The sequence below is a fragment of the Cryptomeria japonica genome, chromosome 3, assembly GCF_030272615.1.
Source record: "Cryptomeria japonica chromosome 3, Sugi_1.0, whole genome shotgun sequence".
In the NCBI taxonomy this organism is placed as follows: Eukaryota; Viridiplantae; Streptophyta; class Pinopsida; order Cupressales; family Cupressaceae; genus Cryptomeria; species Cryptomeria japonica.
The window spans coordinates 223553264-223697442 of NC_081407.1; the positions used below are offsets into that span (position 1 = coordinate 223553264).

At 36.2% G+C, this 144179-nt stretch overlaps 3 protein-coding genes across 3 annotated transcripts; all 3 read right to left on the reverse strand.

Annotated features, from left to right (window-relative positions):
- Nucleotides 1–6705: 6705 nt before the first annotated feature.
- LOC131075432 (sugar transporter ERD6-like 5) lies at nucleotides 6706–12644 on the reverse strand. Its single transcript, XM_059217263.1, has 16 exons — nucleotides 12558–12644; nucleotides 12419–12478; nucleotides 12265–12330; nucleotides 12042–12107; nucleotides 11773–11848; nucleotides 11476–11540; nucleotides 10898–10990; nucleotides 10609–10689; nucleotides 10327–10411; nucleotides 10173–10219; nucleotides 10008–10070; nucleotides 9863–9922; nucleotides 9417–9479; nucleotides 9219–9278; nucleotides 7204–7318; nucleotides 6706–6864 (listed from the first exon to the last, which is right to left on the reverse strand). Exons 1-16 carry the CDS (start codon nucleotides 12609–12611, stop codon nucleotides 6758–6760), a joined length of 1161 nt encoding a protein of 386 aa, XP_059073246.1. The 5' UTR covers nucleotides 12612–12644; the 3' UTR covers nucleotides 6706–6757.
- Nucleotides 12645–33600: 20956 nt separating this feature from the next.
- Nucleotides 33601–113742, reverse strand: LOC131075442 (uncharacterized). Its single transcript, XM_058012283.2, has 7 exons — nucleotides 113008–113742; nucleotides 83583–83822; nucleotides 68300–68389; nucleotides 57899–58048; nucleotides 57491–57615; nucleotides 57104–57233; nucleotides 33601–34224 (listed from the first exon to the last, which is right to left on the reverse strand). Exons 1-7 carry the CDS (start codon nucleotides 113497–113499, stop codon nucleotides 34099–34101), a joined length of 1353 nt encoding a protein of 450 aa, XP_057868266.2. The 5' UTR covers nucleotides 113500–113742; the 3' UTR covers nucleotides 33601–34098.
- A 13056-nt stretch (nucleotides 113743–126798) lies between these two features.
- LOC131075433 (uncharacterized) lies at nucleotides 126799–127491 on the reverse strand. Its single transcript, XM_058012273.2, has one exon. The coding sequence runs from the start codon at nucleotides 127489–127491 to the stop codon at nucleotides 126799–126801; it is 693 nt and encodes a 230-aa protein (XP_057868256.2).
- Nucleotides 127492–144179: the final 16688 nt, after the last annotated feature.

Here is a 144179-nt window from a genome sequence, read left to right on the forward strand (position 1 = left end):
CACTTTTCCAAACAAAATGGTCAGATCATTTAAAGATGTGCAACCACTTATGGTTACGAGGACAAGTATATTTTGTGTTTTTGAGCAAGAGCTGAGCCCTGTCACCTACTCTAATGCCACCATTAATACTTAGAGAGGGCTTTAAACCAAAGCCTGGAAGCCACCACTCAAAAGATAAGTATTCAAATTTTGGTTAATTATTCAATCGCTGTAATTCGATTGGTCAAGAACAATTCACGAGGATGATGGTATGTTCTTTCATTTTGCCATCTACCAAGGTTCATACTTTCACAAGTATAATTGGACCAGGTTCAAATCTTCACAAGTACAATCAGACTAGGTTCAATTCACTTTGATTGATGCGATCCCCTAATTGTGGCTGCTTAGCTAAAGGAAGAATTTTAATTTAGATTTATGCTTACTCATCATGTTGTATTTTGCTTGTTTGAAAAAAAGACAAAGATGTTGATATCTATATAATCTAATTGTTTTCATAAAAAAAATGATTAATTATTGAAATTATAATTCTGGTCATATTAGACAATGGTTGTAATTCAATTGGTTAAGTACAATTGATGTAGATGATACGTATGTTACTAACACCAAGATTCAAACCATTACAAGTACAATTGGATGATCAGGTTCAAACTCTCACAGGCGTAATCAGGTCAAGTTCAACCCCTAAGTGACTTTGTATGGAGGGATCCCCCGCTAATGGTTGTTTAGTTGAAAGTGGACTTTTGGTTTAGATTTATGCTTACTCATCTTATTGTAATCGGCTTGTTCAAAAAAACAAAAATACTGGTATCTATATATAATACAATACATTAGAAGTTTCATGGATTTGAATAGAAATTTGAAAGAAATTTATTTAGAAATGTTAAAGGATATTTATTTTCAATGTTTTTATATTAAATCTATGATAGAAATTAAATATATTTAAGATAAAGAATCTATAATATGAATATTTTATAGTTTAAATTGTAATTTTATTTTATTGTTTGAAAGAGAAATATTTTCAAATACAAAGATATTTATATATTTTAAATATGACAAACACATCTAGAATGATTGCATGTACTAAAAGTGATAAATTATATTATAATTTTGAAGAACTCACAACATATGCAAACATAATTAACTTTAAAATATGCTTTTGTAGAGTGTATTATTGATAATACCAAGTATAGTTATGTATCATTAATTATTTTTAATAAAACATAATTTTATTATATTTTAAATAATGGAAAGAAAGATAATATATATAAAAAGTTTAATCTTTGAAAATAAAAAATCTAACTGTTTAAATTATATTCACCGTAAATATCATCAACTTATTAACATATTAATTAAATTCAAATATTTATATAAGTGAAATAAAAGTTATAATCTATGTATCCTTTAAAATTTTACCTAATTATAAAGAACTTAAATATATATTTTTTTAATAGACATTGGAAAGAAATTTATTTAGAAGATATTAATAGATATTACTTTAGAAGTGGTTGCTAAGCAGACAACTATAAGAAAAGAACGTAGCACCACAAACATGTTTCATTTTTAAGAAATTTATTTAGAAGATATACAACTATAAGAAAAGAACGTAGCACCACAAACATGTTTCATTTTTATATAATTTATACTTAGATTCATTTTTTGGATTGTTGGATTCACAATAACATAGATTTTATATGTTTGTTGGTTTTAGGATTTTCCATTTCAAACTTTTCAGGCATTGGAGCTCTGCGCAAGGTGAATTTTGTCTTCTTTTGGATCAACAATTTATACTATATTTGTTGCCATTGTCATTCAAATATAGACATTTTTTTCTCGCTTATGTTACATTAGACCTCTATACTATATTTGTTGCCATTGCCATTCAAATATAAACATTTTTCCTTTGCTTTCATCAAACAAAGAATGCAAATTTATGTGGTAACAGTCAAAATGTAGCCCTTATTGACTATGACAACCTTTATATTTCATTTTTTCTTATGGCTCTTTTGTTCAAAACAAGTTAATTTGTGAATGATTTTATTATTTATTTCATTTGATTGTGTTATTTTGATGAAAAAGCATGTGTTTCTTCATGAAAGTATTATACACATAGTATATTTATTTTCTATTTTCTTATTTGATTATGTAGTTGAAGAGATTTCTATAATTATATCTTGATGTATATGATCTTTTTATTTCTACAAATCAATTTTATTGTATAATTTTGATGGATTAATAAGAGAAGTTAAGTAGTTTGTTTTAATTAAATCCTTCTAAGAAAGATTTTTCTTCTATCTTTGTCAAAAAAAATTGTTCTAATTATCCAAAAAAATTGCTCATGAGAAAATTGAAATTTGATACAAATTTATATTGTTAATTTTGTGCATAATAAGAAGTTTATATTTATAAACATTTATAATTTCGTAACATTGGTTTGTTTTTTTGCTAAAAGAATCTTTTGTCATTCTGATACGATTTAAGAGTTCATTACTATTTAAATGTTTAGTTATTCTTAGGAGATTTGACTTATTTTAATAATATCTTGAGCTATTATTATTTTTAATGATTTCTAATAAAATGATTCATTTTCACATATGATTCATCTTTTATTTAAAATAATTTTTCAATCTAAAATTTACTAATTTTTTCTATTATGCAATCAATACATTTTTATTTACAAATTCACATATAATATGAGATTTGACAATAAAGAGGGGTAAAAATTTATTCAAAACAGAAAGAGAAATGCATCAAAAGAGGGCAAACCACCCAGCAAAGAGAAGACTACAAAGACTTATCTTGGTATTCAAGTTGTTCCAACATGTGAGACACCTCTAGAGAAAGTTCTCCTCTATCCTCAATAGACTAGCCCTCCATAAAGGTTGAAGCCCATTTGGCAAGACAATCAGCCACCCCATTCCATTCTTTGGGAATATGACTAAAAGTGACTGACTCAAAAGAGTTACAAAATAAAAGAATGTGTCGAATAACCAACTGTAATTGCCAAATAACCCCATCAAAATGTTGTTGGTTCAACAAAGTCACCACTACTTAGGAGTCAAATTCAACAATAATCTATTGCCAGTGAAGAGAACAACAACACTCCACCGCAACTAGAGTAGCAAGAGCCTCCATATAGTTATTTGTGTAAAAATCTTTGTCGATAAAAAATAGAAACTGGACCTGCCCACCTGCCCAGAACTATCACGCCCCACTCCGCCAATGCCAGCATGCCCAGGATTGCCCCTAGAAGACCCATCAATATTAATTTTCAAAACACCAAGAGGAGGAGGGTTCTAATGACCCATTCTAGAAATCCTCTGTAAAAGATGACAACACCTATTTCTCATAAGCTTTCAAGCCCTTTGTATTCCATGAACAAGAGCAACCCCCTGAAGAGAAAAAATAGAAAAATGAAACTAGTTACATATATCAATCTCCCCAGGAGCCACCCCTCAACAAGGTCACACTTTGCCAAAACAGTCTCTTAAAGAGAATGCCAAATTTTCCACCATGCATGTTGAACGACTAGCCTAACATCCTAGAAAATATGACGATTCCTCTCAAACTAGATGTGGCAAATAATAAGTGTGGGTCCTAAGGACCAGGTAACCTGAAGAAGAGGATTGTGAACAGGAGCCTGGCCCCAACGGTCCCAAAACTCAACAAGAGAAGAAACATGCCAACAGGTATGATTCCAACAATCCCACCAGGAGTGCCAAATCCTCCTAGAGAATGAGAACTGAAAAAAAGGTGAGAGGTAGTATTCTCACTATTACAACAAAAAACACACATAGAAGGCCGACAAAAGCCTCGCTTAAACAAGTTATCCCAAGTAAGACACCGGTTTTGAACCACCAACCAAAAAAAAATTACATTTTGGCCAAGAAAATCTATTCCAGAAATGTTTCCACCAAGGCACCTCTTCACCCCCATAAATTTGATGAACATTCTTCATATAGCCTGCAGCAACTGGATATTTCCTAGAAGAATCACTACCCCATGCCGGGAAGCAAGAATATTAAAAATTTATATAATTTATTTTTCTTAAGTAATATAAATTTTTAGGCTCCTATATATTTTCTTATAATTTTCTCATACTTTAATTACATTTTAGCATATACAATATTTTACTAAAAACCCTTCAAATTAAATTTTCCAATAAAACTTACAATTAAATATTATGAATAATATAAGTTTTTTAATTTATATTAATAATAAATCAAATTATTATAGAATTAAAATTTAATTCATTATTGACTTGTTTTCCGAACTTGCAAAATATTTTTAAAGGTTTAAATAAATTTCACATAATTTTCCATTTAAGTAGAAAACATTTTGAAATATTACATATACTACTTACACTTTCAATATGTATCATCTTTATTATCATCCATTACAATTAATAAAGTATATATCATTTTACATGGCAAATATTTACAACAATTTTTTTTATTCCCAATAATTATAATTTTTTTCCTTTTGTTTTATTTATATTAGTGGTGTGTTGTATATTTTTCATTTTTCTATATCATGTATTGTTGGTTATGTATATTTATTATATTTTCATTATATTAGTATAAAAAAAATATTATATACATCACAAGTAAATATATTTCATCATAATTATCATCCATCACAATTAATAGAGTAAAAATTATTTGACATGGTAGATATGTGCAACGTTTATTTCTCACAATAACTATGTTTTTATACCAAGTATGATTCATTTTGTTCATTTTGTTTTAGGCTCATTCCATTGCATAATTAATATATTTGCTGTATGCTAGAATAGTGGTATCATTCGATTAAGAACAAAGTAACTAAACATACCAATGAAACATTATATGAAAGGATGTAATTTAAAAGCAACTAAGCAAACCATCCTTCTAAGGAGTTCCATTGTTCTCTATCTCCAAGGATTTTTCAAGTCATGGTTTTGTTCTCAGATGATTGAGCACTTGACTTTCAGAATGACAACCTAAAGAATGAACATGCTATGATAATATGATCTATATGCTATGCAATTAAGATCTAATGAGATAATGACAATGTTGCTATAATTGATCTATGATAATGAGATTATTATGTTATGATAATGAGATTATTATGCTATGATGATGAGATTATGATCTAAAATGCTTGATATCTAATATGTTTGATATGCTTATGAGAGAGACAATTAGGGACAAAATATAGATAGAGCTAACTTTGATAGACAAAAACCTTGATCTCTTGATAATGAAAGGATGAGTCCTATTTATTGAAGAAATGGGCAATTGGATGGTTGAGATTGACTTGGCTTATGGAGGGCTAGGATTGCATGAGAGAGGCATGATCCTCAATCCATGTTTGCAACTTCCACGAATGCAATGGTGACACGTGGAATCATGAGAGGGCTCGAGAGGAGAGGGAAGAAGCATTAAATGCTTGAGGAGACATGAGGGTAACCTCAAGTGGTTGAGTTAAGGCTAGGTTAATGGATAAAGATGTTATCTAAGGGGTAAATGAATGTGTAGGGGTTAGAGGGATACCTTAGTCAAAGCATTAAATGCTTGAAGAGACTTGAGGGTTACCTTGGATGGTTGGGTTAAGGGATAAGCCTCTAACCTAGGGTCAAAAGGTGAGTTAGCTTGTTGGAAGAGAAAAAGACTTTTAATTTTTTGTAAGAGCCTTAATTGTTTTTGAGAAGTGATTCCTTCCCAATCCTTAGTTTAGGAATGTGCAAATGCATAGAAGGGGATTAGGCTAATTTAGAAGGGTTTAGAAGAAAATTAGTGAGCAAGTGGGCATTGTAGGAGAATGCAAGTGGGTGAGGACAAATAGGATTTAAATAAATGTTTAAATGTGCATGTGAATTTTAGATTTATTTAATATATTTAAATGAGAGAGATTAATTATGAGTAGGGTTAATGTTAGATTAGAGTTTAAAAAGGGTTAGCATTAAGGCGGATCAACTAAGGTTAGATTCAATGTCAAATTAGGGTTGAGGTTAGGTTTAAAATTGGAATTAAATATAAGATTAAAGTTAGAGATGAATTAGCATTAGTATCAATGTTAATTTATTGAACCATTTTACTTTAATCTCATTACAATCAACTATTTACTATTATTTATGAATATTAAATATTTTCAAATTTGATATCTCTTGATATACTTTACTTAGATTTTTTAAAATATAAATATACTAGTTAAATATATTGTAATTAGTAAAATCTTAAATTCTAATTTAATTAAAACATCATATAAACATCCTCCATAAAGAACCAACAATATTTACAATATTTATCTATCACATTATTAAATTTAATGTTTTTAGCCTTGACATATAAAAATATTATTTGCTTTGTTAGAGAGTATAGGAATAAGTTTTTACTGTTTATTATGATTTTCATAGAGCACGGCTCATTTTGTTAATTGTGATCTTTTCCAGAGTTGGTTCTATAATTATGCCTAAAATATTCTTATATCATTACAATTTTTGTTTTGAAAATGTTCTTTGCTCGGAGAACTTACATCGAATACAAGTTTTATATAAAGAACTTTCATTCATCAGACAATATGAAATCATTCGATGAAGAATTAATCATACTAGCTTCAATTTTATTCCATTATAGCTTGAATGAATAATCAGGATTTTATTTTAAGTCATTTTCCTCAATGGTTGAATCCAGTACTGACAGGTTGGATTAAATTGAAGCCCTTCAACCAATCATAAATATTGAAAAATTCAAATCTACAGGTGGGTTTTCACATTGTGTCAAATTATATCAACAATAACCAGGGTTCTTCCCTTTGTCTCTGGCAATAGCTTTGCCACAAATAGTACAGTAAAAGCTGCCACACCACAAAATATGAAGAATAAACCTGCAAAGCATATATCACCAGCTCCAATTATATGTTAAAACAGTGGTTAGTACCAGCTCCAATTATATGTTAAAACAGTGGTTAGTACCTTTAAAAAAGTTTAGTATATTTCACTTATTCAAACTCACGAGCACAACGATCCAGCGAAGACACAACTCAGCGAAGACACAAGGTCTGCAAGAACAATAGCTCAACAGGGGTTTGAACCTTGATAGCCGCTTCACCAACAAAATGTTTTAACCACGACACTACATGTCCCAAAACAACTTTAAAAAAAAATTAATTGTGTTTCATATATTAAATTAAAAAAAATTTAATAAAGAATTTCATTGATCTCACCTGCTGCACTCCAAGACAAGAGAGAACTAAAAGAGACTGTAACAACCAAGCCACCAAACCAAGCAACAAAAGACACCAAGCTGCCAGCAATACCCTTCATATTTATAGGAAATATCTGTATCAAACCAAGCACAAATAATTCAACAGTTTATGACTTTCATAATTCATTATTGATATAAATAAACCATGAAATTGGACCACTAACGCATGTGATTTGATTATTCTTATCATCCACTAGCATCGAACTCTACTTTGTTGACAAGAGCAGGAGAAGACAGATTGGATGAAAGGGCAGGGATTTTGCTTACACCCCACTTAATTAATTGTTTTTTAAGATTTGGAAGGCAGTGTTTGATTTTGAGCAAATGTGATCTAAGGTTCAAATGCTAGCATTGGGTTTTCAGTCCATATTGGGGTGTAAAACTTTTGGAGAAAACTGTGTTGCAAGCTTCAAAGCTAAATGACTTACTAAATTGTTTTATATATTTTGTAGGTAAGGTTTTATTTTGAACTAATGTGGCCTAGGGCTTAAATTCTAACCCAAGGTTCAAAGCTCGGCTATAGATAGAGAGATTCTATAACAGCAGGGTACACACATCTGTAGCCAGAGGCACGCATTTCTAATGATCCAGGGATTACACCTAATCACAAAGAAATCGCCCCTATCTGTATAAACGATAAATACTCAATAATCTTGCCTTCGTGTACCAGGTAGTAGAGCTATCAGTATTATGAAGAATCTCAAGATTGAGAGATGGATTCCACTCATTTGAACAAGCATCAGTGACTACTCGAGTTTAGGTATGACTTCATGAACTACCTCAAGATTGCTGGCACCAATAAGTTTTTGAATAGATTGGGAATTTTCGTTAGGTCTCATTTTTATCTCTTTGGAATGCAGCATGATTTCATTAATCCTAAAATAACATTCTAAAGTGCATGTTTATCAACCTTGCATCTTGGAAATCATGAGTCGGGACAACGAGGATAATCAAATGTATTGGATCTTACCCGTTGGCCTTGTACCTTACCTAGAGTAAGGTCATTTAAGTATGCTAGAATTTGTGTTGATCTTGGTTGGGGAAATAACTTGCCAGTTCAATCAATCTACCGTGGCTATACCACAGTTACGAAAGCTGGTGGATTCTGAAAATATCTTTTGAAGTGTAATAAGATACTAATCAGGTTATGCTATAAGTTTCCATGGCATACCACAGTCGAATTTCAGCTTTGGCCACAAGAATACTATGGGACAATCAAGTGTATTTAGCCTTACATGTTTGTCTCCTACGTTACTGAGAATAAGGCCATTTAAGTCTTAGTTATGCTAGAATTTGTGTTGATCTTGATTGGGGAAAGAACTTTGCCAGCTTTAGTCAATCGGCTGCTACTGACCATACTTAGGAATGTTGAAGGATTTTGAAAATATAATATGTTACCAATCAGTACATTTGGAAGTTTTCCCGCCATACCCTAGTCAGGGTTTGGCTTCTTCTGCTAGATTAATTTAGGAGCAATAGCTAGACTATAACAACATCTGTAGTTCCTTTTAATTTAAAATCTGTTTTGAATATGAGCACTTGATGAGTATCTCAAAAAAGAAAAAGATGGGATTAGCCTTGTCAAAGAGGAATCAGAATGTTGAAGTAATATCGGAGGGAAAGAAGGATAATGAAAGAAAATCTGATGTAAAGGCTACTTCAACTGCTGGTGTGAATCAGAAAATAAAATTTGGTTTGAGAAATGGGAGCTAAGAAGGTACCAGGGTATTGAGAAAGAATCTAAGTAGGTGATAACTCATTACATGCCTTGGAGGATGAAGAGTCCGAATGAAAGAATGATTTAGAAGAATAGCTTTCTCTATATATTTTCAAACTAAGAAGGGTGAGGATTAGGGTGAACAGAGAGGGATTGATCCCTAAGAGGTTGGGCCTTCCATTAGTGAAAAGTTTCTTTATAATGATCAGGAGGTCCATTCTTCTTAACTCAATTCATTTTTTATTATGAGAACTAACCTCAGACATTATAACCCATGGAATTCCGTCCATTCGTAGTGAAAATGTTGCAATATAGGCCTGTACATAAAAGCAAGCAAATGCTTCAAACAGTATTTTTTATCATAAGTGGATACTGAATATATTGAGATCTGAGTAAAATGCTACCATGAACTCTATAAGAGAAAGGCCTGGTTAAATTAATGATATAATACTCACCAATAGACCAATCAGAGCTAGCCTGCTCCCAAGCAACTGTAAAGCAGATTGGTGAGAGTGTCCCTGTAGAACAAGGTGGACCAAAATAATTCAAAATAAACATAATTTTTTTGATGTTATTTCTAATTTTCATTTTAAAATCCGTAATTTATGTACTTGGTTATTATGTTAGAAAATCGATTCCCAACTCCTGGACTCATGCAATATTAGGACCTAATTGTCAATAAAAATTATATGCTTGTCAACCACAGTTCTATTTCTAAACACTTGAACGCAACAATGGCATTTCTTTCTAGTATTAGATGATTTAACAATAGAAATGGCTACATTCTTTGCATGAACATTAACTAAGTTAGTTGCAATGAGTAACTTAGTAAATGAAAATAAATTCCATGAACATGAGTTAGTGGACATAAAATGTTATAATGATGTGAAAGAGTAATTACCAGTATGTAGAATGACAATCCAACAATAAAGCAACTGATACTCATTCCTCCTGCGGCAATCTGGAGAAAATTTTCTTTGTTATCGTCCAAATTAATATGCAGTAAATGTCCTTGTAATAGCCTAAATTCAGGACCCAAGTCATACCATTAGAAGTGGTCTCCTACCAGATTTGTCCATCAACAATGCACCTACTGCTGTCATTGGCAGCTGCCAATCACCACATACATATTAATAAATAAGACAAATGTGTTTAATCATGGAGAGGAACTAAATAAGGTATTATTATCTGGAATTAACCATAGTTGGCACCTGAATTAGAGCGATTCCAACTGATGCTGTCTGACCTGAAGAATAGCCTAAAACTCACTCCAAAACAATTATATTACATTCAAAATAGAAAAGCATACATTTATACCAGCAGAAATTAAAGAGAACCATCTGGTATGCTAACATAGCTTCTCACCAGCAGCTTTGAAGATTGCACTTGCATAAAATATAACACCATTGATTCCACAAAGTTGTTGGCATATCATTAGGCCAATACCAACCTAATGCAGGAAATACAAGTTGTCGAGTTGTAAAGGATGAATGAATAAACAATGAAAAGATTTAACAAATAAATTTTCATCAAGTATAGACAAGTTGTCAAGTTGTAAATGATGAATGGATTACTGGAAGGAATCATGGATGAATCGATAAATATTGGATATCCAATAAGTAAATTTACATGAATTATTTTACTCACAATGACAGCAGGAGCATAGTTTCTGTGAAATAAACCAATTATTCTGGCCTTGGGCAGACTTTCCAACTCCTCTACATATTCCTGTATAACATTCCAATAGATTGATAACCCAATATCAGCAGTAACCAACTATCTTGTTTTAACCGCTGCAATGAAACTAATTACCTCAAACCTTTAAGTCCTCGATTTGAAGCTTAAGCTTGAAATTGAAATTGGAAGCTGATGGAATTGATACCAATGAATCAATAATATATCTATTTCTAGAACAGACAGAACCAAATATAAGCACCATGATTTCAGTTGCTTCATATGACACATCATATTGGTTTCCCCTAAGAGCTTGTAATGCTTCTTTAAAATCTTTATCACGACCAGCCTTTGCCTGGAATACACTGACAGCAAATATGTTAGATAGAGCACAACATTTCCTTAAGGGTGTTCGTAAGAAATTTTTAAAAAAATGAGCATATTGGGTTTTCTTTTATCAGAGATAGCACTGCAGTTTAGGTCCACAAACTTCACAGTCAATAAAGACTAGAACCTTGCCTAATATATTGAGACAGTAAAAGATTGAGTAATCAAGGCTGTGGAGATTTGCACCAGGATTGGGTTGCTGAGAATACTTGAAGTTGAGAGACATGATTTGAAACTAGTTGGTAAGTACAAACAAATGCTGAAGTTTCAACATGAAAGTTTTAAAAACTAGCGGACATAAAATCATGGCAAGTATGGTTGTATTAGACATGTGCATTTGACAGGCTACTTGCAAAGAGCTCCAAGTCATAATCTCCCCTATGGTGGAGATTGGCAGAAGCCGCCTTGACTCGTGATTATGATGGAACACTCACTATAAACAAGAATACTCACTAGCCATCTTGGAGACTCAGGAATAAGAAAAAGGCCCGCAGCTAATAGCATGCTTGGTATAGTTCCTGTCAAAACAGAGCACCACGGAATTGATCAATTCTACTGCAGAGTTACTTATATCTGCTGCGAGGGTAATTGCACGTCATATTGGAGTCTATATGGCCCATCAACGAGGATTGGCACTTATATGACAGCCTTGGAATTAGATTTTTGGCTTAAGATTTTCAAATCTGGGATCTTCTACTTTTGGGGCATAAAATTTTTTGAAATTGGATTTAAATTTGATAGCCGACATACCAATCAGAGCAACAATCCGCCATTTCAGGAGCATCCCCAGAAGATAAACTATCAATGTTCCTGTCGTTATGAAAACCTTTCGTACGGAGGAAAGAAATAAGTCAGTAATATGTCATCCATAAAATAGGAAATCCCTGATAATCCTTTTTATTAAAAATATAGAAATTAAAATTAAAAAACCTTTTAGTTGCGAGTCTTATGGCTAACAACAGAAAACTATGATTATTTGTCTCTGATGCTTTCAGAAGATATTTATAATAGATAAGAACCTGATTTGTTGTTGTTAGCCCTCCCCTCAAATTCTTGGGAGATATTTCAGCTATGTAGACAGGCACCTAATGAGCATTTCCATAGTGTGCAAATTGAGTTAATATAATGTCGAAATTTAGAAGACGTCGCTTGATTTTTGTTACATATCCTTTATTCAGTAGCCTATAATCTCCCTGCAAAAATCATTCCCTTTGTAATCCACAATTCCTGGATCGAACTTACTGTATAAGAAGTAAGCCCAGCTCCAAAACCAACCAGTAGCCTTGCAATATCCAATGGCACAATGTCCTGTCCAAATATATTCCCTTTCAATCATTCAAATCATGACTAAGAATGTTATCTATAAGTCCTACAACAAATTGAACCGTGAAAGAACCTTTGAAAAAGCTGTAATGAGCCATCCGACAAGGTAGAACAATGAACAGAGTCTCAAAGCCTGCATTCAGATACAATCTAAATTTAGCAATCTATAGGCCCTGTGTCGAGAAAATAAGTGTAGTTGTCTACAAACATACCCCTTTTCTACCAAGATAGTCTGCAAGGTAACCACTCATAATTGCACCAATCATGGCACCAACTGTCAATAGAGAGCTGAAAACAGAGTACTGCAAAAATCCCACTTAAGAATATGAATTTAGAACCAGAATAACAAAATTGCAAACAGTAAAAAAAATGAATATGCCAGAAACTCTACATTCATGACACTAACTTTGAGTATCTGCATATCTTAATAAATTTTTCTTGGAGGTAAATATAATGTAATGAATAGGTAGTGTTGACATTTAAAAATAATTATTTTTAATTATTTTTAATTCCTCACATAATTAATTAATTATGTTAATTCAAATTCTCTTCAATATGAATTAAATATAATTAATATTGTCACTATAGTATGTGACTGATTTATTTAATAAATCAATCCCTTTCTTTATTCTTCTAAAAGATTAAATCCTCACAAATCTTCCTCTTGGCTAATTAATTTCAATTAATTAGTTAACCTACACGATTCCTACAAATCATCTTCTTAATTCATCATTAACTTAATAAAGTCTTCTAGAATCCCCTTAAACCCACTTAACATTATTCTTCTAATTTTTAATTCCCCTACTCATTCTCTCTCCTAGTCAAATCCTCCTACAAATCCTATCCCACCTAATTCTTCCTCTAATCCCCTCCTAATGAGTTGCTACTTGATTAGGAAACTTGATTATTATCATCTTACCAAAGAGAAAATAATCAACTTCAATTTGGCTGATATACCAGAAGATTTTGAAGAAGATGGTAATGTTCTTGAGCCCATTTATGAAGTAAAGAAAATTGAAGATTCTCCTCTTCCTTTGATCCAATGGTCACAAAAGGAAGTTGTGTCTATAAAATCCCATTTTTAAAAGATCCTTGCAAATCCAAATGTATGGCTCGCCTCAAAGGGCATTCAAATTAAAGATTTTAATACAGGATTGGAAGAAGATATTGTTTGACCAATTGGGAAGAAGCCAAAATTGAGGACAAAGAACAAACAAGATCCCAATGCCTTGACTGTTGCTCCTAGATTCAAGTTCATAGTGGGTAAAGGTAAAGGTAAGGAGCAAGCTAAAACATCTTCTCCTAGTACTCAAGAAGAAAAGGAATTGGAAGTTTTAGGTGAGCACCTAGACTATGAACCTCTTCAGTTAGAAGTTAAAGATCAAATTGAAAATTGGCCTACAGAAGAAGAGCATGTTGAAGAACATGAAGAGGAATTTGAAGAAGAAAGTTTGCCAGAGACTTCAAAAGATGGGGCACCAGAGAAGTTTTCACAAAAACTTTCTCACACACTTAATCTAGTAGTTGTCATTTCACCTTCACAACTTTCTATTCCTAGCTTTGTATCTTTTGGATAAACAGTTTCTTATGTACCCACAACTTCTACTATCGAGTCAATACTAGCTAGAACTACCCCTATAAATGTCATTCATGTGTCTACCAATGAATTTGCATTAGAAACCCCCCAAGATAATATTGTTAATGCTTTCTCATCTCTACCACAAGTAACATCCAATATGTTACATGATTTTGATAAGTTCCTAGTAGAAACTGGTTCCAAACTTAATGAGCCATCTTTTGAAAACCCTCCATTTGTGGTTGTTACTACCTCCACTTCACCTATAGTGACCACTGTCTCTCAGAGCCAAGGGATTACATCTCAAACATTGGTTTCTGGTTTTGAAAATGTTTATGTACTTCCCCCATGGTTACTCTCAAATACCTCCAAAACAAAGAAATAGGCAATTTCTCCTGATGAATTTGATTTTGGCCAGTTAGTCCTTGTGAAGCCGAAAACTACCAAGAAGGCCAAAAATATCTCAAGGGTAAGAATTGACCAAGCTAGGAATAAGTATGTTGAGATTGTAGAACCTACCTTTGAATAAGAATGTAGATTAAGTTCAAGCTTAATATTATATTGTGAAAAGAATATATCTTGATAGGAAAACTCATGATGGTGCCAAGTAGGATGCACAAGAGGCCTTCCAATATCTCATTGTTAGATATGATGAGGAAAATGTTAAGAAAGATAAGCTCAAGGCTCAAGTGGAATTGCTTACGAATGTTTTAATCAAAATTACTAAGTCCACTAAGATAGTTGAGCCAATAACTTCCTTGATTGATGAAACAACCATCAAGCAAGCTGAGAAGCTCACCTCAAGAAGTAATGCAGTGGATGAATGGATGCACAAGATGCAGAGTCAAGGGGCACATCTTTTGACTTCAACAACCAAGTTGATTGATAGCATTCAGAGTGTTGAATCTGAATTTGATACAATGTTGGATACATTGACACAAGGTATTAAAACACATGAGAAGAATTTTGAAGCTTGCTTCAAATTGAGAGATTTACCTTTGGATGTTCTTGTTGACAATGATATTTTTCTTTCAAGGAAACTCTATGTGTAGCACAAAGAACTTCTAAAATATAGAATGGAAATTTTAGAGGAATTAGTTGAAGTTATTAAAAAGGCCAAGAAAAATGGTGAAGATACTATAAAAGAAATCCTAGCCAAGCTAATAGAATTTCCTTGTAAAATGTTTGATGAAGAGAAAAAATCACTACCCCTGGATTCATGCATTCAAGATTTCAGTTTATTCATTTAGGTTGAGGTTGAGAAAGAAGATTTCTCAATTGTCTCACATGATAAGTTAGTAGCAATTCAATTTTTTTGGATGATTTGGAATACTTTTGAACAGATCTAAGAAGGAATGCACCTTATTGGAAAATTCACTCACCAAAATACAAGTTATCTTCGGCTATGAAGATGATGCTGAATTTCAAGTTTCTCTATAGAAGTATGAAGAATTTTTTAAGAAAGATGGAGATGATGAGACACAAAATGGAGCCCCACTTAGTCTTTGTATGCATTCATAGATTATTGTCATTTTGTAGTTTCAATTGACATTTTCAAGTGTCATTTTAGATAATAGTTTTGCATTTAGGAGTGCATGTATCCCAAGTCAAATTGAACTCTTTCTTTGACTTAGTCTTAAATTAATTGTAACTTTCCTACTTTTTCTCATTGCACATTGCCTATATATATGAGATGGCTTTTTGTAATTAGTATATTTATTTTATGCAACAAAACTTTGTTGAAGTGAAAAGCAAAGTGATGATTTGTGTTCATATTGTCAATTTGCAAACTTAATCAAAGAGAAGACAAGTTTGGCTTTCAAACTTTGTGTTGGAACCAATCTTGTGTATGATATAGATATTTTTATGTCATTTATATTATATGTTCTTCGAAAATTTAAGTTGAGCATTGTTATTTGTGAAAAATATTGAAGATTAGTTTGTGTTCATATAGGTAGACTTTGTGTTACTTTGAGAATTTGAGAGTAGTTTGAGTTCATGTTGTCAATTTGCAAACTTAATCAAAGAGAAGACAAGTTTGGCTTTCAAACTTTATATTGGAACCAATCTTGTATATGATATATATATTCTTATGTCATTTATATTATATGTTCTTGGAAAATTTAAGTTGAACATTGTTATTTGTGCAAAATATTGAAGAGTAGTTTGAGTTCATATAAGTAGACTTTGTGTTACTTTGAGAATTTGAGAGTAGGAACTTGGTGTAGGTAATAGTTTGAAGACTTTGAGATTTTGCTTATTATCTACATTGTTTATTGCTAAGTTTTATATGAATAGCAAACTTAAGACTTTGTGCTTTAGTTGTTATTTTGGAAAAACTGTTAAAAAAAGTCATTTGTAAAAGGTTGATAGGACAGTGATTAAAAGAAGACTTTGAGCTAAATTGGTACTTTCCTGTCCCAAAAGCTATTTTTAGAAAAAGGAAGCAATGAGAGGCTTTGTACTCTTATGGAAACTTTGCTTCTTAGATAGTATACACTTTATGTCACTACAAATGATAATTGTTTTCAATCTTTGAGAAATAAATCTATTCTAGATAGAGAATTGGGTAAATACTTACTTTGAAAAAAGAGAGTAAAGTAATTGTATCATCCTGGATTAGTGTAAAGTTAGCAGGTAGGATAATATTATATATAATTTGTAGTAGAAAGGGGGAACCTTCCCTTATAAGTAGGAGGGACCATATCTTTCCTTCTGAGGGATATTGTCTTGCATACTGTGGTGAAAGCCACATTTTGTAAACCTCCCCAAGTTTACAAAATTTTCACCCAACAAATTGTTTGGTTATTTCCACCCCATCTTGATTTGTAACACTGTGTAGAAAGTCATTGCAAAAGTTATGGTGCAACGTTTGAAGCCAATCTTATCAAATTTGATTTCAGGGGAACATTCTTGGTTTGTTCCCGACAAATCAATAGTGCAAGGCATAATCATTACCCATAAGACCATTCATACAATTATACAATCAAAAGTGGAGTGCATGCTCATAAAATTGAATATTTGAAAAGCGTATGATAGGGTGGATAGGCAATTTAGTTCAAATCATGGAGAAATTTGGTTTATGTTTCAAGTGGATAGATTGGGTTAAGAGTTGTGTTAATACACCATGGTTCTCAATACTAGTTAATGGAAGCCCTAAATACTTCTTTCAATCATCTTGAGGTTTAAGGCACAAGGGGATCCTTTATCTCCCTTCCTCTTCATGATTTTGGTCAAAGCTCTAGGAAGACCAATTCAAAATTTGAGAAGGGTAGGGAAATGGAAAGGTGTGAAGATTGCAAGTGGCTTGGAGGAAACTACCCATCAACAATTTGTTGATGGCACCATTGTATTTGGTGAATCATCTTTGAGAGAAGTGAGATGTATTAAAAGGGCTTTAAACAATTATTGTGGGGCGTTAGGGAAACAAATAAACTAGCTGAAATTGGAAGTTCTCTTTTTCAACGCTCCCATTGTTAAGCAGAGAGATTGTGAAAATACTTGACATCAAAGCGATGAGCCATCCTGGATGTTTTCTTGGCACTCCTCTATTTGTGTGGGCTTGTCTTATAAAAGTTTGGAAAAAAATAGTAGATAGCTATATGGGGAAACTTGAGTGTTGGAAAAGTAGATGGATCACATTGGCAACCGAGCTCCTAATTCTTAAATCTATGGTGTCTACTATACCTTATTTTTCAATGATGTTCTTGAAGATTCCTGAAAATGTTATTCATGTCATAAATCAAAGAATGAGAAGTATTTTTTGGAATTGTAAGAACGAGTAGGAGAAGATCTTGTTGTTAGCATGGGTTAAAGTGTGTAAACCAAAAATTGTTGAAGGGGTGGGCCTTAGAAATTGGAGCACGTTAAATGAGGCAATGGGTGCCAAACTGACCTGGAGCATGTATGTCAATCTAAATAAAAAATGGGTAAAGATTTTAAATTTTAAATACTTAGATTCTCAAGAGGGAGAACACATTCTAACCATCCAAAAGCCATCAAGTGGCTCCGAAATATGGAATTTCATGATGTCGCGTAGAAGTCTCATTACAAATCATATCACATGGCAATTAGGTAAGGGTGATAAATCATATTTCTGGAAAGACTTCTAGGAAGGTTTCTCCATTTTGGGAGACATAGTGGATTTGGAAGATATCAAAATTATTACAAAGGAGAGATGGGGAACAAACTAAGTAATTATGTTGAGCAGGTTAGAGAGAATGGGTTTGTAGTCTGGAGATGGTGAAGTTTGCATGAGATTCCCTTATCCCAACAATAGATAGAGCTCTTCAAAAGTGTTTTATAGGCTAGAGTGCCATTATTGTCAGATGTTGCAAATGAAATAAAATGGTGTGGAGCCAAAATATGGAAGTACTTAGTCAAAGTGGGTTACAAAAAAGAGAAATGGTAGGTGTCTCTCGACCCTACAACCTTTGCTAGAAAGATTGTTGTCTATCGAAGGGAGGTACCTTTGCATGGCTTGCATTGAAAGAGTGAATTCTTACATGTGATAGACTTATCAAGTTGGATTTTCATGGTCCGTTTAGATGTAGGTTGTGGAAAAAAGAGGCAGAAAGTGTAAATCATTACTTCTCAACTGCGACTTCTCACAATATTATTGGAAGAGACTGGTGCATAAATTAAATTGGGATTTGTCTTTTCCACTAGAATAATTGAACTTTTCCAAAGTTGGATTGTGAATGTTAATAAATTAGTATACTCAGACATGTGGTTTATTGCTCCCTCAATAGTGATCTAGGAGTTATGGAAGGAAAGGAATAGATGTATCTTCCAAGCGAAAGAGGAGTCCTGTAAACGAGTTTGGAATAGAATTGAACATGGAATAGCAGAGAGTTAGTGTGTCTACAATCAATCACAATTACTAGCTCGGTTTCCCTTCAACATGGTAGACAAAATCTTGCCAGTAGGATGGCCTTTATTTAGGCCTGTTAATGGGTTTGGTAAAATAAATCCTACCTTTGATCTGATGCAAAGAGCAGTGTGGAGTAAACTAGAGAAAGGATGGATTAAGATCAATTTTGATGGGCCTTCAAGAGGAAACCCATGGGTTTCAAGTGCAAGTTGTATTGCGAGGAATGATGAAGGTATGGTCTTTACCAGGCGAGTGCAATGACTTGTAGATGAAACAAACAATGAGGCAGAGGTGAGTGCAACCTTATTAGCCATTTCTCTAGCAGTTAAACTCTCAGTGCCACAATTACACTTGGAAGGAGACTCAATTTTTTTTACTAATGTTATTGCGAAAGGAGCCTCACAATGTTGGAGAATTAATAGAATTATCCACATCATTGGTGAAAAAAAATAAAAAAATCAAGACTTAAGAATCTCACATGTCTCTAGAGAGGGCAATTTAGAGGCTGATGTGTTGTCCAACATGGGCTTTGACTTGGATGTTCAGGCTATGAAGTTGTGGGAGGAAGAAGGGGTACACGTGGAGGGTGTCATTTGATTTTGAAGGTCAATTTTTAATAAAGACGACTTGTGTGATGACATGTTTTGATTTTCTTTTTAGATGCTTTGCGTTGTTTTTAATCATGCATTTAATGTGCAAGAATTTCGTACCTCACCGTTCTCTACATTCTCATTGATGTGACACATGGACATGGGGTGAGTGCAAGGTGACATAGGATTTGCATTCAATAGTTTGAGAAGGCCGAAGGTGGATGTCCTTGAAATGAGGGCATATCAATTAGAAACCCTTATGGGATGGTGAAAAACGTGGGTTTTTAAGCCAAGGAGGTGGGCACATTGGTGTTCATTAGAAAAAGTTTGGAGAGGAACAATCTAGAGAGTGACAAAAGGCTGGAGTTTAAAGTTACAAACGATACTCATGGAAGCAAACTTCTCACTTTACTCAATAAAACAACAGTTGTCATTTTTTGGGAAGGTCTCTGAGAAGAGACTTGGAGGAATTTTCAAGTTTGATGATGATTTTTTTCTATAGGTTATTGAAACCCTATTGGGCGAAGAATATCTAGTCTCTGAATTTTGATATCCCACCAACGCAGACATCATTTCCATTGATGCTGGCATGGGGCCTAATGTTTGGAATGAAGGAGGAGGTGGTTTGGGTAGCCAAGGCTTGCATCCCATACCATTCTCTATGTAGTTTAACATCTCCGATGGAAAGAGAAGTTGAGGGTCGTGGTTTGTGGTGTCCTATTAAAGAAGGGATAATGCCAGATGGGAATGATGTGGAGTTCAAGTCATCTGTGTTGTTGCGAGATGGAGCAAATAGAGGCAAGGATTGAAGAAGCTTGCTTGGGCTGGGATAATTTAAAAGATTATCTTCAAGAGAAGGAGGTGGAGCTAAGGGAAGCAAGGGAAGTGAAGAAGAAAGATAGGGAAAATATGATGAAATTCACCCTTGAGGATTATTGGATCAACGACCCAAGGAAGAAAAAGATGAAACTTTAAATTTTTAAATGTTTTGTTTGTGTCTTTTGTAATGTTTTAAAGTCAAATGTTAATATTTTGCATAGAAATGGGACATCTACATGCCATTTTTTGGGATGGAGTAGTAATTTTCACATTATGGATAGTGGTAGAATAGTAGTCAGGTAGCTAGTTTTTGTAAAGACGTAAATCGTTCTAACTTCAATAATAGCCGAAATACTCTTTCTTTTTAAATAAACTCATAATTCCTTTAATAAGTCTATTTCATTCCACTTTTCCTTCCATAGCTTCATTTGATCATTCCATTTATATCATAAATAAAACAAAATTTCTATAAAAGATAAAGATTCTTCATTCAATAAATTGATATAAGTAGTATCTCAATCATACAATACTTAGGCTTTTGAAGTTGCCTTAAGTTCAATAACAAAAGAATACAAAGTAAAGGGTGAGATGCGTCCTTTGATCTACAACCCAAGCTATCTTCAATGCAATCTTTAGAATGAAGACGAGAACAAGATTCAGGTGCTTTTTCCACCCAACCTTGAAGCTTACACTTCCCCGAAATTCTTAGTCAATCAAGAATACCTGAACTTGCATGAATTGCTTAGCAAAAGAATTCGATAGACAAGATAGAATCTGGTGTGTTCCTAGATGATACATGCATTTTCAATTTTCTAACTCCATTAAAAAACAAGCAAGATCAATCAAGGATATGGTAGAGAGCATAAATAAATCCATATGTTTCAATGGTCAATAAGTTAATCGATCGAGTATAATGCCATGCATAGCAATAAAAGATAGTTTGGAAAAGCAAACTATTCTCTCTATAATTCCACATTCGGCACCAGTCCCAGAGGGTAACTTTCCACAAACACAAGCCTATCTAGCTTTGTTCATATGATTCTAGAATAAATATATACAGAAGACAATCTTTCTCTTTTCAATTCTAGCTTCCTATCTCTCGCTAGATAAAAATAAAATGTTAAAGAAGACAATATTTCATTGACTAGAAATAGAAAGAATCAATCTTTCATGGATAAACAAATATATATATATATATATATATATATATATATATATATATATATATATATATATATATATATATATATATATATATATATATATATATATATTTGAAAAGAAAACAATCTTTCGCTTCTATCTTTCAAGTAATTTAAAGACAAGAATTAAATAATATAAGAAGGTGTAACACCTATATGTATCTTTACATAAAAATTGAATAAAAATGAGTACACATTCTTTTATTCAATTATCAAAACATTTAAAACAATGTAATCATTAACTTGCATTCTATTTCTTATGGTTTCGAATTTGCACGTTTATATCATCTAAGTTCTCTATCTTTTCACATGTTTTGGTTTGTTTACTTCTCTTCTTGAATAACATGTTTAGTTTAATACTAATATGTGACTTTTCATGATTTATGAACTCAACTAACTGATTTTAATAATTTTCCATAACAACATTTATAATGAATTTTTTTAATGCACATACCTATATGGCTTTTCAAATGAGATACCCAAAATTCATCTTAACTTCTAATGCAAGGATCAAATTTGGGAGTGTAACTCTTTTCTTCATGAAATCAAAATAAGTTTCAATATATAATAATTCATTATCCTAATATTCCATCTTCTTTGTGGTTTAAATTCAAAGTTTATAAAGCACAAACTCTCTCTATTCCCTTGCTTTGTTTCTAGAGGATTTTGTGATCTAATTCTATGAGTTACACTATGTTTCTCAACAAACCTTAAGAAAATATTTCATTATTTCATCTTTATTTACATGAGCGTGCATTAAAGAAATCTAAAATGGTTTCATATCAAGAAATCAAATATCATGATTCTAATTCCTTTATTGTATAAATCTGAACAAAATAGAACATTCTTTTATCTTTTAGATCTCTACAACAAAACAAGCTAGAATAGAGCCTACCTCTGGAATACGATCCAAGTCCGTTATGATCACTGATAACTTTAAACGGTCTATAATAACGTCCAAATTCTAATGCTTTTCTCCTTTGCGCTATTCTATCTCATGAGCTCTCTCTTCCCTACTTACTACTCGATATTTCCATTCTATTTTCTTTAGTTCTTTCTCTATTCTATATTCTCTAAAATTCGACTCTAAATCTGAGATGATCATAACCAATCCTCTACGTCTGATTGTCATACTCCTAAATCTCCAATGCCTTTTCTCTTCTACATTCCCTTCTCTAATCCTTTGTTATCTATGTCTCTCGTACTCTTCCAATTCGATGGTCTATATATAGTGTTTTCATCTACCTTCTTTCTTATTTTTGGGCTATCTCTCCTAGTGGTGGATTGATTCTAAATGACACCACACATGGTTTAACTGCAACATAACAGTCTTGACCGGTTCGAACACTTATGTGTTCAATGTGCAAAGTTATTCATTAACTTCTTATGTGACACCACACTGCACATGTCGTTCATAGATATTAATATCGGTGGGTTTATGTGGGCCGGGCAATTGCTTAGTCTAACAGTTACTTCCATGTCTAACTGTTCGGTTGGCCACGTAGCCTTGTTACAATGGTGTAAAATACGTATGCAACCCGTAAACTTCACAATGTGGTTGTGGTTCTTTACAAAGTTTATTATTAATTGAACACTATCAATCTGTTTTGCTGCGTGGTTGATATTAATATTGACTCCCTTGCAAATGTTTTCTAAGTTTCTATGATGCCAAGTCGACTTCCCTCCTATCATGCATGGTTTGTCGACTATGACTCACAGTGATAACCTGCCACTATGTCAGATATGTGGCTTTCAAATATGTCGCTCTCTTGCATATATCAGTCATCACAGTTTGCATTAAACTTAAACATAATGTATTTTTCTTAATTGCATTGTTGATATAATTATCGACTTCTGCATGCAAGATGGTTAGTTACGTGGAATAGCCCTCGAGGTGACCATGTTTCTTGTACACGGTCCTCTTTTCATTCGAACTCTATGAGTTCGACGGTCTAAGCATATATTTAGTCGATACTACCTTGACTCTCCTTGCATACCATGATTGTATTATGGCATGAATTTGGTGACGTGGGATGGTTGACTCCCACTCAGACTATTCTAAGAGCTTGATTAAATACATGCAATTTAATAAATCCACCACCTTATAATTAACATGCTTTATTAATACCAAACTGTTACTTGGTAAATTCAACCATAATAATATATGTAGTATATATCGTATACATAATATATGTATATGTATATATGTATACATAATGATAAATAATTAAGTTTATATATTTATAAGTGTATATATATAAATATATATAGAATTCAAGAAGTAATTAAATTTCACGATAATTGGATATACATATCTAATAACTATATAGATATATATGTATATGATTGAATCAATATCTCATATACATATATATGTTATACTATTATCAAATTACAAAAGTAAACTCATAAGTACGATATTTCATACATTTATACATATCTGCACATAAAGAATGTATAAATACCTACTATCAATATTCATATCTAACTCATTAACCAAACAATCTTACTTTAAAATAAGACAAAATATTTCACAATCACTCATGCAACTTGGATTTAATTCAATCATCACTCAAATCATGCGACAAATGCACATGTATATGTATATAATAAAGTGGTGTGTGAGACATTCCATCTATTCTAGTGAAGTCCATGAGCTAAGACAACTCTACCTGAACCATGTTCTCGCCTTCATTCACATTCTCCTGTTACTTCATTCACTTGCACTCAATTGCTCATTAGCAATGACAATCACATTTTTACAATAAAAATTATTACTGATCATTCAATTGTATATAAATCATTTCATTGCATTCGATCTCCTATCTTATTTCATTAACAATTCCATTTTCATTTTATTTCAATTTCATTTGCGAAAAATAAACATTATTTTCCTAGATTTTAAATAATTATGGAAAAATAGGGTTCGTGATAGTTTTAGCTTGTCAAGTCTCATCGACAGTTATTGGGATTAATTAACAAATTTTGAAATTCGTAGTGTGTACTTTTTTTCCAAATATTAATATAAATATATACTATTACCGATCAAAAAAAGAAAGAAGTCTCCAAATGATCTATTTTCTAGTTTCACTAACATCTTTCTTGACCTTGTCAAATTATGTGTGCAAATTGTAGACACTTAAAATTGTCCCATGGCTAGGAACGCTAATTTTACTAATTATTTTTCTTTATTAATTAAATAATTTCAATTATTTAATTAATTTGACTTTATTCTTCTAAATTGACATTATTCCTCCATTTCAAATTCATAATTCGAATTTACCTAATCAATTAATCTTTAATCATTCTCCCCTTTGTATTAATTAAATAGTTTAATTATTTAATTAATCTTAATTATTTACTTTAATTAAATGATCTTTATTGTTTAATTTAATCAATTTCTACTATGTTCTCATAACTAAATAATTATGCCTAATTATTTAATTAGCTAACAATGTCCTCTCAAATTAAATAATTTCCTAATTTATTTAATTTCATTTCCCTCCAAATTCAAATTAATTTTTGTTCTCTCCAAATTCAAATTAATTTAATTTCCCTCTTATTCCAATTTCATTTCACATTTTCGGAAACCAAAATTTCCTCCAAATGCAATTTCATTTCAAATTTCTTACATCACATGTTAAAAATGAAAACTACTGCTTACTCTTAGTTCCCACTAATGAATCAACAATCACTTTTTCGAATTAACCAATCACCCCTCTTTTGGAAATCGCCTTTTTTATTAATTAGTCAATTTTCTTAATTAATCAAATGAGTCATCAAATCAATCCAATTTAGTCACGTTGAGTGATTATCTCTTACCAACCTGTCTTGTCGATTCTCAATCGTTGATTAGCTTTGTTGCCAAATCAATCTCAACTACAATTCAAATTCTGAAAATCTATAAAATCAACATCATTTTCAATCATGATAAACCACATTATTTGAATTCTTGTGTTTAAATCTGCAGGTACCATGCAACTCTAAGAGCCACTACCACCATATGCAACGATGAGAAGGACAATAGAAGTCGCATGTTTGCATTCGACAAGGAGTTTGATTTATTGATTTGATTTGTTCATTTGATTGTCAAATTCATTTTCATACTTTTATTGTGTTGCGAATAGATGAGTGATAGATTAAGTTATTGGCTTCTTTATAATCTATTACATTATGTTTTCCCCCAATTTCCAATCTTATACACAAATCATTACTGAATACAAAAATTTTATGCAAATCTTGAGTTTATGGATTATTTCTTTCCAAGTGTCATGCTTTATGTTAACTTTCATTTGCTTGTAAAATTCAAATACCTTCATGTTTGGATAACATTATTTCCTTTTTATCCTTTCTCTAGCTTCTATTACAAACTTGCAAAATTACTTTTTTCTTCCTTTTCTTTTGCCATGCTTCTCCTTTTATCAAATTCTATTGCAAAATTTTGAACTTTTTTTTTCTCTTCCTCCAATTTCATTTGTCATGTTTCTACATTTGTTTCCTCTTCATTCAACTTCTATTCCAATTTGTTTGCGAAGGTATTTGCTTGCTCCACTTTTTGGTAATTTTTGAGTTGACTCTTTTGACTACTATATTTAAAAAAAAAAATTCTAACTTTTTCTTATTTCATTCGCTTGTACCTATTTATTGATTCATAGAATAAGATCCAAAGGCCAATATTTTTATCTTTTCCTGATTCATAAGTCTTGTTATCTACCACTTTCCTCCTTGATTTCTCATTTGCTAGGTCTACTTGTAACTTTTCTATTCAATTAGTCAACCTAAATTGCTCTTTCAACCTTTAGCAATGATTTGTATACCACATCATTCTTCCTTATATTACATTTAGTTTGTCAACTTTTTCACTCCAATCCAATCAAATGAAAGAGTTCTTACTTCATAGTTAGTGTAATATTTTTTATCCTTATGTTTCTTAACTTTGGGCACAACATATTCCATGATACCTCTATCTAGGTCCTACTTAGGAAATACCTTGATTGTTGTAAGCTATGAAATTGAAGTACCATCTAGCTATTGTTTCTTTGTTCTTTTATCTCTTTACAATATTTGAGCAAACTTAACTTCGTAATCAAATTTTGCAACTACATCTACAATTGAATAATTGAATGAAAAATTGATTAGAGTTGCGGGTTTTTTGTTTGTTTGAGATTCAGGGTTAGTCTTTCCTATCTTGGTCACACTAATAATAAGAGAGGTGCCTACTATAATTGGTTCCTATGGTCCATGGTGATACCATAACACAATAATACTTTGACCAAACATCATGTTTTGATTCTTCTCATCGCATTGGTGCTATGTAGCTATCTATATTGACCTCTTTTGAAATATTTATTATTGGGGAACTTGTTGGCCACTAATACCACTGGATCTCCCACTCTCATTTTTATAATTCAATCTTTAGCCTTTGACTTAGAATAAGGATCCAAAGTCCCTTGTAATTGTGATTGTATTTAATATTATACATCTAAAGGTAGAACAAAATGAAGTATACTAATGCTTGTATGAACTGTACCCTACTCATTAGACCTCCAACATCTCACATATCTATATGACTTTTATATTATGCCTATCTTGCCAAGTTCCTTGTTTTCTTCATCCCAAGGCACCACCTTCATAACCCATTTTTAGGCTATAACTACCCCTATACTATATGTTTGTTCTTTATTATAAAGATAAAATAGGGTTTAAAGGGGCCCTAGAAGCACCGACGATATATGAAGGTGAGTCCTCATAATCAATAGGTTGAGTCCAAGGCCTACCCCAACCATAAAAAACACGTCTCCATGAAGGAGCTTGGAGATTTCAATTTACATCAAAATGTGTACAAATGTGGAGTGCCCTATGAATTAAGTAAAATCATCAACATTTAAGAAGAAACCAATAAAGTTACCAATGGCATCATACAATAAGGCCTTCCAAAACTATAGAGGAAGGTTCAAAATTCTAACCCACATAGGACACACATTTAGTGGCTCAATAAGACGATTGAAGGAGGTTGTCCAAGGCTTAATAGAGAGTGGGTGCTCCCCCCAATCCCATAGCTTACCCAACACCAAATCTCTACACTCAAAGGAGGAAAAAGAGGAAATGCAAAAAACTTGTAGCAAGGGAAGAGTTTAGTCATACCTGTCACGAGAGGCCTCCATGAATCCAACACTTATTTTTGAAGATTAGGAAGCAAAGGTCATAGATTAGAGAATCTACATACCAAACTCCTATGTTGGTATAAGTCCTCATTTTTTATCACATCTTCGCCACAAACCACCATTGAGGATGATTTGTCACAAAGAAGAGGAAGGGATTTCTTCTTTAAAGGATGAGTAACACTAGAAGTAGTGACCTAAGAAAAGTTGTTTCCACCAACAAGAAAAAACAACACTAAAGGAAAGGTCCTAGAAAAAAACCTAACACCATTAGCAATGGGAAGACCATAAGGTGCAACATTAGTAGTAGTAGGCCACACATGAGTAATAGAAATAGAAGAACTTGTGGCTACACCAAAAAGTAGAAACACACCCGTGACATATGAAACAATAGTAGCAAACAAAATAGAGTGAAATAATGCAACAACAAATGCATTATCTATTGAATACACTTGGATACTAAGAGGTGGGTGAATTAGTATCCTTAAAATTTAAAACTTTTAGCACAATTTAAATTCAATATCCTTAAATAGGTTAGCAACAATGAATGATAAAGAAATGAACACCAATGCACAAGAGAACACTAGATAAATGTGGCAAACACAATAAGGGAAAAACCACGGTGAGAGTTAACTCACAATATATGAATAAGATACCAATTTTGTTTTAAGGCTCATTGTCTAAGGAAGCACACTGCTCCTTGAAGGACTTGCTGAAGAAGTTCACTACTTCAAAAGGACCTACTGAAGAGATTCATTATCTCAAAGCAGGATACATGAAGATTTGAATTACAATGAATAATCCTTCAGCTCTCAGCCTCCAATAGTCTCCTCAAAATGTAGGTGTTCTTGACATGTTGCCTCAAGCAATCATTAAGTAATTTGAATCCAAATTTTCCACCATACACTTTTAATGTCTCAACTTCGCATCTCACACAATCCACACATTGCAATTGATTTGATCTTCTATATATCCTCCACAAGCAAGGAAAACATCAAATTAGGTCGATCAAAATAGGAGACAAGTAGCGATGCCAACAAATCGACCTCAAATACATATTGCAATGAAAGCAATCCAATCCAAGAGATAGAGTGAACCTAAAATAACTTATTACATCCTTCCATGCAACCCCAAACACTAAACATACAAGCACAAATCTTTCCAAGTCAATAATAGGGTAACATATAACACTTTACCAATCGACCTAAAAACACAATATGCAATTGAATATCCAAAAACACTTTACACAATGTGACTCATCTTGAGACACAGTAGGGCCCAAAGACAATCCAACACAACCTCCAATGTTGGCGTAGACCTCTAAATACATAGCACAAGCAAGAAAATAAGCTCTATCTATCAAACAACCATAAAAAAAACCATAAAAAAGAAACTCCAAACAAAATGTAGCACCAAAAAGATCAACCACTGCAATGTGGACCACAAAGAGACATTCAACAAGATTCACATACACTTGTTTCATAATACCATATCAAAACAAGTTGGCACAACCAATCAAATGCAGAGTTCATTATACTTGGAAGGCCAGAAAATACAATCATGAGATATAACATTATCAAACATACATGTGGTACATTTCATCACCTAAAATCTGAACTAAGACACTACATAGACAATATAAGAACATTGACCAAGCCACGAGAATAGAAATAATAATGTGGAGAATATGGGGCATTTTCCGGACCAACGCTAACAAACAACTAAACCGACAACATACTACATTTACCAGAACACATCTATGGCAACACCAGAGACTTAAAAAGATAGGAGTGTAACATCCACAACAAATAGACATTTAACTCCCAAACCACAAGGGCACATCTTCAAGCATAGATAAATGTGGAGCATTCTCCTAGACAATCTTCAAAGCACCTACCTACATTTTCACATTTTCACATTTCACCAACCATTTGCTCATTTAGGAGCAACGAGAGAGATGGAACAATGGCTTGTAGCATGCACACGACTATCAACATCATATCCACTTCATCACCATGCTTCTAATCCTCATCTTAATACTTCTAATCCTCATCTTAATACTTCTAATCCTCATCATCTCTGACAAAAAACTACGCATGACACCTAATCACTTATCTTCAATATAACACATCATCATTATCACTATCAAATGCAAGCATCAACTAATCATGAATTTCATCACCATCACTATTCTTCAACATAACCCACCATCATTATGATTATTATCATAATCAAGTGTAAGCATCAATGACACCACAACATACCGAATATCATCATCAAGGCTAGACATGCAAACACGGACTTCATCATATCTTAGCAACATCTCTACACACAACTGGACATGAGACATCAATGCCAACATAACAATGAGGGTTGACATCTTTGACAACACCTAGACATCAATGAAAATAATCTCCAACAGCAAGGAGAAGCACGCCCACGACGGATGAAAGCCCAATAGTAGATTAAAAAAGCCAAATAGCGCACCAACAACAAACATAAAGGAACCATGGATCTCTATGGCAGACGACGAACATGCAAGAGGAGTGGGATAACCCATTTAAAAAAAAATGTTTATTATAAAATAAATGTTTTTTAATTAGAAGCATACTCAGATTTTCATTTTGATCTAATAATTTTTAATTTTAGAAATAATACTGCCAATTGGTTAATTTATTTTTTAATTTTGATATATGAATAAAGAGAGGACCCAAAAAAAAATATTGAAATATGAAGGAATGAAGGATGTGTAAATGCAAGGTAGAATTGACCATTGAAAAATTCAAATGACACGATGCGTCTGAAATGACAATAAAATCAATATAATATATTAAGAAGATTACAAAGATAGACATATTTACATCAATTTTTAATCGGAGCTATGAAAGGAGGCTGTATTCACAATTGGAGACGTGATTCCATCCTTTCAGAAGCTACCGCTGGTTGCAAGTGGTTCGAGAATATCCATTTCTCCCACATAGCTAGAAAATGTGATGATGTGGTAGACTGGGTTAACCAAAGGTGTGGATTTCTTCAAATGCCAGGGTAGTTTTTCAATTTGCTGGTGATATCGCTTCCCTTCTGAGGCTACTTCCCTTATGCAGAAAGACCTTGATGGATATTAGGCCATTTTGGTTCCTCCTGTTGTGGTGCCCTGTTCTCTGGGTTTTCTGTTGTGGATGGCATTGACATGGTTGGAGTATTGGTTTTGGTTCACTCTTTGGATGGCTGTTTTGCAAGGGAAGACAACATCACAGCATAAATCAAAAATAGCAAATTGAACAAAGAATAACTCTTAATTCTAATGGAAATATTGTGAAAATTTTAATAATTGTACAAATATTTTTTTAACATAGTTTAGATAAAGTTGTTTCACCAACCATAATTATGTTTAATCCAAAGAAATATCCTCGAATATAGACTTAAAAAAAAAAGAAGCCCTATTTGCAACAAATGTTGTCATTAGAAAAGCCATCATCGATCTTCAATATCAAACAATATGAACATGATTCACAACCATAGAACTTACAAACTTAAAAGAAGTTGATAAAATGTTCAAAAACCCATAACAACCCAACCTTCAAATAACACAATTAGAGAAAAATATGAAAGCAAAGACATACCATAAGTTTTCGACAAAGAAATAAAACAAATGGTTAAAGCTTTGTTCCATTGACTAAAAAAATTATTGATTATTCTTCACAAAGATCAAAATAGAACAACTTCGAAATGAATAGAGAGCAACTATATAAGACACTCAAATACACAATGTCACATAATTATATAGAGATGTTCAAAATGATGAAAATTGCAGTTGGTAAACTTACATCTAATTCTATCATGTCTATTTTGCCTTTGGAGGCTACAAAGGAGTGTCCTCCCCTCTCCCCTCATTTTGAGTCTTAAGAGGGGGTATTGGGTGTAAGATTGTGTTTAGAGAAAAAAGGTAACCATCCTAAACATGCTTGTGCTTCCCATACCCAAGTTTCGGGTGCTCGAAGTGAGAGGAACTGTCCAACAGTGTAGTTGACCATCTTGGATTGAAGTGTTTATGTGGTAGTGGTCATGCTTAGTCCATCATAACTTTGTTGTTGTTTTGCAATAACCTATCTTTTCTAGCTAGATTTTTGCTGTTCTGCAACCAAAAGTTTCAAAGGCCCCTTGAAAACTTGCTTTCCCACTAATCAAATATTTATCCAATTCTACAAATACATTTTCAGTCAACATAACCCTCTCTCTATATAATTTGATTTTATTGTAAATGAAAATATATTTGTTAAAAATAGATAAAAAACATCATCAATCAAACAACATCAAATTTTTTTGAGCCACTCAACACTGCGGGAAAAACTGAATTAATCCATATGTAAATGAATAAACCTGATGTAGAACCTAGATCATTAATTGAATGATTAGGAATTGGTGCATCTCGTGATAGAGTATATCATAGGAAAGTAATTTGATATAGATTTTGCAACATTAATTTCTAATGGATGATGAAACTTGTTAAATCTGCAATCGATCTGCAATCGAGCCGGTCCATATATATGTATTTGTTATATTTTTTAATTAAAAATCATCATTTTGAACACCGCCCAAATTTTAGATATAACACAATAAACATGATCATTAAACACCATGTATAAAATTCAATGTGCCTATGGAAGAGCCTTCAAGATATATCATACAATGTGTCAATCACCAAGTTGCAAAAGCATATACAATGAGTTGTCTAAAAGCAAGTTCGATGCAGTTGAACATCACATTAGGTGGTACATCTTATTTAGTAAAATGCCTTTGTGAATTAATTAACTCTTGCATCAAATTGTAAAACCAACAATTTCCTTCAGTTTGAGTATGGTTGATATGTATTGCACAACTATGCATGTGTTTTTAGTCAAATATTGATGTAGATGTGAATTTGACAGCATCGAAGTTTGCCACATATGCATGGTATATAAATGGAGCATCAAAAACCAACACCCTTGATTGGAGAAATGAACATGAATGACAAAATGAACCAAAATGCTTCAATTATATTGTCCATCCATGGAATTTGAAAGAAAAATTATATCAACAAAACAGACAAGTATGATATCAATCCTCATCATATCTAAATTTTAATAACAATAGATAAGTCATGGTTATTTAAATTATAGGTACTACAAAATTTTCAGCAATATCCATGTGTTTAAATACACAATTTGCACAACTGAATCTAAAACCCAACTATGAAGATCCACTCAATTATGTAGAATACTATACAACGTGATGAGAGAATGTTTGTCTACAGATAAACGAGAATCGAGAATAGTTTGTGCTTAAATGCTCAGAAGTTCAAATAATTGTACAAAAAAGTTATAAAGAAATTCACACATAGTAATTACATTAAAGCACATATCATCATGTATCATTTTTTCATTTAAAAATTCACCTCCCATAATTACCTTTGGCTTAGCTACCATGACCAGTGGGCATCTTTTTCCAGATTCACCCAAGAATTGCACTCAAACTTATCCATTGGATGTGCTATATCAACATGTATCATTTTTTCATTTGGTAAATTCACCTCCCAGAATTACCTTTGGCTTAGTTCAGGATCAGTGGGCATCTTTTCTCAAATTCACCCAAGAGTTCACTCAAACTTATTCATTAGATGTGTCATAAATTACACAATTGCAATGCTTTATTATGTCTTTATTGTGTCTCGTTGGCAGTCCAACTGGGGCTCTACTTTGAAAGCCACGCACTTTTACCAGCTGAGTTCGTCTCATTCAATGATGGGATATGCTTTTATCTATTTAAAAAAAACATTTATTATTTCATTTCACGTTAGAAACAATCTTACAATCAAAGTAACACCTGAAAGGTGGAAATACGTTGGACTCCCAGTGTCGTCCAATGAAAGTTTCCTTGACATTCAATGAAAATAAAAAATAGCAATCTTCTAACTTTTAAAGAAAATACAAAGGTTACAAACAATCTTACAATCAAAGTAACACCTGAAACCTGGAAATAAATTGAAATCCCAATGTGTCCAATGGAAGTTTCCTCGAGACATTCAATTAAAATAAAAAATAATAATCTTCTAACTTGTTAAAGAAAATACAAAGGTGTGTGAACTCATTTGCGGAAATCATGGATTGCCTTTGCTAGAGAGCCGAGGATTAGGTTGATCACTGAGGATTTTTACATATAGTGACCCTTCACAAAATAATACAATGTATTTGACATATAATACACACTGAGCATACAACTCGAGAACTAACCAGACTGAAACAAGAGATGGCCAACATTCTTCCCTGTACATCAAGAACTTAATAACGCAGCTATATTTAGTTCCAGCCTGAAAACACAAGTAAAATCCACATAGTATATGACCTATTCTGAGTAATAGTATCCCTATTTCCAACCAAAAGGATTTTGTATTTTTCTGAGTCAGAAGCCTCCACTTTGGATACACCAGAAACTATTTACAAGTGCAAAGTTTTCTCCAATGCTTGAGCAACTGTTCCCAGGTGTAAAATGTGAACTACAGCTCTATTCCAGTATTCAACCGAATTGAAAAATTAGCTCTGCCCACATCTTCAAGCGGGCTATCCACTCTCAAAACTATCCCAGGGATCCCAGAATTTCCGTTGCTTTTAGACCCACCAACCTGTACAAGAGAGACAAATAAATGCATCATACGAATATATACATATGCTTGTAAACAATTTCAAAATCCATTTCTTAAAACAATTCTAATATCACTCTTTCAGGTTTACGTTCCCAGTGTATTTTCTGATTTGAGAAAAGAAACCTTTTCAGTCCAACAACAAAAATTAAAGCCAAAATAATAAAGCCTAATTATCTTTGATCTCTTATAAACCACACAAACACTTAAGCAGAAATGGTAATGAATAGAAGAAAAGAAACAAATTCAACATAACTTGAAAAATAAGCATTTCTGCTATACATCAAGAAGAGTGTGTTATAATTGTAATAAAATGCCTGTAACATCATTCAATCTCAGTCCATGCTAACGAAAAATGTGTGATTGGACATTTATTAGTCAACCGTAATCTTCTCTACATGTCAAGTATTGCAATTAAACACAAAAACTTTGAGCACAAGATCTTCCATGAAGCACATGTCTAAGCCTTGGCGGTTAGTTTCAGTTAGGTGCCCTGTCAGTACGTGTCAACTTCCACAGAATAGTAAATCTTTGAGGTGCATCGGTAAAGTAAGAAAAGTGAAAACTGCCAAGTGATGATTCCTACCTGGCAATGTGGTAAGATGACAATGGCAAGAATAAAAATCTGTAAGCGGTTTGCATGCACAGAAAATGCAATAAGAGCAGAGATAAATTTATGGATTTAGTTTCCACCGGAAGTAATTTTCCATTTAATTTTTGAAAACACAACTCGCCAAAAAGTAGTTTTCAAAAAACATAAGCCATGGCTTCTATATAAAAAGCCCATGAGAGTTATTTAAATTTGCCAAATATTAGAAGATTTTCTCAAATATTAACGTATAGAACTTGTAATTTAAATTTTTCAGAATGGAAAGATTTGTCAGCTATTTTGTAGTTAATAAAAAATCCATACCCCAAAGTTTTCCATAATAAGGTGTGAAAAGCAGCCTTTTGGAATTAAATGTTTACATACAACCAAAAAAGGTCAAAGGGACTCAAAATATACATCCACTTGTGGAAAAAATGAACTGGACTAGAAAGATCCTGGGAAATGAAAACTAACTAAACACACGTTACAAATTTAAAGGTAACAAAGCAAAGGAGTAAACCTAAAGTTGATATTACCCCTAGCCATTAGACAATACAAGTAGCCCTGTGGAGGAAAAGTCCCTCAAAAAACGTGAAGCTGATAAAGAAGATCAAGTAGGCAACACGAAAAGAGACAAATGTTGTCCCTTGTCTGCAGTAAGATCATAACCTCTAGTAGTGGAGAATTAACTGCTATGTGCATTTGCCTGAGGATCTTGTCTGCCTAGAACAAGGTTGAGGTTGTCCTCTAATAGCAACATGCAAGAAGGAACAATGATTTTCAATTGCCAAAGGAAAGACAGTAGAAGCTCTAATCAAACTAGGAAATCCAATACAGGAAGCTCTTTGGCAGGGAGTTGGTTCAAATGAGAATTCAAGAATCAATAGTGCCACTGAGAACCGGCTACTACTGGATGCAAATCCTTGTCTGCTTTTAATACAGGATGAAATGATGCTGAGAGGGGTAGAAATACAGTTGCTGAGCAGTACAAAAAGATTGATAATGGATGTGATTCTTTCTTACATGCATGTTTTAAGACATTATATCTCCAGATCTGATTTATTGTGCTGAACATTACTCAAATCTGGAAATTGAAAAACCATACAGTAGAGAATTGCTATTTCCATCTGCTGTTAGTGCATACAAATAGTCGTTTCAAATTGTAAATTACAACAATTACCTTTTTTCCTTCTCTTTAATTTGCAAGGAAACATATACAAACAGTGAATTAGCATCATTCAAGAATCAATAGTGCCACTGAGAACCGGATCCTACTGGATGCAAATCCTTGTCTGCTTTTAATACAGGATGAAATGATGCTGATAGGGGAAGAAATGCAGTTGCTGAGCAGTACGAAAATATTGATATTGGAGGTGCTTCATTCTTACATGCACATTTTAAGACATTATATCTCCAGTTGTGATTTATTGTGTCGAACATTACTCAAGTCTGGAAATTGAAGAGCCACACAGTAGAGCATTGCTATTACCATCTGTTGTTAGTGTGTACTGTTGATGTGTGTTTTATGCACGATCGAACACAGAATAAAATACCAAAGTATTTTACCCTCTCTTGAACAAAATCATCTCAGATGCTAAATATCTAATCAACAAAGACGATTCCAAGGTTTCTACAGTCAGTTCTTGACATGTGGGTAACTCAATGGCTGATGTGATTTGCTGTTTTTACTTGGGGACTTACACAAATGTTCTTAACAATATCAAACTCATTCACAAATGGACATGGGTGGCCAATGGTTTTCAAATGATTTTGCAATCTGAGCTCGATCAATTTTAAGGAAGGGTTTTCAAATAAAATGCAAAAGGGATGAGGGTTTAGAAATTCTAATCTGAAAACCTAGAATGCAAGACAGTGAATGATTCAATATAATTCAACTAGGCAAGGTCTCACCATCAAAGAACAATTCAACACAAGCTTAGTACAATCATCTAAGGTAAGTTTATAGATGTTTAAATCATCACCATCAACATCAATACCATCAAGGCAATGCATACCAATGGACATGCAATAATTGAAGTTAAGTTCAATTCAATTCAATTCCAGTTGACCACGCAAGGCGAACTTACAATCAGCAAGAAGCTAGTGGTATGAATTATATGAATTTCATTCAAATGCATTCAACACTTCTTTCACTCAATCTAAAATACTTGAAACAAATTCTAATCTAAATTTGGAGGCAATGAGAACCACAAATGCATACAAAATTAAACAGAAACCACCAAACTTCAATTATTCATATTCAAACTTGCTACATGTAGACGACAATTCTCAAAAATCTCTTTTACAAATGAGAGGCAAATAAGTTTATAAAGTCTCAAATGAAATTAATGGCCAAAATTCATTCTAGAATCAAGGGCCAAGATCTTGCCAACACTGCCCTAAAATAACCCTAATTAGGGTTTGCATAAAAAAAGAAGAGGTCCAATAGGATGATGCCTAGTCATCAAGCAGGGAATATTCTAGAAAATTCCGACTGCGTCCCTCTCTCTAGGAGCATACTCCACGAATCTGGCTAAGACCAAATTGAGTTCCTCCATCGTGACACTCGGTAAGGCTACCTGTTGTGCATCGATCACATCCAAAGCATCTGAGCAAGCATCAAAGACACTCTCCCAATCCGACATAAGTTTCTGTAAATTGTGGATGTGAACCACGAGAGAAACCAAATCATCCATCTAATTCTTCTTCAACGATTCTAACTGACTGAAGTAGATAAACTTCATCTTTTCTTTCAACTCTTCCAAGTTCAAACTGTTGGAAGCATGGACATCTAGTCCCAATAACTCTTCAATGAATGTAAGGATTTTTGCTTGTATCTCTTGGATCAATCCTTCCATCGTTGTGCAATCGTGTCTTGCGTGATCATAAGTTGACTTCCGTATCACCAATGAACAATACCATCCTTGAAAATCACAAACATCCCCTGCCTGAATAACTCCAACCTGGATCAATGTGGGCATAGGGATTCACTTCAACACCTTGAGACGAGGTACAGTCTTCTCCTGCACTGGTTGGAAATCATCCCCAACTCCTTCCAAATATTGCATCCTGAATATAAGCATCAATGTCTTGTCAAATTCTTGGACAAACTGAGCTATGAAATTATCTGCTTGCTTCGAAATATCTTCAATCCACTTTCCAACCTCCTGATGTGTATTCCTTGTTGCCTCATAGTCAAAAGGGAATCAGCGATCAATTGCAATGGGTGAGACAAAAGTAGGATCCTCACGCCTTTGGGAATTCATCCCTTCAATATATTCCTCGAGTCTCCTATTCTCACTCTCAAGCAACTCCTTCTCAATAGTTCTATTCAATCGCACCTCAATTGCCTTGACCACTCTTGGAATTCTTGCTTCTTTGTAGTAGGTCCAAGATGAATTGTGGTGACCTACTAATCCATAGGAGTGACAACATCCCTAGCCTTATCACCCATCGGGACAGCCACTTGTGCAACTCGCAAACATGTATCATCTTTAGTGATCTTAGAGAGCACCTTAGCTTTTTTCTGCTTCGTTTCCTTGCCAACCCTGGCTAGGAAAACATCAATATCCTCCACGGGTTGTGCCTCTATCATTTTCTTCTTCTCCATGCTCTAAAGCAACCAATCGGGAATAGTAGATATTTCCATCCCATCTTCGAGGTTCATATCCTGATCAAGTCCTCTCAAGGTTGAAATAACATCATCATCCATGGCCTTGTTCTTAGTCAAATCTACTACATTGTTGCCCAAGTTGACCTCTAACTGGATAGTAGGAGATCTCGGCTATTCTTCATCATCATCATGTGGTGCCAACTGTGTTGTAGCATGCAACTCTTGATTGTTCTCTAGTAGGATTTCCGTATCGGAATCCTATCTAGACTCATCATCCTTCTCTGTCATATTATTTTCCTTCACAGATGAGGAGATCATGGTGGATTGGGGAATGTTGGACTTATATTTCTTCTGTCTTGAATTCTGGCTAACAATCTCCTTGCCTTTTGCTTGTGATTCTTCAGGCATGCCCTTTCTTCTCTTGGGAGCCTAACTCTCCTCATCATTGTGTCCTTACACTGTTGACTGTTCTCTCATCATCATTGAGAGAAGACTCCTCATTTCTCATTGTATCATAGGTGAAGGTGACCTTCATTTTTCTTAACTCAATGGCGTACTTGTCCACCCATTCCCTGGAGTAAATATTCACTTCTCTCATCAATTCATTCAAGTCTAGCAATTCGAGTTGTGTCCAATTGGGTAACATGATAGGCCTATCTTTCTCATTTATGTATTGCAGATGGACATGGTCACCATCATCTTTAACCTGATCTGGAATGGAGAAGAGAGTACATTTTATCATGAAGTCCACTAACATACGAGACCACATCCTCTTCCTAACTGCAAGCTCATCCATGAGATTAGCCCAATAGTCCTAGATGTCGAATGTGTGAATCTTCCTCCCTTGATCGTTACAATATTCTGAAATGGATCGAATCAATCCCTACTCTTGTAGGTTCCAAGACGATAGAACTCCAATTCTTCAATAACTGAATTAGTCGCATTTGTGGTGTAGCATACCTCCAATGTCTTTCCAAGTGCAATTGGAAGAGTTAACCCTAATCTATGCTTCTCCGTTTGAAGGAAATCATACTCCAAAATTTGTCTCACTACCTCAAGCAAGATCATCCTATCCGTTGGATACCTAAGAAGCTTGTATGGTTTAGATTGAAATCCCTAAATCCGTTGGTATGTGAAGGTAGGAAATTGTATATACCACGATCCATACTTCTCAACAAGTTTAGTTGCCTCCTTGGACAACCGTTTGTGGATCCCGCTTTGCAGCAGTCTTGTGATGTACATGGTGGAAGCATTGTTCACCCTTCTATAATGTTCAATCTTGTGCACATGGAGTTGTGGATAGCACTCATAAACTTTGTATTGTCCTGGCCCATTCCCAACTTCGCCCTTGCATATCAGTCCTTTGTACATGACAAATCTGGCAAGTACGTAGACAAGATAGGAGGTCATACTAAATGTCTTTGTTTTCTCCAAACCTCTCAACTGGATATCAAGATTATCGCTTATGATTTTTGCCCAGTTGATCACCGTTCCCTTTGTTATCTCTTCAATAAAATAATACATCTAATTCTCAAATAGTGCCCCTTGAGGCACTCCCATGACTTGGTTGAGCAAAAATACTAAATCACTATACTCATCCTTGAAGTCCAAAAATAGAAGTCTCTTGTGGTGACGCCTCGTCTCAAGGAGCCACTCATTGTTCACAATTGTCATACATGCTTCCGCTCTCTTTTCAAATTTCGCTAAGGCTTCATCCTTAGTCATCTCTTGCATGTCTGCATTTCTAGGGATTCCAAATACTTCTCCAATTGATTCTTCAGCTAGGTACACAAGTACTACTCCCTTAGGCAATCTGATCATTCTAGTCTGAGGATCATAATGTTTTGCGCATTAAATTATAAGTTCACTGCATTGGATGGATGGTGGAAAGCTAGCTACATTGTAAATTCCACTCTTATGATATTAGCCGATAGGGTTGAAGGAAAGATGATTCTTCACTCCGAACATTCTCCACCTCATCTACTTCATGTCCAGGTGCTCCATGTTTGGATCCGTGACCTTCCATTGAGATGATATCAACAACTCCGGATAGAATCCCTCTTGGACAATCTTCAGTTGATGTTTCCTCGCTGCTATCCCAGCCTTAGACATGGCACCTGCACAAAGCTCGAAGTTAACATCATGACAAAAAATATCTCTAATAGTTTGTATTCAGAATTTCCTAAGTTCTGATTTCTAATTATTTTGTTACAGTTAAAGGCTCAAAATCAGAAATTTCAATGGTAAGTAACATAAACTCTGAAAACGTCATGAATTTCAACTAAAATGGGGCACAAAAACCCTCTATAAACCTGATTTCCAGACCTATGTGAGGTCTGATCACAAAATATAAGTCTGAAGACACCCTGGTATACTCAAAAAATGGAGTATTTGAAGCTCAAAAATATATACCCAGGTATGAAATCTGAATTTGGAGGTCTGAACACACTCAGAAAATGAAAGGTTTTTGATGTCAATGTTATAACAAAGTCTGATTTTCTGAAGACAAAGTCTGAACACACCCTCCAAAGGTCTGAAAATGTCCTCCAAAAGTCTGAAAACACTTAGAACAAGCTCCACATTAATAGCTGGAAGTGGTCACAGCCATGGCATACCTCCACACTTAGGTTATTTTGCCTCTCTGGACTCCAAAAGGGCCATGCCTGAGCACAAACAAGTGACTGGGAATGATGTCTCAGTCTGAGAATAGTGCTGGTAATGGTGCTTCAGACTGGGCCAGCAATGGTGTCCTCACACGATGCCTTCAATCTCTCAAAAATGGTGCTCAAAACAAAGTCGCCCTCTCACAAATGATGGTTGGGAATGGTCTGAGAACAAGCCACTGTTGCTGGGAAAGGAGTTTCAGATTTGCACCAACAATGACACCCAAGAACAATGTCACAAACCCCTCAATAATAGCGCCTAACAAACACTTAAGTAAAATCGCCTTCAAATCGCCCATAAATGTGGCACAATTAGCCACAAAACAAAATCGCTGCTCCCAGCTATGGTGGTGCCACACACAAAATTGTCCCAATTAGCAATGGCATTCACATAAAAGCTTGGAGACCCTCTTCATCAATGGCACTATCCCACACTTGGACCAATTTGAACCTTGTAACCAACAATGGCGCCTCCAATCAGTCTTCAACCTGTCAAATCAATGGTAATATAATAATATTTTTAAGCTGGTTGGGTCTCTTGTGACCTGTTCACACATCGCCCCATTGCAAACGGGGACCCCCTCTTTCCTGCTTCCGTGTTGGTTAGTTTAGGGTTTGGCAGCATAGTGGGCAATTTTGAGTTCCCAGCCCGAGTCTTGATCTTTGATCATGCATAATTGTTGTTTAAGGTTTTGAAGTTATAGGCTCAAGTGCGTAAAAGTTGAGATTTTAAATGATCCTAAATTTTGTCTAAGTGTAAACCTTTTGAGCATTAACATGTTTTTGAACATCCTCGTCGGTGATTTCTAAGTGCCTAGGTGTTTCAGGACCTTTAGGGATTGTTTTCTCGCTCCTAAGAGATTATTCAAGTTGATTTTGCACTTTATCCTGATAAGTTTCCTTTTGTTTCGCTCAAATTTTGGTAAATTTGCTCAAGTCCCGATGCGTTTTATTGAAAATTCTAAGTGTCTAGATGATTTTGAGTGGTTAAACTATTAAATTCCAAATGAAAATCCATGTTCTTGTTGAAATTATAGCTAGGTTGGATTATGTTTCAAATTTAAATGTTGCATAAATGCAATTCAAATTTGGTGTATAACTTGTGTGATTAAATTACTATTGGGTTGGGCCCAAGATCACACCATGTAACTTGTGATTAAGTTAAATGTAAGGGAGACTTATAATGTAGCTTGTGGGTAGGGCAAGACCAATATAATGTAACTTGTGGATAGGTCAAGTCCCATATTGAATGTAACTTGTATTGAGGTAACTTGTAGCGTGTAGGGCTGACCCTATATTGGGCGCCTAATCTAAAGCATTATATTGCTCTTGGTTGTAAGCAGACCCATGATGAATTGGGAGGCTAAGTCTCATATATATACAAAGTATGAATCATTGTATCGACATACATTCAATGATAAATCATCTTCCTTCACTCAGCGAACTATCACTTGCAGTAATCAGCGAGCCATAACTCAAGAGCAGCGAACTTCTTTCAGGACAGCGAAGTCATCCCTGAAGCCTGCAACTTCATCTGCTAGGGCAGCGAATCATTTTGAAGCAGAAAATCTCCTTTCATGACAGTGAATTCAGTTCTTCATCTTTTGTGATAGTGCACTTACCCATTGGTCTGCTCATTCATATCTTGTCTAGCGGATTTCCTTATTTGCTCAGCGAAACAAGTATGTTGCATTGTGCCCTAGTTCAATGTGCATTTTGGGTGCTTCATGTGTGAAGTAGATTCTAAGGACATCTACTGATTATTGCATAATAAGATCTGAGATTGATAGCTGGGTTTTTCAACTCCAAGAGGGAGGTTTTCCCAAGGTATCCGTGTGTTTTGTGTTTGTTCTTCATTGCATTCTGATTTCTGTTGTTTATTGTTTAATCTGATTGCTAAAATTAACATGGTATCAGAGCAGGTTCCTTCTATAAAGCCTAACAGCTTGAAGGTAGATCTTGTATTACTTCTTTTGTAGGACTAGGGCTAGCATAAATCAGCAATGAATCTGGACAATATACCTGCTCGTCAAATTGATGGCATCAATGGGGCCATAACAAGAATATGAAAAGTTCAATCTTTGTATACAGTTGTTCTTACTCCTCTACCCTCATTTGCTTACCTCTGTTAAGAAAAGTTTGAAGACTTGTATCTGCCTGCCTTGTCATTATTGGTATTAGTTTTTTTCTACAACCCTAGTTTGGGATCTTAACTAGTGCACTGGGTTCTCTTGCTTGCTAACTATTTCATCAGAGAGTGCCTTCATATGTTGGTTTGTGCACTTGTTTCCTTCTAGCTTCAGATCTTAAGTATTTATTTTATTCCATTAAGGGCGGTATAATTGTCATCCTAAGGTTTGTAACTATAACACTAGTTCGAGCTTTGTTCTTGGTTTAAGAATTTGTTCTAGCCCTTAGTTCGGATTGTTGAAGTTGGTATTTGGATTGTCTTACTCTCTATTTTGAGTATGTTTATCTCTCATCCTTCCTGATGTGATTTGCTATGAATATGCAATGATCCAAATTGATGCATTGATCTGAATATATCATCCTTGACACTTAATATTATCAGCATCTGTTGCAAATATAAAACTAGCAATATCTTGACAGATATACCAGCATAAAAAGGAAGATTGAAAGATGAATGAAATTTATAGGAGATTTAGAAATATGGAACATTAGTTGAAAACATATAATCATTGGTGTGATAGGCATGTAAAGGTAAGATGCTTTAGCCATCCTATTCAGTAGCTATGCCTAATGATGGCCTTACCATCCTCATATTATGATCTCATCCTTTATGACACTTGTTGCATAGTTCTGATGCACTGTATTCTATCTAAGTCTTGAAATTGCTCAATAGTCTTGCAAATCTGAAATCATATACTCTTATGGTGTGTCTCATCAAATCTTTTAACATCATATGGACTGCATTTTCTGTTCTACGAGTGTTTTATGTTTGGATAAGATTGTCATGTAGGGTTGTGACTATGCAACTCTTGGTTCTCATCAGCTCTTCATAAAGCTCTCATGATCTTTGTTATACTTTTATTATAACCTTGGTCTGCTCCTCTTGTAGAGGATTGCTTTTAGCTCTAATGCATTTTCTGTCATGGCTTTCACTATCCTCACATAATATTCATTGTGATATTATCTCTTCAATTTGAGCATAATGCATATTACATTTTTTAAGTAAGTATTCTCTTGATGATGAAACCTAAGATGAATGAGGTATCTAACTTATCGAAGTTGTCTTTTGATCATAAGCTTGTGCTCAACTACAATGTGTATCCTTTTGAGTGGTTGATACTCATATCTGACTTTACACATTGGCTGGAAAGACAATTTGACTTATATACCTTGCTTATGAATTTTGTAAAATGTTAGATTGTCAAGGTTTTCTGAAGTCATACACTTGCCTTAGTTTTCTAACATAATCAGGCAAAACTAACTCTGTTATTCAACTATGGAAAACAATTTTACATTTAAAGAATGTTGTGTAGCTTTACACTATGATTGAAGTTGATCATAGACTGACAATATCCTTTTGAACAATCTTGGCATATGTTGTCAATGGTGGAAGTCTAGTCAATAAAGAGATAAGTTATTTTACATGTTCATTCATTCTATTGGGATATTTAATCATGTTGATGCTTCTCTTCAAGATATTCTTCAATTACCATGCTTTCAAGCTTAAGAGGGAGCTTGATTTCTTCACTTGAAGGTATGCCATGCTCATAATGATTGTGCTATGGGTCCATTTCGTAAAAGTGAAGTAAGGAAAAGATTGGCATTTCTCATCTTTGATTTATGGTAACTTATGTGGGCTGCCTTCCTTGATTGATTCTTATATTATGCAATCTTCATGAGACTTGCTTACCACAATTTTGTATTAAGAATCAAGAGGGAGTTCCATATGGAAGTTTTTGAGAAAATATGAAGCTAGATGTGTAGCTCATAGTTATAAGGAAACATGTGCTCTTGCTGCTAGATATACTAATATTAGAACCATTATAGCTAATGTTGCAAGTTGGAAGTTGGATATAAAGACCGTTTTCTTAATGTTGTCTATATTGAATAACTAGAAGGTTATGAGATTCAAGATAGAGAATCTCATGTGTGCAGATTAAAGAAAAGCTCTTTACGGCCTCAAGCAAGCTTCTTAAGCTTGGTATGAGAAGATTGACAAGTATTTGATTAGTTTAGGATCTTGCAAGAATGATGCTGATTCTAACCTTTACTTCAAAAGTATTTTTTGGTGAAATGCTAATTCTGGATGATTTATTTTTAACTGGTGAAAATAGTCTCATCTCTACATGAAGAAAGAATTAGCTTTAGAGTTTGAAATGAAGGACTTAGGCTTAATGCATTACTTTTCAGGGTTAGAAGTATGGCAAGATCTAATAAAATTATTCTATGTCAAGGAAGTATACTGAATAGATTTGGAATGATGGACTGCGAACCTATGTCTAGTCCTATGGAAACTAACTTGAAAAAATTGAGTTCATTTTTGCAGATCCATCAAAGTACAGACAGTTGATTGGATCCTTGATGCATTTGTTATCAGTCAATTTATGAACAAACCAAAGCATGCTCATCTTGCTACAGCCAAACATATTTTGAGATATTTGCCAGGAACAGTTGGCTACAGGCTGAAGTATCCAATCAACACTGTCATCACCCTAGAAGGCTAATCAAATTCTGATTGGGCAGGAAGTGTTAGAACACTTCAAGATTTTGCTTCAACTTGAATTCTGCTCTAATCTCTTGGGCCAGGAGAAATCAGTCCTCAGTTGCATTGAGCACTGCTGAAGCTGAGTACATTGTGAAGCAGTGTGGCTTCACAAAGCTTCTTGCTAGGTTGTTTGGGCAACCTTGAGAATCCTCAGTCATTAATTGTAACAATCAAAATTGTATTGAGATGTTTGTTAATCATGTGTTTCATGACATGCCAAAACATGTGAAAACTCATTATCACTATGTTTATGATATGGTACAGAAAGGTGCCATTTAGCTGAATATGTCAGCACCAATGAGTAGATTGCAGTTGTTCTCGCCAAGCCTCGTGTTCAAGTGAAGTTTGTGTGCTTCAGAAAGAGACTTGAAATTGTGGAGAACAAAGCCCTGGCTGAGAGGGAGTCTCAGTCCTAGTGATGCATTAAGTTACATCTTCCACCCTCTGCGGGCAATGCAAGGTGGAGTCACCCTTTGCAGGCAATGCAAGGTGACATTGGATCCTTCTCTGGGAGAAGGTTGAGGTGAAAGACCTCTTCCACCCTCTGTGGGCAATGCAAGGTGACATTGGATCCTTCTCTGGGAGAAGGTTGAGGTGAAAGACCTCCTCCACCCTTTGCGGGCAATGCAAGGTGGAACCACCCTCTGCGAAAAGCAAGGTGGCAGGTTATTCTTCTCAGTAGAGAAGTTTTGAGGTGTAAGACCTCCTCTCACCCTATGCAGGTAATGCAAGGAGGATCCATCTTCTGCGGGCAATGCAAGATGGATATCATGAACGAAATTCATGATGTATATTCTTCTTGCAGGTGTGCACTCATCCTCTGCAGGCAATGTAAGATGAATTTCATGGAAAAGTCCATGATGCATGACTACACTACGACTTGGATAGTTGGTTGAATCCTCCCTAGCTAAGAGGGAGTGTTGAAATTATAGCTAGGTGCGATTATGTTTCAAATTTAAATGTTGCATAAATGCAATTCAAATTTGGTGTATGATTAAATTACTATTGGGTTGGGCCCAAAATCACACCATGTAACTTGTGATTAAGTTAAATGTAAGGGAAACTTATAATGTAACTTGTGGATAGGGCAAGACCTATATAATGTAACTTGTGGATAGGTCAAGTCCTATATTGAATGTAACTTGTATTGAGGTAACTTGTAGCGTGTAGGGCTGACCCTCTGTTGGGCGCCTAATCTAAAGCATTATATTGCTCCTTGTTGTAAGCCGACCCATGATGAATTGGGAGGCTAAGTCTCATATATATACAAAGTGTGATTCATTGTATCGACATACATTCAGTGATAAATCATCTTCCTTCACTCAACAAACTATCACTTGCAGTGATCAGCGAGCCATAACTCAAGAGCAGCGAACTTCTTTCTTCATCCCTGAAGCCTGCAACTTCATTTGCTAGGGCAGCGAATCATTCTGAAGCAGAAAATCTCCTTTCATGACAGTGAATTCAGTTCTTCATCTTCTGTGACAATGCACTTTACCCATTGATCTGCTCATTCATATCTTGTCTAGTGGATTTCCTTATTTGCTCAGCGAAACAAGTATGTTGCATTGTGCCCTAGTTCAATGTGCATTCTGAGTGCTTCATGTGTGAAGCAGATTTTTAAGGACATCTACTGATTATTGCATAATAAGATCTGAGATTTATAGCTGGGTTTTTCACCTCGAAAAGGGAGGTTTTCCCAAGGTATCTGTGTGTTTTATGTTTGTTCTTCGTTGCATTCTGATTTTTGTTGTTTATTTTTTAATCTGATTGCTAAAATTAACAATTCTAAGGGTCAAAGTGTCAAAATTCCTGATGGGAGGTGCTTTTCCCCCCATATTTCCAATGACCCATGATTTTCCCCCACTCAAAATTCTGACTGGTGGTGAATTTCCCCTAGATTCCCGATGGACCTAACTTTTCCCCTACTCATTATCCAAACATGGGGCGATTTTCCACCAGGATGCTCAAAATTTGGCTAAGTGTGGGAATTCTTCCTAACAACCCACGATTTTCCACTAGGACTGCAGATAACTTTAATGAGGACTAAAATGATTATTCTTGATGCCTATCGATTTTCCATCGGGACATTTATGACAAGATTTCATGGATTTTAATGCAGATAGTGATTCCAGACCTTAGACGAATTTCCACAAGAGATGATTTTGGTGATTTTGGGTTCGGATAACTGTCCAGACAAGGAAAGATTTTCCCCCAAGGTGATTTTTTGTGCTAAGTGGCAAGTTTGGATTGGAAATTTCACTCCAGACATAGATTGATTTTCCCCTGGAGGCAATTTTGTGCAAACATGATGAAATTTTGATGGGATTTTTATCCCAACATGGGGCGATTTTCCCTAATTGGTCGTTTCATAATTTTTTAATGGTTTTTTTTTTTGATTAGTAATTTTTTAATGGTTTTTTATTGGGATTTTTATCCCAATTAAAATTGATTTTCCCCCTAATGGTCAATTTTGATCTAAATTTCAAAATCTTTTAAATAAATTGACCCAAGTTTAATTGTTTTTTACAAATGATGACGATTATTTTAAAAATAAAAACAATTAATAAATAATTTGCAATAAATATTAAATGATTTTCACCTTTTAGAAGCAAATCGATTTTCCCCAGGCAAGTATAAGAAACAATGTTTTATCCCATATTGCTTGTGTGGTGAAAAATCAAGGCAAAAGCAAGTTTAAAAGGGAGAGGAGGCCAACAATATAATATTATTATATTTGCCAAGTGTGTTGCTAACTTAGGCGATTTTTCCTCCAATTGGCGAATTTGGTGGAGTGTCAAGTTGACACATTTGAGGCTGAAGTTGATTTCATTGCTTGTTTTTCTTCATTCCCAGAGCCCTAGGCGATTTTCTTTGGCAGCCATTGGAGAGCACTTGAAGACATTTTCAGACTTACGCAATTTTTTGTTAGGGTGGTGCCATTATTCAGGGAAGGCGATTTTTGTTTTGGGGGTCATTTGCCTCCATTTTTGGGTGAATTTCTCCATGTTTGGTGGCGCCATAGCTGGGAGATTGCTGATCAACATTTTCAGACCTGATATTTTCACCATTGCTGAAGATTTCCTACCTCCATTGTTGGTTGGGCACATCATTTCCAAACATACATTTCATTGCCAGCTGATTTCCACCTAAGGTGATTTTGTCTAAAGGCTGTTTGGAGGAGTTTTCAGAGCCTTTTGCAGGTCTGAGATGCCATTGTTGCAGGTTGTCATCAGAAAAAACATCATTTCTAGCCACTTACCTACCTTAGCAATTTCACTTGGAAGGTGTTTTTAAGTCATTTTTCTATCATTTTCAAGGTTTCTTGTCACTTTGCAAGGTGCTGGTAAGTCTGAAACCACCATTTTTAGACATGTCAGAAAAGTTTATTTTACCAGCCATACATGTAAGCCCAAAATTGATTGTTTTCATCATGGGAAAATTGTTTTCATCAAATTTTTGCAGAGTTACCCGGGGACGTGTCCCCGACCTGAAAACCCCTGTCCCCAAATTGCTTTGTATTTTAAGGGGACGTCCCCAAAACGGGGGGACGCCTGCCCTAGCTCTGGGGGACATCCGTATGTCCTGGGGACGGTTGGGGACGGTTGGGACGTCCCCAATCCGTCCCGGGGACGGCCATACATCTCCCATATCTAAGGCCCTTAAAAAATATTAAAAAAATTTAAAAAGTTGTATTTTCAATTTTTTATTTAAATTTTCTAATATAGGCCCCTTATTAATTCAAATTGTTATTAAAAATTAAAAAAATTAAAAGATAACATTAATTAAATTTTAAATTTATTAATTTAATTCATAATTTTGACAATGAAACTATATGGCAGCAGTGTAGCCTTTGGGCATTTTGACACAGAGATTAGAAAATCGCCAAACTCGGCGAGTCAATAGAAAAATAACACCCAACGCCTTTATTAAAGAATAAGTTTTTTTGGCCTCGCGGGGCGATGCCCCTTGACGCCACCTTGGGGGCACTGCCCCCAAACCCCCGTTGAAAAATATGGGGGGAAATTGCGTCGATAGAAGTAGGGAAAATTTAACCTCCGAGTCTATTGATATGCATATTGACAATGGGAATGAATTGAAATTCTGATTTATGAATGCATAATTGCATATTGTCTATTGAGTATTAACAATGTTGTATGTTCAGAATTTACATTCTAAAATGTTTTCAACTTTTCATAGTATCATACACATGCTATATCCATGTTTTATTGTTTTCATATGAATATAATGTATGTATGCATGCTTTATCCATGTTTTCATATGAACATTTAAAATTTTGAAATTTTCCTATATATTTTAAATTTTTCCTATATTTGGCAAATTTGGCAAAAAAAATTGCCGTCCCGGCAACGCGTCCCGCTGTCCCCTACTATCTCCTACTGTCCCCTGCCCGGAATCTCGCGGTAACTTTGAATTTTTACATAACACGCGATTACAACATGATTGTAATGACTGATTTATAGAGTTGCAGGGTGTCTTCAGACTTGCTGACAGCCATTGTTGACTTTGGAAGGTGTCCTTAGACAACTTTTGTGTGAAACCACTACTTTTCACATCTTTCCTAGTTCATTTCCCGATCCAGTATACTCCTTTGCACTCTAATTTCAATAAAATTTCTAAGTATATGGAGATGTCTGAAAATTGATGATTTTAATGAAATTCATAAGGGTTTCATACCCAAATCTTGTCATATTTACTTTCTATTCATTGAGAATGTGGATAAATTTCCTGATTTCCATTCCTAAAATCGTCTAAATCATTAGGAAATCAGAAAAGTATATAACACTGGCCGGCTGCCGGTTTTCCGAAGTTGCTAACTTCCAACTTCATACAGGTACAATGTCGAAGTTGGGAATTAGCATTCGAAAGGAACAACAGAGAATTGTTGAGACGAGATTCTATCCAGAATCCAAGATGTCATCCAGATGGAAGGAGATTACAGACATGAACATGCATTTCTTGAACATGGACCAGATGCAGTAGCGGATGTTCGGAATTGGAAGCCAGATTCCTTCCCCAGCTTATGTAAACATTATGAAGAGTGGCATTTATTAGGCTATTGGATTCCCGCAATCCATACAGTGTAGCGAGCTAATCCTGGAGTGTGCGTAATGTTATGATCCTCGATCCCGAATGATCGAGACTCCTAAGGGTGTCATCGTTGCCTACCTTGCTGAGATGTTCGGAATTCCACGTGGGGCACACATGAAAGATAAACCAAGGATGAATATGAAGAAATATATAAGAAGATGGATGCGTGCAAGACCATAGTGAACAACGCGTGGATGATCGATCCTAGGACTCATCATTCCAAGGTTCCCAAGACACTCATGTGCACAGACTTCAAAGATGAATATAGTGATTTAATATTCCTTCTTAACTGAGTGATGGGGATGCCGCAAGGTGCAATATATGATGGATGGATGTTCTATTTCATCCAGGATTGTCTAAAAGGAACATTGATTAATTGGTCCAAAATCATAAGTGACAATCTGGATTTTCAGCTGAGGAATGTGGAGAGGCCTAGGTCATTCGCCATGACTTCCTATTTGGTGTACCTGCTTGCATGATTTGTTACCTACAAAGGATTGATATGTAGAGGTGAAGTTGGGAATGGACAAGGACAGTTCAAAAGTTATGAATGCTATCCACAGCTGAACATGTATCAAATTGAAGATTATAAAAGAATGAATGATGCATTCACTATGTACATAACGCGAACGTTGCAGGCAGAATCCATAGGAGGTTGTCCAAGGAGGCAACAACACTGATAGAGAAATATGGATCGTGGTACATACAGTTTCCCACTTTCACATACCTAAGGATTCATGGATTTCAATCCGAACCTTACATGTTTCCTAGGTATCCTACAGACAAAATGATATTACTTGAGGTGGTGAGACAGCTTCTAGAGTTTGATTCTATCCAAAAGGACAAACATAGAATGGGGATGACATTTCCTATTTCAGTAGGGAAGACATTGGAGGTTTGTCAGTCCGCCGCAATAGCTAGCATAGCAATTGAGGAATTTGCATTCTATCGATTTGCAACATACAAAAAAAGAGAAAGATTTGATCCGGATAAAAAAGTTGGAAGGATTAGGAGAGATAAGTTCATCCACAAGGTAGACATAGAATTATTGGGCCAACTTGATGGACGAACAAGCAGTGAAAAGAAGAATGTTGTCTAGGATGTCTGTGGATTTCATGAGGAAGTGTGGACTTTTCCTCATTCTTGATCAGATATTGGATAACAAGGATCATACGCATCCACAATATGAGAATGAGATGAAGAAGGCTATTCTATTACCTAAAAGTGACAGATTTAAGTGTATTGATGAGAGAGGTCTTGAGTTTCTCCCAAGGATGGGTAGACAGTCAGATGAACAAGTTAGTTCACATGGGTGTTATCTTCACATATGAAAAGATGAAACAAGAGGAATTTGCTTCCGAAGATGATCAAAGAACTATAAGTGACATAAGGAATTATGCGGATGAATAGAGTCAAGCTCCTAAATGAAGGAAGAACACACCAGGAGAAGTCAAGGCTAGAGAGAAGAAGATCGAGGAGGTTAAGAAGAAAAAGCAAAAGACTATCATTCCTTCACATCCCATCAGTGTCTCATCAATCAAGGAAGTTGAAGTGCCAGAACAGAATAAGGAGGTTGAGCAATGTTCCAACACAATGATATTACAAGAGAATGTCCACGATTTACATGCCACAGCTACATCTGCTCCACCTAATGAAGATGATGATCAATCGGGATCTCCAACTGTCCTCTTGGAGACTAGTTTGGGGAAGAATGTATATGATTTGACCAGGGATAATCCTGATGATGATGATGATGATGATGTTATCTCGGCATTGAGAGAGCTTGATCGAGAGATGTGTCTCGATGATGGTATGGAGATGGCCGCTATTCCTGATTGGCTGATGAAGAGTATGGAGAAAAGTAAGAAAATGGTAGAAGCACAGCCTATCGATGACTACTTAGCTAGAAGCAGAGAAGAGAAAGAACCTAAGAAAGTTGAGATTTTGTCACACATAGCTAGAGATGAGACATGAATGCAGATTGCGCAAGTAGCTGTTCCTATTGGAGATGTGATGACGAACATTACTACTCCCATGGATTTCCAGATTACTTTAGTTGCCCTTGGCCACACTACAAAAGAGCAAGAATTCTAGGATGTTGGTGATACCCTCAAGGCAATTAGTGCGAAATTGAACTGGGAGATAAAGAAGAGAGAAGTACGAAGAAGAGAATATCAAACTTAGAACATTGCAGGCATAAGGCGTGAGAATCCCACCCTTATTTCCCTTATTGCAGTTGGTCGTGGACTACATACACATTATGAGGCAACAAGAGATACACTCTCAGAAGTGGAGAAATGGATTGAGGATATGAAGAGACAAGTGGATGATTTCCTTCCTCAGTTTGTCCATGCTTTTGACAGGACAACAGGACTCATATTCAGGATATGGTATTTGGAGAGAGTTTGGGAAGAATTCCGACCTATTTAGGAGAAGACTATTCCACGCCTCAGAGCTTTGAGGAGGATTCCTATGTCCACATTGATCAAAGAGAATATTGTGCACAATGGAGATAGATACGATTTCCATGGCTGGTATTGTTCATTGGCCATGAAGAAATCAACTTATGAGAGTGCACAAAAGAATTGCACAGAGATGGAAGGATCGATTCATGATATTCAGTCGAGGATCCTTGCCTCAATTGAAGAATTATTGGGAGTTGATGTAAGTGAAGACAGTGGTTTACACTTAGTAGAATTGAGAGACAAGATGAAGTTCATGTAATTCAATCAGTTGGACTCTTTGAAGAAGAGTCAGATAGATGGCTTAGTGTCTTTATTGATTCATGTCCACAATTTGCAGAAGCTCATGCCAGATTGGGAGAGCACCTTGGATGCTTGCTCGAATGCGTTGGATGTGATTGATCTACAACAGGATACCTTACCCAACATTTCCATGGAGGAGTTAGATTCTGTATTGGCTAGATTCTTGGATTATGCTGTGAGAGAGAGATGCAGGACAAAATCTTCTCTAGAAGATTCCCTATTTGATGACTAGGTGTCTTTCCATTGGGCCATATGTTGGTGGCTCCATTTTTTTTATGTAAACACTAGTTAGGGCAACTCTAGGGCTTTGTTGGCATGATCATGACCCTTGATTTTGATTTAATCTTAGCCATCCATTTTGTGTGAGACTCTATATATACCCCGTTGAGAGAGAGATTTTTGAGAATTGTTGGTAGGTGCTGCTGATTTGAATATAAATCATTGTTCGACTTGATGGTGATTTTTGTTTAAGTGTTGTCTTGCATTCAAGGTTCTCAATTCCTCCAAGTTAGATTAGAATTTGCTTTCAATGTTTGTTAGATTGAATGAAAGAATTGTTGAGTATATTTGTTTCCATTAATCCATAACACTAGCCTCTTGCTGATTGTAAGTGCACCGTGCGTGGTCAATTGGAGATTTATGCAAGCTTAACTTTGATTATTATGTGTCCATTGTTATGCATCAACTTGGATGGTATCAATGTTTGATGGTAGTAATTTGAAAATCTATGAAATATACCTTGAATGATTGCACTAAGCTCGTATCAAAATCTGTTCGACTTGATGGTGAGAGCTTGCCTAGTTTGATTCCACCAAATTTATTCACCACTTCTTACATTCTAGGTTTTAGAATAGAATTCCTGAACCCTATTCCCTTTTGCCCTTTTTTAGAAAGTCTTGTTAGAATTAAGTCAAGAACTTCATTGCCAAATCCTAAGTTATCAACACACCCATTCCACATTCAAGATAAGTGAAGTTGATTCGAACAATTGTGTAAGTCCCCAAGTGAAAACAGCAATTCACATCGACCATTGAGTTACCCACTCGTCAAGACCTGACTGTGGAAACCTTGGAAACATTTTAGTTGATCTTACCCTTAGCATCTGAGGTGATTTTGTTCAAGAGAGGGTAAAGTACTTTGGTATTTTATTCTGATGCTTGCATGTGCATAAAATATACATCAACAGGGTCCTTTTATTCATCTTTTCTCCTTCCAAGTTCACCACACAAGTAATGTGGGATAAAAGTTTGCCTTATATCAGCCTAGTGGAAAATCGATTTGCATTGGAACTCCACAATCTGTCATTAAATGCATTATACTTGATCATTAATAATTGTCGCAAAGCAAAATATATTATTTGAAGGGACACCGGTCATTTAAAACCTTCATCACATTCAATTCCAGCCACCTTGGGAAAAACAATCCCTATCTCGACAAATAATCTTCATTAAAGTTCGCCCAACTTGCACATTTTAACCTTGAGGGGAAAATCGACCCTCATCTAGACAATGAAATTTCATCATTTTGCTCACTTTGACCACAAATCTGCCTCCAAGGGAAAATCAATGCTTATCTGGACAACTTGATTTCATCATTTCATGTAAAAACATCTCTAGTGGAAAAACACCCTTCATCTGGACAACTAAAATTCATGAAAACTTAGCAACTTCATCAAAAACACCTTCTGGGGGAGATTTGAACTCCATTTGGACTCCAAAAAATTCATTAAAATTCCCCAAAACATCCCAGTGGAAAAATGCACCTCATCGAGACAACACAATTTTGTCCACACTTAACTCCGTTCTGCTCATTTTCCAACTTGGTGGAAATTCGAACCTTATCTGGACAACATAATTGCACTTAACTTGGTCATCTTCACCCTTGGTGGAAAAATGTAGGTCATCCGGACTCACCTTCCTTGTTCAATTTTGCTCAAAAGGTCTGGTGGAAAAACAACCTCCATCGGGACACCTACAGTGGAGAATCCAGATGCATCAAGATTTTCCCAAAAAACACAGGGAACTCAATGGAAAAATGCCCTCCATCAAGACAGAGTCCAATTTTGCTTTAAAAATTTAGTGGAAAAACGTCTCCCATCTGGACAACTTGATTTTATGCCTTAATTTCATGGGGGGGGAGAACCATTTCAAATCGGGACAATGGCAATTTTCACACATTGTAAAAGTCAAAACTTATCAAATTTTATCATTTCGCATTAGGACTTTTATCATTTTAACAAGATTTGGGTAGAGGAAAACTGGAATCCATCGGGATTTTGTGCATATTGACTTAACCATATTTTACGTTCAAATTTAAAACTTGTTGCAACCTCAAGACTAAACAAAATTTAGGATTGTTAAATTTGTGACCTAGTTCAGTAATCAGATTTCTAACATTAAGTAAACCATAATCAAGTAGGTGGAAGAACGAAAACAAGAGAGCAAGAGAACAACACAAATACCCTGGGAAAACCTCCAAGGAGGAAAAACCCAGCACTAAAGACCCACAGGTCAGATTATGTATTCAATCTTAATTGCATCAATACAATACTTAGCTTGACTCTTCAGATCTGATCCCTTTTATCATATCAGATTTGCCCTTCTAAATACACCAAGTCATCATCAAGGAATACCAAATGCCTTCTATCTTCTTGAACAAGTTCGCACAATCCTCTCCTATATTTCACACCTTCAATTGCAGAGCTATTTCGCTGATTGCATGAGAGATAAAAGTGAATCGATTGAGTTTGCATTTTAACTTTATTTATATGAGCTTTTAACCCATATACTCCAAGTCAGCCTTAATCATTTTGGCGCCAATTTGATTTGTGGCGTGGTACATATTTTGGTGTGGCGTGGAGATATGGGGCCGGTCCTGTTTTGGGGGGCATGTTACCTTTTAGGATAGGACCCAGTCCTATGTGGGTTTGGATGTTGCCTTAAGGCAATCCGAACCCTCTTACCTAGTTATAAACAAGAAGGATCACCTAAACATTTTTAGACTTTGAAACATATGATCCTATCGACTTCAAAAAACAAAATTCAAACCCTAATCGGCACATGGAAAACCTTTGGGCAAGATCACCACAAAAACGAGACTCGGGCATTGAAAGCTCAATATTGCCACCTGACAGCCAAAATCCCTAACTAACAAGAGGCGGAAAGCAGGAAAGAGGGGGTCCCCATTTGCAATGGAGCGATGTGTGAAAAGATCACCAAACGTATATATAGTTGTTTCAAATTGTACATTCATGCTAATGATAAGAACATGCCAAGTCAAATACAGATGGTTTCACACCAAGTAATTCAGTAAAATGGGATTGAAAAAGAATGACATGATATTTCACAACTTCTATCAACAAAAGATAAAAATTCTGTCACTTACGGAAACTGAGGCAAATGCTGTTGGATTGATTGTAAATGCACAGCCACAAGCAAAACTAAACCGGTCCCTCATTGTGTGGACTACTTCTGCTTTCAAGCCACCATTTCGGCCCCCAAAGGTAGGAGTTACACTGTTTAAACAAAAGCATACAGCAGTTACCTTCTACCAGAGGATATTTAACAGCTGAATTTAATGCAATTCCATACAAGTTGCTATGTAAAGGAACATCTTTATTGAATTTAAGAAAGCACAATGAGGCTCATGAACAACTGCCAAGAATTTTCCATAAAGTAGATTAAGCTCAGTAATGAAAATATATTTGAGATTTCTGGGTATTCTGTTTACATTAAGAGCATTACCAATGGCTAGAAAATATGTGTCATCTACCTCAATTGAGTAGTTGGCTGAAAAACAGGCCCTGACCATTGCCAAGGTAATGGCTGTACCATGGAAAATGAAAATGATTTATCTGGCCACTGTACTGCTGGTGTTACACAAGTACCCCACCTATTCTGCAAGATAAACAAATAGCATAAACACTTGCAAAAAGCTAATTTACGCACAAAACATATTCTGCATAACCATCTGGTTCCATATAACCAATATAACTAGCATGAATCTCAAAAGATTGTGAATATGAACATGGTCCTTGGACATTTACAAAGTTATTCAGATTTGAAACAGACTACTTTTGTACCAAAAATATAAAAAATATGGTTAAAAAACAACTGAAAAATAGAACATATAAATAGCTCCTGAAGAAATAAAGACCAGATATGAAATTTGAGAACCTACCTTACAAGAGAAACTCAGTTTTGTCTCCCCTGGATAGTGGCATTGTGCTTGAAGAAAGCCACCACAGGCAGGGACAAAAGCCTTAGCACTTAAGCCTTCTCCAGCTGCATAAGTAAATTGGCCATTTGGAAACTGCACATCGATGAATGGCTGCAGAATCCATAAAGTACAAATTAAGTAAAATACAAAGAGCATGCTAATATACAAAATGCATGCAGTCATTGGGAGCAAAAATTCAAGATTAACTGCTATTACTAGAGACAGTTTAAAATACTAAAACATAACAAGAATGATTACCTACAGAACATTACCAGGAAATGTATTTCACACTTTCAATTCTTTCATATATTCCACTCATTTTATAAGAACAAGAACAAAATAATCAACCTACAGATCATTATTATGATTTGTTCATCATTCTAGGCAATTAAAACTAGCACTTGCACCTATAGGAGGTTCAAGGTGTACGCCAATAGGAAAGTAAAGGTAAGATTTATATGTATTTTAATATATAAGAAAATAAATGTATATAGAAACTCTTTGGTGGTTAAACACATAGTTGAACTACTCGCGACTCGGCTCAACTTGCCAAGCCCTTGAGAAAAAAACTCAGCGAAAACTCAGGAAAAACTCGGAAAAACTCGGCGAAAAACTCGGCCACGTAAAAACACGCTTAATTTTAATAAAAAATGCATTTTTTTTGCAAAATTTAATGAGAAGATGCATCCAATGAGTCAATAAATGATAACACAAAAGAAACAAGCTGATTCTAGATATATTTAAATGCAAAGTGTCTACAAAATCGCATCCTCATGAGAAATGCTAATGGCTGGAAGCAAAATAGTAAATAGTTTTTGTAAAACCAAAAGTAAATACAACTTCCTCTTCCCAGCTCTAGCTAAAACTAGTTTCAAACTTTCATCATATTTGAAATTTCATCATTCATACTCATAGTTTCAAACTTTCAACTCTAAAATGTATAATACCAGGATTTCTTCAATGCTAATTATGTTGTTATATGGAGCCTAATCAAACTCGGAGGTTAAATTTTCCCTATTTCCATCAGCGCAGTTTCCCCCTATATTTTTCGACAGGGGTTTGGGGGCATCGTCGAAGGATCCTGAAATTTGACTAAGTCTGGAAAATTGAAGAATCCTCCAAAAACTAGATTTGCATTATAACTCTTGGAGGTCCGAAACCACTCTCAAACATCCTGACAGTATATATGGAATATAACTTAAAGTATAAGAACTTATACTTAAATGTTATATTCCATATATGAATCCTGATGGAGAGACCAAATTTTTTCACATGTTTGGGCCTCTTTTTTTAGTCTAGCCGAGTTTTTAAAAGAAACTCGGCGAGTTTTTGCTGCGAGTTAAAGTCAAAAAAACTCGCAAAGCTCAAAAACTCAGCGAGTTTTTTGAAACTCGTAGAGTACTCTGCGAGTGTGTCATCTATGTTGGACGACACTGGGAGTCCAACGTATTTCCAGCTTTCAGGTGTTACTTTAAACATGCTTGTAAATGCCAATCTATTTGCATAATACACTTTTTTCCATTGAAAGAACACTTTTGAAAAAACTACTACAATAATAAGCTATGTGTATTAAACTCTTGAAAATGCGTACTACAATCTGTCACATCTACTATAGCTTCTTATATGCATGTCACAACACTCAATTTACATTCATTTTGAAATTAGTCTTCTACATCATTGTGACAAAAAAAGTGAATACTACAACGGTAGAAACAAATCTAGACATCCATGTTACTTTCATTATGATGTTATTGAATGTATACTACAACAATTGCATGAATAAATACATGTTATAGTTGATTACTTTTCAGATATGAATTTGCATGGAGAAACATGAAACCAACCTTCTGTCCTCTTTGTGATGCTTGTAATTCTCTAATTGGATGCTTTTATTTATATAAGATGGTTTATTTCTTTTGAAAAGTTGCTTGTCTTAGGCTTTTCCAATGGTTGGACTATCCAACCAAATAGCCTGCACTTTTTTGAAAATTATCAAATATCAAAGAAATTGTGCAATAAAATTTTTAAAAAAATTGTGATATAATATGTTATGTAATTGATTTTAGTATTCCAATGAATGATTTATCAACACAAACAAGCATTTTTTATGTTCTATTTCAATGTGCTACACTACAAAACGCAAACATTTAATTCTACGAATGATATTACTACAGCTCTATAACTACCATCTACATCATATATACATTATGCAAATATGTACATGAATTAAATTTCTATAAGATCTTATGGTTTTGTAAGTGTTGCTTATGGCAAGCTAAAGTATTCAAATGTGACAGCCTAACGTCTGTAAACCCTTAGTCATGTCAGTGCCCATAATTTTGGTGTGACCATGACAAATACATTAAGAAATCTGTAATGGTCACATTGTCAAGTATAATACATTAATTATAGTCAGCATTTGCATCACATTTATTGAATGATAAATAGTAATAACAAAAACACTAAGGCACTGGTAGTGCTTCTATAATGTCCCCTTTTGGGATTATACTAAATTTTGCCCTAACATCACAAGTTCAATAAAAACAAGAAATGTAATATAGTTATGGATGTAACTTTACCAAAAAATGTTTAAGCAAGATAGATCCTGGTTGAGATCCTGCAATCATGTTAGAAAATTATTGAAAATATTATTCATAAAATCACTCATTTCTGCTAGGGTTAAAGAGCATATAACATATAACATATAACCATCTTAATTTAAATAAATAAGGCTATGTCTATAATTCATTATTGCAGTTCAATCATAACAGGCCTTGGAAGAGGAGACATGATAGGGTGCCGAAGCAACCCTCACACTAAGCCCAAGAGCGGATATACCATCCGCCTTGCCTCATGTGGCATTCTGCCATCCATCCTGATGAGGTGGTCTACTTAGTGGGGCAAGCTTGTATCTGCCCTCCCTATTCATGGCACCTTGGTCACCCTCCTATGATTGACACTTCTTTGAATCCATTGCAACAATCAACCATTATAAAGGTTGGAGGGGAAACCACAATAGTGTGCCCGGAGCATCCTTCCCATCTAAGCCCACAGGCAGGATACACCTTGCCCCCCTTGGCCTCATGTGGCAGGTCGCCAGCCTTCTGCCATGAGGTGGTGTACATAGAAGAGAACCTCAAATCAGTTTCTCCGTCATTATATTCCCTCACTAACCTTGTCATGATTGATTACAGTAATTTGATGAATAGTATAGGAATCTAGATATTCCACATTATTGCTTATATGACATGTTATGTATCAAATATATTATTTGTTGTATACGTATTATTGCCTATATTAATATGTGAGGAATTATGTATTAAAAACATTATCATGTTGCATACATCAAGCATACATATTAAACATATATCCAAGTATATCACAACGTTTACTAGATCAGGTATGGCTGAATTCTGAATTACAGATTTTCTTAATTCACCAATCTATTCTTACCTTCCTTTTTATTCAAATCACTTGCTTGATTGCTGATCCAGACACTTATATTTTCCTTATATTTCTATCTCCCATAGTAATCCCTCATGGATGCCATTTCTGAATTCAGACTTGGACTTCTTTATTTCTTATTTTCTTCTTCTTCCTCCATACCCTCTTCTCAGGCCCATTTCTTTGCCCTTACACCTTCAATGGCTGGTGGTTATGCCCCTTCACCCTTAAGGGATCCATCCTTCCAAAAGGATATACTCCCTTAAATTGTTGCCACCCTTTATTAACTAATATGGACCCATTGAGATGCTGGCCAACCAGTATTTGACTAATATTAATTATTAATTATTATATGTTTTAAGTATACTATCTCCAGCAATCCATTTAGTAATCTTTATGACATTTCATTGTCATTTCTTCAATGATTGCTGATGGTTGGAATTGCTGTTGACTAAGGTTTTGTTTGAATATAATTCCTTATGCTCGAGCAGATCGTTGATCATATAATGTTGTTCCTGGTTGGATTATCCAAATTGGACGAGATCTTCAACATATTTTATTTTATATATACTTTTCCTATTTATTATCTTATCATTAGGGACAGGGCATGACAGCTTCTGTCTTTCCTTCATGCCACATATATTCCCAAGGCTACGTGTTGTGCAGACTGCTCTTGGTAAGACACAAATGCTTCAAATAGGCAGCACATGCATATTAATTCAGGGAGGATTTTAGGGGAGATAAGTTGATTCTGGTAGACCACACAATCAATAGTGTCTCTTCAGATTCCCATCTTTCAAGATGGTTGGGACATTTTCGGAGAAGCTGGTACAGCCATTTATGAGCTTCTTCCAACTCTTGAAAGGATCAAGACAGAAGCTGATGGACCAGAGTTTCAAGGCGGTCACTTGGGCCTCTTCAAACAAGACTGACTCTCAGAGCACCATCTCACAAAGCCTTCTCCAACAGAGATTTCACAAAAGGATGGTTTGATAGAGGTGTGCAGGTTGTATCTTTGGCCAATGCTGGATTGAACGTGTGCTTGAAGCTCCATAGAGAGGAGCTCACGAAGTTTCTGTCTGGAGACGGGAAATCTGATTGAGAAACTTGTGGTCCCCTTGATCCAACAAGCTAGGAAAAAAATGCTAATGGATCATCCTGGTGCCATCAAATGTAAATATGGGATGGTTGATTTGTTTAATTTTGGGTATATTTCCTTCATATCTTTCAAGACCTCTTACATAGGTATGAAGTAAAACGAAAGCCTGCCTATCACATTATCTGGAAGTGACAGCTATATTACATGACTGCAACTGCAAAAGTATTTAAGAGCTCAATCCCTCCATAAAAATAGGTGAACCCCCAATTCTAATTTCTTATGCATCTATCACACATTATTTTTTCACCAATTTAACCAAAATGACTTTTGTCTAGGTGTCCCCTCCTCCCTGTACTTTCCACAACCTCCATTAATTATAGCCATACCTTCACTAGACACCTGGATTAGGGCACAAGACCAAATTGCATCATGGTTGACTCTTGATTTCTCCTGTTTTTAAACAACAATGTCTAGTTTCAGAGTCAATCAGGAGGCACAAACTATACAGTGGTACACCCTGGAGATGGGCAATTAAATATGTTCCTCCACACGAATGGGCCAAATTAGAGGCCTCAGATCATCTTGCCTGATTAAAGATGATTCCTGAACTATTCCTCACGTATCTCAAAACTAATTTGTTGCATTCCACTTCGAAAGAAAAGTTAAAATTTTGAAACCCTGTGAAGGAACAAAGAAGAAGAAGCAGATGAAGAAGTGGATGGGATTACAAGGAAGCTAGAAAAGAGTTTTGCAACAATTTAAACAAAAAATTTAGTTGCAAGTCAAAATTTGTTTTCAGGGGGTACAGCCTGAGTTGGCATAGTGGTAGAGAACTTGTGCTCTTGAAAGAGAGGTCACAAGTTCAAATCCCACAAGGGGGTAAGGTATGTACGCCTCATCAGCTTCGGCCCGTTACTGATTAAAAAAAAGAAAAATTTGTTTTCAGGGGTGAAATGAGGTATGCTCAATGGCCTGAAAGTTGGTTTTTTCCACAATAGACAATTTCCTAGGCGAAAGTTGCTACCAGCTTCCAGTGACATGAAAATAGTATAGCAGCAATAGACAATGGTTTAGGGCTATTAGACAGGTTTGCCAGTCAATTGTCCACTTAAGAAGCCTATCAGCTAATTATTTTATGTATAGGCAGGAGAATCAAGCTTCCCCTTCTCCACTTTGTTGTCAAATGATCAGTTTTAAGTGTTAAAAAATACAATTCAAAGGAGCACTCTGCCTCCTCCTAAGATTGTTCAGCGAAGGCCCTCTTAACCCAGTCCATTCTTCAGATGACCGAATCAGAGAGTCACTTTTATGGGATGTGCAATAAAAATTAGGATTTGGGCAGTAGTATGAAACGTCCCTTTCACCACTTCACTGTCACAAGAATAGCCTTGAATATCAAAAAATAAATTCAAAGGGCCACCCTGCTTCCTTAGGTTTCAGATAACCCAATGAGAGTTGCCTAAAAGCAATGTTGCCAGAAACTCCTAGTAAAGCCCAGGTCCTCGTACGAGTATGATTCAGGTATGGCTTGGTTACTTCTTGGGTGCCTGGGTTCGCTGTGGGTCCTTCGAACCTGAGCACCCAGGAAGTACCAAGGGCCATACCCAAATCACTTTAAAACCTCAGTTTCACTCTTCATCATTTTGGGTATGCCATTTCTTTTATCCAAATCTATCCAGTCCCAGCTGTATCATAACTTTGTGACAGAATTTTATGTCAGAATATGCCAGCAAGCAAGCAATTAAATGTCATTTCAGTTGCATTTGTGAGTTGTACCTGTGAACACAGGTTTAGTAAACTTTATATCAGCATTAATGAGATTGATTTCAGTTGATTTGCATTATGCATATGTAGCACCTGTTTGTTAAAGTTTTGTGAAATCACTTTCCTTGTATTGCTAATGATTTGGCATTTTGTCAAATGATTGAAAAATGAAATTGAACCAGCTTCTGCACTTGACACAGTGAGAGTGGCAATCCAATTGGTTGTGGTTCAAATGAAATTGAATCAATTGATGTTGACCTTGATGCTTCTGATGAAGAAGAATATGAATATTAAATAATATTGATTGTAATTTGAGTTTTCATTGTGTAATCATTTTGAGTATTTTCATTTTTGCAAATTATGAATATGAGGTATATATGTTCCCATACCTTGTTAGTTGAGGTCTTTTACACCCCTAAAAAACAAAAAACAAGCTGGCTATTTAAGCTTTACCATCAGAATCCACATTAGCTCTTTCGTGAGGTTAGACAAGGCTACTGGCTCTTCTTCTACTCCTGACACTAACATAGACTGCAACCTTGTTTTATATTGGCTCACTTCTCTTGCCTCTGTCATCAGTTCCTTTCAAAAGATAAATTCTGACATGAGTTTTTTATTTATTTGCTCACCTAAGGATTATCTGCTCACCCATATATTCTTCAATCCAATTTGACTGATTTTTCAAGTCTTCAACATATTTTAGGACTGAATGGGGAAGGCATTTGCATATAAGTTATATCTCATCAAGAAATAGCTTGCTAGTGTTTAGCATGGAATTCCATTGATATTTCTAAAGGTAACAACACTCTTACAGACTGAGAACTAAATATTCCTAAGTGTTGTTAGTGAGTATTACATGACTGAGAACTAAATGAATCCTACCAAGTCACAACACTCAAGTCTCGACACTCATATGTAATGATCTTACTTGTTTACCTAATCAACTTTATCTGCAATTTGTAATTGTCCAAGCCTCAAGGCATCCTTCAGAATTTGTGCAATTTGTAGAAGGTAAAGAATGTCAGTGCATTTTTCCAACCCGACATTCTTAAGTATTTTAAATATTTGTTAACAGAAGCATTACCATGTATGCGTTTCACATCTTGATCTGTCTACCCTATACCTATTAGATTCCCTCTCTTCTTTAGTGACTAGAATCTCTACTCCTAAACATTAATACAAAGAAGATTTTTTTTCTATTGATATCCACAAACGATCAAGGTAATTCAATGAACTTGGGAGTACAAAAAGTTACAATAGCAAGCAGGAATATACTCCAATAGCCTGAAAATGTGCCAAACTTTTAACAGAAAAGGAACCAAGAAATAAAGGAGTGAAATGATAGTAAATTCTATGTATAGAGCCATGTAGTACAAATAATCTATGGAAGGATAACCCCTCACCACACAGAGAGGGAGGTTGATGGTGATCATGAAATAATAATAGATTGATATTTGATATTTACAAAAGGAGATGAAGTCTCTTCAATAGAGAGTACAAGAGGATCTTTGCATGATGGAAATGATCAAGAATAGAAACAAGAAAGAGAACATCCTAAAAGGAAACTAAGCAACTAAGACTAAGATGACCATTAAAGAATACATTATTAGTTTAATACCCTCCCATAATGGTCATCCTTCTAACTACTCTAGATAAGACTTGACATAATCTACACATCTTATGGCCACAAAAGCATAGAAGGCTGCCCCATTCTCCTCGGAACAATCTGCAACATGAGCCTGTTACTGAGACCCTCCCTGGTTCTATAGAATTTTTGAATATGACCAAGTTTACCACAATCCTTCCAACATGATGTTGGGTAACAAAGCTATCCCTCCCATACACCGAGATCAACTTCTCAAAAAATTTCACATTCTTAAAGAACCAGATTTTGTCCAAAAAAACCTGTCAAAAACTTTTGCCCAAGAACACCGTTCACCCTAGAAACCCCAGGTGTGACCCAAAACAAGATGCAAGAAACCACGATTTTTGGGAAAAATCATCAAACCCTTGATGCAATGCTGGAATGACACACCTTCGTTTTTGCGGAAAAAATGGTAAAAACCCAAAAAAACATCACCCTTCATGATTTTTTGTGGAAAAAAAAAAAAACCCTCCGGCAAAGAAAGAACCCACGATTTTTGTATGCGCAAAAAACAAAAAACCAACCACAATTTTTAGGAGAAAATCATGCAAAACCCTGTGGACTTCGCAAGATAGATTAACATTGACATCGCGCAGCAAAAGGAACCTTCAGCAGACCCACCAATTTTTGGAAAATCGTGCAAAACAATCATCATGCAGAAAAAAACATGCAAAACAATCATCATGCGGAAAAAAACGTGCAAAACAATCATCGCATGGAGAAAAAACAAAAAACAAAAGACTGAGATTTTAGGGACCAAATCCACAAGCTGCCACGTAGGAAAAACACCAAAAATCGTCGAAAAACCGTGAAATATCCTCCTCAAATGAAAGACCGTAGACACAAGAAAACACAAAAGAAAATCATGAACTTCAGCACACCCTTGAATCCACAAAAAACATAGGAAGAAACCAGATTCCAACCAAGAAAAAACCTCATTATCGTCAATAGTGTCGCGAAAAACAAAAGCATCACGCAGATACATGGCCACAAATTGGAACGACCACAAACAAAAAGGGCCACGCATGACCTAAATCACGACCCATGCAAGATGGAATCATGACCCGACGTGCAATGTTCAGCAAAAATGAGTCATTTTTAACCACAAAATTGTTGACTTGATGGTCAACACCTCCTTTAGGGTTCGCGACATGGCTTAACCACCTCCCGTGGATCTGGGTAAGTTTGGCATTTGTAGTAGGCGTTGACAGGTCGAACTTTTGGCGCAACAGCAAACATACCTACAATTGGTATCAGAGCCTTGGGTCACGAGTTCGAATCCTGAGAGGTCTCCTTCATTCCCTCCGTGCAAAACCCTCAGTGGGTGTTGAGCGGGAGATTGTTGACTTGGTGGTCAACTCCTCCTTCTGGGTTCGCGACATGGCTTAATTGCCTCCCGTGGATCTGGGTAAGTCTGGCGTTTGTAGCGAGCATTGATAGCTCGAGCTTTTGGCACAACGACAAACATACCTACAAAAACCCTATGTGATTCATAACTAAAGTTCCACAAAAAGAATCATCGTAGTAGACCTGCGATTTTGTAGACAGAGTAATACAATTAATATAAAAAAATTGAAAAAAAAATTCTAAAAAAAAACTATTTTAGGTAAAAAGATAATTAGATGATTCAATTTTTACCGACGATTTTTTCACAAAAAGATCAACTCAAAAAATTTCCAAAAAATTTCTAGGTAGTTAAGCCATGACTTTTTTTATTACAAAAAAATCACCAAAATGACCTAAACTCTAATACCATAAAATAATAATAGACTCATATTCAATATTTACAAATGGAGATGAAAACTCCCTTAAATAGAGAGTACAAGACAATCTATCCATAACAGAAATGGTCAAAAATAGAAACACAAAAGAAAACATCCTAAAAGGAAATGAAATGATTAACACTAAGATGACCATTATAGAAACATTGCATTATTATTTTAACAGATCAAGGTTCTAAACTGTTTTGAAGTATGAAGCAGATGGGTTAAAACTGTCAGGAACCATCCCAATAGCCACAATATACAAGTAATATTGTATTTAATTTTCAATACACAAACTTATGCAGAAATGATGAAGAAGTTTAAATACTGCCAGCAGAGAGCTAAAACCTGGACATACTAGTAAGTTTATGTATGAACTATTTGCCAGTAAAACAAATGGAAGTCAACGACCCTACAAAGTAATATCCCAAACCTGATTCAATTCAAAAAATCCATTCTATTCTTGTCAAAGTAAAAATTTTGAATGTCCTCCCAAGAACAAGATGTAACCAACTTGTAAGAGAGAAAAAATTCACATTTGAGTTTGAAAAGTCCAATTGAATATTGTGTGGGACAAGTTCAAGGAATCAAAGCAAAAAATAACTAACTGTAACTATCCATAATTGCAGCTATGATGAGATACTTACACAAGTTAATGAATTGGGACAGATCATTGACAGAAAACACCATTCACTGTCTTTTGACCATAGAACTGGGCATAAAGAATGCAATCCATTCTGCAACCATCATATTAAAACAAAATAACACACGATCATTACTTTCTCAGAAAGCTTACACAGAATCAACATAGAATATCCAAACCTAGCTATAGAAGTTTAACTTGACTGGATGTTTACAAACTTTGCAGAATTTATAGCTTATAGCATAAAAGTTAAGACTGAAATAAGAAATCATGCAAGCTGAATGTATTCATAATATTGGCAAGCAACAACATAAAACAATATAAGTACTTAACGGCCCCCCATGATGTGGCTAGTTGAAAAGAAGATAGAAATGTGATTGGAGAACCCCAATTCATGTAACACAAAACAGGGACACAGATGGAGCTTCCTGTGGGAAGTCAGGGACCATGGGAATGGGGTGAATATACCTCAAACATGGAAATATCTTAATCTTGTGGTATGCCTCTGATCTGGGAGAATCAAACAATAATGCTGCAGAGGCCTTTGGGATACAATACAGAAAGAAGTGTCCTAGAGACAATTGTATGAGTCTCCTGGAGGTAAAAACTGGTTTACGAATGTCTGCTAACTACCTTTCATTCTGGAGAAATATTTACTAAATAGGCAAATATCCTTGGTTAAAGGAACTCATGATATGGTTGATATTTATAAATGCAGGAAAATCCAATAATAACCTCAGAAGAAGAATAAAGCCACTTAATTCCCCTACCCAGCAGCTGCTGAAAAATTCTGATGCAGATAAATTGGAAGGTGGTGTAAGAACAACCCTTAATAATATTGTGTCCCATGAGAGGCAAAGACGATCAGGAGAACTGTGTGATATAGTGGCCATGCACAACCTTCTGCCTGCTCCTTGTTTCAAACATGTTTCAAAGGTTTTAATTTATGTGATTAAACACTCAACTTGTACTTCATTTTGGGCTTATTAAACGGGATGTCAATTATTTAAATGATACCATGTGTAATGACACATATTAAGAAAGGACAGAAAAAAACATAGGGAAAAATGATGCCCCTGCTGAGGGTTTCTCCCTCCTCAATTTGCCTCTTTATCTTCTTAATTTGAAAGGTCATTTCAATTTGTTGTATAGCTAATGGTGTGTGTTTTCATATATCTGTTTGCAATAATATTGGACTGAAATTACAGAATTTCTAGTTCATGCCTGGCAAGGGAGCTCTAGGTAGGTCTCTTTTTGGTGATGGGCAACTTCAGTGTTCCTTGGGTCCTCATCATCACAGGCCCCCATGGCAATTCCCAGAAAGTTTCTGCTGCATCCCAAGGTAGCCTTTTGTACCCTATCTTTTCAATTTTCTGGTTTTGTGTATTTTCCCTTTAACATGGTATAAAGACAGAAGAAAATCCCAACCCCTGTAACTGCCTCCATTAACCTTACCCCCAAATAACTATAGACTGAAGAAAGCCCCAAATTGAGGGTCATATTAACTTGAAGATCTCTCTTTAACCTCCTAACCAGCATTGGAAGAATCTTAGAATATCAATGAGTACCTCCTCTAGCACATGACAATGCATATAATTTTTGCAAACAATGGAGGAGTCAATTTCAATATTCTACGACCCTGGCAATCAAGGCTAAGAACCATATGAGAGACTGAGTGCACCCCTTGGAAATAAACCAAAGGAACCCTCAGAATTCCACTGCCCTTCTCACCAAATTTATTGGAAAGACTGGTGGGAAATGTATGGAAGAGGATGCTGCCAGTGTTTGAGATGAAAGCAGAATTAAAAAGCTTCAAAGGGCATCAGGAAAACAAACTTTTGTATCTGGAGAAAAGGGATAAAAATCAGAGGTCATATGTGTTTGCACTTGATACTAAATGTTGAAGATAAGAATCGGGATACACACTAAGAACTAACTTAAGTACAAAATCTGTCTATGTGGTTGAACCTAGAAAGGTACATACAAATGCTTAGAGAAATATTAGCATGAATTACAGAGCATAAATATCAGAAGCAAAAGCATATGTCGACCTTAGGTAGTGCTCTTCCAAGTCTACAAGTACATTAGAATCACAATGTAGGATAGTACTGACATTGTCAGCCATCAAGAAGAGCCAAAACATAACCTGATAAGGTTGCTAGTGGCCTAGGCTAAGAGAGCTTGCTCCCATCTCTTAGATACTTATTTGTCCCGACCTCCCATCCTTTACTGCATTCTCACATTCTCTCTTTTTCGGAAATAGAAGATGAAAGATGATTGTCAAAACTTATTAAATCTGCAAACTTGATAAGGTCATCTGGAATTCTTCTGATCTTGTCCATCTCCAAATCTCCCAACCCCTAATCCTTCTCTGCACCCCCACACAATCTTCCATTTCTCTAGTTTGCAGATTTAATAAGTTTTGACAATCATCTTTCATCTTCTATTTCCACCTCCAAGCCTCGAATTTCTCAATCGTTACCTACATTCCATCCAGTTTCCTTTTGCAGATCCCTAACGCAATTCCCGACTTTTGAACTTCCTCCACTTCCCTTTGCTGGTTCCACATGTTTTTCTTACATCCTTTCTAATCCCTTGTACAAAATTCTTACAGACTACTTTCGTCTTCCCTTCACCTCCTAATCTCTTGACTTCTCAACCTCCAATCCATTACCACCTTCGTCTCCTTTCATTTCACCTCTCTCTTGCAAACTTGTGGGGTTCATTTGGACTTCCTTCATTTCTACTTTCCACATCTAGACCTCTCATTCTTCCATCTTTTACTGCACTCCCTCTGATACTTTTCCTACAGACTTTCAATGGATTTTCAGACTCCATTTCAATGTCCCGTCCTTTTTGGAGAACTTCAATTTAAGGATAATACTTTTCCTACAGACTTTCAATGGATTTTCAGACTTCCACTTTCAACCTTCAATTTTGCATTATATTCCCGCAAAGTTTTCCAATAGCTTTACCATTCCTTCACACCTATCATGTAGATTTCCTTTAATCTTGGCATTCCTTTACACCTATCCTGTAGAGTTCCTTTAATCTTTGGGATGTTCTTACCTCTAGTTCCTCACCTTTCACCTATTTCTTCCAAATACTTACATTAACTCACTTCATCCATCTGCAGAGTTTCAATCGACTTCTAGATTTCCATCCACATGTCCAATCTTGACCTCTGATTTTGACATCTCTTGTCCTAACCTCCACTCCTACATCAAATTTTTGCATTTCCTCCAAATTGACTCTATCATTCACCAAACACTGTTAATGACCCAATTTGACTTGTACAACTGCTCCAAGAAGTTTTTCCCACCTAAAAATCGTTGTTCATCACGAGGGCACAAATCTAGGCGTAATTCAACAATGGATGATGAAGAAGTCCAATTCACCATGAATGCAATGGTTAAATTCCAATTGAAGAGATCTTCACACAAGCTCCAAATAGGACTAACTACAGATTCCATGGGTTTCACTTGTCTTGCAAGCCACATTCATGACCTCTTGTTCTCCATTGAATTCTCCCAAGCAAGTAACCAAACAAAATGCTTTATATACAAGTTTGTCTCCAAACAAATAGTGGATCATTTTTTCTCACCTTCCACATGACTCCAAGAGCCAAGAAATATCTAGGGTTTCAACTCGTACAAGTCCAATTGCCAAAAGAACAAAACGTCTCGTAAATCACAAGGACTTTGTATGGTAAATGGTGTGTTACCAAATGTCTCCATGGCCATTTGTAGATTTTTTGGATAACTTCTATATAACATATTGTACTTTCTAGCTTAGAGTTTCCTCTTGCAATATTTGTTGGTAAGATTGTAATACAGATTTGATGAATGTCACAGCATTTTAATTCATTGTAGACTATGTAATGGTCTCTTTTTTATTTCACATGGATTTCTGAAGTTTGGAGATGGATTCTTAAGTATATTCAATTCTTAGATATCATATATTTGGTGTGCATATGCATAGATCTTATTCTATTGTGATTTCAATGCATTATTTCCCTTGGTAAACTGACTCTATAACCCACTAGATTAGACACAATGCTAATATTATGATCAACTATACACTCAAAATGAAAAACATCTACCACCAATAGTTTAGGAGTAGGTTAGTAGCTTGTACGCACCTCATGACTCAATGATTCATCCAAGGAAGCATCTACAGTGAGCCATAAGTGTTCTTAATCTAAGGAATTATGTTGTGCATAACTTCATCTTACATTTGTGCAATAATGTTCTTATCAGCTTAATATACACTAGGTTAGTCTTTGGTGTCGTAAGAACCCTTGGGGCCCAACGTTCATTGAAAACTACTACATCATTTTCAATAAAGAAGAGAATATCCACTGTGAACAAATGGCCTACAATCACTCACATTCTATTGATGAGCTGATTAATTCACCTTCAGAATGACATTTCCTCTAGGAGCGTGAGCAACAATTTCAGGACCAACAAGATGTATATACTCCATTAAAAATCTCAAGATGGAGAGGCTGAAGAGAGAAAATCCAACAAACCTTAATATAGGGTAAGGATCTGAATCATAGAGAAGATCAGTTTCAATTTCCCCAAATGCTTCACATAAAAACTCCATTGCAATCAATACAGCACATACAAACATGCAAGGCTGGATAAAATTGGAGGCCAAAGTTGCTAGAGGCATGTATCATGTTCCTTTAGAATGGGACGGTCTAGCTGCAGCCCAGTCACACCAGAAAGTAAAATTGGGTGTGAAGAACAGAATTGGAGAAGTGGATGCTGCTGGCAGAAATCTAACAGTGGATTAGTTAGTTTATTGTTGTTTTTTCTGTTAGCTATTATAGCTCTTGCACTATCTTGATATGCTAAAGAAATAAGTATGGAGATGTTTGAAAGTGCTGTTATTATCAGTTGTGAAGATGCCATTGTTGACTTGGTGGTCAGCACCTCCTTGGAGACTCGTGACATGGCTTAAGCACCTCTCGTGGGTCAAGTTAAATCTGGCGCTTGTATCGGGCGTTGATTGTTCAAGTTTTTGGTGCAAAGCCAAACAATTCCAACAATTGGTATCAAAGCCTTGGGTCATGGGTTCGAGTCTCCCTTCAGTGGGTGCTGAGGGGGAGAAGGTTGACTTGGTGGTCAGCACCTCCTTGGAAACTCGTGACATAGCTTAACCACCTCTTGTGGGTCAAGTCAAATCTGGCGTTTGTATCGGGTGTTGATAGTTCGAGCTTTTAGTGCAACGGCAAACAATTCCAACAGCCATCAGTGCCTCAACTGGCAGAATATACTTTCTAGACATGATACTGTCTATGCTAGAATGATCACATGGTGTTCAACACTGTTATTAGGCCATCCTCAATGGTTGCTTAGTTTCACAGTTGAAAGCTGGTCTTTTGCTTGTCCAGGCGTGGAAAGCAGAAAGATCAGTGGATTTTCCTACTGTGATGCTCTTATTTCTGATTACGTAAATATTTGTGAGAATCTATGTCTTGTTCAGAAGTATAATAGAAAATAAAGAATTCAGATAGAGGAAAACAAAAGCACCTTATATTTTAATGCATTTAAAAGTGAATGACACACAATACTGTCTGCATGTATGTAAAATTCAAATGAACTTAAAGAAATGGAGCATCACGAAGATCTCAAAAAGAACTTGACTAACCCTCTGTCCATATATTTCCAGGTCTGGTCAATGGAAATAGTATGGGCAGCTACACAAGGTCCCCCAAAATGTAATCATTCCATCTCTAAACTTTGAAACCAATAAGAACCTTCTAACAATCAGTCATCAGAAATTTCTGGTGTAAATCTAGAAAGGAAAATTAGCAACTTAAATGAATACCAAGACAATAAAGGTAAAGGAGTGGCAGGTTTTCAGAATAATACTTACAATTTACCACTTCTTCAGACTTACGGCTACTGCCAAGGACTTTACAGACAAAAGTTCTTATTGGCTGATTTCTAGGCTTGACGATACTGCTATTAAACATATATTCTAGATGAAACTTAAGGATATAGTTTTGACATGCCAGTCAAAAAAATTATGACACGTTAAATGATAAAATTATCTACAACTATGGATCGCTGGAAAAAAAATAAATGCCAGTGTTTGGGACAAGCAAGGTTGCCCTGTTCTCATACCTCGTTTGGTATTTACATTGATAAAATTGACAAGTGTTTTGAGGAAGAGAGTTGTAAAAACAACTAATTTAGCTAGATCAATTATCATACTTGTTTATTCCAGTAAATCATTCTTCCTGCAAAAATATCAGTGAACTCTAAATATAATTAATGTCCTCCAAAGTCCAAACATTCATGAATTCCACTGGCATTCTTTGTCAGCTATCCTGTCCTAGGACCTTACAAAGTGCAAGGTAGGTCTTGACAAATTAGTTCTCAAAAGTAATAATCAGGAAAGGCTCTTTTTCTTTTATTGACTGGAATAGTAAGGGGTTGATTATTGAACCACTTTAGCCTATACAAAAGGATCCGTAAAGCTTACAGTTGATAGAAGAAGGTGTAAAGCGGAAAAATCGAACCCTAGTTGTTCTCCCCTCCCCAACTCCAAGGAGAGAGAAGGGAGAGTCACTAGGGTTGATGGTTTTCACTTAGGAGAGGCTTTACATTCAAAAGAGGGGTTGAAACCCACAAGATCCAATCCCTCACAATGCAGGATTGGATTCTAAATGAGTTTCAAGGGTTAAGACATCAAGGATACCCTCTTTTGTAAAGAAATGTAGATAGGATGATTGAACTAAGAATGCATGTAAAATAGGAAAGATTCGCTTATAAACAGAGATAGGGATACAGGATGAAGTTGCGGACCTGGAATTAGCAGTAAAATGTCGAGACGATGCTGTTCTGCAAATTTGAGCGAAAGTTGACGGGACAATGGCGCCTGGCGTGCACACGGTCCTCCGAAAAATCCGCGAAATGAAGGTGGATCTGTTCGTCTCTGCACAAGGATTCTAGATCTTCAATTATAGCCGCGTACCTACAACCTACACACAGAAAAGAGAGGACGATTGGGGGGTTAGGGATGAGGGGTTTGCCTTTAGGTCAAACCCCGGTTTTGGAATTAACCAAGAAATGAGAATGTTGTAAATGTAAATGTTTGTAATGTAAACAAGTACTGATACCTTGTTGTAAGAATGTTTGTATTCTTACATGCGAAGGTGTAATGTATGTAGTATGTTGTATGTTGTATGTTGTATGTGATCTCCTCTTCAATGGTTGAATCCTTGTCTTGAATGCAACACCTAGCCTTGAATGGAGACTTAGAATGCTCAATTGCTTGAAGGAATGCTTGAATGCTTGAATGTTTGAATGTTTGAATATTGCTTCCGCGTCTTTCACACATATGTCCTCCTCCCTTTTTGAGAGAGGAAATGTAGTTTATATACTTGTCAATTAGGGTTGATAGACTGATTTTCCCGACCTTAGGCCGACCAGGAAACAATATTTCCCGAATTGCAAACTTAAAGACCCGATGCCCAAAAGAGACCGGGCCCAAAATAGGGCCAGGGACCAAGGCGCTGGGCGCCATGGTCCTGGGGGACCAGGGCGCTGGGCGCCCTAGTCTTGGAGGACCAGGGCGCTGGGCGCCATGGTCCCATCTCCCAGGGCAGCAGGGTGCAAGGAGGGATCAGGCCAAGGTGCAGAAAATGCAGTTTTTGGTGTCACAAGCAGGTTTCGGGGTCTCCATTCAGGTTTAACGTTGCATCGCCATCGTGAAGACCCAAATGCAGTCGAAATTGCAAGTATCGCAATTTTAGGACGCTACATTTAGCCCCCACTTTAGCGGGAGTATAAGCGTACGCTCATACTTCCGGTAAAGTACAAGGAAACAACATTGAAAAACTTTCACCACGTCAAGGAGGCAAGATACACCAAGCCCCCAGTGGACTAAGGATCTTACAAATTCGATTGACAAAGTAAAAGGGAAGATCACGAGGGAGAACCATGACTGTCAGTAGTAAGGTTCCCTCACTATGAGTCATGCAAGAAAGATATCAAAAATTTTCAAGGCAAAGCTAAATTTGTCAAGAAATTTTCAAGTATCTTGAAGAGATATGAATGGGATGTATGCCCCCCTACGTTAAAGCGATCGCACACGCCTCACCGGGGGTGATTACTTTAAGGTAGTGATACATATAAGAAATGAGAAAGGAGCACATTACCACAAGGATTTAGCCCCCAAGTGTGAGATAAGCCCAAGGATAATAGACACAAAACACAAAGCACAAGGTGACTTCGCTTTCATCGGGGTCAGTATGCTGTATGATAATTCATGTATATCATATGTATGTATGCATAATTGTTCTTCATTCCCCAATCAAGGAAGGTCACCTAGAAGAAGGGAACACGTGTCTTTTGAGTCAACATGAGAGAGACCAAAAGAGATCTCAATGCTTTGCATCGTCCTCAAGTAGACAACACTAAGGACAACAAATAGAAGAATGAGAATAACACATAGAAGAAGTAACAAAAGATCAAGAGAGGAGGAGAGAATCTGCTATGCTAATGAACTAGTCTAGCACGTCATCTACCCCCCGATCTTGCTGATCAGTATTTCGGGAAGGTAGGAAACACGCTAGAGGAGGAACATCCAACACAGCAAATGGAGCTATCACAAGATCCAAACAAGGGCTATGTTCATGTTCCGAGCCACGTTGTTCTTGTCTAGGAGCTAGGATAAGTGCTTTAGAAAATTCGTTAGATAAATGGTTATCAACATCAACATATTCATATTCACTATCAGAATGGACAGGAGTAACATTTTCATCATGAATAACATTTTCATCTATATCATCATCAAGATTTATAAAAATAGGATCTTTAACTCGCACAGGATCAAGACCATCATACATCTTATGTTTAGGAGATTTTGGCTCAATTTTCGGCTGAGGAGAAAATGGAATAATACTGGCTGAAGGTGTTTTTGGGGATTGCAAAGTTTGAGAAGCAGCTGCCTGAGCTCTAAGACGACGCTTTCGTCGGCGTTCACGTGCAGAACGATTTCGTCTAGTCTTAGTAGGAAGTTGAGGAGATTGAGGAGGAGGAATGTTCTCATCCTTATCACTTGGGTGTTTAGGTTGTGGTCTCTTAGGTTGAACAATAGGAGAAGAGGGAGCTCTCTTCTCTCCATAAGAGGAAGGAGGAGGAACTGCTCCATATAAAGGAGGAATAGTTGGTTTAGGAAGGAGACCAAGTCCATCATGACGAGGAGGTATAGGTCTACTTTTAGAAAGTTTATTAGATATGGGCATAATCACATTCATAGGGATGGGTTGGGAATCTTCTTGAGGAAAGACATTAGTTTTATCTTTCAAAGGAAGAACTTCCTTCTCAAGAATAATAGGAATGTCAAGTTTGGGTGTTCTAGGTTCACTTAGAGATAGGATCATATCTTTTTTCCACTTTTGATAAGATTTAAAAAGATGATCACTTCGTGGAGGAAGAGATTGGAATTGTTTAGGCCAAAAGTAATCAATAGGAACGCTAGAAGTTCTTTCAGCTGGTTTAAAGAGACTATGATTGACAGTAACAACTTCACTATTATGGGGAAATTTCAAACACTTGTGAATAGGAGAAGCAATAGCTTTCATGGAAGATAGCCAAGGATAGCCTAGCTTCACACGAAATTGTTCGGATGATGGAATAATAGCAAAGTCCACATCAAGAGGTTTGTTATGGACCTCAATAGGTAATGTAATAGAACCAATTGCAAGAGAAGAAAATGCATCAAATAATTTCACAACCACATTTGTTTCGTCATAGATCACTTGATTCAATTGCAAAGTAAAAAGAAATTCTTTAGTAATGGCATTAACCATGCAAGAAGGATCAATAAGCACTCCACGGCAAGGTGTATTCCTGACTTTTGCAACTATATATAAAGGACCATCAGGTGCCCTGATAGTTTCACTAGAATCAAATGTGATGGAAGGTTCTTTAGAGATTTTCTGCTGTTCCACAAAGTTAATCACATTCGGAGTCATAGACACGAGATCATCAGGTGAGACAGAGGAATCAGTAGTATCAATCGCATTAGAGGTATGAGAAGGCAATGGATCAGTAAAAATCTTAAGATTTTGGTTAGGAGGAGCTATAGATGTGTTGCCTTTATCATTCACACCAGAAACAGAGATAGTATTATTATCAATCAAATCTTGAATTTTCCCCTTTAAAGCAAAACATTTTTCAGTATCATGCCCAGGTTGACGATGAAATTGACAAAAAGATTTGTTATCAAAATAGGGCGAATTAATCTTTGCAGCATCTATTTGCTTTGTAGGAGGGAGAGTAAGCACATTTTGTTCCAATAACTTATTCATAATACTAAGCAATGATTCATTCAAAGGAGTAAACTTTCTTTCTTTCTTGAAAAACTTAGAAATAGGAGGCACACCTGATGCTGCATTCACATTGTTGTTGATGATGTTTTCATTGAATTTAATGGACTCTCTGTTCGGTTTAAACTTCCCAAATGGTTGTTGACTACTATCACCCTTATCACCCGGAGCCATAGGATTTGCTTGTTCCATTTGACTCAGAGTCAGTTGATAATTGTGAAGAGTTGCGCACAACTGTTGGAAAGAAGTAAACTCAGAAAACAGAAGTTTTTCTCTAATATCTTTTTGTAAATTAGAAATAAAGATTCTTTGAATATCATTGTCAGGTACTGGAAAGGAAATTTGAGCATACAAATGCTTATATCTACCAATGAAATCAGTCACTTTTTCTTTAACACCTTGTTTACAATGCATTAAATCAATCAAAGTAACTTTAGGACTTATATTGTTTTGAAATTGTTGAATAAAAGCATTTGCAAGTTGTTTGAAAGAAGAAATAGAATAAGAAGGCAACGAGCAATACCATTGTAGGGCTTTATCTCTTAATGTTCTAGTAAACAGTTTTGCAAGCAACCTTTGGTCATAAGCAAAATCGGTACATATTGTTTGAAAGGTCTTAACATGTGTTAGAGGATCACCCTTACCATTATAAAGCTCCAAATGTGGAATTTCAACATGTTTAGGGGGGATAGCTCGAACAATGTCAGAAGAAAGTGGGCTCACAACATCAAATGTGGGCACACTAAACTTAGATTGATTCATAGAGGCAATTTGTTGCTGTAAAGAAGAGACAGTTTGTGCAAGATTGTTAATGGTCGCTTCAGTCGAAGAGTTCATATTAGACGTGTTAGATTGTGATGGGGGTGTTATGTTATTGAAAGAAGGTAGAGAGTAAGGTGGTGGGACACTATGATAGTTAGTCATAGGAGATGATTGGAAAGGAGGAACACTACAAGGAGGAATGGAATGATTAAATGAATTGCCCCCTTGCGTCATGTTTATTTGTGGAGATGAAATAGGGACACTCATTGAAGGAATGAATGAAGAAGTTGGATTAAATGAAGGAAGAGGGTTGATTGAAGAAGAGGGATTGCCCCCATGACTGGTGATCATAGGTGGAATGTCTTGTATTGAAGTAGTCATTATGTTTGATGTAAAAGTAGGTATACTAGCAATAGGAGTTGTCAAAGGAATAGAATGATTAACTTGAGTAGGAGGTTGTGTATAACCTAAAGTTTCGGCACAACTTTTCATAGGCATCACATTCGAATCCACAATGTGTGCAATACCACGCAAAATATCAATTCCATTCTTATCACTTTGAACCATACGTTTTAGACCCTCAATTAATGAAAGAGCTTCGCTATCAGGGTATTCTTGAGACATCCATTGTCGAAAATCATCAAATTGGTTATCCAATTTCGAAAGTTGTTCTACAGAAACCTCATGGAGAGCTTCTTCATCATTAAGAGGATTAGAGGAATTACCCGTGTCCTCGTTAAAAAGGCCATTCAAATTAAGTTCCATCTCCTCAGTAATTACACCTTGGAAGGACTTAATTCTAAGGCTTTGTCTAACGGGAATAGTGTAAGTAGGGCTTATTGTTGTAAAACTCATGCACTAAAGAGAGAGAGAAGATTTTGAATTTTAGAGGTAGCAAATTTCAATAAAATCAGCCAATCTCCCAGATTTAAGCTGTTAAATACAATCAGGACAATCTCCCGAAATTTCGGAAAAAATGTCCGGGACCGTGGCGAACGGAGTGCACACGGTCCTGGCAACTTTTTTCGAAATTTTCAGGGATGAAAGTTATGATGATTTTAAAGCTAATCTGAAAAAATTGAGTGATTTTACGATCTGTAGATAGGCCAAATTAAAGTTGCAATCTCAGAATTGAACCCTACCAAGATTGTTGAAAAATGCAAATTTTGAATTTTGAAAAAGAGAGGGAAACTGAAATTTTGAATTTTATGATTTTAGAGGGAATACTGAAAGCAATGCAGGCTTTGAAATTTAAAAGTTGACTCAATTTCATGCAAAATTCAAATTTGAAAGCAGAAATCAGAGTTATGGCAATTAGACACTCAATTTCAAAAGTCACAAATAAAAAATTTGAATAAAGCACTGAAATTTCGAATGAATGCCAACGCACTTTTCAGATTTAGGACTGTAAGAAACACAATTTTGACACAAATTTCAATTTCAACAATTTTTGAATGATTAGAAGCCTCAATCCAAGCAATCGCTAGACCAACTTTGACTGTAATTTTGAAAGTGTTAGAATTGATAAGATCAGCCAAAATTCTGGATTTTAGCAGAAAAATACAGTAAGATCTAGCTCCCGAAATTTCGGAAAAAATGTCGGGGACGATGGCGCTCGGGGTGCACACGGTCCTCGCAACTTTTTTCCAAATTTTCAGGGATGAGAGATATTGTGATTTTATTGCGGAATCCAAAGTTACAGCCAATTTGGAAGTGTTTTGATTAGTGAAATTATCAGTCAAAGGTTGAATCAAGAAGGTTTTAAAAATTAGGGTTTTGACATTTAACCACTTAATTTTCAGAATTAAAGCACAAATATGAATTGATAATTTGCAATAGAAGGGTAGATCTGAAACAAGCATTAACAATTAAACATTTCACAAGCTCAATTACTAAAAAGAAAATTTTAGGGTTTTTATGCAATTAGCCTCTAAAATTTGCAAAAGATCAAACATGGAAATGTAATTAAGGAAGCAAATTTTTCAGATCTAACCATGAATAATCAGAATGAGGATGTTCACGTCAGGTTCACCAAAATGTAAAGCGGAAAAATCGAACCCTAGTTGTTCTCCCCTCCCCAACTCCAAGGAGAGAGAAGGGAGAGTCACTAGGGTTGATGGTTTTCACTTAGGAGAGGCTTTACATTCAAAAGAGGGGTTGAAACCCACAAGATCCAATCCCTCACAATGCAGGATTGGATTCTAAATGAGTTTCAAGGGTTAAGACATCAAGGATACCCTCTTTTGTAAAGAAATGTAGATAGGATGATTGAACTAAGAATGCATGTAAAATAGGAAAGATTCGCTTATAAACAAAGATAGGGATACAGGATGAAGCTGCGGACCTGGAATTAGCAGTAAAATGTCGAGACGGTGCTGTTCTGCAAATTTGAGCGAAAGTTGACGGGACGATGGCGCCCGGCGTGCACACGGTCCTCTGAAAAATCCGCGAAACGAAGGTGGATCTGTTCATCTCTGCACAAGGATTCTAGATCTTCAATTACAGCCGCATACCTGCAACCTACACACAGAAAAGAGAGGACGATTGGGGGGTTAGAGATGAGGGGTTTGCCTTTAGGTCAAACCCCGGTTTTGGAATTAACCAAGAAATGAGAATGCTGTAAATGTAAATGTTTGTAATGTAAACAAGTACTGATACCTTGTTGTAAGAATGTTTGTATTCTTACATGCGAAGGTGTAATGTATGTAGTATGTTGTATGTGATCTCCTCTTCAATGGTTGAATCCTTGTCTTGAATGCAACACCTAGCCTTGAATGGAGACTTAGAATGCTCAATTGCTTGAAGGAATGCTTGAATGCTTGAATGTTTGAATGTTTGAATATTGCTTCCGCGTCTTTCACACATATGTCCTCCTCCCTTTTTGAGAGAGGAAATGTAGTTTATATACTTGTCAATTAGGGTTGATAGACTGATTTTCCCGACCTTAGGCCGACCAGGAAACAATATTTCCTGAATTGCAAACTTAAAGACCCGATGCCCAAAAGAGACCGGGCCCAAAATAGGGCCAGGGACCAGGGCGCTGGGCGCCCTAGTCCTGGAGGACCAGGGCGCTGGGCGCCATGGTCCCATCTCCCGGGGCAGCAGGGTGCAAGGAGGGATCAGGCCAAGGTGTAGAAAATGCAGTTTTTGGTGTCACAAGCAGGTTTCGGGGTCTCCATTCAGGTTTAACGTTGCATCGCCATCGTGAAGACCCAAATGCAGTCGAAATTGCAAGTGTTGCAATTTTAGGACGCTACAGAAGGGTGTTGTACCCTTCGCACAAGAAATAATTATTTTAATGATGTAAAATAAAAACAATTTGTGGTGCATCTTTAGAGATGTGTTTAGCCACCTTAAATATTTATTTGGATCAACTTGTAAAGTTATGGATATTTTTTTTGTGGGTTGCACACTGAAAAATATTTGATATTGGAAAAACTTTGGAACAAAAAGTGAATAAACAAACTCTCTTTTTAGCTACCAATTTCCATCTCTAATACACAAGAATGTAAAGGAGCTTGAAGCAATAAGAATGTTAGACTTTCCCAATGAACATAAGGATCAACTCTCGTTTAAATGTGCAGGGTTAATTAACATTAAATGATGTGTAAAACACCTACTCGAGACATGAAACATATTATCTTTTCATAAAATTACTATTTGATTATTAAAAGGTGCGTGATGTAATACAAGTTTACCAATTCTTCCACTTAAAATGGCGAAGGACTTGGAAAAGTCCTTTTTCAAGGTGACTGAACAAAACAGGTGGGTGACTTTAATCACCCTTCAGATTTTAATCATTATGCTATTCCATTGTCTGTGCTTATCACCCCCTTTATTATGATTCACTAGATATTTTCTGTTTGTGAGAAGTGATTCATGTTGATAGCCTGTAAATTCTTTCATTGCAATTGTTTTGGTGTTATTCCCAACACATACACAGGATCACAAACCTAATTCATCGGCACCTATATAGCACCCAGATAAAATCCCAGTTCACTTAAGTTTGAATTACCAAAGTCAAGCCCATTTAAAAATGAAACTGATCAAAACACCAAAACATGAATTTTGTGTCAAAAGAACATAGTAATCTTGAAGGTAACAGAGCCACAACAATGTTTACAAACATATTTCCTGCTAGAATATAACTCTACTTGATAGATTAAGTACTTACCTTCCTGTCAAAACCATACCAAAGACTGTGTTGCTCTGATGAGTGAAGATTTAAGAGAAGTGTTGTATCTCGCACAACAAATAATGGAAATTGTTGAAAAAGAAACAGGGGCACAGTATTACTCTCAGACAAAGGAGCCCCAAGTGAGACCTCCGCCCTCCAATTGTCTCTCATTGCAACTACAGAAGATTCAACGTCCTGAGTCCGACTGTTATAGGTGGCACTAGCTAATACACTTACCTGAATGCAACCACAAAAACCAATCAACAAAAGTGGAGTATCCCTACATAATACATTTAACCAGAAAGCATAATGCCATTCAGCAGCACTTCTTAAGTGAATGTTCCATATGCAAATATGATTCCAAAAAGAAATAGCTATAATCCAGTCAAGTATATTATCCATGGAAACAATAACATAATGCAAATACTGGCAAACAGGTTGCTCAGACCTGAGAGAGCTCAATGTTTTCAAACAAAAGTACCTGAAACTAAGATGTATGGTATGAAATCATTCATTTGTTTATCAGAAATAACTTCTTCCAAACATACAAATGAATACTTCATGCTATAGTAGCAAAGATCTTTCTCATGATTGACTTGGCAAACAAAAGATAAGATATTTTCAACTAATCAGGAAAAATTTGGGACTTTGAAAAACGCTGATACATAAAAATAGAGAAAAAACGCTGTTCTTTTGATTTTAAGCCAAATTGGGATTAAATTACAATTTTGCAGACAAATTAAGGATTACATCCAATTTTTTTTCATAATTTTCTTGAGATTCAGGATTTGTGCCCAAATGTGCAAAATAAATTGGCAGTCTGGTTCAAATCAGATTGTTAACCAGTTCAACCAATGTTTACTTGAAATTTTTCCCAGATGTTTGCTACTATGCTTTATACTGCTGGATAGCCGTTTTTTCTTTTTTCCTCATATCCAATAATCATTTGCTAGAACCTTATAAAATAAACATCCAGTCATTGTCAGTACTTAGTATGGAGCTATTGTTAATATAACCTTGCAGGTGTTACTAAAAGTTTATGTCCTTTTTGAATTCACTGTATGTATTGAAAGACAGAAAGGTAAAAGATTATAACAAATTTCAAACACTGATATTAAGTAGAGAAAAGATGATAATAAAGATACAAACTTGAAATGAAGAACAAATATTTTTCAATTATTCATCTCATCAGAACATATATTAATATTCCAAAATGCTCCAGATAGATTCAGTTTATGTGACAAGATAATGATATTTTTGTTACACTCCAAATGATGTAATTTATTTGAAAAGATAATATGGCTATAACTTTGATCATAAAAGATTAATGCTTTATGAAAATTATGTGATCTCACTACCACAGCACTTTATACTTTAAATTTGTTGTCTTCCAATTGGAAATGCCTCAAACTAAGAAATTGGATTGCTCTATATATTAGTGATAAATCGAAACAGAATTTTACTTTCTTATATACTAGAAAATTCATTTAAAAATCAGCTTTCCTTTCAGTTCTCAAAAAGTTTTTTTTTTCTTTTTTCTTTTTCTGTTAATAAACTTTTATATCAAACCCAGATCATTTTTGCAATATTGGGAGCACAAATCTAAACTGATAACTCTTCAGCTGAAAGCTAAGGACTGAGGTATATCCTGTTGTGACCACATCACAATCACCCCATCAAGATGGGGACCTCCCTTTTTTTAAGGTTTTGCCTTTCTAGGATTAGTCTCTCTTTTCTCTCTCCTATTGAGTGGAGTGGAATAGATCATCAAGTGTTGCAAAGAATTGATTAGTAGATGAAGGACTCAAGATTCAATAAGCTAAGCAAAGTTACGTGAAAGAGATAAAGAAGAATCATCCATAAGGTCGCCTACCTTGCCCCAATTTGAAGAGCAAAATTTTCATCAAAAAACCGTCATTGGAGCGAAATTTGCCTAAATGCCTTGACCCCGTACCTTGCTCAAGTCCTAGAGTGAATTCTACTTTTAGGCCCTGTCCTTCCGAAGGTCACAAAGCGAATTTCCTATATAGGTGTTCTTAAGGGTTGAATTGATGATGCTTTCATGTGAAGAGATTGGAAACCTTAAGGCTCAAATCAATGAGGTAAAAGAAAGAGGTGAATTCCAAGTCATGTCTTTGGATAGGTCCTAAGGCGGATGTCGAATTAATGTCCTTGGAGAGGACATAGAGCGAATTTTTTCTTCAAGTCCTGTCCTTCCAAAGGACGTGGAGCGAACTTCCTAGCTTAACCTTGTCCTTCCAATAGAGCGAATTCCATTATGGGTCATGTCCTTGCCAATGTCTTGGAGCACAAATCCCATTATAGGTCCTGTCCTTCCAAAGGACATGGAGCGAATTTCATGCCTTATTCCTTGTCCTTCCAAGGGTCCTAGAGCGAACTTCATGCCTTGTCCTTGCGAAGGGTCCAGAGCGAACTTGAATATGTGTATCTTGGAAAAGTCTTAAAGCGAACTTTGTCTAGAATCATGAGCATACCTTGCCAAGGTACAAGAGCGAACTTTATCATTTGAGCTTACCTTAGAAAGGTCTTGGAGCAAATGGCATTATAGGTCCTGTCCTCCCAAAGGACAGACAACAAATTTCATTTTGAGTCTTGTCCTTTCAGGGAAATAGAGCAAAATTGTCATTTAAGTCCTGTCCTTCCAAGGGACATAGAGCGAATTCTACTTTTAGGTCTTGTCCTTGCTAAGGACATGAAGTGAACTTTCAACTTGACCTTGTCCTTCCTAAGGACAATGAGCGAAATTGTCATATAAGTCACGTCCTTCCTAAGGACGAAGAGCAAGCTTCCATTATAGGTCCTATCCTTGGAAAGAACACAGAGCAAATTCCTTTTTTTTGGTCCTGTCCTTGCTAAGGATGTAGAGCGAATTTGTTTTTATCAAGGGTTATGTCCTTGCTAAGCACATAGGATGAAAATCACACTAAGGCCATGTACCTTCCAAGGGTCATGAAGCGATATTTTGATTTAGGTCATGTCCTTCCAAAGGACATGGAGCGAATTATCTACCTTGACCTTGTCCTTCCTAAGGTCCTAGAGCGAACTTGACCTTGTCCTTCCTAAGACCTAGAGCGAACTGATTCCAAGATGCATGTCCTTGTCAAGGACCCAAAGCAAAATTCTTGAAGGCAAGCATTTTTGGCACCAAAATTCCATTTCAAATTCGAATTGTTAAGAAGGGAGAGTCTGATCTGTTAAGTCGGCAAGCAACAAGGAAGACAATTTATATTTTTTGTTTGCATTAGATCAAGTCGGCCTATTACCCAAAAGACACATCTCTACCCTAAATCGCATATAAAATAAGGATCAAGATATTCATATTAATCATCAATTCAAGTATTTTCTTCTTTCAAGTGCAAATTTGAGAGCAGGTTGAGCAAACTTCTCCAGCGAGGAAGCGGATTTCATCCATTCATGAGCTAATTTCACCAAAATCTAAGCGAATTGCTTCAGCACAAAGGCGGACTTGGACATCAAAAGTGCAGACCTGAGGATCAAGGCAAACAAATTTAAGCATTAAGGATACAGATCCGATGTTCTAGGAAGTCGAATTCACCTTAAAGCACCTGAATTGATCAAGAGGAAGCAAATTTATTCAGCTAGGAGCCTGCCATATAGTGAATTCACATAAGCAACCCTGATTTGTCTTAGATATCAGAATTGCATTCCAAACAACAATGTCATTAAGTAGTGTCAGTCCTTTGATTGAAAGGTAATTGTCAAAATCAGAGGTAAGGACTGCATTTAAAGATTAAAATCAGGTCTGATTATAGGCTAAAAGGCATAATTCATTCAAGTTAGGACAGTCTTATGAAACATTCAATTATTGTTAAAATGTAGGACTGGTTTAAATCAGTACTTTATCATCATTTCTAAGGTTTTGCAAGCTCAAAGTCATTAATCTTCATAAGCTTGTCAAGATCCTAACTTGAGCATCTCTCATAGGTGAACTATGGCAGCACCCAAGACAAGAGGATCTACCTCAAGGCAGGCTCTCATCAAAGAAGATCAGAAGAATGATGACTTGGAGACCTGTTGTGACCATTTCACAACATCGCCCCATCGCAAATGGGGACCCCCTCTTTTTGCTTGTTTTTCGCTCGTTTTCGCTTTCGTTTTTAGGGTTTTGTTAGTTTGTTAGTCGTCTGGGTTTAGGGCCAAGCCTTAGGGTTTTAAATTTTGCCTTTTCAAGCCAAAATCCAGTCGTTTTTTGAGAGCTTTTGAGCTTCCTTTTCTAGGATGCAAATTTTGAATGCAATGATTTCGCCAAAATGGTCTAATTTTCAATTGGAATGTTCATGCAGAGCTTAAATTTGTCTAAGTGTTGACCGTCAATGTGAATTTCTGTCCGATTGAATATTTTGACCAAATTTTGACTTTTTTGAATTTTGATCCTGGGCATTGGAATTGATTTGTTTTCGCCTCGTGAAGTGTTAAAATGTGAAAAATCTTGTTATTTTGGCCTGTAAGAGCAAAATCGCTCCTGTCCCTCAGTGAAGGACGGGAGCTCATTTTCAAATATCTCATCATCCCTGCAGAGTCCAGACAAATTTCAAGTTGGAAGTGATGGAGAACGGCGAGATCTTTCCATTGAATATAAATTGAAGATTTTCATGAGCACAGAAATGCCTCCAGGAGGAAAATCGCTCCTGTCCCTCAGTGAAGGACCGGAGCTACAATTCAAATTTCGCCTTGTCCTTGCAAGATTTTGAAAACTTAACAATTTGAAAGGGTCCGAAGGAAGATACTTTGCCAAATGAATATAATTTGAGATGCAAAAACAAAGGAGAATGACCTATATTGACCAAATCGCTCCTGTCCCTCTCCAAGGGACCAGGGCGAGGTACCTTGTAGCTCTCGTCCCTCTCCCAGGGACCAGAGCGATTTCCTTCATTTTGCAAAATCCAGACAAGGGTCAAGGCAAGTTTACGTTCAAAAACAAGGGAAAACATGAGATGAACGCATTGAATATAAATTGAAGATTTTTGGGACGTCCATAACAGTGTTAAATGCCTAGTTCGCTCCTGTCCCTCAGGAAGGGACCAGAGCGATTTTTGTTATAAATGATTTTCTTGCCAAGTTTCAATCGATCCCAAGGCATGAATGAATGGAAGGACGCATTACGAACCCGTTGAATATAAATTTGGAAGCTAGCAAAGTGAAATGAAGACCACAAGAGCAAGTTCGCTCCTGTCCCTCTCCAAGGGACTAGGGCGATACAGTGAGTATGTTGCCTTTCCCTCAAGTTTAAGACCGATCCAAGACAAGGAACAAGGTGGCAGGAACGTCTTAAGACATTTTTAATCAAACACAAGCATCAAGGTCATCACGTTGGAAGGATTTGCGCTCTAAGACCCCAGATCGCTCCTGTCCCATGGGAAGGGACCAGAGCGATATTTCCATTAAGGCATAGATTTCAAGAGACAAGCAAATATCAAGCTACCCCAAGGATCGAAAGGACATCATTACACGCGTTGAAGATAATTGTAAGTTGAAATAAACAAGAACAAGCTCGCAATAATGAATTTCGCTCCTGTCCCTCAGGAAGGGACCAGAGCGATGTTGAGTATATTGATCAATTCATGCAAGAATTACGTTGAGTCAAGGCTTCACAAGGTTGTAAAGGGTTCAAGACGTCTTTTGAGGATGACATGCAAGAGTTTTGAACGTCCAAATGTTATTAATCAAGCTAAGGAGTCTATATCGCTCTTGTCCTTTGGACAAGGACCAAGGCGATTATTGCAAAAACACTCATACTTCTTCAAAGGCAAGTCAAGGCGAGGATGGACAAGGTAAAAGGACATTTTTTCGAAGACGATAAACGATGAACCATGGTCAAATGTTACCAACTTGAGCTCAAAAACGGAGAAAAGACATGGATCGCTCTTGTCCCTCTCCAAGGGACAAGGGCGATGTTAGGCAAAACACATGATATTCTTTGAAAATCACGTTAAGACAAGGACGCACAAGGTTTTAAATGGCATTTGGAAGATGATACAAGGAAAGGATCGTATTAAAATGGAGAATTTCAAGCAAAAACCTTAGGATCGCTCCTGTCCCTCTCCAAGGGACCAGGGCGATAATGGTCATGAGATGCACTTGTTCGCACAAGAAAGAAATTCAAGCTTGAAGGACCCAACAAACATCGCAAAATCAACGTGGAGATGAGGACCTTGGACATAAAAATTGCAAGAGTCATGACAAAGTTGATGGATCGCTCCTGTCCTTTGGACAAGGACCAGGGCGATATGCACTTAAAAGACACCCATATGCGCACACAAGGCGATCAAATTGGAAGGACCATCAAGTTGATCGATTTTCAACATGGAGATGAAGGAGTTGAACGTGAAAAATGCAAAATCAAGACCAAAATCATGGATCGCTCCTGTCCCTCTCCAAGGGACCAGAGCGATGAGGTACGTCCCTTTATTTTCATATTTTTGGCGCCAAATTAAACAATTCAAATTTCCTTAAATGCTAAATCGATTTAAAATTTGAAAATCTTATTTATTTAGCATTTAATATGGCGTTAAATATTTATTAATTATTTTGCCTTTATTAGAATCGAAATTTGCAAATTAAAAAACGTAAGGCATTTAATAATTAATTAATTAATTAATAAAAAATCGATTTGAGCGCTCAATTAGGCAGGTCGGCCTTGTTATTTTATTGCAAATCATTTAAAAAATGGTTTTATTTTTATCAAGTCGGCCTAAGGGGTGAAGGATGAGCGCGCTATATATAAGGGGTGAGAGATTTCATTTTTCACATAATCATTTTTACCTTCCTTCATGCGAATTGAGGAAAGCAAAGGTGGTGCGAAGTGTGCTTGAAGGGTGGAGTGCGAATTGCGTTGAAGACCAAAGGTGGTGCGAGTTTCATTCATCCAAGGGTGGCACTTAGTTATCAAAAGGTGGTGCGAATAAGAAGACCACACCAAAGGCGAACTTGGGGATCCATCTAAGACCACGTCGAAGGTGCGAAACTTGGAGATTTGTTTGTGCGAACTTGAAGATCCATTTGAGACCACGTCAAAGGCGATAATTGAAGATCACGTTCTCTCCAGAGGTGGCGAAGTCAATTTTGAGGAGATCATATTGAAGATTACTTTATACCTCAATTTTGCCTAGGCAAATTTTGTTTTTGCATTCTAGAGTTAGCTCTCTATCGAGGTATGGCGATTTATTGTTATTGCTTTATTCATTCATCGTCATATTTCAAATTTTGAATTTTGAAATTTTGAATCTCTTGGCTCAATCGTTTTTTTTAGGAAATGATAACTCTAGAGACTTATCATGAGGTTTCCTAAAATTTATCTCTCTTATTTACGCTATTTATTGCAAAATCTATTTCTTATAATGAAATGTTGTGTAGGTATGGCGACCCCAAAGGCAGGAGCATCCACCAGCCGCTCAGCTCTCATGAAAGAAGATCAGAAGACCGAAGAAGTAGAGACCAAGATCGTGTCAAAGTGGAGCAACATTGGAGATACAAACTTGGGGAACTTTAGCACGAAGAAGTTCCGAGAGGTCCCTTACATCGGCAAGCCATCACCTGTCGCCCGGAGAATAATAGAGAGTGGCATCATCAAGGCGGCCGGTTTTCCTCCAGCTATTTAGTGCCACGAGTTGATGATCGAGTGTGCCCGTCATTACAATCCACAGTCGAGGACAATTGTGTCCAATGAGGGAAACACTTTGGCGTACCTTTCAGAGGAAGCCATAAGTGAAGCCTTCCATCTTCCAGAGCACAGGGACATGATATATAAGAGCATTGAAGGAGCCAGATCAGTGTACGATGATGATCCAGATGCTTGCCTAAACATAATCAACAAGAACTGGCTACTCAAGAGTCGTCCCCGTCTGAGCAAAGTACCGAACACACCACACAGGATTGATTTCCAGGAGGAGTACAGAGATTTGATTACCATGCTCAACAGAGTTACAGGAGCACCTCATGCCTTCTATTTTGAGAAATGGATGTTTTACTTCATCCAGGTGATTGTTCAAGGAAAGGGTACGATACATTGGGCTAGGATAATTAGCCATTGCTTAGACGTACAGTTGAGAAGACTCGGGGCTACTAAGTCCTTCCACATGAGTTCATACGTCATCTATGCCTTAATCAGGAGCGTTGAGTACGCAGGACTACCTCACAGAGGAGTGATTGGAAGAGGACCCGGCGAGGTCAGAGCTTGTGAATCCTATACCTACTTGCATCATCCACCAGGGAAGAACTACAAATTAGTCAATGATACTTTCACGATGAACATCACAAGGACGTTGCAAGGAGGGATTCACAACAGATTATCTCAGGATGCCCAGGAATTCATCAAGAGGTACGGTGCTTGGTTCATTCAGTTTCCCAAGTTCACTTACATTAGAGTGCATGGATGTCCTTTACCTCCATACATGTTGCCGAGGTACCCGACAGACAGAATTGTGTTACTTGAAGTAACAAGGCAGTTGGCAGCATATGTGAAGGCATTCAGACACAGACATCAGAATGGAGTTCAGGTACCTATTATTTTGGGTAATTCAGTTGAGGTATGTCCCAATGTCTCAGCCATGGATGACGCAGAGAAGGAGTTAGCCTTGTATCCTTTTTCATCTTTTGCTTGGAGGAATAGTTTTGATCCCCATGGACATTTAGAGGAGACGGTCGGTAGAAGATTTAGACATGAGCACCAGATTGAAGATTTTATGATGAATCTCCTAGATGATCTCGAAGTGAAACGAAAGATACATTCTAGATTGCCTTTGGATTTCATCAGGAAATGTAAGATTTACAGAGTAGCCGACCAAGCTCAGGACAACGGCAGGCACATCCAATCTTCATATGATAGAGAAAGTAAAACAATTAGTTTGAATTGGAATGAGCCCGAGGCCGTGGATTTAGATGATTTGATGGCACCAGTCTTGTCTTGTACTCGCAGATGGGTAGACGTTCAGCATCAGAAGTTGAGAGAACAGGGCATAGCTATGTCTTTTACTTTGGAAGAGAAACCAGCCGAAGGTGGAGCCAGTGTTAGTGAAGGCAATCCTAATCCTAGGAATTCAGGTGAAGGTAACCTTCGATGTGCCAGTGAGGGCAATCTCCATTCGAGAGGTTCGAAGAGAAAGGAAAGATCAGAAAAGAAAGAGTCTTCCAAGAAAAAGCAAGGTGCCAACAAAGATCAAACACCAGGTACTTCTTCCAGACCAGAGGATAGAACAGTTCGAGTGGAAGAGTCCATGGAATCGATGGTACAGAATGATAGGCAGGAGGAAGGACAGGCACAGCATGTTTCGTCAGATGGATCTCTCCAAGACTATGATTTAGAAGAAGATAACGAAGTAACATCTCCTCCCAGACAAGAAGAAATAGTACATAAAGAAATTCAAGTTCAAGAGACAAGATCGAATATCCCAGATTGGTTGAAGGAAAGATTGACTAAGGTGATCGTAATTGAGGACGAGGACAGTGCAATTGATTTAGAGAGCCTCGTGGGACGTTCACATATGACAACAGAGAAGAAGAAGGCTACAAAGATGTCCAAGATGATTCGAGATGAGACTGGATCTAGAAAACTGCAGATAGCTACACCGGCAGCAGACAAATATGAGGGTGAGATCCTAGCAGAAGACTATCATATACAGACTATTGAGTTAGGACCATCCACAGCAGAGCAGACTTTAGATGATGCCACCGACACATTTGAGGCATTGAAGGACAAGCTTAGAGAAGAAGTAGAAAAGAATAGGAAGCTTGAGAAAGAGGTCGGTGCATGGAGGACATATTTCAGTCACATCAATGAACCTTTGGGACGTCAGGATCCAGTTAGATCACCATTGCAGGCATTGCCCCTTCAATCGATCAATGAAGCAGAAAGATTCAGGAACCACATGTAGTTGGATGGATAGATCTCACACGGTGGCCATTGAGTTTGTTACAAGGATGTCGAAGATCACCCATCAGGCTATCCAAGTTCTTGAGATTATTCACAGATTGATGGCAACAGTAGCTGCGTTTGCCCATACCAAGGACGTTGTCATCCCTGTCTTGAAAGTTATAAGACACACATCCAGAAGAATTTTAGCACAAGAGAGGATCTTAGAAGGTGATTCTCACAGTTTGTTTCAGTGGTCAACCTTACTCCATATAAAGAGTGTTCTCTTCGAGGACATCAGTGTTAGATGTGGTCAAGTTGAGGAGGTGATCAATCCGATCCAGGACAGAGTATTTGAGGTACTTCGTACCATTCTTGGCAGAAGGATCGAGGTCGAGACAGATGTGGATTTACAAGAATTTGAGGATAGAATCAAGATCATCTTTCGCAAGGACGCAGATGTTACAGATGAGCAGTATGATCAGATGTATGCCACCATGCTCCTGATTGATAGAACAAAGGAACTTGAACCTACTTGGGACACAGCTCTTCTAGATGCATTTGATCAGGTTATCCACTTAGAAGAGAGTATCAAGAATCTTCCCGAGATTCCAAGCACAGAAATCGAAGGAATCGTGACAAAATTCATTGCATATGCTAAGAAAGAGAATTGGAAAGGGAATAAGATTCTAGATGAAAGGTTGTTACAGATGACATGACATCCTATTTCTCATTGGTTGATACCTCCTAGATTTTTGTGCCAAATTTAATATTTGGCTATGTATTTAATGTTGTTCAGTAAAAAGGAGGTCATTTGTAACAAACCCTAATTAGGGTTTAGGTGTCATGATCTTGTCCATTGATTTATTTTCAATCTGGACCTTTCATTGTAACTGGGGATGCTATTTATACCCCCATTTTTCATTTCATTTGGTAATAGAAAAATAGTGAATAGTGTAAGAGATAATAGTTGATGTAATAGAGAGATTAGAGTTAGAAGCAATTTCTATTTTGTAGCAAGATTGAGTCTTGAAGAGAGAAATTCAAGCAATTGTTGTATATGATGACTTGGAAATCAATAAAATATTGAAGTTATGGTGTTTTGTTGCAAATTTCTTAAGTTATCTTCATGGTTGTTGGATGTACTTGAATCACACTCAATCAAAGTAGTTTGTTAATTTGAAAGACTAAGTGTGAGATTTGATATTTGGTAGGGTTCGCAATCCAAACCACTAGCTTCTTGCTGATTGTAGGAACGCCTTGCGTGGTCGACTGGAAAACACTTTGCGTCCTTAACCTTCAAGCATTTTCGTATCTAGGATATGTACCTTCATAGTAGTGTCCTTGGTCTTTGATGCATTGAACACCATTATTACCTTAGAAGATCGCACTAATTTCAATTGAGTTGTTACCTTATGGCAAAATTGAAGTTGGTTGAGTCTTGCCAAATCTCATTCACGCTAAGTCATTCATAGGGTTAGGCTAGATTAGACTTCCTTAAACCCTGTCCTTTTGCCATTTTTTGAAAGTTCCTTTTAGATTAGTAAAATCTTCGAGCCTTTGGAATCCGTAAGACGCCTTGGAGGAAACAGCAAATCACATCATACCACTAAAAAAGCTTGTCCACACGTGGAGACCCCACTAAAAGAACCTTGGAGTCCATCTAACTGATCCTTTTCGCAGATCTTCAGCAGTTAGAGACTATTTCCTTAAGAGAGGATAAGATACCTATTGGTATTTTATTCTGTGTATGATTGTGTATCAAATACACGTCAACAAGACCAAGATTACATCCCGGTGGAGCAACATTGGAGATACAAATCTTGGGAACTTCAATGTGAAGAAGTTTCATGAGACACCATATATTGGCAAACCATCACCAATAGCCAAGAGGATAATAGAGAGTGGCATCATCAAAGCAGACAACTTCCCTCCTGCAGTTAGATGTCATGAATTGATGATTGAATGCGCCAAGCACTATGATTCACACTCAAGGACAATTGTGGTTGAGGATGGAACCAATCTTGCCTACCTATTAGAGAAAGCTATAAGTGAAGCCTTCCACCTACCAGGACAGAGGGACGTGATTTATAGAAACTTAGAAGGAGCCAAATCGATTTATGAAGATGATTTTGATGCATGCCTATCAATCATCCTCCATCTTGATGATCGGTATGATTGGCTCAGGTTGTGGCTCGTCCTCCATCTTGGATATAGCTCTGCCTCTAGCTGCACCTGGAACTGGCAATGACTCCTCATTCTCCTCACTGTCATCCAGTTTGAAACCAAATCCACCCCCCTCCTCCTTCGTAGCTTGCCTCTCCAAATCATTGATGTCATTCTCTGTAAACAATGGAGGTTGCTCCTACCATGTCCAATCACTGTAAGGATCTATATCATCCAAATCAATTGGACCAGCTGGTGCTTCCTCTACCTTCCTTATGCGCAATTGAAAATTATATTGCACAAAGACAAGGTCATTGAGGCGTTTTTGAGCTAACTTGCTCCTCTTCTTCATGTGGATGGCCTCAAACAAGCTCCCGTTGTGCTCACAATTGGATGAACTACAAGGTTGACATAAGATTCCGAGGGCAAATTTTTTGAGATTTTGGGTATTTCCACCCCAGCTTTGCCACCAAGCATCTACAAAATAAAATTAGGTTGAAGGTAGCACACCTCGCGGGGGTTTGACGGTGAGAAAGAGAGGGGTAGAGAGCTAGGTCTAGATCTTGGGGGAGAGAGGAGAGAGTGAGATGGAGAGTGGTAAAGAGGGGGATAGAGGAAGAGTGATAGGGAGATAGATAGGTCTAAAATTCGAGGCAAATAAAGTGAGTGAGATAGAGGGAGCGAGAGAATGCTGATAGGAGCATATTGATTACTGAAATTTGACTAAGTCTGAAAATTTAAAAGATCTTCTAAAACCTAGAATTTGCATTATAACTCCTAAAGATTTGAAACCACTCTCAAACATCCTACCAATATATACATGAAATATAACTTAAAGTATATACTTAAATGTTATATTTCATGTATATATTATGATGAAGAGAATGAGACTCAATCGATGGAAATCAATTTGCAAGTGTTTGGGAGAGTGTTTTTCCCCTTCTCAACAAAATACAAGACAGAAAATGATGAAATGACTCATTTTTGCCATTTTTTTTCCCTTTATTCACTGGCGGGTGAGTCTTTTTAACTCGACGAGTTTTTCTTGCGAGTAGTCCAACTACTCGCCAGGGAAAAATACTAGCAAGTTTTTTGAACTCTACGAGTAGTCCAACTATGGTTACAACTCATGAGCTCTTACACTCCCTTCCGACAAAAGGAAAGGTCTTCTTATCAAGCTTGATTGCAAAGGCCTAGTCTAGAGTAAACTGGATTTATCTACATAGGGTGCTCGATGTTGGGAAAAATGGTGTCTCAACCTTGCATTTACATGAGGTTACTGTTTATAGTAAGTTTTCATTTGAGCACGAAATGGTGTTAAATTCTCCCTGAAGCTTCTAGTTGGCTAGATAAGCACTCTGATAAAGTTACGTCGCAAGATCACAGCTAGTTTTGAAGATATTAAATTTTCCATTTTGGAGGGGTGCAATGAAAGGTTTAAATTAAATTTTGAGGACTTTAAAGGCCCCAAAACACCTTGAGAAGTGGGTGTAAGCGGCGTAGCGGCTTATGACGCAATAGAGCACTTCGCGAGCTTTCAAGCGCTTCAAACGGTTGGTCAATAGGACACACAATTCTCAAGTTAAGGCCTTTGAAAGTTTGTACTCCTGAAATAGGATATATAAAATACATCAGACACATAAATGAGTTGTAAAAGGGAGGGACATGTGTTGATGTGTGTTTTAACACATCATAGGGCATCTAGAAGGGAGATAAGGTCGGCTACACCTTATTGGGTGGTTTTAGCCCATGGTTTTGTAATACCGTTTGACGGTTTCTTGCATTGTATCTCCTATATATGAGGTGCGTGAGATAGAGGTTGTGTGTAAGTGTCTTATGGCGATTGAGTTACCTTTGAGTCTTTGATTAGTGGTACTCCTGTGAAGAGCTTGCTCTGCAAGTATATTGTAATCTGTTATTGATTGCTGAATAATATATTGAGTTGCTTTTGGAGTGTGGGGTTTTTCTCCCAAAAGAGTTTTCCCCACGTAAATCATTGTATTGCTGTGTTGTGGTATGCATGATATTTTGATAATTTTTGTTAAGTTTTTGTAACTGCTGTAACGATCTATAAAAGTTTTTGCATTATCCTCCTCTCAAGGTTAGTGTAGGAAGTTGTTCCACTACTTAACTTCCATACACTCGAGAGGTTTGGTTTTGAGATGGAGTGGAGAATCTTGGTAAGGAATCACTACTCATCTACCAATTTCTTTGTTTTAGCCTTTATCTAATGGTTTAATGAAGGTTTCTTCCTATATTCTACAGGTCTCCAACCCTTTATTCTACAGGTCTGCAACCCTTTATCCCCTATCTTTTTATCCTCATAGCTTAAACCCTAGGTCACAAGATTGGTTTTCTTAAAGATTGAAAGCCTCTATCTTTGGTAAGATTCTTCCCCATCAACAATTCGTGGATGATATTATTTTTTTTGCTCCTTTATATGTTTTGGAAGTAAGGAATATCAGCAATCTTCTAGCTGTTATGAATAGGCTTCTAGCCAAAAATTAATTGAGAAAAAATCTAAAATCTTCATTGTGAATCTCACATAGATGCTTATCTTTTGGTAAAGAGTGGTTCCCATGAACTTGTTTGGGTTTCCCCCTCTCCCACGAAAGCAATAAATACCACCTATGGGTTTCTCTTTTTCAAAATTCTCAAGCAAATTGGAAGGTTGAAACAGACGGTGGTTGTATTTGGCTAGAAGAAGGGTGTTACTTGAGTTAGTGCTCCAAGCCATTCCAATCTCTTTGACCAAAGCTCCCAAGAATTTTATTTCAAACATGACTATAATCATGAGGTTGTTTCTATGGGAGGGTACAAGTGATCAACTCAAGTACCCGCTTGCTAGCATGTAGAGAAATATTCTTCAATCAAGCTCTAGTGGCTAAAATGATATGGAGCTTCATCTCTAACAATGCTAGCATATGGTGCAATATCTTAAAAGATAAGTACCTATCTAGTAATAATTCTCTGTGTTCTCTTGTGTATGAACCTCCTAAAAGGCTTAGCTATATGGGAAAGTATGAAGAACAATGAAAAACTCATGGAGGGTTATGGCTTTTGGGACATTCACAATCGTAAAAATACTGGTTTTTCGAAAGATGGATAGCTAATAGGCCAACACCTTATAGAAAATGTGGGTTTTCAAACATTAGCTACTAGTCTGCAAGGGACGTGGTAATCAAAGGTAAAGGATTAGTAACAAGAACAAAAGGTTTATTTGGAAATAATAGATCTTGCAAAGTCATTCCAAAGGTACTTAGCACCTATGTTACAAAAGTTTAGACCTATTTGGAGTACTTTTGAAGACATGTTTGGTTGGCATAATAGTAGTGGTCAAGTTGACATGGTCAAAGAGACATACTAGAAATTAGTCACCTCTAAGGCGGGTCCCTTCAAGTCCTTCCCATGGGAAAAGATGTGGTTGTTTAAGGCTTGGCCTAAGGTAAAAAATTTCCTCTAGCTAGTTTTTTGTCCCAATATCCTTACTTTAGAACACCTTCTAATTAGAAGGCTTTATGTCATGACCTTAGTAGTATATTTAATGCAAGCTTACACCATACCTTATCTTTCTCTCCACTACATAAATCATGTTTATTAGATGCTTTGTTTGTTGAAATAATAGCTAGCTCGGATACCTATCTATTGTATTTTAATGTTGTCAATGACAATTAAAATACACATGTATTATCTCTTATGTAAATCGAATTTTGGGCTGGACCCAAACATGTAACGTGGAGGAAATTAATTGTAACTTTGGGCTGGACCCAAACTTGTAACGTGGAGACACTAAATTGTAGCTTTGGGCTTGACCCAAACTTGTAACATTAAAGGCAATAAATAAAATAAATCAATAAACTAAATGCAAGCCGACTTGAGGGTTGACGCCAAAGATGGATATAAATATAACAGCAAATGAAGCCATTACACAATCGTCATATCACGAAAATGCTATCTGCTGTCCTAGCAGCTATCCTTCCTCATGCGATCTTGTCTAAGGCTATTGTGCGAACTCTTCAAGGTTGATTGTGTGTGGCGAAATTGTCAAAGATCTGCAATCTGAATTCAATAAGGTCTCCTCTTGTGCGAATCTGATCTAGACATCTGCTCCTCCTCCTAACCATCTGCTGTTGATGAAGGGCTGCAATCTTCACTGATATATTGAACAGCAATCTGAGATAAGTTATTGCTTTGTAATAGCCTACATTTGAGATAATACATATTGTATTTAAGGCTGGGTTTTTCACCTCCAAGAGGGAGGTTTTCCCAGGGTATTGGTGTCTTTTGTCTTGTGCTTTATTGCTGTTACTATTTATTCACAGTCTGATTATAATCTAATTGCTTAAATTAACACTGATTGCTTAAAATTAACATTGTTAACTACATGATAATTAGTTGGCTTATCAATAGCTCTAATCCTCTTTGCCAAAATGAAATAATAAATCTATATTATTAACCATCAGGTCTATGATACATATCTAGGTGTGCATATTTATATAAAGTGGCACATAAATGCATGGGTTTATGAGAAACAATTATGTTACATATCTTGGTGTGCATATTAATAGTATACCGATAGCGAAGATACTAGAGGACATGGGCATTCAAAAATGAAATATATTTTTAATTATTATCATTCTTAAATGGTATGAAATAGGTCAAGGTAACAACAAATCAGAAGGTCATAAAATTGTGTTTTAGTTAATTAATCCAGAGACATTCATCAAATGTTAGGTTTGTGCACTCAACCACTCTAACTTCACTTGTTATGCAATACATGAAGCATGGATCATCCTGCCCTAACCTTCAAGGATCACTATAATAGTCAGCGTAAAATCTTACATGAGGTAGAACTTAGTTCAAATAAGTTACTTATATGTATGAGGTCTAATATGAAGGTATCCTTCTTGACTTAAACAACTAGAATTTTCATTGCTTTTTCCCTAATTATCTTCACATGTTTTTAGAAATGTTATTTTCTACTTAGTTTATGAACCATTACTTAGTCAACGTAATATCCCCTTTTGAGATATACCTGAATTTTGCTCAAAAAAAACAAATACCAATAATACAATTTATTTACAAGAGTATTCTTTCACTAAATTACACTATAGCAATTGAATTTAGAAAAATAATCAATTAACATGAAGCAAAAAGATAATAATGAAACTCTTATTGTAAATATGCACATTATAACTTATAGTTATTCCTAAGGATCAACTATATCAGAAACTTGAGGGGAAAGCACGATAGGGCGCCTGGACAACTACCCTCAACCAAGCCCAAGAGTGCTGAACATCCAACCAAGACAATTCAACACCTTGTCCCACAAGTACCAACTCAATGGGTGGACTACTTAATTGAGGGGGACCATACTCCTGCACCTCCCTATTATGATCCTTTGCAATTTCTTAATATGATTTCCTTACAAAAGTCAAATGCATAATTACTTAAATAAAAAAATCTGTCATTAAATTCATAAACTATTGCAATTTGTTAATATGATTTCCTTACAAATGTCAAATGCATAATTACTTAAATAAAAAAATCTGTCATTAAATTCATAACCTAACAAACATAGGATTCAACATATAGCATACCGATTACTTCAGAAATATAGTACTTTTTTTGCTAAGTCTTACAGCTTTATAAATTCAGATTATTACTACCTTTTATCAGATCATATCTTAGATTGCTGTCTCTGTTCAATGCCATTTTCCCCCAAATGATGATCCTCCTTGTATAGCCTTTCAAAGAGATGAGGAGTCACATCTCTTACCCATCTTATCACATCTCTTCTAACTGACTGCTGCCCCTTCATCAAATTGTGGCTACATGGATCGCTGCTATTTAGCTTTTGTTAAGGATAACTTATGATTAACAACAGGTCACCGATTGGGATTGTTTAATAATATTTACCTTACGTATTTATCTCTAGATCGCCGACCAGGATGTTGGGCTATATATATTAAATATTGTTTTTCTTTTCTTTTTATTTGTTATTCATACTAATGTCAGGGGCATGACAGTCAAGTTTGGCCTCAATCATTTAAGACATTTGACAATTTTAACATGAACATAGTAACTTTCGTATAATTATCATGGAACTATAGTAATGGAATAATGATTTTGTAGATAGTATTATCTGCAACTATCTTGGTTCTTAATAGCCTTCATATGAAATCATCTTGATTAGTTGAAGGTTTGGGAAGTTAGGCTTTATACACTCTTTAAGCAATTGATACAAGTAACCTATGAATTACAAAAGCCAGTTATTAGCCTCCGGTTCGTTGTTATATATATTATTAGCCTCCGATCTGTTGTCATTCCTTATTTATTGTAATTATAACTAAATCCTAGTTATTTTATTGTTATTAACAGTTACAAATAAACTAGAGATAATATCATTGAGATAGTGTCCATAGTAGTATATTGTTAATGTTAGAATAATATTTCTTTATATTGTTAATGGGCAATAATGTCTTTAGTTAGTTGACATCTTAAATGTCTTTTGTAGTGTGTAGGTAGTTAGTTGGCATATTAAATATCTACAGTATTTTATAAGCCTATAAATGTATCTCTTTACTTCTGTAATAGATAAGCAATTTTACCATTGCATCTTTTTATGCAATATGGTATCAAAGCAAGCAGGTGGATTTTTCCGAAAATTTTTGTAATTCTAATTTCCCATTAGTGAATTTTTTTCGTAATTATTCCAGTTTGTTTTCTAAAACCCGTCTAGGGTTTTTAGTCTCATTTTTCGGCCTGTTTCTTGAATCTGTAATCCGCGATTTTCATTATTGAGTGAGAATTTTCCGTTGTTTTAAAAAACGAGCAGCTACCCACGTCGGGATTTATAATTCCGCCCGTTGTTTGTGGGTTTTCTTCTGCCAGCAGCGACTGTTTTTGTCGCCCGTGTTCTTTTTCGGCCGTGCGACTTTGTTCTGTGCAACGTCGGCAGTCTTTTGTTCACGTGTCTTCGTCTGTCCCTGTGTTTATGCAACGCGATCTCTACATTTTTTCAGCCCTTTCTGCCCTTCTCGTGCCTTTTTCTGCGACGACAATTCTTATTCCGCACAATTTTCACGTTTTTCTGTAGTTTGGGGTTTGTTCGTGGGTTTTTCTTACCTGCGCATTTTTTTCTGCTAAATCGCAAATATTATTTTCGCGACTCTGTGTTTTCTCCCTGCAACCCACGATTTTTTGGTGACATAAGGTTTTTTTTTGCAACACCTAGGGTTTCTAGGTAGCGCCTAGGGTTTTTAATACCCTCAGACTATTTCCAGCAGCTAACAATAACAAATTTCTTGGTTCTTTCTTTGTGGCTAGGATTTCTCACCAAACTGCTATCTGGGTTTTTGTGCGTTTTTTAAAAACTCATCTGGGTTGTTTTCAGATTTTTTCCTAGGTCTTTCGAAAAATTTCTACCCCGAAAACCGTGCTAGGGTTTCAGTTTCTGCCTTAGAATCCAACTTGCAAATTTAAAAAAAAAACCCTTTGTTTTCATCTGCTGGTTTTTGTGCATTGGAATTCATGCCTTAACCAGTTTGACCTCAAGATACGTGATGGCATCTCTAACAAACATTATGCTCGAAAGTAGCCATAAATTCAACAGCTGCAATTGCAACACCTGGAAGCAGTGCGTGTTGACAATTTTTTAGTACCAATGTCTTGATGCAGTTGTTTTGGGCACGTCTCATCGTCCAACTACTACCGGAAAAGAGCAAGACAAATGGGATGAGCGCAACCGAGAAGGTGCCATGCTCATTAAACTCTCTCTCACCGATGAGCAGCTACCTCAAGTACCGTCCGGAAAAACTCCAAAGGAGATATGGGATCATTTGAAAAGTCTTCATGAAACCTCTGACAAGAGCAGAGCATTCTTTTTTAAGAACATGCTCTTTTCGATTATGATGGACGAGAGGACACCTCTGTAAGATCACTTGACAAAGATCAAGGACATCCGTGATCAACTTGAGGCGATTGGTTGCACAATGGAGGAAGAGGACATGGTCGTCATCACTCTGAAGAGTTTGCCCAAATCTTATGAACATTTCATCGAAACACTCAATATCACTTCCACTAACATCAATTTGAAGTTTCCCGATCTTTGTAACAAGCTTTTACAGCAAGATTGGTGGCGCCAACAGTTTGGAAGTAGTACCAGTTCTACCTCCACCGAGCAAGCGTTCCCTACCAAATCTTCTACTAAGAACAAAGGGAATGCTCCATCTTCTCAGTTGAAAGGCTCTAGTTCTTCTCAGGGCAACAAGAAGAAGAAAAATGTTCAGTGCAATTATTGTCATAAGTTTGGTCACATGAAGGTCGAGTGTTGAATTCAATTGGCTTCTAAACAAAAGAAGCAAGGAGGGTCTCAACAAAAGGCAAATGTCGCAGAGCACTCTAAGCAGAAAGAATCTGCATTCTATGCTTTTATGGCCAAGAGAACAGCAGGTTTAGTACACTCTTCTGCCTGGTATATTGATTCAGGGGCTTCGTGGCATTTTTCTCATCGTCGAGATTGGTTCACAAAATTTGAACCATTCTTGGATTCAATAATCTTCAAAGGACAACAGTTGCTGGTAAGGGCACTATCCAGATTCACTCAGGAGGTAGAAATTTATTCTTTCTTGATGTCTACTATGTTCCAAGCATGGAACATAATCTCCTCCTTGTCAGCAAAATCATGAGGCATTCTCCTCAATTAGATGTTATCTTCAATTCGTCCACCTGCAGCATTGTTGATAGGGACACTCGTACTACAATCGCTATGGGACTTGAGGATCATGGTTTGTATAGACTTGCTGATTCCGGCAATTCTCAGGAGCACGCTCTGGCTGCTAGGAGTACATCCATCAGAACACTTTGGCATCAACGTTATGGGCACTTAAACGTGCACCATCTCTCTCAACTATCTCGGGAGGGTTTGGTTGCTGGTCTACCTAAGATCCAGCCTCAAAATCAAGGAGTATGTGGAGCCTATCAAGCTAGGAAGCAGCATCGGACACACCATTCTCGGATGGCGATTCTTGGCAAGCCTCCAAGGTCCTTCAATTGGTTCACTCTGATGTATGTGGGTCAATGAACACTCCATCTGTTACTTGGGTCCAGGTACTTTTTATTATTTGTTGATGATTTCACTCGGAAAATGTGGGTGTATTTTCTCAAGATTAAATCAGATGTGTTCAGTACATTTCAGCAGTTTAAGGCCTTAGTTGAGAAAGAATTCGATTCTCAATTTGTCACACTAAGGTTTGATAATCAAGGGGTGCTCAAACTAGCCAAAAATCCAGTCTTCCATGAACGTACCACGCATGTCGAGCTTCATTGTCACTACATCCGCAAGCTGGTAGAAGAAGGATCAATTCAGTTGCAATATGTTCCCACAACGGATCAGATTGCGGATATTCTCACCAAGTCTCTGAGCCCGGATAAGTTTGTAAAATTCACGGGGCAACTTGGTGTTTTTGATAGATTGACCATTAAGGGAGGGTGTTAGAATAATATTTCTTTATACTATTAATGGTCAATAATGTATTTAGTTAGTTGACATCTTAAATGTCTTTTGTAGTGTGTAGGTATTAGTTGGCATATTAAATATCTACAGTATTTTATATACCTATAAATGTATCTCTTTCCTTCAGTAATAGATAAGCAATTTTACCATTGCATCTTTTTATGCAATAGTTAACCATAAGGTATAGTTTAATTACAATTACTTTCTTCAATAGTCAATGTTTATTGACAATTCTAGTATTTTGCTAATCAATAAATAAAAGAAAAATTATTTGTCGTGTATAATTCTTGTAATTTGTTCATCTTTTATAAGTTTAATACTGTGCAATCAATAGTATAATTTTATTAGGCAATCATGAATGTTATAGAAGTTTGATTAGTAGTAGTCATTCAAATGTTCACAATGGTATTCAAACAACTTGAATTGCTAAATGTTAATATTTAGGGTATAGGATTTTGAGTACATATATGAATTGGATGGAGAAATTTTGACATTTGTTTTTCTCTGTTTTGAAGGTCTATGATTAAGACTTGAAAGAGAAATATTGATTATGCAATTAGTATGAGCATCTAATTTCATAGATGAGATGGCGTGTTTGTTTCTTTCCAAATTATAAATAAGATTAGGTAAACATTGTATTCTCTCACCTTGTCATTAGGGATCTTGGTGATCAAAAAGTAGTGACTAATCCCTGGTTTTTATTAACATACATGCCTCACTTATGGGTCACGTCTATTCTAATTAAATGCATAACGGTGCATTAAAATCATTGACCATCGTGGGTAAGGGATGGGTAGTGAATATTAATAAACATGAACATTAATAATAATGGCATCAATAAATATTAATAAATTGTGGATACTCATTCACACATTAATAATAAATATGATTATTAATAATAATGAACATTAATAAACATGAATATTAATAATAAGCATTAATAATCGATGATATTAATAATAACAAGGATCTTAATAATAAACACTAATAAACAAGGATATCTATTAATAAATTGTGGGTAAATTTATGGTAAGTAATAAAATAATCTTTTGATCAAATGGGAACAACTGAAGCAATGAATACTATAAATGAAAATAATATGAGGGGCATCACATGTGTTGGGAAAGTAGAAGCAACTGCAGGAGGCCCATGAGCTGCAAGTGGACAACAAAATACCGTAAGAGTTCAGCTTGCACATGGAAATGAGGCACATGGTGGTCTCTTTTCATAATGGCACGCTGTAGTTGACCAGTAAGTACAGTGTCATCGATTGCTGACAAGGGCAGTGAGGAGAACAGAGGTGATAAAGGACTTCATGTTCATGGTGCATTGACAATGGCTGGTGTGTTTGTGCCCATATGGGAGGTCACCTCCATATCAGGGAACAGTCTCTATAATTGCTTCTAGGAAAGATGGAAAATGGCACCTCCAGGCAGCTGTGCTCACGAACATATGCAATTTTGATGTAATTGGATGGTGGTCCTTGCTATGCCTGTATGTGTGTGGTTGCTTCTCTTTAGTTTTGTTTGCTGCCCATTTTATGGCATAGTATACCTGGTATAGTTGGTTTCAGCGAGTAGTAGTATTGTTAGTTTTTTAATTTGTAGTAGTTGCTGCATGATGGTTTAGGAGTGCAACTTGGATCACACAACTCATAGCTCCATTCTAGATCATATTGTTGTTTTATCTTGAAGTAAGTAAGTGCCACCAACCTGGATACAGCACTTATCAAAATTCTCTTGCATGACTGATTCTACCTCCTTGGTTATTTGAAAAGCAAACCAAACAATGGTTAGACTTATGTCAATCGAATCAATTAGACATTACAAATTGATTTTCCAGTTCTATAATCTGGAAGTTGCAGAAAGTGTTTATTTAAGTCATTGCCACAGAGTGTTTCCTTAAGAGAAAAACTCAACAGATTGATGTTCGTTCCGTTTCTTCCAATTGTCAAATGAATATATCTTATCCAAATTTGGAGTACAGACCCAGATCTTAAATCACATTTGTTGAACAATATTTTAGCATTTACTTATTGAAAATCCTGAGAGCCCTCTGGTGAAAAAAGTTTAGATGTAGTAAGAGAGTCTAAAGCATGTGTCACTTGAGGGGAATCTTAGAAAAATAATTCCACTGAAATATCCAACTTCAATGTTCTTGGCCCACAACTTGTGCTTTTGACTTCACAATATTCCTCTGTAAAAAGGAAACTCTTTCCAAACACCATTGCCAGATGAAGGACCAGATGGCACATTTCATCACTGATAAGGGCAGTACAAAGAATCTAATCTCATATAGTTTGGTCCCCTCATTGTCAAATGAAAGGCATTCTCTGCCCTACTGCTTTTGAAGGGTGGAAGGAAGATGACTAAGTCATCATCGATTAGTACATTCTGACAAAACTTGTAAAGTTATATTTATCATAGGACATTTCATCAACCTGGTACATTGTGACATGACCTTTTAGTTTTTTTAGCATATTTTAGTTATTTTTAATTCAATTTTATTTTAATATTCAAAGAGTCATTATTTTAATAGTTGTCACCCACACCCAGAAATTCTTTGTCATTCCTAAAACCCTATCCACTGTCCCCAAAATTTGAAATAGAAATTCCAAAATCATTCTTAATTTCTGAAGTTAAGGTGAAATTTTTGCAATGCATTGTATAAGAACTTATAAGTAATTACATATCAATGTAAATATTTGTATTGATCCTTATGGAGAGATTTTAGACTTTAGTACGCATATTACTAACGTTCTCTGAAGACTGTTATTCTACAAATGTGTAGAATTCATATTTATGCGTTGGCATCATTCTCTTCTGTGTTACTAACATCACTTGGCAGTTCTTGTGCACTTTGTGGACCCCCTTGCCTTCTACTTATTTAACATGTGAATTTATTTCTTAAAATTATAAGCTTCAATTATGTAAATGTAATTTTATAGGTCACCACCAAGTGAGGCAACAATTTGGAGTAAATGAGCCCCCAGTAGAAAACCAAAAGAAAAGTACTTTTCATTCACCTTATAAACTGTTCAAATTTTATGACCCTGGGTTTTGACCTCTTGACTAAAATTAACAGTAAGCTAGAACTTATCAAAACCACCTATAGCCAGAGTATAATTCCTTGCTCAGGATCTCATTCCATGTTAATATGATAATATCTACTAACTTGTACCTCATTGTTGGTCATATCTATATTTGTAATATAGTATTCAATCACAATAGGAGTTGGAGGAGGAAACATGATAGGTCTGCCTAAATCCATCCTCGCACTAAGCCCAAGAGCGGACTCTCACCCTCTTGACCTGAAGTGGCAAGCACATTGGACATCCAACCTGGGTGGTCTACCTAGGTGGGTGCTTGTACTTACTTTCCCTAATCATGCCTCATCCCTTTAAGACAATAGACAATCATTGTAGAGATGGGAGAGGAGATCACAATAGGGGGCCTTGTAATCCATCTACCTAAGCCCAAGAGCGGACATTCACCCTCTTGGCCCCAAGTGGCAGGCACACATGGACATCCACCATGGGGTGGCCTACTTAGATGTAATGTCCCCTTTTGCGATTGCCCTAATTCTTGCCCAAGCACCTGTCAAAGTCTACTGACTTTAACTTGATTAATTATGAAATCAGATATTCTATTTGGATTGATTGACTTGCTTGTCTCTTTCGATGCTTGATTTGGAATGATTACATATCTTATGGTTGATCTGCTCTTTATGAGCAGTGATGCTAATTGAATTGTTTCCCTTCTATGATTATCAGTCTGCTGATTACTGATTGCAGATCTGTATGTCTGATCTGATCTCTTGCTTTTCATTCAATTGATCGTTCGATATAGACATCTTCATCGATGATTTAATTGCTCTATGGCTGAGATTTTAACCCCAATTGCTGGTTGATGATTCTGTTGATCTGCTTATTCTATATCCCAAAACAATCTGTTATAAATGATCCAATTCCCCATGGCTAATTGATGCCTGTAACTTAATAACAGTTCTGATCTGATCTGATTTGATCGATGGTGATGTCACTGGATGCTTTTGATTCATTTTCTTTATATCTCTCAATATGAGGGAGAGGTCACACCTCTTCATTATGGATGCCCTTTGGCAAGAGACACACCCTTTCACCATTAGCACCCTTTGAAAGAGTGCAACTCTTAATTACTTCTGCCCTTTGAAAGGGATACAACCCTTCACAATCAGATCTGCATTCCTTATTTAAATCAGATTTGCACTTCTGATTCCCAAATTATCCCCCTCAAATGAGGTTCTCTTCTCCCTTTTATATCTCATGTTTAAGGGAGTCACAACTTTTCATTTCATGCCTTTGACCATTCATTAACTTAATTAAAATTTAATTATATTCAATTTAAATTTTATTATTATTATTTATCATTAAATCGTATTTCAAAGTGGAGACATTACATTAGATGGCAGTCTTATAATTGCTCCCCTTCCTTACACCTCCTTCCCTTACCTATATGATTGCTTGTGAGGTTACAAACAGATTTATGTTCAAGCATATATATTTCACATCCAATACATATAAGAGATAATATAATAAATGCTATCTTATAGTGCATAGGCTATACAACTATAACACAAAGATAACTATTAATACTATTGTCTGTTTGATATAATGTATCTGTATTTTGTTAATGTTTGCGTACGCTGCAGGAGATTTTATTTTCCTTGCGATGGTTGTGAATCTATATTGTTCAACAATTTTGAGTTCTGCGTTTGATTCTTTGGGTTTCTTCATAGCTGGAAGGGTAACGGCTTCCTTGATAACCGTCACCGACCTGTGTGTATGACTTGCAGCATCATGGGAGCCTTGTGTGTGCTGGCAGCGGTTTCTTTCCTCCTTGTATTTCATCCGTTGAGAGGTTCAGATTGTTTCATCACCTATGTGGCTCTTTTGATAACCGGTTTACGTAACAGCTCACTTTGTAACTGCTGATAGCTTATGGCACTTCAGCTTTCCATCTTCCTCCGTCAAGAGATATCTTCGAGCCTTGTTCTTATACATAGCAGTGTTAGCAGGTTGTCGGGTGCATGCAAGATGTTAATAAGGGAGTCGAGATATATAAATTTGCTTATGAGATCATTCCTGTGAGAAGCTTGGATCATCATCTGCGTTTCTGTATCTTCTCTTCATATATGATTGATGTATGAGTATTTCATATTGCAGAGAGCTTATGTGCTAGCCATATGGTAGAAACCATCAATTTCCCTGAGATGTTATAGACTTATTTTGTTGATTTTTAAGTGCAAACAATCATGTTTAGATCCTTGCTTGATTAAGCTTGTGAAGCTTTGTATCAGATTTGTGCCTTTAATAAAGGTTGATTTTTGGTGTGGCTGGGTTTTTCACCCTCAGGTGGAGGGTTTTCCCAGGATAAAATTCCGCGTATCTTGTTCTTGTGAGATTTTTCTAAGTTTCAGATTTCTGTGTCTTCCTTTCTGGTTCTAACATTAACAGATTTGATCTGTTGTAGGCCTGATCCCAGTCTGCACATGCTACTCAACAATGGTCTTTTCCTAATCTATATTTGTGTTCCTTTTTATTGATTGCTGCTGATGTGTGAATCTGTCTTGATCCTTCACTTGGAGATTGATATTGATGCTTATACCTTCTCATTGGGTGAAGATGTATATCTCTTCTCACAGATACTTGTTTGCAAAGGGATGTCCCTTGTCTTCATGTCCCTTTGCCCTTATCTAGTCTTTAGGTGAATCGCACCTCTTGGAGATAAACCACACTTAAACTAAACTCCGCCCAATCATTATTTCTCAACCCATACGATATCGTGATGGGATTGCTGCCTTATTGCTGATGTAAGATTGCTGGGTTGTATCATCATCAATTGGAAAATCATGAAGTCTTAGGTTAAGACGATTTTCCCAGTGCTGTGTCTTCTTACTCATGGTGGGGTCGTGATAATCTGCCCTTCCCAAGATTGACAGGAAGCAATTTCAAATTTGGATGATTGAAGATTTCTTCTCCTTTCCAAGTAGCATCTTCTATGGGTAGGCCCTTCCCCTTAACCCAAGTAGCTATGTCTGCTTATTCATGGTGGGGTTGTGACAATTAACATCTACTAACCTATACCTTATTACAGAATTATTTCTGTGTTAACATCTACTAATCTAGATCCTTTTATAGCTTCTGTATTTCAATCAAAAAAATATTTCTGAATAAAGATTTACCCAGGCTTAAAATAATTTCTTGCTTTTGATACAGAATCCAGGGTGAAGAATTAGCATACCATAAAATTCCCCATTAAATGGGTAAGAGAGAAAATATGTTAAGAGATAATGTTGTATAGAAACCACCCCCTGTGCACATGTATAAAGTCAACTTTGATGGCACTACTACAGGGAATTCTGGCCTGGCAGATCATGGAGTTCTAATAAGGGACTCTGATGGTAGTCTTGTTCAATCAGGCTCTCTTCACTGTGGCTCCTAAGTGCCATTCCTTTATTTCAAGGAACCCGTTTGTGAGGGATGGTCTCAGACAATTGCCTGTGCACGATATTTCAATGCCGCTCCCTGTTGTTGCTGAATGTCATAAATATTGTGCTGGACCAGGAGGGTCTAGGACTCTAGAGGATTCTAGGGCTTCAATATTGGTGGGCTTTAAAGAAAATTTAAATGTGGTGGTAGTGTCTGAAGATTTATGGGGACAGTTTTCTGGTATGCTTTTCCATTTCAAGTATATGAATATACATGTGGTGATTGCAACAGGTTTTGAAGATGCAAAACGATTGGTCAGTGGTGATGAGATCAGGTGTGTTTGATGCTATGACCAGCTCAAATGCCTTAACAAAGCCTTTGGCCCCTTTGTCGGTGAATGAATTGCAGCTCTGTATTTGGAGGTTTAGACTCTGCAGGATGATTTTCAAGACCCAACGTTGTTCTGGCTTGATCTTTGTATGGTTGTAAAGATCCCGCTTGTTTCTCACAAGAATGGCATTTTACAGGTGGTTAGTGCTTTTGGACTTACTACTCTGGCAGGGAAGGTTCTGGTACATAGCAAGAAGCATCAACAGGTTATCCAGGGTGTGTTTTGCTGGTGCATTCTCGTGGTGTTGAGAACTCAGCTCTAATGCAGGTTGTGGCCCAACACCAGACTGGAATGTAATGTCGGCGTTCTTGAAACATCATCTGATGGCTGTGGTGGGTTAGAAACTTAGAAGGTTGGGAGTCACTAGTTTTAAGGTCTTGTGCTATCTTTTTTTATTGTTTTATTGTTGTTTTCTAGTCTGGTTTCTGCCTTTCACTATTTATTGGCCCTTGTTCATTCAGGTTGCTTTGTATTAGTTTTATTGGGGTAGTGTGCTTCTCCTACCTGGTAGTACAGGACTTTTGCTTTGGTCATTTCTTTTCAGCCAGCTTCTGGTTGGTCAGTTTTGTAGTTATAATGTTTTTTTAATGGACGTTTATTTAACAGTTTTTTTATATAATATGGGACAGCCCCAAAAGATCCCTCTCTAATGGTATGAAAAAATGCATAAATTAAACTCTAAATCTTGTACCCAATGATAAGATCGAGCAAAAGTCCATTAGGCAGTAAATTATACCTCCTGATGTTAAATTTAAAGTTGGGCAAAACATACATCCAGACATGTTTGAAATTGAGACAAACATATATCCGAATATCTATGTAAAGTACCCAGTAGATAAGATCGGATGACATGCTTGAAATTATGAAAAACATCACATCCTAACTAGTGTGGATGCAACATACACCTCCCAAGGGAAATTTACAAATAAATATAGAAAATTCAAAAAGAAATAACAATGTCAATAATAATAACCATGGTCAAATGCCCACCTGATGTTTGCCAGATTGGCTACGCATCTTTTCATGGAATAAAACATCATAATCCTCTATATCTTCAAATTCTTCGTTTGCCTCATAAGCCTCCCTCTGAGAAGCCCTAGCAACATAATCCATGTGACCAGAGGACGAACCAGTGAGTGGCTGCTTAACTAGGGTTTCAGAGAGGCCGTCCTCCCGCTGAAATGCCCGCGGCAGAGGCAAATGCTGAACCATTTTCTGCACAACCCCGTCCAAGCGGGCCCCGAAATCCACCACAACTTGGCCCAATCTAGCCTCCACAGGATCAGCCGCTACAGGAACCCACTTTCCAAATTGAACCCTGTCTAACTTTTTTCCCGACCAGGGCCACGGCAACATGGTAGCACCTTCCTCTCCTCGCCTATGCTCTCCCAGGTGACGGCGAAGCATAGAACTGAGCCCACGTGTGACGGAGCTAAAATGCTCCATGATATCCTGGCCCTGCCGTTGCATGCCTTCCATCATACAGACGATTAGAATGCTGCAAAATTTAAATCAAAGGAGTTTTCGGGTTCGAAACTTGGCCTATACTTCTGTGCATAGCCACTCTGCTTTCCAGGCTGTTGGAAGATATCATTGCATTGGGGATTAGATAAAACTTCTTACCGTTTGGAAATGATGGGTTAGATAATATCGCAGGCTGATTTGTGCTGAACGTCTCTGTTATTACGCTCAAACCAAATATTCCTATCGTTCCAATAGGGACATATGAGATGTTAGAATTTTTGATATAATAAAATAATTCATGTATTTTTATTTTTTTTTAAGTGGATAAGGCACACAAATAATTTTAGATCAGTAGATGCTTTGGTTGAGCTTATTTCTTGGTTGTCGAATCAATAACAAAGTCGAATGGAAATCTAAGGTGTCATTTACATTGGGTTGCAAAAAAAATTAAAAGCGGAAGGGGAATTTTTTATTTGTGTTCAATGGTCTTTATAAAGACTAGTTTGAAAGAAAAATAAATTAAAAAAATGGACACTGAGAAATGGCAATGAGAATGAGTAGAGTAAGAAAAACAAAATGGAGATATTCTAATGTAGAAATTTGGAATCGTTGATTTTCAGTATGGAATTCTTTCATCGCTGACTTCCATCCTTGTTGATAAGACATCTTAGGGGGAGCTCAAAAGTTAAAAAAATAATAATTAGGAGAAGCGAGGTGCTAGGTGCAAATTATGCTAAAATTTGTAGCTAGGCATCAAGGACTCACAAAGTCATATTTAGTTAAAGATATGGAGGAAGTAGAAGAAAATTTGCTTCCCTAACAAGAGAGGAGACAAGGATGAATGAAATGGTAGAGGCTTTGACACAAAATGTTTAAAAGGAAGAAAAGAGACGAGATTCTTCAATGGAAGATCAAGGTAAAACCCTAGAGTTCTAGCACCTTAATATTGTAGTTGAATAGATTATAGATAACCAATTGAGAATTATTATTATTTTTTTAAGAGGAATTCCCATTGAAATGGAATTCTGTAAATGGGCAAAATTTAATAGGGAAAATCAGGGATGGGAAATTTAGACAATAAGAGGAGTGGGCAAGGGTTATGTCTCATGCATGTTTAAATCTATTGATCATTCCCAATTGGTCTTACGACATGGCACATGGGTCATATGTGGATAAGTTAATTATCTCTGAGCTTAGGCATTTGATTTCCACCCTAAAGAACCTTCTTGTTCACATTACCCAACATACTTAGAATTGTCATACCTAAATCTAACCTTTAGACTTTTTTTTAAGGATAGTGTGCCTCAACTTAGTAAAGTTTATAGAGCAAACAAACTTCAAATAAATTTTCCAACCTATGTGTGGAAATAGAATTAAATAACCCTTTATGTAATGCCCTTCCCTTTTGTATCTTGGAGATATACAGATCTCGACATTGGTTTCACAATGTATCTAGGGATGCATAACACGTGCTTGTGTTTTTCTCTTAGTTAATTAGTCTATGCTCTACTTTAGTGTGTTTCTAGTTCCCTTATGGTTCATGGTATGTGTCAACCACCCCCATGTTCGAGAAAGTGTTCCTTAACATGTTAGACATTGATGTTATTTCTATTGAGATGCATGTATCCATATGGTGCCAAGTTTCTTACAAGGACTTGATGGATTCTTTTCATGTGATGCATGCGAGATGGTAACAAACCTGATTATTATTATGCTTTAATTTAATGATGTGTGATATATTGTTTAAATATAATTTCAAACTTATGATGTTGTGAGGCATTAATATTCATGTTGAAATAAAATGATAATACATGCATTCAATGGTTATAGATACAAGGAAATTATAGTGTCCTAATGTATATTACTCTACAATTTCAAATTTATTTTGGGCTCACTTTGGTAGTTGTGCCTCATGCCCTGATTCATGCTTGATTGTGCTCAATCCATGGCCATTTTTGTAATCACAACACAATCCTATGCTCACTAACCTCAATTTTAGCCCAAAAATCCAAGACTATGGCAAAGAATTTGAGCTCAAATTTAAAATCATAACGGTCAAGAATTTAAGGAGTGAAAAAGTGCTTCTTGATGTCGGCCTTCTTCAAAATGTAAACTCGAAAAAGGTGTAATTTACATGTATAAATACAAATCCCTCCCTCATGTGAACATTGAGGAGAAATTTGAAGTTAAGCATTCAAGCATTCAATTTCAACAATCATGATAAATAATGTGCTCCTCAATGAATGAATGCATGCATTAACACCTATTAAGCAACATCAAGCTTTGTGTGAGGCTTCAAGGAAAGGAGTTTGACATCAAGGTATCATTTGTAAATCCAATCATTTTCTTGAGGATTTTATCCTCTACCATGCTAGGGGTAAGCTCTATTTCATCCAACATTAATATTGTGGAGGTGGAAAGACCTTCTTGGGGTTTGACTTAGGCAAGCCCCTATACAACCCAACATTCTCTCTCTCTCTCTCTCTCTCTCTCTCTCTCTCTCTCTCTCTCTCTCTCTCTCTCTCTCTCTCTCTCTCTCTCTCTCTCTCTCTCTCTCTCTCTCTCTCTCTCTCTCTCTCTCTCTCTAGGTTACATATCTAGAAATTGAAAGTGATAGAATTGCACAAAGTAGACTAAGAATCACAATTCTAGATTTCAAATAAGCAAAAACCCAAGGACTAATCTAGTTAGTTGCATAGTGTTAGGGTTTTAAGGAAGACCAAAGTAGTAAACAAATATTAATTATAATGCAGAATAAAAAATGCAAAATAAAAAAACACAATAACACAAATATTTAACATGGTTCACCCTTGATGTGGGTTACATCCACCAAAAAATAGTCACCGACTTCTTTTCTATTATCCAACAAAGAGAAAATTGCAATATGATATATTTTTACATGTACAGTCACTTATTTATAAGTCTTTTGGGAAGTTTACAAAGATCAACTTACATACCAAAACCCGACTCCTTTATAAAAATAATGGGCAACTTTTATCTTCAAGGGTGCTACCCCCAAAACCCCTAATTAGGAGTGTTGCCCCTAGCACCCCCACTATGGGGATGGCCACCCCAAGCCCCATAGGAGGGGCTCTGCCCCCCTACACTCCCTTGTTAAATAATTAGGGGGGGAAATGAAACTAAAGAAGTTACCAAATTTTAAGCCCAACAACATGATCAACACCATAAACCAACACATAGTCTAATGCTTTTTAGTTGAATTTTGTTTAGAGAATGATCTATAGAACCTCACGATTTAAGATTTAAAGCCTCATTTGACAAGGGCACTTGTAGGACTAAGGTGCTTAATGTCATGGTCTAGCATTCTCATGATCAGATTTCAGCTATAGGTTCCTCTCTACATATATGTGGGGAAATCCTTTATGGGTGAAAAATCCCACACTCCAAAATATATAGTTAAATTATAGATCATTTAGCAATAAATATTACAATACAATCTTTGAAGAGTGTTTTTCAAGAGTCTAGCACGACAACCTGTCATTATCAAAACTTAGTAAAAATTATGACAATTTACCAATTCAACACTTGCCAACTCATCTAATATCTCAGCTTGCTTTTTCAACTTAATATGGCGCACGCCTAACATGTATGAGAAATTTCAATTGCTAAAATACAACTACAATAAAAAATAGAAATTACAAAACAAGGTTCTTTATTTAAAATAGAACATTTCCAAATCATTTTTCAATTCTATATGGAAATATATGTCATCATCCTAAAATATAGCATCTTCCAAGTGAACACCAACTTCCTAAAAACTAATAACCTTGTCATAGTCATCACCTACCATGTAGAATGACACCTCACGCAGATACCCCACAAAGTGATATTACAAAATAGGAAGTCTAACTTAGGATACAATAATGCACAAAAACTGAATAATTTAAATCAAATAATCAATTTTAGGACTCAAAGGTTGAGACACCTTAATCCCAATATAAAATAAGTCTTTTGGAAAACATAAATTAAAGAATGTGAAAGAGTAGTCAATGTGACTGTTGTACTTCACATTATGTAGTACAATATGTTAACAAAATGCTACAACTCATTGTTTAATAGAACAAGAAAAAAATATAAAAAGGAAAAAATTTACTTCAAAAAGACATACATCCACAACATCTTAAATTGTAGATCTAAATTACCTTACATTCAATACAATTATTAATAAGTATAGTAGAGCAAGCCCAATAATTTCTTATGCAAATTCTTTACATGAAAATGTACACTTTATTTGAATGGGAAAACAAAGAACTCTTTGAAAATTCATCCTACAATGACCATTGATATAGTTAGACATTGAATCTTAAGAATAAAGTTAAAACAAATCTTATCACTTACATGTTGATAAAATCAATGAAACTGACAGAGGACATAATGTTGCTAAAATATTAAACATTTTTGTAATGTACATATCTTCCTTGTCAATATCAACTTAGAATTAATGGTTCTGTTGGAGCTATCTATGAAGCTATGTACTCCTCTTTAATGCAATTTTTTCAAAGACTAGATTTGGTTGTCATCATATCCTTTTGTAGTATTTCATTCGAAAAAGATTTATCTATAGTTGTTTCTTGCTTTGCCCATGAAATCTCGTCTAAATGTGAAGTGAAATTGCAGATTTAGTGAAAAAATTTCGACACGGATCTGGAAGTAAAAATCCAATTCAGAGGCTCAATTAATGGATTTGAAGATCTTACACTCCAAGCTATCCATTGGAGATAGGTTGAAGTGTATTATGGTTCAACCACTTAATTTCCCTTACTGCCAGAAACGTGAAGATATGAGACACATCTTTTGGGAATGCCTCTTTGTTAATAAATAATGGAATGTTATGTTTCGGGACTTCTCTGATATTTTTTAGAGTAAACTTAATTGGAAAGAGGCCTTGCTTGGTGTTGGGCTTCATAATGACATTATTGTTAATGGAATTAAACATGTAATCCTATTGCATATATGGAAATACAGATCCAAAGCAATATTTAATCATCATAATGATTGTCAAGAAGTTGTACTTTTAAAGCTTTACTTTGATGTATATTTTTGTCTTGCTTCTTTCTTCTCTCAACTACAGACGGATTCTAGTAAGAACCTAAAGATGGAGCTTTAGATTCAATGCATCAAACACCAAGTGGATCAACTATTCGAAGATAAGAAGATATGTATTGCTCAAGGACTAAGGCTTCTCTTACTAAACTAGCTATTCCAACTGTTCATTTATTTAGATACCATGCTACTATTTATGGCTATTATATTGCTACATTTATGGGATGTTATTACATCTACGTTCCTTCTTTTGTATCATGCTACTATTTGTGGTTGCAAGCCTTGGTTGTCATACATTGTCAGTATTTATATGGGATTATATATGTTCATGTTCTTGTATGGTTCTATATATGGATGCAGGTCAAAGTTTTGTATTTCTAGTTAGTTGTCATGTTCTAGTTATGGTTGGATGATGTATTCATTTTGACAATCCTTGGTTGTCTTTCTTTGTATTTTTTTGGGCATTTTCAATAAATAAATAAGAATTTAGAACTAATTCATGACAAGTTGTAATTCTACTAGGCCTATAGGTGATGATCAACATATGAATATAAACACTAAGAGAAGATAGTCTATTTCCAATATTCATCAGACTTCAAATAGCTAATGCTTGATAATCCCCAACACTAGTTATCTAGCCATATAAAACAAGGGCACTAGCTATTCAACTATATAAAATGAGTGACAACTCTCATACCACCGTACTTCCTCCAACCTTCATATGTGCATAATTTTTCAATATCATCATTGCAGGCAAGATTTTAATTTTTAGTTTTTTATTTTAATTTTTTAATTTTTAGTTTTTTATTTTAATTTTCACCTCGCTGAAGTTTTTTAGTTTTTAGTTTTTAATTTTATGTTTTAAAAGTTATTGATATAGTATTTAAAAAATATTTTATTTTACATGTTTATAGATTATATAAAATTAATTAAAATTAATCACGAATTAATTAAAATTAATTGTATCTTTGAAAAATATAAATTTAATGGATAACATTTTCATCTAAATTATATAAGTCAATATTTTTTAATGATTTAAATATAAATACCAATATTTTAAATATTTATTAGTAAGTATACATTTACATTAAAAGCTATTTTCTCATTAAATTATTAACACTTAAATGTATTTTAATAATATTTATGTATCTAAATTATATAGTTTAACCATAAAAAAATGAGATATTTATAATATTTAATTATTTATTAAATTTTTATATACTCATATAATTTAGATATTTAATCTTTCTAAAGATATAAATAACTATTTTTTCTCATTAAATTATTAGATCTTAGATATATTTTATTATAATCATAACATATATTTATATTAAAATTATATAACTTAACTTATTATAAATATAACTTTTAATATATATATGATTTATGTAATATCTAAATTATATATTTTCAATGTTTTAAATTTAATAAATAACATATTAATACATTTTAATCTATATTAAATTGCTTTCTAATTAAAATATTTATACTTTAATGTATATATTAAAATATTGATATTTATATATGAATTATTAAAAAATATTTACTTATACAATTAAGAAAAAAATGTTATAAGATTTTTTTAAGTTATAATATTTAAAAAAAAGATATTTTATTATATAATTTAGATATTAAAAGTTATTTTGTTTAGAAAGTGCTACTTTATGGGGATAGCTCCCTCCCATTAGCACAACCTAACCCAAAACAAAATGTGCACACTATACCATATACATTTTTCATTTAGCTAGCTTCTTGTACAAAAGGCCAACTCATACCCCATGTCCAGAACTTTCATTGCACCAGCCTTGGAAATCCATTTCCAGTTCAAGCCTAGAATGGACTTAAGAACTCAGAAATCATTGTTAACAACCCCCGTCTGAAATGCATCCTAGGCAACATCCATTTTGTTATCCTCTCGTGATTTTCACTTCTTGCCTAACGAAGGACCCAGGTCGTTCACAACAACCAAGTGTTCCTCTTCCTCTTCCATAGTGTTAGCACCCTCGAAATAGCTCCCGAGAGGCTGATTCAAATGCCCCATATCCAATTCTAGAAGTGTATTAGCCACCACTAGCTAGTTGTAATGCACCACAAAACCATCCACCATTTCAAAGCATCTCTCTCTAGATCCAAGGATGTCCACCAAGGGACACAAAACAACCTGATAGACTTGCCCATCATGCCAGTGATGGTCCTCACCTAGGCTGGCAACAATGATCATCCTTAGCACTAATACAGTCTCCTCAGAATCCACATTGAAGAGCCACCTACACTAGTCTCTAATGCCTTCCTACAAATAAAACTTAAGCCAAAAATATGCCCTAGCTTGATGCTTCTAACTCTATTACCTCAAATAATCTACAAAGTGAGGTAAATCACCAAATGCATAAATACACTTCTCGTCCCATCTTTCAAAACTGTCAGGATGGAACATAACGATCAAAATACCATCACCCTTTGTAGTGATCATATCAACTACATTTCCTATCGATTCAAAGGTTAAAATATTGTAGTCCCCTCCTATCTATAGATAGTGTGACATATCAATCAAATCTCTCGACTCAATGTCATCAAAGCACATTACATCTTAATGTTGTCCTGTAATCTTAGCCAACAAGCAACATTCACTCATCCAATTTGATACAACATCCTTTCCTGACACCAATATTTTCTAAAAGATCTGTCTCCCTATTTCCTTTCTTATAAAAACGTGACAAGGTGTAATCCCCTATATAGGTCAATAAATCTTTAACAGTACTTGTCCAACTCCAAGTTTCCAATTTGGCATATTACCAAATATGGTTGCCTAAATATAAATAAGGGAATCTCCCTCAATGTCCACTATCTAAATCATTTTTTCTTTGCAAAGAGTTAGACCTAAAATAAGGGACTCCAGTTCCACGTTGTTTGACAATAAATGTCAAGTTGCTAATAATATCTCCATTTCTTTGAAAATTATTCTATTGTGTTCCTTCCAAGTGAGCCACATTAGCATAATGGAGTAGTGGTCCAAATATAGGCCCAATATGAATTTGTGTTTAATCTTGGCCAACTTTGAAGAAAATTTGACAAGATATTTTGTTAGGGCCCAACCCAAAGCAACGAATCCAATAGCCAATCCCAACATTTAGAAGTAAATTCACATGATAGGAAGAGATGGTCAAGATTCTCAACATTCCATTTGAAAAGGACAAACCAGGAAGGACCTTCAATATCAATTTTATTCAATCTATCTACCATAAGACACTTTTTTATGGGACACCATCCATAAAAAGGCCCCAAATTTTGGAAGAGCCGCATTCTCCCAACATAGGATGTAGGCCATTCATCGACAGTGCCACATGATTCTTTAACCTGATATCCCACTTTTACTAAATACTCACCTAATTTTGCTCTACACCAAATAATCTCATCATCATCCTTGTTTATCCTTATTCTCCACCTGTCCAATTTTGCTTTCAATTCTAATTGTAGATTCTATGGAATTGGAAGTACAATGAGGTCTCCATCCAAGCATAGTCGGTCCCATGAATATCATATGACTCCGCCACAGAATTGGCAACCTTTGAGCCAAAGGGTTCCAAAATAGATGTAATGTACTCCTTAATATTTATTATGTTGATCAATCTCACATGGCCATTCCAATGGAGTTCATAATTCCACATGATGTTTATTATTTATTTTCCAAGTAAGGTAGCTAGTAATTAAGGGTCTACTTTCCCAAAGACATTTCCAAATTGCCAAACCACCATTTGTGTTTGCAATAGTTTGTATTCGATTCATTTCATTTCTATCAAGATGATTCTTTTGGAAGATCCAACACCATTGCTTTTCAAGATGTCTATACATTTTCTAATTTAACTTGGCTCCTAAGGCCATGCTCTATTGCATTTTAAATTTCCTCAGACCAACCCCACTTGATATCTTCGATCTACTAGAAATATCCCAACTGATCAATGTTATTTTCCTCTCTTCTTTGGATCCTTCCCACATGAATCATTTGAATGTACTTTCTAAGCTCTTTTCCACTTTTTGGGTGATAGGAAAACATGACATAACATATGATGGCATCGCAGATAAGACAGATTTAAGCATTAAATCAATTGGCCAACCAATGATAACCACCTATTTTTCCATGATAGGGCTTTACTATTACATTTGTCTACTCCCTCATTCCAATATTTTGTTCTTGCAAGTGCCTTGAAAAATAGGAACTCCTAAGTATTTTGTAAGCAGATTGGCGATGGAGAAACCCAACACCTTGGCAATTTTCTTTTGCAAACACTTTTTTGTATTAAAGAAAAAAATGGTGGATTTATGCTTATTTAGGACCTATTCAGATTGCAATGCATATTTGTCAAGAGTATGCCTGATGCATTCAACCTCTTTCAAACTGGCTTCCCCAAACAACGTTGTGTCATAAAAAAAATTGGGTGTGTGTGACTGGTTTAGTATCTAGAGCAACATTTATACCTTTCCATTCCCCATTACTTCTTCTATGACTAATTGCTCTGCTCAAAGCTTCAACCATGATAACAAATAGGAATGACAAAATGGGATCGCCTTGCCTAATACCATTTGTGACTTAAAAGAACTAATTAATGCCCCATTCATAGCAATTGAAAATATGATAATAGGGACATAATATTTGATGAGATCAATCTAATGACTGCAAATTCCAAAAAATTCCAAAACACAATATAGAAAATCCCAAACCATCTTATCATAAGCCTCACTTACATCTAATTTGATTGTCATGCCTTTCCTATTTTTTTCTTTTATAATGTGTATTACTTCACTACTTAAAGTGATACAATCCAAAATGTCTCTTCCGAGATAAATCCATTCTGCTCTTCTGAAATTATTCTTTCGAGTATTCTCTTAAGTCTATTTGTCAATACCTTTGAAATCACCTCACCTTATATAATGTATTGCAAAAAGAAATTGGTCTATAATCATTGAAAGAACTGCATTTTTATTTTTTGGGAATTAGAGCAATTATACTGTTATTAATATCCTTTACATACCTCTTATTTTTGCAGAAGTCTTCTACAAGTCTCCAAATGTCATCACCCATAAAATGCTAGCATTTTTGAAAAAAATTGGTAGGAAAAGATTTGTCTGGGTGGAGTTGAAATAACGGATTCTTAACATCCTCCATGGTGACGACATTGCAAAGCATATTATTATCTTCTTCGGTTGCCAACTTCAGAATAAAGTCCAATTCTGTCACAATTCACCGTCTTGGCTTCCCAACATGTTCTTGAAAACTGTGCATGCTTCCTGGCCTACCTCACAACTTCCCTTAGCTGATACTTTCTTCTGATCTGGTAATTTATTCGATTTTGTTAGTTGCTCACCACATGCATACCGAGGAGTGGATTTTTTTTGTGTTAGAGTCACCCTCCAACCACGAGTCTCTTGATTTGTCCTTGCAGTAAATTTCCACCCTACCCAGGATCTCTTTTAGTTCATCAGTCAAAGCTTTTTCTTTTATATAATCCTCCCTGAACATACTATATTTAACAATTTTTTCATTAAGAATTTTCAGATCTTTTTCCACTCTCGCCTTTTCCTTGAAGATATTCTTAAAAACTTCCAAATTCCATTCCTTAAGCTTAAATTTAATGTATTATAGCATTTTAGAGAATCTAAAGCTAATAGAACCACCAATTCTGAACTCCTTCCACCAGGATTCCAAAGAATTCACCAAATTGAAATCCCACCATCACATGTTCTGAAATTTAAAACTTGTTTTATACTCGACATTTTTCCCACTCACCTCCAATTCCACAGGAAAGTGATCAGAAATGGAAACAGGCAAATTTTTTGCCTCCACAATAATGTCATTGTTAAACCATTCTAGGGAAATGACGAATTGATCAAGTCTTTCCGCAATGTTTGTAAATTCAATGCGCCTATTTGTTCATGCAAATAAACCATTTGAAGTTGGGCAATCCATCAATCTTGACTGTTCTACAAAATTTCTTAAATCAGTCATGTGCTGATTTAATTTATTGATGCCACCACTCTTTTCTGGGAGTTCCAGTATAGCATTGAAGTCTCTACCGATGATAAATTTGAAATGCTAGGATGGCCAACCATACGCCAACTTTCTCATTTGTTTTGATTGGGCCGTAAACACAAACTACAATGAAATTCCCATTCAGAGAGATACTGTACAACTACACATGCACCGCTAGCCAATTTTGATTCGAGCACATAATCTTTCCACATAAGACCAATTCCTCTAGCCGTACCCATAGAATCATGAAAACAACCATTCCAGGGTTTACAGTAAGAAATGAATGAATTACCTTCTACACTCGACAGTTTTGTTTCTTGAAGAAGCAACAGACTTCCTATGAATATTTGCAGATGATGCTTAACCAAATGTCATTTGTAAAGGCCCCTGCCATTCTAGGTAACGATCTTCATTGTTTCCCGAGGGAGGACTTCCTCCCTTGGTACTTAATAAGAATTTCCGAATGTCTTCAATAGTAGAGATTGTTGGCAGCAAGCATACTGTTGAAGAAAGTAGTTGTGTAGAGGTAGCATCAAGTAGAAGGCTAGAAGCACAATATTAGATAGTGATTGTGTTTGTAGGTAGATAGAAGAAAGCGTTAGTGTAGTAGTGTGTGATAGTAACACAAATGAAGATGATAGTGTTTGCATTGACTTTTGATTGGATTGGTTCTCTGTGACAGCGTGCCCGCAATTTGAGATTTTCACTAAGCCCCAACATTTATTTCATAGTACTGACTTGCAAAAACATACGTTTCATGATTAATTAGGAAATACACTTTTCTCCTATGATGTCTAAATCATCCTCTTCCTGTTCTCCCTTCGATTCTGAATCTGGGAAGGCATCGACAGCCTGGTCATCCACGGCAACATTGTTTCCTTTCTCCTCAGTGTTAGTCTTTTCCTTGCAATTGTTCGCATCGATCTCCGAAACCATAGGGCAATTAGGGTTTTCCTTCCTTTTCCAGAATAATTTTGATTTCGTTTTCCGGTTGCAACATGCCTCCATATGTTCTCTAGATCTGCAATTTAGACAGTATTTCCGATCTTCTTCAATTCTACTTCTTGGATCCACTTTTCTCCGTTAACCATTAATGTGATGCGGGTCTCGCGGTAGCAATTTGTAGTCTGGCATATTTCTCCAAATCGCCTTCTAACATAGTTCCTAGGGTTCTCCCGATCTTTTCTTAACATTCTCCGACCCAATATTTCATAGGCGAATTGTAGGATCTGAGCCATACAAGATTGTCATAAGGATGGAGATCAGCAGGATTAAAATTTCAATGCCATAATTGTATGTAAAGAGTGTGACTTCCCATTCTCCAAATGCCACCATATTGAACTTTCTATCTTTCGATTTGCAAAGATGGTCATAAAAAATTCTTCAGGAGGAATTTCACGATAGCTTCTGTTTTCCAGTTTTCCTTTATCCACCGTTTGATAGTTTCTCTATCTGGTTTTGTGCCTATGAATTGACAGATTATGGCCAGCTCTTTCATAATTTCAATGTCTAGCTCGACTTCTTCAGATACATCAATACAATGTTCTTCCGCTTTGTTATTATCACTGCTTTCATTTTCCTTATTGCAACTTCGTGACCTAGGGTTATAAGCTTTGCTCTGAAAATATTCGCCCTGTTCGCCTGACCTCTGGTTTTTTTCGCTGCCTGCGCCATAGCTAATATCATTCATCCTAGATATTACAAGTGATATTTATATTTAAATAATTTTATCAATGAGACTAGATTTCTACAGTCCATCAAGTTTTTTATCTTTATTTTCTGATTTCAACTGTCTAAATTGTTTTGCATCAACATTCAACGATCCATCACCAAGATAAGAGAGCTGTAAGATAAGAATAATTTTATGTAATCTATAAATAAAAATAATCTTTTTTAATATACTATATGGATAAATTTTTAAACATAAAATTAAAAATTAATTTTATTTTCTGAAATTAAAAAGTAAAAATTAAAATCTCGCGAAGACTGCAGGAGGTAGGGTGGTATAGTGGTTGCGACTTGTTTTATATGGTTGCCGTAGATAAATTCCTCCTTTATGATCGGAAGATAATAGCAATCAGAGAGGGGTCTTGCACAAGTAGTGTAAGACAAACACATGAGAAAAGAAACCCGAAGTTTTAATAAAACGCATCCCCGAAACCATAGTTTTACTGTTCTTAAAAATATTTGTTTAGGTTTCCAAATCGAATTCCAGACCAATGAAAAAATCACAATGTTATCGTTCCGCAACAATTGACAAGGTCTCCAATTTGGACGAAAGTCCAAGCACTGAGGAGAGTCCACTTCTCTTCTTTCCCCACTTGTCTATTCTCTCCAGCTCTCAAAGGTTCAAAAAGATAAAACGCTGTGTCACCTCCTGTAATTTTTGCGCATATAACTATCTGGCTATGCCACATTGTCATACCAACAACTGTGGTGAACTGACGACATTGTGTTCCTACTAAATGGAATGTATTCTCCACATAATCAAACTCTATAACTTTCCCATCGCAAACATAGAATAACAGTCCAAATGCAGGTAAAGGTGGATGAATAAAGCCAAATCTGAAACTATATTGAATAAAGCCATGGAAACTGGTCATATCTCTCCATAATCGTATGTTGGGATCATAACATTGTACAGACCCTCCATTCATATGTCGATTCGTCACATATAACTTGTTATCAACAAATGCACTGTGGCAGGCATTGTCGCCCCAAACCATGGGAGGAAGATATTCCCACTTGTCTTTCTCTACGTTGTAAACTGCTGCTGTAAATAGAACTTGGTCATTCTTGTCACGCCCTCCAGCAATGTAGATCAGTTCTTTAGCTGAGTCCACTGAACACCCAAAATGAAATCTGCTGTCAGGAAGGTCAGCACCTCGTTTCCATTTCCCTGTAAAAATGTGAACAGCCATCGTTTGTTATTTGGATGTTTTTCTAAAGTGGGAAGGAGAGATTTTTGCTTAATTAGCACATTCTAAGCATTGAATTTGTTTAGGGTTTATATAAGATCTATCTATTGATTTATTTTCAAACGAATCAAATTTAAATAACTAAGTTTGGTCGAAAAGAAATCTATAGAATCATTTAGCAATCCTTGTTAAACTAAACCCTTTTCCACTGAAAATAAAGTCTAAAATAGATTTTTTTTTTTTTGAAAATTTAAATATTTGAAATGAAATAAAGACAAAAAAATAAAATTGAAAATTTAAATATCTTATCAAATAGAAAATTGATTTTTAACCTCTCCATTTTTTTATGAAATTTAGTCTATTTATAATTTTATAAAAGAAATAAGCTTAATGTATGAGAAAAGCAAGAGAATACCAGAACAAAAATCATAGACGAAAAGGATTTTCTCAGAAGATAAATCATCCCTCTCAGAAAAGCCCATGACGACCAATTTGTGATTGAGGGAAACACAGTGAGAAAAGCATGTACGGTATGGAAACTCAAGAGGAATGTCAGGCAGGGTTTGAAAGTTTTTGTGGAGAGGGTCGTAGATAATTATTGTGAAACCATCTGCAACACGCACTGCTAGTATAATTAATTCCTGGCTTGCACCAAATTTCTTTCTATTCTTATAAAACAGTGGGCTTGTTATAATTTTTCCCCAAGTTTTGCAAACAGCGGTCAGCTTGTAGTGGGAAGTCCATGACACCCTAAGCAAGCACTCTCTGCTAATTTCATTTGGAAGACCAGGAATTATTTCCATTCCGATTTTTGTCTGCAATTTTCTCTTACTTTTACTCAGCCAAAATATTTATTGAAACGCGTTAACGCTTTTAATAGTGACGAGGTGATTGATTCTTATAGATTTGTATGGTTTTTCCTAGAACGGCAGTACCTTTCCACACAAATTCTTCAGCAAAAAATTAAAAGAAATTAACGATGGACCATTTTTTAACAGTTTCCAAATGAAATTATTAAATAACAAGAAATAGTTGTTTTTAAAAGTAGAATGAAAGAGTTATATATTAATATAAAATAATTATTTAACAAAAAATCGTATATAGAAGTATTATTCAAAAATATTAAATAAAAATTAATATATTTTGATGTAATTTGTTACCAATGGAATGATGGATCACTTCGTTCTATTTTGATGCATGTGAAATGAGATTTGTTGCACCCCGATATTTGAAATGTGTGACTGAGAGACATGAAGATCACTGCAGAATCCTTTGTCCATCATGATTTCCACATGGATAAGTAACACTTGCATGCAAATGGATAAGATAGAGAAATTCAACATGATGGCGAGCAGGATTGCATGACTATATGTAGCAGAAGAGCAGATTTTTGAGCTGGCAGTGGGACAACTGAAAGTTTTAAAGCATAAAGCGAGAAAGTATAACCTTCTTTTAGAACCTCAAGTTTCTTATAAAGTGTAGTAGACTAAATCCTCGATTAGCCTTATTATCAAGAATGTTTTAGTTTAGTTGTTTAAAGGGGTTCAGAGGATGGAGATCTTATTTGAGGGGCATGATTGTGCATTTTTGAGTTCTAATTTCTATGATAGAGGATGGATGAGTTTTCAACAAACTATTTTATAGCCAAAGAGGCCTTGCAAATGTAGTGGATAAGGAAAGGGGACTTGAGAGGCCTTTTCAGTCACAAGGAACCTCTTAAAGGTTATCCACAATTTTACTTGCACCACCAAATTGCACAGAGGTAGTGGAAGAAGAGTGGAAGAAAGTAGCTAGGGGAGGTGTATGGTTCAAATGCAGCTTTGGTATGATGCTGCAAGATTACGAAAGTGGTGGCTCCTCCTCTACTTACAATATTCATTTGTGACCTCCTCTTTCCACTTTCATTGCTGCTAGTCTAGGACTGTAAGCTCCTCTTTCCATTTTAATGGCTTCCAGTCTAGAAGTATGAGTTCCTCCTTTAGTTTTGCGGATTCTCTACTTCTTTTGCTATGTAATTCCTTCTAGAGGGTGTAGAGTTCCTCTGCTGGTTGCAATGATGTAAATAACACTTCCACTAAGATAGGTGCAACGCGTTGGTAGCATGACTCAAAACAGTTAGGTGATAACATGAACTCATTATTCATCTAGGTGGTTATGATGCACATGTCTTTTTATGATTTCTTTCTAAACTAATGAGTTGGCCCTCTTTTCCTTCTAAGGTTAACGTGTCAATTCGCAAGGAGGCCAAATGTAAACAAGTTGTAGCTTGTGTATTCCTTGTGTTATAAAAGGAATACCGAGGCCGTTGTAAAGGGATTCTGAATCTTTTTCCTTAACGGGCCGGGTAGTTGCAGGATTATTTTATCTTAGGTTTTAGAGTTATACTTATAGAAATGAAGTATATCTTTTATATTGTAATTTTTCAATTAGTAATGAAAGAAAATTCTTCCATTATTGCATACTCTGTCTCCTAATTGATCTTTTAATTTTATACAAGCTAATGTGTTAAGGATGGGTTATCTTGTTTTTGATATATTTGTATCATTATGTGATTGTACTTACGAGTTATTCTCAAGGAGAATATTAAATTTTGTATGTGAGTTGCAGTGAGTTCAATAAATATTTGCAGGATAAATAAGAATGGATGCATGTGATATTATGGAAGAATTGTGTTAATGCCAAGTATGAACATGAAGAGAATTCCCTAATTCAATCTCTTTTACAATGTGGGGGTTTATTTTTCTCTGTTGGTTTGACTCTATTTCTATGGATAGGCACTGTGTTGGTTCTCAAATCAAAAGATTGGAAAAGTTCTAAGGTTATGCTTGATCCTATCTTCGAACCTTCCAATTGAATTGGCCAACTAATACAATGAACCTTTCAAGGTTCCTAACTCCCTCACTTCAGGTTCTGCAGAACCCAAGCGGGTGTACCTACTCACCAACTGATCTTCTTACTTGGTGCTTTTTATAGCAGATATGTATATTGTACTTTCTACCTCTATTTTTTATCTCAAAGTGGCATATATATTTGGGATAAATTATCTTATTGTTCTGATTAACTTAAATTTGATTCTATTATCTTTACTTCTTACTCCTATTCTCTACTTTTGCTTCCTACTAACATAAAAATAAAACTAAAAATTGTTGGATTGATCTTGAATTGAATTTTATATGCAACTAGACCAGTGCCTTATTTCTTTTTGGCAATAGAGTCATTCACTTGAAAACTGTATGTATAACTCTGAAAGATAATTTTTAAATCCTCCCTTGGATGGATCAATCAATTACCTAACCCTCAATGTTACAATTAGATATCTTCAATTACAATTAGTTTGATTGAATTTAACTCTCATAGAAAGACCAATAAATCAATATTTAAAATAAAAATAGTCGCCTTTTATCTCAGATGCACTCCACATTTTTCTAAATTGCAATTATAACATAAATCTTCATACAAGGATTTAAGATAACAACCACTTTTTAAAATGGTTATGACAAATAACTGATCTTTAGATAAATTTACTACAAAACAATAGAGAAGAAGGAACACTGATTGTATTTTATTTATTCATATTTGATGATATATTACATCTGTTTATATATATATATATATATATATATATATATATATATATCTTACATTCGATAATTCCCATATTTTTTCCTTTTTAATGTTTGACATATAAATATCATATATTAGGGTTACATCCCTTCACTTCATCTGTCATATCTCTTAGTTTGGCACCATTCTGAGAATTTAGTTAGTCACTTCAGGTAACTGTCTTTCTTTCATGTAATTTTGATTGAGGTTATACCAATGAGTTGTTACTGGTGTGATTTTGGTCTTTGGTTTCCTAGGTCGAACATGTCTTGGATGATGCTTATCAGTGTTACTTTCATTATTGGCATATCTAAAATATATTTTCTTGACTTCACAAGTTATCCTGATGAAGGATTTGCCTTTGAGTTCACTGTGAGTTATCCCAATAAAGGCATTCCAATCAAGAGTATTCCATCGGAGTAATTGTTCTGATGACATTCCATATACCTATTTTTGAAATAAGTTATACTATCAAATAATAGGTGATTCATTATCTTGATTTAATTAGTTATACCAAGAAGGATCCCTTCTCTATTTTACTTTTATCACCATAGGTTTCCCCGATATTGATTTCTTAGTCATAAGTTCATAATCGGGATATTTCTCTCGACATTATTCTACCTATTTATCATTGGGATAGAATTAATGATCGAAACCCTGTTGATGTGCTATTCTGACTTCATAAGTTATTTCGATGAGCTTGCATAATACATTCATTTATATTTTCTTTCATCGGGATAACTTACACCATTTGGATAGCCTTTTGAACTTACCTTGATCTTATATATAGTTTCAATAGGACTTGTATCGACATGATGTATTCCAGAATGTGTGTGTCAGAATATCTTACTCTATCAACATAAGAAAATACCGCTTCTCTGCCTTTGGTGGTTATTATGATAGGCATCTCAAATATTGCATTCAGTATAACTATACCGATATAATGCTATCAGAATAGTTTGTTCTATCAGAATCATAAATAATTGTTCCTTTGCCTTTATTTGTCATTTTGATGGGTTGTCAAGACCTCATGTTTGGTAATGCTTTTTGGATATCAGTGTCTAACATTGATTTATTAAATCAGATTAGCTATTCTGATATATACACAAAATGTTGATTGCTGAAGGTTATTTTATTGATCTTTCTTGGGTATATCAAGAATTATTCATGTAGGATTGAGGCACAATAGAGATAGTATGTGGGGTTCTATGCTAAGGTAAAAGAAAACTTCTATATCTCCAACCTTTTTCCATCTTAAGTATAGATGCTTGGTGATGACTGACGTGCCAGGGGTACTAAGTACTATTATGAAGTTTTGGGGTTTTAACACACTAATTGTATTGTCTGTTATAGGGGGTTTTAGAATCTCTCGATTAAATTGGTTTTCATTTTCTACCTTTTTCTTTCTTTAAGTGGTTAAGGGGTTATTATCTTTTCCCTAGTGCATTCTTGACATCCCTTGCATCTTTTCGGGCCTCACCAATGTTTAATTTCTCAGAATGATTTCTAATGTTGTGGGATCAACGATGTGGGTGTGTTAAGTGCATGTAGGGTCCCCTGTATTATCTAAGGAGAATATACCAATAGGTAAGTCTCTATATTTGTGAGGGTTTTTGAGTAATATCCTAAATTTATTGGTCTAAGTAGGAATACCCTCCCGAGTTTGGTTGATCTCAAAGTGAAGAAATCTTGTTTACGCCTTGTTACTATTAGAATTTCCTGTCCTTAATCTGTTGGTAGTTTTGAAACCACATTAAATTGTTCTCTCCTCAACCTCAGAGGTGATGAGAACCTTAGGAGTGAGGGATATAGGAAAAAACACCAACAAGATTGGCGACTCTATTGGGGATGAATTAGTCAAAGTCTTTGGTGACTCCATGCTAAATCTATTGAAAGAAGAGTATAGAAGTTGAAGGATCTAAGATTGTTTTCAAATATGAAGCTTTGACCTAGAGAAAGTTTTATTTGCAGCTGATTTGAAAATAAAAGTGTGACTCTGGGAGAAACCCAGAATGAAGATGTGCTTTGAACAATTTCCAGTTGTTTAAAATTTTTCCTTTGCAAAAAGGTGGCGACTCTGTGAAGAAAGAACCTGATATTTGAAGAGGATCTTCAAAAGTATCAACAACTGCAAATGTTCTAGGTATTCTTCAAAATTTATGTGAAAATGCTGAGTGTTCCCTTCAAGTAAATTAAGCACTAAAATAGGGAAAGAGATGGTAGTCTTTTGTGCTTTTCATATATTTGACTATATTCATTATATAAAAGGAAGCATTTACATTGTATCAATCTATGACTAAGACCTAGTTAGAACATGTTTTACATAATTTTAAGGTCTTATGTTGCAAAATAATTATAGTAAGAACACAAATATCTAGGATGTATCAACAATATAATCATCCTTGTATGGGTCTCAATGTGACAATACCATGTAATAAATCTCAGTTATGTAATAGAAGGAGTTTAGTACTGAAAGATATAGAGCGCTTGATTTTGAAGGCATTCATGGTTACTCAAATGCTATCCCACCTGAGGTGAGAAGTAAACTACCAATATTCAATGGTTTAAGGTCGAAATAAACATCCAAGCATCTTCAACAGTTTATTGATTTAATTGATAATTATGAAGTTGATCCTAAAGATGTAGTTATGTGGTTGTTTGTACAGTCTTTGAGAAGTGATGCCAAAGAGTGGTTTTCAAATTTTCCATTAGGATCAATCATTATTTGTAATGAATTTAAATATGTCTTCAGTGATCAATTTATTAAAAGAGTATGTGAGTTATCAGTCATTACCGAGTTTATGAATATTCATACCAGTGTTGGTGAGCTAGTTCCTGAATTCAACCTCAAATTCATGAAGGTATGTAAGAAGATCCCTGAGAGTTGTATACCTTAGGATGCAATGGATTTGGTGGTGTATTTGGGTGGATATGATAAAAAATGAGTTATAGGTTGAGAAATGAAGGCCTAGAAAATCTACATGAAGCTTTCCAGATTGTAATGAACATTGAAATGGTTTCGAAGTATGGATTGATTAGAAAAATGAGAACTAATAAAAAGGTTTCAAATGCAAGTGAAAAGTGAAGTTAAAAGATTAATAATGGCATTCCTAATAATTACTAGTCTGCTACCCCAAGTTGTATTTCATCTTGAAGTGCTGGTAATGGTTTTTCAAATGTTATTCATGAACCATTAAATGCTGAAGTGCATATGGATGAAGTGAATATGTTTCAATTGGTAATTGTATTCCTTGTTTCACTACCATATGCTTGTAAATAGCCTTCACGTCAAATTGAGTGTCAAGCTATTGATCAACAAGATGCAATTATTCTTGATTCATTAGAACATATCCAAAGTTTAATTGACATGTGAGTAAGAAAGATTGTTAAGAATGAAGGATTTATGCCTAGAACATTTCAGTTATAGCCTTATGGTGTGCCTTCACTTCATGATATGAAGAATGATGCTTGTTGTTCCAATGCCTATCATAGCTCATCTGAAATAGAGTTACTAGTAACATCTGAATGTGAAGGTGATGCTGATGATATTAGTTAGAGGTCAAACTTATCGCATGATGATTCTACTTATGAAGTTGATTGTGAGAAATATTGTTCTATCATTCAAGATGATAAAATAATTGAAATAGATATAATTTAGGAAGAAATGGCACCTGATATAACAAAGGAGGATCAATTGATAGATTATCCAAGTGTATCTGAATATGATTTTCATATTTTTACAAACCCCTTGCATGATGAACTAGTGGAGAAAAGTCACACAGTGTTCTGCCATGTAGAAACTGAAGATAGTTTTCATCATTTTATGAATCCATTGTATGAGGATGAGACATGCGGGTATGTGCACCAAGTTGTGGTACCAAAAGGGGGTCTTAAGATGCCACTTTTTTTTTTTTTTCTAAAATCAGCAAAGTCTAAACTTCAACGACAAACTGAAGATAGTTACACTCCAAATTTGAAGATGCAACAAGAACAAGAGTTAGAGTGCTTCGAGTCTACTTTCTAGACTACTAATTTTTTTTGAAAATGGTGGAGATTAAGGGCTTCAAAAAGGGGGGCCACAAACAGTGGTCCTGTTTTTATGCAAAAAAACATAACATAGCGTCTATTGTGGCCCCCCTAAAATGTTAACTTTTTTTTTGAATTTTTAGAAACGCTTCGGTGAGAAATTAGCTAACACCTTGAAGTTTATGCCAGAATTTTCAGCTAATTTTTTAATGAGTATATGATTTTTTACTAATTTTCGAAGTGGACACATCCTAAAAAATAGAAATTTGAGCATGCTCCCCCTTAAAATCATTGAAAACAAATCAAAAATCAAAACTTTTTTTTAAAAGTTGTGTAGAATGGAGTCTAGTTTCCAAAAATGTAATTTTTTTCAAAATCTGATGAACGTGTAAAAATCTAGACCCAAAATAGTGCATGTTGGTTTTTGACAAAAAATGGACACACTAACAAAAGAAATTATAGATGAAAGACTTAACAAAATTAAAATTTGAAATAAATTACATTTTTGGATAGCTAAGAGGGAGCTCAAGTTTACCAGAGTATTTTTTTTTAACTTCATTGAAACACGTGCAAACTTGACGGAGAGCACGACCAAAAATATGTCAAAATTTTCAATGTTCTGACAAAAACACGTCTCTAGCCTTAAATGGTCGTCCAAACCTTTGGGTTGGATGCCCAAGGAAAATCCAAACCATAGGTTTGGTGTTTCCCAAAGCGGGACATTTGGCGTGCGCCAAATGTGATAAATGGATATTCCATTTGGCGTGCATCAAATGTGGTCCATATTCCACATTTGGCGTGCACCAAATGTGGATGCAAAGGGAGATAGCTCGAGGGATAGCAGAATAAGGGAATTGTGAGAGCTAGAAAGGGGAGGGATAAAGAAGAGTATGTATTTATATAAGAATGAAGAGCCTGAGAAGAGGTAAGGGGAGAGAGAGAATATGAGATCTAGTTCATAGAGAGAGATGAAACTACGAGGGAAGGGAGATAAAGAAGGGAGAGGTGAGATGGGGGTTTCTATGTACACATTTGGCACTCTCCCTATTTGGTGCACACCAAATGTGGAATAGATACAAACTCTTCCTTGTCCCTCCCCTCTCTAGTTCTCACAATTCCCTTATTCTCCTATCCCTCAAGCTATCTCCCTCTTCATCCTTACACCCATCTAATTCCCTCTCTCACCTCTTTCCCTCAATTTTTTCCTCACTCCCTCCTCTCTCTAGGTCCTAAGGGGTCATAGGACACCATATGACCGCTTAGGACACAAAATGACCCCTAACGACACCTAAGGGGTCATATGGTGTCCTAAGAGGTCATAGGACACCATATGACCTCTTAGGTTACCATAGGACCCATAACGACACCATATTTTGACCTAAGTGGTCATAGGACACCATATCACCCCTTACGACACCATAAGACACATAACGGCACCATATGGTGTCTTAATGGGTCATAGGACACCATATGACCCCTTAGGTGTCGTTAGGGGTCATATTGTGTCCTAAGGGGTTATATGGTGTCCTATGACCCCTTAGGACACCATATGACCCCTTAGGACACCATACGACGCATAACAACACCATATTGTGTCCTAAAGGGTCATATGGTGTCCTAAAGGGTCATAGGAAACCATATTACCCCTTACAACACCATACGACCCATAACGACACCCTATTGTGTCCTACGGGGTCATATGGTGTCCTAAGGGGTCATAGGACACCATATGACCCCTTACGACACCATACGACCCATAACGACACCCTATTGTGTCCTAAGGGGTCATACGGTGTCCTCAGGGGTCATAGGACACCATATGACCCCTTACGACACCATAACGACCCATAACGACACCTAAGGGGTCATATGGTGTCCTATGGCCCCATAAGACACCATATGACCCCTTAGGTGTCCATACGACCCATAACGACACCATATTGTGTCCTAAGGGTCATATGGTGTCCTAAGGGGTAATAGGACACCATATGACCCCTTAGGACACCATACAACCCATAACGACACCGTTTTGTGTCCTAAGGGGTCATATGGTGTCCTAAGGGGTCATAAGACACCATATGACCCCTTAAGACACCATACGACCCATAACGACACCCTATTATGTATTAGGGGGTCATATGGTGTCCTAACGGGTCATAGGACACCATATGACCCCTTACGACACCATACAACCCATAACGACACCTAAGGGATCATATGGTGTCCTATGGCCCCATAGGACATCATATGACCCCTTAGGTGTATATACAACCCATAACAACACCATATTATGTCCTAAGGGGTCATATGGTGTCCTAAGGGGTCATAGGACACCATATGACCCCTTAGGACACCATACGACCCATAACGACACCATATTGTGTCCTAACGGGTCATATATTGTCCTAAGGGGTCATAAGACATCATATGACACCTTAGGACACCATACGACCCATAACGACACCCTATTGTATCCTAGGGGGTTATATGGTGTCCTAAGGAGTCATAGGACAACATATGATCCCTTACGACACCATACGACCCATAATGACACCTAAGGGGTCATATGGTGTCCTATGGCCCATAGCACACCATATGACCCATAATGACACCATATTGTGTCCTAATAGGTTATATAGTGTGCTAAGGGGTCATAGGACACCATATGACCCCTTAGGACACCATACAACCCATAATGACACCGCATTGTGTCCTAAGGGGTCATATGGTGTCCTAGAGGTCATAAGACACCACATGACCCCTTAGGACACCATACAACCCATAACGACACCCTATTGTGTCCTAGGGGGTCATATGGTGTCCTAAGGGGTCATAGGACACCATATGACCCCTTACGACACCATACGACCCATAACGACACCTAAGGGGTCATATGGTGTCCTATGGCCCCATAGGACATCATATGACCCATTAGGTGTCCATAGGACCCATAACAACACCATATTATGTCCTAAGGGGTCATATGGTGTCCTAAGGTGTCATAGGACACCATATGACCCCTTAAGACACCATATGACCCATAACGACACCATATTGTGTCCTAAGGGGTCATATGGTGTCCTAAGGGGTCGTAAGACACCATATGACCCCTTAGGACACCATAGGACCCATAACAACACCCTATTGTGTCCTAGGGGGTCATATGGTGTCCTAAGGGGTCATAGGACACCATATGACTCCTTACAACACCATACCACCCATAACGACACCTAAGGGGTCATATGACCCCTTAGGTGTCCGTATGACCCATAACGACACCATATTGTGTCCTAATGGGTCATATGGTGTCCTAAGGGGTCATAGGACACCATATGACACCTTAGGACACCATATGACCCATAACGACACCGTATTGTGTTCTAAGCGGGTCATATGGTGTCCTAAGGGGTCATAAGACACCATATGACCCCTTACGACACCATATGACCCATAATGACACCATATTGTGTCCTAAGGGGCCATATGGTGTCCTAAGGGGTCATAAGACACCATATGACCCCTTAGGACACCATACGACCCATAACGACACCCTATTGTGTCCTAGGGGGTCATATGGTGTCCTAAGGGGTCATAAGACACCATATGACCCCTTACGACACCATACAACCCATAACGACACCTAAGGGGTCATATGGTGTCCTATGGCCCCATAGGACACCATATGACCCCTTAGGTGTCCATACGACCCATAACGACACCATATTGTTTCCTAATGCGTCATATGGTGTCCTAAGGGGTCATAGGACACCATATGACCCCTTAGGACACCATACGACCCCTTAGGACACCATACGACCCATTAGGAAACAATATGGTGTCGTTATGGGTCGTATGGACACCTAAGGGGTCATATGGTGTCCTATGGGGCCATAGGACACCATATGACCCCTTAGGTGTCGTTATGGGTCGTATGGTGTCGTAAGGGGTCATATGGTGTCTTATGACCCCTTAGGACACCATATGACCCCCTAGGACACAATAGGGTGTCGTTATGGGTCATATGTTGTCGTAAGGGGTCATATGGTGTCCTAAGGGGTCATAAGACACCATATGACTCCTTACGACAACATATGACCCATAACAATGCCATATTGTGTCCTAAGGGGCCATATGGTGTCCTAAGGGGTCATAAGACACCATATGACCCCTTAGGACACCATATGACCCATAACGACACCCTATTGTGTCCTAGGGGGTCATATGGTGTCCTAAGGGGTCGTAGGACACCATATGACCCCTTACGACACCATACAATCCATAACGACACCTAAGGGGTCATATGGTGTGCTATGGCCCCATAGAACACCATATGACCCCTTAGGTTTCCATACGACCCATAACAACACCATATTGTGTCCTAAGGGGTCATATGGTGTCCTAAGGGGTCATAGGACACCATATGACCCTTAGGACACCATACGACCCATAACGACACCATATTGTGTCCTAAGGGGTCATATGGTGTCCTAAGGGGTCATAAGACACCATATGACCCCTTAGGACACCATACGACACATAACAACACCCTATTTTGCCTTAGCGGGTCATATGGTGTTCTAAGGGGTCATAGGACACCATATGACCCCTTACGACACCATACAACCCATAACAACACCTAAGGGGTCATATGGTGTCCTATGGCCCCATAGGACACCATATGACCCCTTAGGTGTCCATATGACCCATTACGACACCATATTGTGTCCTAAGGTGTCATATGGTGTTCTAAGGGGTCATAAGACACCATTCGATCGCTTAGGACAACATACGACCCATAACAACACCATATTGTTTCCTAATGAGTCATATATTGTCCTAAGGGGTCATAGGACACCATATGACCCCTTAGGACACCATATGACCCATAACAACACCGTATTGTGTCCTAACGGGTCATATGGTGTTGTAAGGGGTCATAAGACACCATATGACCCCTTAGGACACCAGACGACCCATAACGACACCCTATTGTGTCCTAGGGGGTCGTATGGTGTCCTAAGGGGTTATAAGACACCATATGACCCCTTACAACACCATACGACCCATAACGACACCTAAGGGGTCATATGGTGTCCTATGGCCCCATAGGACATCATATGACCCCTTAGGTGTCCATACGACTCATAACAACACCATATTATGTCCTAAGGGGTCATATGATGTCCTAAGGGGTCATAGGACACCATATGACACCTTAGGACACCATACGACCCATAACAACACCATATTGTGTCCTAAGGGGTCATATGGTGTCATAAGGGGTCATAAAACACCATATGACCCCTTAGGACACAATACGACCCATAACAACACCCTATTGTGTCCTAGGGGGTCATATGGTGTCCTAAGGTGTCACAAGACACCATATGACCCCTTAGGACACCATACGACCCATAACGACACCCTATTGTGTCCTAGGGGGTCATATGGTTTCCTAAGGGGTCATAGGACACCATATGACCCCTCACGACACCATACAACCTATAATGACACCTAAGGGGTCATATGGTGTCCTATGGCCCCATAGGACACCATATGACCCCTTAGGTGTCCATACGACCCATAACGACACCATATTGTGTCCTAATGGGTCATATGGTGTCCTAAGGGGTCATAGGACACCATATGACCCCTTAGGACACCATACGACCCATAACGACTCCGTATTGTGTCCTAAGGGGCCATATGGTGTCCTAAGGGGTCATAAGACACCATATGACCCCTTAGGACACCATACGATGCATAACGACACCCTATTGTGTCCTAGGGGGTCATATGGTGTCCTAAGGGGTCATAGGAGACCATATGACCCCTTACGACACCATACAACCCATAACAACACCTAAGGGGTCATATGGTGTCCTATGGCCCCATAGGACACCATATGACCCCTTAGGTGTCCATGTGACCCATAAAAACACCATATTGTGTCCTAATGGGTCATATGGTGTCCTAAGGGGTCATAGGACACCATATGAGCCTTTAGGACACCATATGACCCATAACGACACCGTATTGTGTCCTAAGGGGTCATATGGAGTCCTAAGGGGTCATAAGACACCATATGACCCCTTAGGACACCATATGACCCATAATGACACCATATTGTGTCCTAAGGGGTCATTTGGTGTCATAAGGGGTCATAAGACACCATATGACCCCTTAGGACACCATACGACCCATAACGACACCCTATTGTGTCCTAGGGGGTCATATGGTGTCCTAAGGGGTCATAGGACACCATATGACCCCTTAGGACACCATACGACCCATAACAACACCTTATTGTGTCCTAGGGGGTCATATGGTGTCCTAAGGGGTCATAGGACACCATATGACCCCTTACGACACCATACGACCCATAACGACACCTAAGGGGTCATATGGTGTCCTAAGACACCATATTATGTCCTAATGAGTCATATGGTTTAGTTTGTATGGTTGTGGCTATTAGACTATAGGGTATAGAGTAGAAATTTATCAAAGGTTAAATAATTTCAATGGAAGTCATTTGGCTAGCGCCAAATATCACCATATTTGGCACTAGCCAAATGAGGTGCACAAAAAAAAGGTTATAGGGTATAGAGTAGAAATTTATCAAAGGTAAAAAATTTCAATGGAAGTCATTTGGCTAGTGCCACATTTGGTGCTAGCCAAATGAGTTGCACAAAAAAAAGGTTATAGGGTATATAGTTAGTGTTTAGTTTAAGGTAAAAAATTTCAATGGAAGTCATCTGGCTAGTGCCAAATATGGCTAGTGCCATATTTGGTGCTAGCCAATTGAGCTGCACTAAAAAACGGTTATATGGGACCCTTGACCCGTGATCCAAGCCCAAATTCTCTCATTTTGTCTTCTTTCTGCCCATGATCAGACAAAAGAATGCTTTTTGCATGGTGTTGACATTTTATGCAAGGTTATTTTATACATTCCATTAGCTCTCCACCACCTTTTTTTTTCATTTGGCAACGTCAAAGAGGAAGAACATAGGTTTTTTTATCAAATTTGAATAATTGAGCTAATATTTTCTTGTTTTTAGAATTCAAATACTTATTAAGTGTTATTTTTTTTAAATGTTAGAATAAAAGTGTGAGTCAAAATTGATTATAACCCTATTAGATTTAACAATGCATTTGAAGGAAGTTGCATAAGAAAATTATTTGTTTAGTGGTTTAAAACAAAATTTGCAATTTCATACATCCTTTTTAAGATCTTATGAAATAATTTAGAAAAGGAATACATGAAATAATTTCAATTTCATATATCCATTTTAACATATGCAGCATCATCATCATGTCGAGGAAACGACCAAAAAATGTAACACCGGAAGAGAGTGAAGCTAAGAATGCAAAAAAAAGAGAAGGAATGAAGCAACTTCGTGAACAAAGGAAATTGAATACCATAGAAGAAGAGGTGTCAATTGAAGAGGTGCCAATTGAAGAGGAACATGAAATATCCATCCAATCTAAGAGAGAGACAAAATTGGCCACACAAAGGCAACAGATGCAAAACCTTCGTGCAATGAGACAATTGAATCCCGAGGTTGAGAGCATGTCTACAACAATTCAAGTTGAAGGCACCCCATCTCTTACATCTCAAGTTGAAGGCACACCATCTCTTATTGGCACACCGTTGGTGTCTACAACATCTCATATTGAATGCACTCCCTCTATGACATTTGACATTGCAAGTACTTCACGACTGACATCAAGTATTGGAGCTACACCATCATGTACACCTCAATTTCAAGGTATGTCATCATTTTCATCTCTGCTTGAAGGTATGCCACCTATCCCTAATGTTGTTAACATTCCTAATCTTGAGATAACTCAAAGTTTGAGAACACCTCCTAGAGTTTTGCATAGATAGCCTAAGTATTTGATTGATATTGATGCTAATTTTTTGAAACCAATGGTTGACAAGTTTCCGAAGCGTACTTGTCAAAGACATGCTAACCGGATATGGAAAATATTTTTTGAGCCTTTAAATGAGACAGGAAGATGTCAACTAGTTGTTGAAATGATGAGAAATCTGAAATTTAGGCCTATAATGAAGATTCTTGGGCTAAGAACATCGATTGAATCAAGCGACAAATCTATTGTGAAGAATCTGATGAATTCATATGATACTGTTGGTTCTAACTCACACACAAAAGATAGTAATGCCACACGACATGTCATTACATCAACAATTGTAAGCACTCAAACTAAGAAAGCCCACCTCCTTAGAAAGACAAGTAAACAATTGAAGATAAGTAGACAAACTCTAATGAGAGCTTTGGGAAGGTGACAAAGAGCGGAGGATCCATATAACAATGAGTTATGGGCATTTTCAGGTAGATTACCACGGAAAGATAAAGCAATTGTTGAAGCCTTGAGATCCCTAATTGAAGATTTTTGGAAGAATAACACAAGGGTCTCTCCAAATCAAAGAGATGTTGTAAGAAGGAAGATTTGTAGTAAAATCCATGATCCACATCCGAAACATTTTTTTGGATATGACTCAAACACAATTTTTTGCCAAGTTTCAACGTATGTATCCTCAAATAAAAATTAGTCAAAGGTTCTTTGAAATGGTAAAGCCTTTTTATGTCAAAATAAATCACACATGCACAACTTGTTGTTGTAGAGTACATATTGAATTTTCTAACCATGATGATGTTTATCAACACATATGTATAGATTTGCATGCTAACAATGTTTTGCAGGAATGCAACATAAATGGTCCACCGACATCTTCAAGGGAATTCATATCTAGCATCTTATGTGAAAGAGTAGATGGTCAAGTATATTACAATAAGTGTTGCTTGGATGGCACATGTGTTGATTGTGGTGGATTGCGACATTTACAAATTTGTCAACATATGGATATTGGACAAGAAATTGGTAATGAATTAGTAGAATTTGGAAAATATAAGACAATGGCCTACATGCTAAAAGATGGAAAAGAAGCAAAAAGGTGTGAATTGGTTAGTGAGAAGATTCCAGTGTATCAGTTTATGGGCATCTTTCATGAGAATATAGTGTATGAGTATGCAAGGCAT

What these genes read in the sequence shown, in the direction of transcription:
- LOC131075432 (XM_059217263.1), bottom strand. Translation starts at nt 12,611, where the DNA reads ATGATTGGTGCAATTATGAGTGGTTACCTTGCAGACTATCTTGGTAGA. An exon ending in ACTATCTTGGTAGAAAAGGG is followed by an intron (nt 12,479 to 12,557) that starts GTATGTTTGTAG and finishes ATCTGAATGCAG; the next exon opens with GCTTTGAGACTCTGTTCATT. An exon ending in TTGGAATCGCTCTAATTCAG is followed by an intron (nt 10,071 to 10,172) that starts GTGCCAACTATG and finishes GGTGATTGGCAG; the next exon opens with CTGCCAATGACAGCAGTAGG.
- LOC131075442 (XM_058012283.2), bottom strand. Translation starts at nt 113,499, where the DNA reads ATGATGGAAGGCATGCAACGGCAGGGCCAGGATATCATGGAGCATTTT. An exon ending in CAGCCAACTACTCAATTGAG is followed by an intron (nt 57,234 to 57,490) that starts GTAGATGACACA and finishes TTGTTTAAACAG; the next exon opens with TGTAACTCCTACCTTTGGGG. An exon ending in CAGCATTTGCCTCAGTTTCC is followed by an intron (nt 34,225 to 57,103) that starts GTAAGTGACAGA and finishes TCTCTTGTACAG; the next exon opens with GTTGGTGGGTCTAAAAGCAA.
- LOC131075433 (XM_058012273.2), bottom strand. Translation starts at nt 127,491, where the DNA reads ATGGCTGTTCACATTTTTACAGGGAAATGGAAACGAGGTGCTGACCTT.